The sequence below is a fragment of the Watersipora subatra genome, chromosome 11 (assembly GCF_963576615.1).
Source record: "Watersipora subatra chromosome 11, tzWatSuba1.1, whole genome shotgun sequence".
Taxonomy (NCBI): Eukaryota; Metazoa; Bryozoa; class Gymnolaemata; order Cheilostomatida; family Watersiporidae; genus Watersipora; species Watersipora subatra.
Window position 1 is genome coordinate 476,411 of NC_088718.1, and position 108,461 is coordinate 584,871.

Below are 108,461 nucleotides of genomic sequence, written 5' to 3' on the forward strand. Positions count from 1 at the left end.
AGAAGTTTTTATGGTACATAGTATTACTCATAAACATTGTAATGTTACATTTTAATGCAGATTATAACCAAAAAATTCACTAAATATAACAAAGTTACTGTAGGTAACTATAGTTACTAAGGTTAACATACTATTTCGTTACTAGTTTTTAATATGTACAGCATTTATATAAAGTTTTGACGATTTTTACTAGGGGATGTTTGCATTATATAATTATTATGGTTTCTATACTATTACATACAATTTTTTCACCATACGATGCCAACCGTGGAGTGGATCAAAATCATATAATGTAATAATATTTAATAATATTAAAGAAGCATTTTAATATTAAAATGCCTCTTGAATAATGTTTTAAGAACAACTCTGCATCTCATCGCCACTACACTTGCAATTGTAGCAAACTCAATTTCTACTACCTTCTCTACTACTTGCTCCATGTCTAGAGACATACCTCTCCCTGCTATAGTCTCTATACCTTCTACTGTCCCTGTCCTTGCTATACTCGCAACTTCTTGTCCCATACCTACTAACATCCCGCGCATCACTACTATTACCATAATACTTTTTACCACTCCTAGGGCTACTTCTACCACTTCTAGGACTACTTCTAGGAGAATATCTGCCTCCTGAATCGTATCCTCTATCACCACCACCACTCTGATACCGCACACAGCCGTCGCACTCTGACGCCTTTGCTACCTCCTTAATCTCACTTTTCAAGTTGCCACCTTGACTCTTCGCTCTTAAGAACCTGTCTGAATTATTCGCCATCTCACGAGCTCTCAATGCCTCATTCAACATATCCCAAGTCAAATTGGGCATTCTTCATCAAGACTCTACTCACTTTTCCATCTCTCAACCCGTTAACTGCCACTATTAGAGCAAACCTTACTTCTATCAGCATTATTTGCTACTTCAGCATATCTGCTCAAACTCTCAACTCGTAACAAGAACTCTCTATAGCTTTCACCAAGTGCATGTCTAGCCGTCAAAAACTTATGCCCCTCACAAATATGTTCTCCTGTTTACCATAATATTCCTGCAAAATCTCTACTGCCTCTTCATAAGTGGAATCTACACCATATACATCGAACCCTGCACCTTTCAACACCTCTCTACCACTATGCCCAATAGCTCTCCTAGCGGCACCAACTTAGCTCGACCTCTCATAATCGGCAACCTGTCACCACCTTCACAATCTTTTTTCTTAACTTTCGATACATAAATCCATCTCTTCTATGAGTCTCTCCCACAAACATCTCTATCCTCACCAAACACCAGCTTTGGATAACTGGAATCCATCACTTCACGACACAATTAACTCTTCACCACCAATCGCAATTCAATCTCCTTGCTTTTTTAATCCACTCTTTAGCAAATAATAAATGTAAGCGCTTCCCCCTTCTATATTTAATCACACACTTTTAAGCTTTGACAACTCGCCTGCAGAACACTACACTATCACATGTCATCTTACCTGCACGCTCGTGAAAGGGTACCGTCAATCGGTAAACTTATAATACCACCAATAAATTTTCACTAATGATAACAAAAAAGTCTAGAGCTTCGTCCAGTGCGCAATGTTGTATAAATGACAGCACATGCATGAGTTGTACCCACGAAAGACAGGAATCCGTCTTTTATTCTACTTTCTTATATACTCCCAGTGTTGCTAAATACTACCTAATCTACTAGCTTTACCCAATAGCTTTATTCACTTGTTAATTTTATTAATTGCTAAGACCACCTGTACTGCTTTGAGCTCAGACGTGAATATAGCTTGAGCCTCACAAATCCCATACGACAATTGCAATATATACTAGAAACTTTTTGGCCTAACAATTTTATTCTGATCGACGGTGCGCTTTGCAAACTTGTGAGATAGACAACAGAATAAAAGGCATCTGCATACAGTATATATTCAAATAAATATTGCGGTCAGCCTCCATTTTGTTTATCTGTTGACTGCTTAGCAGCAGCATTAAGAGTTTTTGCACAGACATCACAACATATAATTCCTCTAGAAAACCAAACCAGAAACTTGTTGCAGATACTAAATCAATTAGAATGTGTGCTACCTATATGCCAATTCTGCTTTGATTTGAGCTTTAAAAGGGTTATCTTACCTTAAAGTACAAAATTATTGACATGATCTTGTAGGGATTTTGTATCTTTTTTATTTTGAATCTTGTAACAACAATCAAATTTCCAGCAAATGAGTTATTTTTGTTTGTTCATGTTGTTAATGTCTCTCCATTATAGATTACATGTACCGGTATATAAAAATAGTGGCAGTGGCCCGTTTTGCTTGGAAACTAGCAAGCTCCCATATACACTTCCTTTGTTTGCGGCAACTTTCTCACACACAGCATCGGAAGAAGCACTTTTCAATACGCCACTGCCTGCCTGTTTATGTTCGAAGAGTATAGTTTCTACTGATCAAGTGTCGTTTCCCATTACAACATTGGTTGGTTGACTCGCTGCTCATCCTAGTTGTAATAGATACCTGTAAATGCTATCACCACAAAACGAGCTGAATTGAAATTCACTGTTGCTAATCTTTTCATATAGTCTTAACTGATTGTTGTTTTTTATAGCAGACACTATTCTTGTTACGATGACTTCTAATTTTAGAAACAGCTGTTGTGAAGGAGCTCTCTTTATTTTGTAACACAAAACTACCATGTATGTTGTACTTATTACAGTAGTTAATAACTTAGTACTAAACAGTAGAAGGGGTAAAACAATACAAAGTGTGTGATAACTACTCATAATTTTGTTTCAACACACAAAAGCAACATTTTGTAATGCAAAAAGAAGACTGTGATACTTATTAAAAACAGTACGCGTGCAGCAACACAGGAGATGTGATATATGTTCACTGTATGTGTACAACGAAAAGTAGGTGATACTTGTAACAGTTGACCGTAGATCTACAACACAGAGTATGTCATCACCATTTACAGAAGACATAAAACACAATGGATACTTATCAGTGGGTATATAAGACGAGTATATGTAATCTGTTTCAACAAGAGGCCTGCATAAGAGTATAGATTAGAGATAACGACAAGAAATCTGTCAAATGAAATAAAAACAGCTACTTCAAGCACCTGTCCTTGCCAATATGAGGTTACAGAAATAATCACCAGTTAATTTGTTAGTGAAAAGGTGATGATATATGTTGCCTCGAGAGTTGTACATCTCCAGCGGTACCACTTCTCGCAAGTACTGCACTGAACCATAGATATACTATTCTATGATATTCATTCTTAAGCTGATGCTCTCTGTATGGCCAATGACACGCAGTAAACCTACAACAAATCAGGCATAAAATCTATGAACCACAACAAATAATCTCTCCATCCAGGTGTTTCCAAATGGATGTTATGAGGCATGCTGAGCAAAGGCAAACTTGTTAACAGAAATCTAGCTTCTTACACTAAAGAAGTAGTAAGGAAAAATCTTTCAAAATAGATAGTTCTTTCAGTTTCCAGATGTGTTTTAGGAAATGTGCCACCTTGACCAAGAGCTGTGCTTATGTCAGCAAAAGCGTGCTGTGACTATATACTATGATTTATACAATGCCGTCTTACCTTGTCACTGATAGTGTGGGCTCTAGTCTGCCAGACTTTTGGCCTATGAACCCCTGAAAACAAATTCAAAACGAATAGCTATATTATATCCTTAACAGAAGGCTGCATTCTCTTTTACCTAACTCTCAAACAGTTTGAGAATGTCTCTAAACATTTACAAATGTGCTCAACTAGTGTAGGAGAGAATTTTAGGATAAAACTGGTTGTCTACAAGTTTGCTGCGCACTTTCTTCAGAAGATATGATATTAATTGTAGTCACCACATATGTCAAATATTTCTTTAAACAATAACACTATCAACTGATTGATTGTTATATTAAGCATACCATATTAAGCTGCAGTTCCTTTCAGCTGATTGGCTGTTTTACGTGCGGCAGCAAGTATTTTGCGTGCAACCATGTTAACTGGTCGTTTCTGTGATGCAGCAATTCCAACACGACCAATCCACTTGGGTATCATTGGCAGCTGGCTAAGAAATTTACACTTTACCATCCTTGTTGGATGACTTCCCTTAAATACAATATGAAAAAAATAATACTAAACTAACAGATCTTGGCCAGAGAAGCAATGCTTTCCCTAAACTTACAGATCTTGGCCAGAGAAGCAAGGCTTTTCCTAAACTTACATGATTTTCCAAGCTTTCAATGAACAAATGGCAACATGCTGAATATGCAGGTAATATCAGAGTAGTAGGAAGTTATTGGGTGATTTGAAGCAAGCTTTGTAGGTGGTGGTTGGGTGTTAAGACCCATGATTGGTTCTCAATTTTATCTGTTGACATTTATTCCTACCATTCCAATACTTGTAGTCGCACTTTCTCACCTTTAGATTTAGGCAATCCTTTCCCTTTTTAACAGAGTCATCAAGCTTTCTCAAGACTACCTTCAGTCCAGGAGCAAGATCTTCTAGGGCAGCAATGTCACTGGTGGGAGAGGTTCTTGATGACAACATTAACAACAGCTCCCTGCATTCACTTGCGATCTTAAGCTGTGATTTCACCTTTCTTGGTAGCAATGGTAGCGGTTCGGCACCGTCAGCACACCCGATACAAGAAGTACATGTAGATGAGATTGCTGGAGCTGAATAACTATTGAGTGGCTCTTTTGATGGAAAGAATTGAGTACATGACATGACGTCTTCAGCAGGTGAAAACCAAAGCCTTCCATTTTATAGGCTAAAACCACAAACACATATTTACATGAATACTGATGCTGCTGGAAGTCATAGCACTCTCATGAAGGACCAAGAGTTACTATGTACTTTTTACCAGAATCACCCAGAATCTTACACGTACCTCAGAACTCAATAGCTGCACATTACCAGCAAGTGCCTCGCCAAAAACTCTCCTGGTTTGGCATGCTCTGACCGCCTCTTTGGGGTGGTTTCACAGATATTCTGGTATGTCGGACGGTACACTCGCCACAAGCCAGAACACATGCCATTGTTGGTGCCTAAAAAGCAAATAATCATGAAGCTTGGGTAGCCGACACACAGAAGACTGAAGTATAAACATTCATCAGTGTTATGTAAAGCTATTTGGGTTGTCTGTGGTTTCGGTGTTTTCTAAGGTTAACCAGTTTTTTTTCTAGTTCTTACACCAATATACCAATTGATTTAAGTGCCTCCGGACAGACACACCACATAAATTACGCTGTACTATACAATATACACTATATATACTATATATCATTTTGTATATACTGTATGTATATTTTTTCTCATACTATACACTATATAATATGAAAAATATGATGATCAGAAAAGTGATGAAACGGTATGTAAAAATTAACATTAACGCATAGTATTGTATCAATGCTGATATGCAAACATGAATACATGTATAACATTAATTACTTACTACCATTCCGGAATTTTTTAACTATAACAAAGGTTAAAGCAACATATCTGGGCATTTACTAAATCAAGATAGCTACCCAGCGACAGTACCTGTAGTTGGATAAACAAATCACATTTCAATCCCTTTTGAATCCGATCACACAACCTCATGATGATAACACCCATGGTGCAAGGCAAACTCAGGTGAGTGAAAAATGTTAGATTTTCCACACAGAAAAGAGTGATGAAAATGGGGTTGTATAAGGAGCCCCTTACCGTATTCAGATCAGATTATCAATGTAAATGCTATGGCAATGGCTAAAAAGCAGCAACATATGACTTTCAGACACTCAGGCTTTTGGAGTTATGCGCAGTAACAGAGATTTTTTGCATAGCCATACAAATACTGGAAAAGCTGTTAATCCCAAACTCATAATACATACAAACTAAGATTTATCTCAAAATCTCCAATGCTTTCCTTCACAGCTGTAATCAAAGCTGTCTCAGTTAGTAACGGTAATAGTTTGTTGTGGTCACATTTAATCTTGGAGCTACCTATGGACTATCAATGAGTGAAACTTGTAAGACTTCCAACATTGAAGCCCATAGCAGAGAATTCACTGAAGACAGCTGTAGTTTTAAGGGCATACTTTTCAAAGAGCTATGAGACGGATTAAGAGACTAGAATGTGCAACACACGAGAAAGTGTGTGACAAGTTTGGTATCGCAAATATTGCTGCTTGAAACGTTGGTTTATTCGGTCAATTCCATTGTTGGTCCATGCGCAAAAGAGGATTCTATCTCTGCAGTAATATTCAACTAATCGCTATAAAACATGTTGAGCACTTTGATGTGTAGGTGCATAATCAGACAATTTTATGCAACAAAATCTCTTGAGGTCACAAACACAAATTGAATGTCTTTGTTGTCCCCGAAGTAACCAGGCACTTGTGCAGTTTTGCTGCGCAGCTAGTAGAAATCTAGAGGCTCAAGCCAGAATGAAACCTACAACGCCATTTAGCTTCTGGAAGAACCATCTCGAAGGAAAGACAATTACCATGAGGTGAAATGGCAATGTAAAATAAATAAATAATATGCTTTTATTGAAACCGATATGGGTTTCTAATGAAGACTTATTGGTTCTATATGAAGCATATATACATACATTATATCTAAATACTACCACTTTCAACTTTTATACGTAACTATTGCCTGCTAGAGTAAAAAGATACTATTGTATTTCCTTTCATTAAACTTCAATTGGTTATGATTTTGACTTACCTTTGGTAAATCGTCTTGGAGGCCCTGCTGCTTCAAATATTCTCTGAAACTCTTATTTCTTATTTCTTGTCAACCAGTTAAAATTCTCAACGGCCCTCTTGTGGTGTATTCCTCCTCGGTTCTGGAAGTAACCAGTTAGTAGGCTATTAAGGTAAATAAACCCTGACTCACAATCAGCACTACTTTAGCTAATCAAAGTAAAATAGATTTTAGATCAAGGATACATTAGGGCTGATTCTCACGCATGACTACATGACTTAGTAGAACTTCCCAGATCTTCCTAGATGTGCTAAGACATGTCTGAGTATCAATCTTTATTATCAAATGGAACTGTGTGCGTATGAGAGGTTGTGTGAAGGAGAATAAACCTTGATGCTTTAACAAACATTGAAGAATTGTCATGAGTCAAATGCTAACCTCGAAGAGGCAATCTCCGAAGGCCCCTGAGAACAACTTGCTGTTCCACTAAGCTGAGTATATCCTCTTTCCTTTAAACTGCTCTCTCCCAAATTTGGTTCCGGTGAAATTGCACAGAAGTACTGTAGTCTCTGCCACATAGACATATGAATTAACTCTATTACTAACAGTTATACATATAGTTATGTCTATGGAAGACTTGATAGGAGTGCAATAAGTATCCACCTGGTTTACTTATGAATTTGAGAGTATTTGATGGAGCAGCAAAAAATACAAGACAATTTAGCCATTAAACCAACCTGAGTGTGATTAAACCAACCTGTGCTTGTTAAACAGAGGAAAATCATGTCTTGAGTGATTCATATGTTCTGTGAAGTGGGTTACAGTGGGAAATAGTGACAATACTATTTGTGGTTGATCTGGCACACTTTGTGGTTGATACAACACTTACCACTAAACAGGTGTTCTATGGCAGCAATTTCTTGATCTGTATAATCAACTATCCATGCCCTGGGGTGTTCAAGAGCTGTTCCACTTCCTAAGTACTTCAAGAGCTTCCTGATTGCTTTCGGTTTTCTCATCATTTAGGATGAAAGTTGCAACTGCTTAAAAAATAAATGCGCCATGCTGTACGTTATAAATGTACATGTACATCTTCAAAATATAGTGAACCCTGTCATACGACATTAATTCATTCCCATGTAGGCATCGGAAGGCGAAAATGTTATAGGCCTATTAATAGAGGGGCATAGAGAAACCCATAATAATTACCATCAAAAGCTTTATTTGAATGCAACGGCGCACTATTTCTCAACCCTTTCCCTATTGTGACGGTCAAATAAAGGTGACGGTCAAATAAAGGGGGCGTTCAAATAAAGGTTTCGTTCAATTATAGGTTTCACGGTATCTAATACGAATACCACTTGGTAAAAACATCAAATTTTCATTTACATACTGTACATTTTTAAACATAGTGACAAAATAGTAACTTAACCTTAATAACTATAGTTACCTACAGTAACTTTAGTGTATTTAGTGGTTATGATCTGCAATAAAATTTTTTATTGTTATAAAATTATTTTCTTACTTCTTCTTTTAACGTCATTATCAATCTTAGGACCCATGGCTAACGAATTAAAGTTATATATGTAGTTAAATACATATGATGAATTTAAATTTATAGTAAATATTATATTAATCACTAAAAAGCACAATAAATTTGCACTTTGGCTTATTTTTCACTAATTTTCGTTTCACTCATACAATATTAAGGATTTGCAAAACATGAACAATGCTGAACTGATAGGGAAAAAGGGAGAAATCCTTCCGTTGTGGGAGGGATTTCAGTGAGTGCCACATCAATATCTTCGTGATTTTGACGTATTCAGCACACCGACCGCCAAATTGGAATTTCAAGAGACATATTTGCTGATGTCATGTGACGAAAAAATGTCGTAACGAAGGGACAAAAAATCATAATGTTCCACATAGTAAGGCAAAAAACCATAAAAAAAGGACACCGTAACCCAAGGGTGCACTGCATATGAAACAGTAGTATTTGTGTGTGTGCAATGTTGAATTTCTGTGCAGTTATTATGTGATCGTGTGCAAGACAGTTTGTAGCGTTAGAAATTTCTAGACGATGTGAGACTTTGTTTTGAGCTACGATTGTGTCAAGAAAATAAACTACAGAAACATAACATCTAAATACTAGCCAACTGGTAGTCTTTGATTACAACTTAGACTAGACGTGGAGAGTAACTTATGACTAAGGAGTTGTGTGCTGTTATATCAGTAGTAAGACAACTCTTGCTAATCGATTCAATCATACTGTGATATGCTAATCACGAGGTTGTACTGACCCAGTATAGAAGTAAATTAAATGACTTTTTTTTTCTCACTCCGACTACAACACTCAATAATAAAAGTCAGAATATAAATAACATTAAACTTTCTGTTATGAAAAATATGTGTGCATACATGTACATATACCATCCACCCGACCTTATGTGCATACATGTACATATACCATCCACCCGACCTTATGTGCATACATGTACATATACCATCCACCCGACCTTATGTGCATACATGTACATATACCATCCACCCGACCTTATGTGAAAGAATCGCTGGTCAATTATTTTATAAGCATGGTTTGGCAAAGTAAATTGCATCATTGCTATTATGAATGATAACAAAAGCAAGCCAATCATATTGGTTGAACATGTGAAAACTGGGTCCATATTATTTAGACCACTGTATGATCATAGCATCAAGCACCATTGGATGATGAAATTTGATAGCAAAACAGCAACACTGTGTGTGCTATGCTATTATTAAGTTCTCGAGTGTAATGATTGGTCACTGTGTTTGAAATAAACAATCATATAAATTCTGCCAGACACCTCCACTTCTCCCCAAATCTTCATGAGAGATTTTAATCAAACGCAATCATTTTCCAAAAATCAGATACATGTAAATGATCAAACAAGAAAATTTTTTAATAATTTTACTCACATCATATTTTTGAATGCAGCTTGTATATGATTCTTGAGATCACGGTCGGTAGGCTAGAATCTTCAATGGGATCTATCAGGTATCTGTTGCCCTTTGAATCGCTCTTTCCTGTATGTCTCAAGATGAGGTTTGAGGTCTCCCACAAGAAGAAAACGCCTTGTGTTACTAGCTGATGTAATAGCTTTTTCATATCATCATCTATTGACCGGAGCATTCCACCACACTACATAAACAGACATGCATAAATGATCTGTGCTCAAATAGAATCCAGCTAAGCAGGTGCAGATGTCAATCTGAATTCATGTTTCTTAACCACTGAAGGTGATTAGAAGTTGACAGTAACCCAGACACAAATTTCATAAGTACTGTATATTTCCGCATAAAACTTCCTTCTAGAACGAAATTATTTTCACCAACTTGAGGGGTTCGTGATTCTAATTATACATGTGATTCTAATTGAAACTGGTCGTGGTGCGTAACTCTGATCAAAAGCAAACAAAATGACAATATGCTAGCTTAATTTTAACAATTACAACTCGAACCTTTATTAATCAAACTTTATTAATAAAAGTAAATCAACAGTATTGGTTACCACTACCGTCAACTCATTTGCTACCATATAGATTTTCATGCAGAAAATATTCAGTAAAACCAAATATTTGACAATGGGGTGCATTTAAGTTCTCATAATATTTGACCAAATTAATTAGCATAGAATTCTACATCAGCTGATGCCTTAAAAGGCCACAAATATGTCACAGAACCAGTACAGACTCTTTTTTGTACTCTTAATACTAATGCGGATGACAAGTTCGGCAGGTTCCGAGTCAGACGAGTCACCGCTATTATTATAGCTTACAGCATTATTAATTCTGTTGAAGATAAATACTCACTGCCACCACTACGAGTGCCCAATAGATAACCAGCATAAGTCTATTGATCTACCAATTGTGAGACCCCGTAGCTGTAATGCGTCTGAAGAAGAAATACATGTAGCTATAAAAATGTGCTTTTGCAAAAAGGAACTAAGGTCAGCATGCGATACTAACTTGTTCTTCATTGGCTCAACGTGAAAAGATGAGTGTTTCCTTTTGATTAAGCGAAGACACGGTTCACTAATTATACACCTACTCACCGATCAGAAATGTGTCGTATTAAGTCTGCAAAAGTCACTCCATTTCCGCAACCTTTTCTTTCATAGGTATGTACGGTGTGTTACGATTTATAGGGTTGGCTTTCATGCGAAATAGGCTTATATGCGGCGATATACGGTAGTAATTTCTCATTCCAATGTAGAATTCATTAATTAGCCAAAAAATATTGTAACAACATGCAACATTTCACAATATAACCTAGCAAAATATTATAAAGGTTATACACCCCCCTCCCCGTGCACAAAAATATGAATACTCAAGAGCCTAACAACTATCTCACCTTCCCATTTGGGGGCATTCTATGACTTGAGATTTCAGGGATATTCTATGACTTGAGATTTCAGGGATATTCTATGACTGGAGATTTCAGGAGCATTCTATGACTTGAGATTTCAGGGGCATTCTATGACTTGAGATTTCAGGGGCATTCTATGACTTGAGATTTCAGGGATACTAACTTCAAAGACCTCAATCTTAGGATCTTTGCAATAAATTGAGTACTTCACGCCGCTGATATTTATTGGTGTTTTTGGTTACCTGCAAAAATAGAATGAAACAGTCTTTTAATTATAAGGTATTTTGCATGGTAAGGTGACATGAATATTACATACATTGACAAAAAGGTTTTCTGTTTCCAACAGCAACAGGTCTAACACAAAAAGTGAGCTCGCCTATTTACATTTCCTAAAAAAATCTTATGAGATATTGCAAATCTTACTAGCAGACATAAATCATATATTTTTTATATATTTCATATATTTTTATATATTGTTAGCAAACCTGTTATGGTGTCTCCCTTATTTAAAAATAAATACAATCAACACTCACTTTGTATTCTGGGTGACCCACCACCCTTCTAACGCACAGTGTTGCAGGACGATTTATCTTCACTGTAGTTTGAGATAGATTTTGACGTCACTTTGTGGTTGGGTGTTCTTTCTGCAGCGAATAACATGACAGCAGTTTTGCTATAATCTTCAAGTCATTCTGCTAGACTTATAAAAGGATATTTGAAAATCAGGTTGAGTTTTATTCACAATTGACCAGACAAATAGGCTTGCATTGCTACACTGGCTATGCTTTGATCAGTGTGGGAAGTTGATGCGTTACACTATCAAACACCACAATGTAAGGCTACAACATCCTGACCAAAATTAGACCAGTTTAGTAAACACAATGTAAGAAATTGTATTATCTTGATACAAGCAATCTACAAAGGTATTACAAAACAAGATTATTAATACATTTATGGACATACTCTGAGTCAATGATGGCATATACACATTACTCAACATACAATATACATGTAGATATTCACGCCATTACACAATAGTTTCTTACCTCTCTTTTAGCCTTGTGTTTCATGTTCTGTTTTACATTCATATCTTTTCCATGCTTGCATTGGTATGTCTCGCGGTGTCTATTACAGTTGTTGCCATTCCTTCCACAAATCTTTTTCCCATTTTTTTTATCTTTTTTATTCAAAGTAAGTCATGTTATTGAAATCTCGATCTAGGTAAATAGATATTAGTATAACTCTGAGTGAGCATGACAAGCTCCAGTATGTGAAAACAAACTCATGATTTATTATTCAAGAACCTCAATCGTAATTGCTTGCTCTGGTGATGAGGAAGAATCAAAGACTATACTGACTAATACAACAGCTTCTTCAGTCACTCACCAAAATCCAGAGGTGCTGTAAATGATTTTTCTGACCTAACAGGCACAAACTTCACCATGTGTTCATTTTCATGTCTATTAACCACTGCTTTCACATCATCAAAAGATGATACTCTCGCAACCATCACCTTGCTAAAAGAAAAGATCTTTTCGATTAGGAGATAAATAATTGCCGAGATAAAAAATGACTTGTAAGTATGCGTGTATACAGGTTTATATGCTAATCCCTTAAATAAAGTATTAGCAGAAACACATCCAAGAGTCATAAAAATGGAACCTAAAGAATTTTGGAGTTTAAACAAGAGCTAAACAAGTTTGTTTACCCGGATGTGTGTATGTGCAGATTTCTAGACATTACTGGGTTTATAAAGATTACTGTTCAGAAGTTAAATGCCACCCCCTTTGACCTGCAGAAACGCTTCCTCTCTAGCTATGTTAGGAACTGCTTATTTAGTATTTGCTTATCTATAATGGCGTACACGTCAGAGATATGGAACCCTGATCTTAAATACTTAGTTACAAGCCTGGAGAAAACTAACCGCAAGGCTTTTACAGTAGATGAACATATATGGCTTTGGCAGACTTGATAATATTTTCTTTCAAATGATAAGTAGCAACTGGCAATCTCTTGAACACAGACGAAAGTTGAAAGGTTTTTGCACCTTCAGTAAAATGATTACAATCCAATCTCAACATATTAAAGTTAATATTCATCGGTTCACACCTTTATATCTGATATCAACCATGTACAGATAGACATAAAGAGAATAACAAGTTACACTACTATTGCAACTTTCATAACAGATCTCCATGGAGATAGCATCTACAAATTTTGGAGATGAGGTGATCCCCATTACAAGCCAACTTCCAGATTCAACCTACCCGTTGTACTATTTGGACATTGAGAAATTAGCATGAGGAAATCTCAGATAATCACCGAAAGATTGTAGTCATAGCCAGACTATAACAACTTGTGTCGTGTGATATTAAGATCCGCATCTGGTACCAATCTATACCAGACCTGAGATTATGATTAGAGATGACACATGGTAAAATCTCCGCTGATGGAAAACGACAAGAAGTAGTCAGAAACCCCTAAAACTACAAGGTTCACAATCAAAGACCTGAAACATAGTTTCACTCCTGGGCACTAAGACTAATGCTGAATCAATATAAAAGGACGAATATTCACTTATAATCTTTACTCTTTCAAAACTGCTTCATTATGGCAGACAATTGTGTCAGCACAGTGAGCCAAAGTCAATTACGGAAAAAACAAGAGGCTGACTATATTTTAAGTCTCAGACATTTACTTTCTGTTCTTATAATTTAGTCTAGAGTATAACTATTATATCTGCTTCTTGTTCTAAAAATAAACATGGGGTGATGGCAAAATCCCTACACATTTTTTTCTTTAGGAATTTCATTTCCTTTGAAACTGTAGTTTTAAATTGCAGCATTATGAACGGTCAACTGTAAGATCTTAGTTAGGCCTACATTAATCAACAAGATAAGATTGAAACAGTCGGTAACAAGATCAGACCTTTTCTACGAGCTATTAGCAATAATTACTTAAAGCAGCATGTCTGTGCTCATTAATTAATCGGACCATTCTTAAAACGTAGAATAATTGGTAGGATAATCCAGTTTTATCAATCGCCATCACAAACAAACCAATTTTCAATGTTTTACTAGACGGAACAACATATGGCATACTATAAATACTAAGGCAATGAGACATTTATTTTTAATCGAGTATACCTATTAAAGTTTTACAATTTGTAACGGTATTAATTAAGTGCACGTGACATTTTGGTGCTCGTAATTGTGATCTTGACAGACTTCCAAAGACAGCTGCAGTGGAAGTGCGCGCAATAAACAAGTAGACTACAAACACGAACTGGATCGAGATTCTGATCACGCTTTGGCAGTTAGTACCTCTCCCCCTGGCCGGTCAGTCCCTGTCTCCCTAATAAGCTCTGACTTTTGCTACGATACCGGTACACAGATAATTTGCCTGTGATACATATTATTACACAATTCATTTAACTTTTTTCCTATATTTTCCTAGAATCAATGATATACAGCCCCCATGAGAGGCTGTATATCATTGCTAGAATTGAACCTTTTCATCTTTTTTAACTTCTAGTATCTACAACACTATTCACTCCCCATCCCTTCTGATTGCTTTCTCCTTTGCCTGCCAGACTCTTTCCATCATCAATCATTCTGATTATGTTAAAAGATTATACCAGGTTCCTTTTGTATAGTTTACAGAGACACACTTAGACGGGAACTACCTTATATTTCCCGGAAAACAGCGAGTCAACTAAGGAACCGTTGTAATGAGAAATGAACCTTTTGCAATAGGAACCACATATAGTAGAGGCAGGAACATAAACTTGTCTTTCCGCCTATTTCTTCAGAGGGTGGGCTACTCAAACAAAGATGTTTCATAGTCAGAAATTTATGCTGAATTCATAATGTTTCTACACCCATGTGCTTGCACATTTCTGCGCTAGAGAGCATTTTTGAAATGGAACGGGGCAACCCCAAGTTTGCTTGGAAAACCTTACATACCAGACAAAAAAAACTATTTTATAATCTCGAAAATTAATAAATGCTTTGATTTGAGATTAGGCAAGTCAACTTTCAGCATGTCTTAACCCATACCAAGGATGCGGCAAGACTGCTTGTTTCACTGTCTTGATCAGACTGTAAATGAAACCCTAGTCAGAGTGACTAAACTTCAGTATGAGACAGCCAAACAGTATTCAAACAGATGGTTGATATTGGAAGAAGAGAGCATTCAATGTGAAATTGCTCAAAAAGTGATAAGCATTGAGAACTTTGATGAGAGTTCAGACTTGTTATGTCATTATGCCTGTTATAAAAAGTATTGACAAAAAACGTTATGGAAAGAGCTGAGAAAAGACATGAGAAGAGACAGAAAAAATGTGTTACAACAGAAGAGGGGAGACTAGATATTTATTACTTTACAAATTCATGATGATTAAGTTCGTACGATTTCATAAAACTCGTAAAAACATTTATAGTGGCATAATATCCATTATGTACTTGTTTATCATCATCTCATTACTTAAAATATACTGGAAAATTGTGATTAGTAAAACTATAATTATACAGTTTCTTATTTGCATCAAAACCATTTATGAACTACCAACAAACGAGTCGGATGGATTTTTTCGCGATATCGTTCTAATAAAGTTGGTTACAAAAACGAAGGCAGTGGGTGAAGATATTTGATAGCTGTTACAAGTGGATGTGAAAATTCCGATCTAACATCCTGTGCAAGAATTAATTTGATTGGTTTCTGCTGTTACTTAGAAACAGCTTTTTTAAACAAAGCTATGTGAATGCTGCAATAGCGGTTTTTGGGGATTCTGACACACAAGGTGCTCAGATTTGAAGAATTACGTGTCATACCTGTGTCAATCAGGTTGTAGTATTGTACCATGTTTTTTAGCCTGTCACTAAGCGTATCAGCTCTAATGGTGTCCAAGGTAAACGTCCAATACTGCCAGAAATATGTGTCATCTGTTTGAAGAAAGACAGATTTATCGAGGATGCAACCAAAAAACGTGTTCGAGACACACTAAGTAAAGCACAAACAATAACTGCTGGTAAGTAGGCCTTGTAGTGTACAAAGCAGTTATTGTAATTGGTGACTTATTAGCTTCTTACTGATCTTCTTTGAACTCGCTTAAAAGCAGGTGCCTAAAATATATCTTTATTTGCACAGGGCTATTAAAAGATAGTGTTAAAATGAGACCAGATGATAAGAAAGTGTTGGACTTTATTGGTTCAAATGATGACCTGGTTGTTTGCTAGCAAAGTACCACAGATCCTGCTTCAAAGAGTTCACTTGTAAACCCAAAGAAAACCAACGGTTAGTGACTGAATGTTGATGTCATGTCAATTTAATTTCATCATTAGGCATTCATCATTTCATCATAAATGCTTAGGCATCTTTACTTGCACATCTCATCTATTTTGAAGATAATTAAGGCCTGCCTGCCTCATGCTCTTTAATTTCACACATGAAACCTATGATTCAACTGAGGCATGGACCTGTTTGATATGTACTTTGTCTTAACTGGTAGGCCTAGATGATAACTGATGTTAATTGTTTTTGTGCTCAATTTGACGACTGTTTTATCCTTTCCATTTGTTCTCCAGTGTGGAACAATCTGATTTGTATAAGCAGACATACAAGACTCTCTTCAAGCAGCTGGTGGAAAGACGGTTCGTTCAGCAGAAGAAGATATATCGCTTCTTTTCTCTAACACGGATGTTCACAAAGTTGGTGCAGAAACATGAAAATCCAGATGTGGATTTGTTTGTTTGTATTTTCATCAAAGACTAAAAAAAACATGATAGAAAAATCAATCTATATTTAATGATGAGGGCCCACGTGCACAATAGCATAGCTAGTCGAGGTGCAGAGCCCGGATAGACAGTCAGCAAAAACAAAAGATCATTTACTGCAAAAAAAAGCTATGTCAGAGAGTCAAGGAGCCATTGTTTCAGAGTAGTTCGAAAAACAGTGTGATTTCCAAGGATGGATGAGATAAGGATTGTTGAATTTATATCTTTGCATTCAACGATGTTGGAAGATTTTGCCAAGTTTTTTTGTTTTCATTATGCTCAACATTTTAGTATTTCAATTTAGGCCAAAGATTTATGAGTTATATAGCTATCAGGTTATAATTGAAACATAATTCTAGAAGCCAGTAGTGAATATCACCTATCTGCCTTATTTTTTCTATGTACAGGTCTGATTTCCTTAAAAAAATGCTACAGCGTTACTACCCAACATTGACCTACCAAACTCAGTAAAGAAAAGAAGGCATCAATGTATACCATCCAGCAGCTGTTTGTCACAGCAGTGATGAAGATACAGATGTTGAAACTTCTGAATGTGAGCTTTCATCTGCCACCTCTAGTCCGATGGTGATTGGTAAAAATGTGATGAATCCTACAGCAACAGAATATTACACTCAGTTCATGCTGCAGAATTCTATTCAGAATCAAGAACCTTATGAAATGCCATGGCCCTTGACATCCTCATTCATCAATCTGGAGTCATTTGATGATTCTGTTCCTGATGAGATCCTTGAATTGTTAAGCTCACTACTGCGATCTCGGTCTGGTATGCCTCTCGTTCATGCTGAGAAGGTAAAGGTAACCTCTATTTGCCAAGATTTGCTAATGCTTGCTTCTACTGGAAAACGCAATTCTCCAAAAGCCATGGTACTTGTTATTGTTGTTACACATCTCACTGGGTCTAAAGAGTTAATAGATATACTTCACAGGCTTTATCATTGTGTATCATATGACACTCTTCGAAATTATGAGACATCTCTTGCTGTTCATGCCCTGTCTAATCATGACAAAGTTCCAAACACGTTTCAACGTGGTCAACCCATAGTGATGATGTGGGATAATATTGATTTCCTGGAAGCAACCAGATCAGGTCAGAACACAACACATATTAATGGAATCTTGCTTCACGTTCATTCTCAAGCTCCCCAACAAGCGCCAAACACTGGCACAATACCACGTGGTAAAAAAAAATCTCTTGACTCAATATTTGAAACCTTAATCCACCTTCCTGCTCACAACAGAACAAATCCAAAACATCTCATCGGTTTTGTACTGCCTTCATCTGAGGCACTAGAGTCTGATATTCTAGAGTTCAGTTTTACACTAGTTCGTAGGCAGGATGAATTTTCTAAGCCAAGTTGAACAGGTTTCAACAAAATGGCCAGGAAGGATAAAAGCTCGCCAAAGACTAATATAATCTATTTACCAGTGATTGAAGCCCCACCCACGGAAATTGATGTTGTTAATCAAATCATGTTGAGAAGCCTGGAAGAAGCAGAGAAGTTTAGTTTAGATCAAACTGCTGTGGTCCTCGATCAAGCTATCTATAGTAAAGCGCAAACCATTTGCTTCCTCAACCCAATAATGATGGATCGGATAGTACCAAAGCTGGTAGAGTTCCATACAGTGATGACCTTCTTAGGGGTGATCGGAAAAAGATAAGGGGTGCTGGCATGGCTACAGCTGTAACAGAATCTCAGTGTGTGGCAGAGGGGAGCATAAAGGGGGTGCTAAATGGACACAACTACAATACGTTCATAATGGCGCATAAACTCTTAGCAGAGTCGATGCATGATCTTTTGCTGGACCAATATGCTTCCTCGCTCGACTCTGATAGCCACATTGAGTCACTCAGTCTTGATATCGCAAAAGCTGTGTTTTCAGGAGAACCAGATTTCAGTTCAGCAGTTACTCAAAGACCCACCAGTATCTACCAATCCTTCCAAAACTTTGTTGAAGTTTCTTCTATAAGCAACCCAACCTTCAAATTCTGGTCAGAATATATTGAGATGGTGACCTGTCTTCTCAGCTTTATTCGTGCCACAAGAGAATCCAACTGCGTATCACACATCAAATCACTTCGAAGGCTCCTTTCTTGGTTTTTTTGCAGGTGACCACACAAACTAGGCTAGATATGAGACGCTGTACTATGCAGAGATGACTAACCTGAAAGTATCGCATAGCAAGGTTTATGAGGCTCTTATGAAGAAGGGGTATTTTACTTATCAATCACGACATCACTGTCCATTCAGCTCGATCGCTTGTGATCAGTCTATTGAGCAAACAGTTAACAGAGACTCAAAGTCTCACGGTGGAATCATAGGGTATACCAGGCAGTCATCGGCCTCTCAACCCTGGACTCTATCTCGCCTGGAACGAACAGCTGTACATACAGACATGAGGAAGATGCTAGTGCTTGGTGATTCAGATGCAGCAAGTTATGAGATGCGTGAAAAGGCATGGAAGGCTGATGAGGAAATGAAGGAAGTCATGAAACACATCATAACAGCAAGAATAAATCCATTTCCGTTTCAAACCAACAAGCTAGTACATATTACCAGTGGTGCACAAGCCTCCATTGGAGTGAAGCAGGATCTTGAAATGGCAAATGTGATAGGAGAAAAACAGCTTTCAGAATTTGTCCAGAAGAGGTTAAGCACCCAAGAGATTGATTTCATTGCATCCATCAAGTCAAACAAGCTCAAAACCTTCACCACATTACCGTCAGCTAAAAAAAGCAAAAGAAAAAGTCCTAGAGTGTTCATACAGACTTTTTGACCGTTTGTTAGTGATCAGCCAACAGTGTAACTTGGATTTGAGAAAAGTTTTATCATTCTCTCTTGGCAACATCAGCTGGTCCCTGGCTAACTCTGATGGCTCTACATTAAAGACTGCTAAGTAAGCTCTGATGACTGCTGTTGAGAAAGATGTTGATGATCAACCATCAATCTATGTTAACCAGGATCAGCTACCAGTTTTTGACGCTGTTTTGATTGATGCTATGGCTGAAATTCAGACCCTGAAAGCTCCTCCAACTTTTGACATGGTTGTAAGTCAGCTTTTGCAATGGATAGTTAGTATTGCAAGCATGTATCCCGCATGTCGGGTAGATTTTGTTTGTAACACATACCCTGATATCAGCATTAAAGGAGGTGAGAGAAGTCATAGAAGTGTGAAAGGAAGGCAGAAGGTTGCTGTGTTTGGTCCAAACCAATCAGTGCCAAAATGGTCTGTATTTTTAGCAGATGGCTCAAACAAGACTGCCCTAGTGAAACTTTTGAAGGATACATGGAGCAAGTCAACAGTGAAGCAGAAACTAGATCTTGTAATAGCTTTCTCACAAGAATGCCATATGATCAGCAATGATCTTGATGGACCAATCGCTGTAAGCCAAATAGATAGTTTGACATCAGACGACGAGGAGGCAGATACGCACATGTTATCACATATCGCAAAGATAATGGAAGACAAACCCAGATCAAAAGTTCTAATCAAATGCCAAGACACAGATGTTTTCCTAATTTGTCTATCTCTAGTGGATGAGCTGCCATAACAGGAATTCATTTACTGCTGTGGTAAGAAGGAGCGGCTGAGATATGTAAACATAGGCTGTCTGTCTACCGTCCTCCCACCCGAACGATGCAAAGCACTGCTCAGGCTCCATGCTCTAAGTGAATGCGACAGTATAAGCGCATTTTATTCCAAAGGAAAGATGATTTTCTTCAAGCTGCTAAAAACAATCCTGAATTCTGTAACACACTGATATCATTGGGAACAGATTTTGAAGTTGATGGTGCAATAAGAGAATCTATTGAGACATTCATTTGCAAATTATATGGTGAAAAGACAAATTCCATCAATGAAGCACACTATAAGTTCTTCTGCTCACCGTCTCGCACATCACAATCAAACCTATCACCCACACTAGATGAGTTAGATCTCCACATATCTAGGGCTGCCTATCAGGCTGCGATATGGATAAGATCCAAGCAAATCATCCTCAATGCCCCATCCCCTAGCAACATGGATGGTTTATGGAAGGTGAAAAGCTTAAAGCTAGATGGGTGACACAACAACCAGCACCTCCTGATGTGCTCATGGACATGTTTTGTCGATGCAAAACTGGGTGTCAGCCTCGTCGCTGTCAGTGCAACAAAGCAGATCTCAAGTGTACGGACATGTGCAGATGCGTCGGCTGTAGACCTAAAGAAAAAGGAGATGAAAGTAGTGATGCAAAAGACTCAATTGACTGAGAATTAGAAGGTTAGTATTCGAGTGGTATTGTAACCAGAGGTGTGCTTCATGTTGGATTAGAATACATATATATGTATGTCATACCGTATAAAGACTGAATAATTGTGATTTCACTTGCAAAATAAAGTACACAGTTCAGCATAATAAGCATTAATGATGAATATATGTATACTAAAATATTATATATATATGGTCTGAGTCTTTAAAAATACCTTCCATTTTGTTTGCAGATCTATAATGATATAGGAGTTGCGGAATAACAAGGAAAAACTGTAAAGCTGCCACAATATCAACCAAACTGGGAATACATAATATTATATAATACAATTATAATATTATTCTAATATTTGAATAATAAATATTTCAGTGTTATCAGAATTGATTCCAACTTGGGTTATTGCTAATTATTTAGTACTTATATGCCATTTTCATTATCACATTGTTGGTAGAAGCACATAAAACATTACAGACATAAAGTTAACTAGAAATTCCACTGTCATACAGCCCACGACCAAAGTGATAATGAAAAAAAGAAAGGGTTCTGCTGGTTGTTGAAAAAGTAATTACAAAGGGTCAGAATTCTACAAAAGTAGAACAGTAGTATGTAGAGAGCAGATCTACACAAAAAAGTGACGGATCCAGTGGGGGGATAGAAAAAGGGGGTTGCGAATTAAATTGGCTAGGGGTGTAGATTGAATTGTGTGGAGTTGAATGAGATGTTGGGGTTTGGGGGGAAATTGTGGTGTAGAGTAGGGGGTTGAATTCGAGGGGGTATGGATCCGCTCCTGGCGTAATCGGCGGATTATCTGTGGATGAGTCATCCGATTAGTGGGGGATGAGTCATCCGATTAAATGTGGATTATCGCGGGATTAGTCGGGGGAATCGTTGCGGATTAGTCGGCCGAATCGTCGCGGATTATCGGTGGATTAGTGGGGGTGAATATCTGGGACATCGAGGGCTGGTTGGTTTTCCGGAGTGGATCTCGCGGATTATCGAGGAGAGTGAGAGATTACCGGATGAGTGAGGGGGTTAATATCTGGGACACCGAGGGGTTGATTTTCCGGAGAATGTTATATATTTGGTTGAATGAGAGATAAGTTTTTATTATAAAATATAAACTATAAATGTTACAAAAAATTCAAAATCATTCTGTCATTCATTTTAAAAAGGAAAGTTTTGGAATACATCTTTCATCAATTTCTGTGTCACATCGAAGAACTAAAATAAGAGTTGATTTTCCCAAAGAATTGAGAAACTGAACAGGAAGTAACAAATCTAATCCTTCATTATTTCCAATATTATCATATATGAAGGTATCTTTAGGTGTAGTAGAATTTGAAATAGGCTGAAGATTACAGATAAAGTCAATATCTTGAAAATTCGATCCCGGAGGACATTGCAACATTGAAAGAGTAGAGTTATATCCACATAATTCTCCTCTGTAGAATAATTTGAAATCAATTAGAATATCGATTGTGGAATTTTGAACTGAATATTCACATTCAGAATGTTAGAACTTGCTCCGATGAAGCTGACACTATAGGATTAAGGTATAGGTTTTCTCCATCTGTTTCATCTTCATTTAGTAGTTCTTTACACGCAAATCTGTGATTGCCTGGTAATGGATAACCACAACGAAAGTAGTCCGACGGAAATATTCTTCCGCATGTTTCATTATTCTTGTGATATAAAGTAGTTTCTTCGAATGGAAGTAGTAATGAAACTTCAAATTCATTGAGTGTTCTGCTTAAGCAGTTATTCGCATCGGTAACATATTGAATTCTTTGATTTCCATTTATTATTCCCGTAAACCGTAAAATGAGAAATATTATAATGTGCAAATTCATTATAGTCATAGTGTCTTTTTAAAATACTACTCTCTTGACTGAAGTAGGCAAAGAAAATGAATAAAAAGTATGTCAATATAATATATATAGTTCATTCTTCAAAATTATCTTGAAATACTATACAAAAAAGTTATTCAATTCTGTTTGATGACTCAATCCTTCTTGGATATGAAGTGATTAAATATAAAGAATTATGCAAAGTCTAACTGTGATGTTTATCAATTCTTCCCATTGATATGTAGGAGTTCACTGAAGTAATGATTTGTAGCTTGTTGATCATTGGTTTCTCCTCTCAAATATGGATAAAGTCTTGTTTCGGTTAATATTATGTTTGAAGGTGTGTTCCAATCAAGTGAGGATAATAATGATAGTTGGACTTTGTCACTCCTTGGTCCGATTTGAGCAGATTCCAAACACGTTCCAATATCGAGTTCGGCAAAAGTCTCATGAAGTTCTTGTCGAGTCAATCCTTCATTTCCATATCGTACTTGCATTATTCTAATACAATATTGACATCCTCGCGCTCCCTCGAAGCATCCACACTGACTTTCTAAATATGTTACGAAGCGTTTATAGATATAGAATCCGATAACATAGTAAAAAGTTTCTTCAGTAACTCTTCTGATGAAATTTTTTGTGTTTTTCTTTACAACCACTCTTGATAATTGTCCATCCTTAAGATGAGCTGGAATAAACTCCTCTAGAAATATAACCGACATTGTTTCTGTTTTCTTCGTTTTTGGTTCCTTCACCGTCAGAGCTAAATTGAAGAATGGTGGAGAATTCTAGAGGAGTAGACTTAATAACATTCCGAATCTTTTTTTATTTTCATCCAACAGTTTTTTCATCTATAATTACATCATCAATTTCATGCTCGATTTCCTCTTCCAGTCTTTCTCCGATTAATGGAAATTGTGCTATATGAACGAGTCTTCTGAAGAGCAGTTGTTTCGTTTCATCACGTTGTGTAGGATGAGTCATGTAGTGCCGAATTCTATTCCAAAGCACGGTTTCAAAAATCTTTTCTTCCATCGTTTTAAAATCGTCCGCGATAAATCTGTTAATCCATTCTAAATCAACCTCTTTTCCAATTTTACCTTCTCGAATGGTAGCTTCAAGATCAACCCATTCAAAGATCATCTTCAAATCTGAGGGTGTTATCGATATTTCTTTTACACATATTGTTGATTCCAAACATTCCCTGCATTCCAACGCACTGCAGACACAGTTGGACTTTAATCTTTTCAATGACACAACTTTTCTAAAAGCAGCTGTTCCTAGAATGTAGTATAAACATTCCTCGGTAAGATGTGTACGAATTTGTTCATTTTTGTCAAGTTGAACCAAGATGTTATCTGGGATTATTTCTGCAACCTCGAATGGAACAAAATCTTTAATCAGAATGTTTTGAGCCATGTTACTATGAGAAAGTCTACATTCGAAATGATTTTACATTGGATAGTATATTGAATTTATATGAGCTTAGTTATATATTATTGATATTGTATATACGAAAAGAAGAGCCAATGAAGAAAATAAAATTTTATAGTAATAATACATCGAGGAGCAAAACTCTACTATCATATATACTTAGCAACAAAATCACTTCTAAAAATTATGCTAAAATATATTCTGTGCTCACTCCATCGTTACATACTCTTCTTTTTGAATAAAAATATGTTAATCCGGTTCTAAGTTGAGTGTATGAGAACACTCTATTGTCTTTTTTTACAAAGCCTTTGTTTATCCCTTCCTTAGGAAATCTTGATTGTAATACTTTTAAAAAAGTGTCTTTTGTAAAACTATTCGTAGTTTTACTTAATCCTTTACTGCTATGCTTTGTAGAATGAGTTTCATCATTCCAGCAAAAGTAAGTCTTAGAATTTAAGGCTACTATTCCATGACCTGAAAATTCTACTTTGAATAAACCGGGAGTCCTTATATCATATTGATATACTTCTTTGCAACAATTTTGTAATTCCCACGACTTTGTAGGATCAGATTTACAGAGTTGGAAATCATCCGCGTGTCGATCGCAATACATCCTAGGAAACCATTTTCCATATTCTTTGTAGTATATATCAGCGATCTCTTTTCTAACGATATTATCCATAGGTGCTGAAAGAGCCATGTAGGCACTATCTGTATCCATCGCCACATACTGGAAGTCCTTTCTGTCGAAGTATCTAAAATAAAAAAATTTCAATCCTTAATTCTTGTTATCTTAGTATTATAATACTCCCATTTCAAAAATTATCATTCAAATGTTTACCATTATACATATTTTTTCTAAAAGATACAAATGAGATTACTTACCTATCCATGAAGTCATAGTAGAACTCCAACATCCGAAGTTTAGCCAGTTGTAATATGGAGAATCCGATATGTACAGGTATATCCATCTTCATCTGAATAAATATATATACAGTCTTATTAGATTCCTTTACATATATTAGTTCAAGTAAATTTTTCATTATGATTCAATTATATCAATAAGATAATAAATATATACTACTAACCGAAGACTTGTGTTGAGTCAACTCATAGAAGCTATCATCGATTTCCTCCAAAGATTCAAATCTGTGTGATCGTATTCTCAAGGATGCTTCATAATCTCCTTGAATATACTTGACATTTCGATGTTTTAATTTCTCAGTGATTGTTTTCCCGTACGATGAATTTCCAATGAGTTTATTGGTTGTGGCTATCAACTCTTGGTCAGGATCTTTGTCACCAGCTCTTCTAGCATTTGAGACAGATTCTCCAAATGACTGGAAAACTCTTCTAGGGGTGTATTCTATGAGTTGATATATTTTGGTTATAATCAACCCATGATTAAGATACCATTTTGCTAAAGTGGTGAGTAGTAAAATTTTTTGTCCAAACATACTCCCCACCAAAGTTCGTTGTTCTTGAGGTAGCATTCCTTCCTTTTCAGCAAATTCTTTCATACTTTCACTAAGATGATTTCTATTCAAAGATGTATTCTTGAAAATGGGACTCATTTCTGAAAACTTTTCGTATAAGTTTTCAGGAACAGATATATCGCATTCAATGAATTCATATATCTCCCCTTTTATAATCTGCTGAATAATCTCATCCTCGGTGGCAAAGGAATTGGAAGGATAAAACTCTTCGTTGAAGATACTAATAAAGTTCTTAATCTCGGTGTTATCCTCAATCATCTTGTCCCATTCACACTCCCAGATTCTTACTAAACGATATCCAAGTTCTTTAACATATTCTTCCTTCTTTATCGTTTCCTCCAGAACTTCACTCATGGGTCGATTCTTATATGGATGTATACTTATTCCTTTGGTCTTGTTACAGTTATGTCCATGCCAGAAACATCCATGAAATTGAAACACTGTATTCGATTCTTCACAATATCCATTAACAGGAAGATTATGTTGTCCAATTCTAAATTCTTTATCATTGTTTTCATGTAAGATTTGAATATTGTCCTTCCAAGTCAAAAATTGTAACCATCCATGAGCAGCCTTGCTATTTTTTCGAGGATGAGTGTATGCAAATCCATTTTCGAATCGCCTTATTCTAGGGTTTCCAGTAGGCATTTCTTGCATCATACTCCACAAATATAATGCATTTGCATCAACTCCTAGAATAAGTTCACAAAGTTTGGATTCCTTTCCAAACTTTCTTTCTCGAATCAGTGTTTTCTTCGACTCATGAAGTCTGTGAAAAACAATGCTAGGTCCACCTACGATATTGTCCTTGATGGTAAAGTAAATATCTTTATCGTTTTCCTTGATCAGACATACAGGTTGACAAGTTTTGAAATGATGTGATGAGATTGTCTGATGATGAGAACTCATAGGATGAGGAGGCGAATCTGAAAGTTTCAACATCCATTTTACTGCCAATCCAGGAAGTGAAATGGCGTCTTTCAACATATCGATTCCCATGGTTCTGTAAACTTCTTTTTGTTTTTCTACAGCTTCAACAAATGGTACTACATCGAGATTGTTGTACCATACTAGAAAATCTTTTAACGTTTTCATCTTCTCTTGTTTCCAAATGTTTAAACAGATTTCATAATCAGCATCCGAAATATGTTCATCTCTCAAAGAACTGTAAAAGCATTCTTTAGGTGGTAGAAACGGTTGTTTCAACTTCTCAAGATCATCCATATATTCATAAGGATAGAATCCTTTTTGTTGAGAGCATTTGAAAGCTTTGAGATACTTTGCATAGGAAAATCCTGGAGCAATGAAGTTGGAAATATCCAAGAATTTGAATCTTCTTGATTGAATACAGCTCATCTTGTTTGTTCTTTTCACTACAAAATCAAAATCTTCGTCTTCTGTGTCTTGAAGACATCGAAGTAGAGGTCCTTTCATCACATTCAGGTCGTAGTTTTGTGAATTAAATCCTAGAATCGGAATACATGAGATGAATTTGTCGAAACGTTCAAATAAATGACGAAATCCCTCTCTTGAATGGTATACTCGAGGATTGGAAAATTTGCAAGATTTAAATCTTTCTTCAACTTTTCCTTGCTTTTCAGCTTTTGCCTTCATCAACTGTCTAATGTAGTAAAGTTTTTCTTCAAGGATATCCTGGGCTTCATCAGCAATTTGGGAAATATACTGAACAAAAAAAGATATACAAGAATCAGTATCTCCCTCACTTACAAAACACTTTGGATCCTTAAATCCGGGTACATTTGAACAAACTGATATACTCATCAATTCGTGTCTCGATGTGAATGTAACCGAATTGGAATTTGGTGGAAGGTCGGATTTTGGAAGATAACACTCGATATCATAGGTGATTAAAAAAGGATAATAAGTATCTTCCTCAGCCACGGATATTCCTATCTCTCGTTTCAGTTGTTCGAAAATTGTAGGTGTTGCCTTAAACTTTCCTCCTTCGAAGATGAAGTTTGTTACTGTTTCTTGACTACATTTATGTCTCTTGAAATTTCCTCTTTTTGTAAAGCTCACTTCACAGGAAGGACAACTAAACCCTTTAGTATAAGCATTAACATCCTTGATGAAACTGAAATGAGAGTTCTGCAAATCGAGGAAGAGTTCCTTTCCCTCTTTTTGGGGCGATGTCCAGATGACTGTTGAGGTTTCATCAGCATTCAGAGATAATACGGTTATACGGATGTCAAAACATTTCTCAAGAGAAATTAAGTCTCCTAACTCAATTCCAGGAAAATTCTTCATCAGATCTTTGGAGGATGAGGAAGAAGAAATGTGTTTCGAGTACTTTTGAAATAGCATCTTCACAAGTTGCTGTTTTGGTCTTTGTCTGGTGCAACTACATCGCTTTGAACACTCACACATCTCCTTCAATGCTAAACATCTGAAGAAACAGAGATTGTCTGTGTAAGGAGTGCAACTCATAGTGATTACATGTCGATTGTTAAGAATGTGAGTCGGAAGATCTGAAGCCACTCCTATTTGCCCCATTCCAATCAATTTATAGAAATAGAATGAAATATTGGTAATTACATTCAATTTCCAAGCTGTATTCAGGCGTTCTTGAATCGCTATAACAGCAAGATCTTGTCTTGTCAATTCTTCAAAGAAATTCTGTAGTTCCTGTCTTGTTGTAATCAGTTTTGCTTTTTTGAAAATTGTAGCATTATTCGATGAAGCATGAAAATATCTTAATTCTCCTGAAGCTTTATGTTCAAGAATGCATCCCACACTACAATTTAACTTAGCTCTTGTTTGTAACCCATTCCAAGTTGTCAACATCTCGTTCCATATTCTTTCCGAATGGTTTGGAGTTGGAAGTTCTGCTTGAGGAATATTTCCATTCCATAAATTTACGTTTAACGTTTCAACAACTCTTCCTCGTCGTCTTTTTGTTTTCATAGCATTCCAATATCTTCTTATTAACTCATCCCATGCCTCATCATCATTAACAGGAATGATATCCTGATTAACTTGTTCTCTTTCATTTTCGATAGGAACGATGGGCTCGACTCTATCATTAATACCAACTAAATTGTCATCATCAGCGTCCACTTCATTTTCGTTTCTTTCGATTTGTTTTGTAGGTTGATCAGATAAATATCTATTTTCTTCGATTTCATTTGTATTTTCTTCTTCTGATACATCTGATTCATCGGATTCATCATCAGCAAGATTTCGAGTAATAGGAGTTACTGTTATCTTAGATCGACTAGGATCTCCTCTTCCAATTTGAGTTGAAGCAGAACGAAATGAAGAATGATGAGAAACATTCTTTACTTTTTCGAAAATGAAAGGGGGATCGGAAACTTGTATAATAATCGAGGCATCATCATCATCATCATATTCGTGATATTGTTCCGAAGAATCATTAGTTGATGTTGTAAACGATTCTGAACTTTCATTCGTTTGGAGATGAATGTGTTTGACATGTCTTTTGAGGATTGATTTTTTGTTAAATGAAGTCGAACATTCTAAGCAGATATATTTATTAGCTGAAACGGATGATGCACTTCTTTCCCTACTTCTGCTTCTTTCTCTATTATCAATTGAAGTGGAAGGAGTAGAATTTTCCGATTAAATTATGCTCTCGTGAAAGCTTGAACATCTTTGAGGAAGAATTCCAGCTGCCAAGAATTAAAAATCTCATTTTACTATTCTCTCTACATTTATTCATTCATTAAAAATTTTTTCCACCAATTATTGTAAATCAACTTACCTCATCAGATTTGCTCCAGTCTCCTTCTGAATGGGAAGTTGCCGGATACATTTCCTTGTTGTATTCAAATTTCGGAGATATATAATCCGGTGAAACAGAGATAATCCAAAGTTCTGAGAGAAGATTATACATAGATATCCAAATTGTAGAATTAATCCAAACTTTTGTGAGATATATAATCCAGTTAGTTCGGAGAAATATAATCCAGTGAAACAGAGATAATCCAAAGTTCTGAGAGAAGATTATATGTAGATATCCAAATTGTAGAATTAATCCAAACTTTTGTGAGATATATAATCCAGTTAGGTATAGAAATAGTTCGAAGTTCTGAGAATTTCATGTATAATAACTGCAGGAAAAAAAGTCTCGATAATGGTGAGCCCATCAAACTTGGCTGTATTTATACTAGTCAAGTTCAAGGAGGTGGAACCTGCACAAAAGCTATAAATCACTTCTAATCCAACTTGTCTCACTCAACTTTCACGAAAATTGAATTTCGCGAAAGTGAATTTCGCGAAATTGGATTTCGCGAAATTACACATTATATATATATTATATAGTCAACTTTCGCGAAATTGAATTTCGCGAAAAGTGAATTTCGCGAAATTGGATTTCACGAAATTATATATTATATAGTCAACTTTCGCGAAATTGAATTTCACGAAATTGGATTTCGCGAAATTACACATTATATATATTATATAGTCAACTTTCGCGAAATTGAATTTCGCGAAAGTGAATTTCGCAAAATTGGATTTCGCGAAATTATACATTATATATATTATATAGTCAACTTTCGCGAAATTGAGTTTCGCGAAAGTGAATTTCGCGAAATTGGATTTCACGAAATTACACATTATATATATTATATAGTCAACTTTCGCGAAATTGAATTTCGCGAAAGTGAATTTCGCGAAATTACACATTATATATATTATATAGTCAACTTTCGCGAAATTGAATTTCGCAATTTTCAATTTCGCGAAAAGTCTTCTGATATTATGGATGATGCAGCTAAATTTATCAAAACTCATTAATCATTTGATGAGGAGAATTGTATATAACTAGCAGAATTTTACTAAAACGATATCAGTTCTTCATTCAAAGTCGGAGAATTAACACACTACACAACTATGGAGGATAATACTCAATCTGGAGTGATAAAACCTGGATCGAATAGTTCAGTGAAGATCTCGAAAAAGAAAATTTCACCTGTAACTCTTTCTAACACGACTCCTCCAACGAAGAAGAAGAAATCCAACCAAATCGAAACGAATTTGGAGCAAAGGGCAAAAGATGTGGCAGACAAGTTAAGAACATTAAGTAAGGATACTTTAATGGAAGCAAAATCACTGCAGAGAATGACAGACCTTTCAGTAGGATTGATTATGGAGGTGACAAAAACGGAAGAAGCTCATTCGATCCATGGAGCGTGCTGTATCATTCACTTCAACTATGTGGAAAATGGGATTAGTAAATCTACTGCTGTATTTGCTCCAAAACGATTTCTAGATGGACCGCTGTCTTATCCAAGTATTATGGTATATCTTGGATTAAAACCTAAGAGTAATGGACAGGGAAGTTACCATGACTTAAGACGAGTAACAGAAGGAACCTCAACTCCCTCGGACATGAAACGCACTCTAGCCAATCTGAGAACGAAGAGACTTGAAAAACTTATACAACATTTCGAGACTCGTCATCTCAAGGAGTTCAAAGCACCATCTATTTTCTACTATCACAATGTTGGAGCAAGTGAATACAAAGATGCTGAAGGCAAGGTGGATGTGGTACCAACTGTAGCATTTTCAACCAAAGTTGATGGAGAGGAAGTTCAAGGAACTTTAACGATGCCTTCGAGATATGCCCTTTCGTTGAAAGAAAATTATCCGGGTATCATTATATACAAGGGGCTAGTAACATCTCACAATACTCGCGAATACTACGATGTAGTAGTCATGGGACATGAAGAAGCAAGCAGATTTTACGAGAGTTCGGCACAATGCAAAAAGGATCCTGCTATCATAACTATTTCCGATGACGATGAGTGATTGATGAACAACTCGATACAAACTTCGTTTTAAAGATTGTACATGAAAATTTTCTTATATATATATTCAATGTTTCATTTATACTATATTATCTTTATTGTGACCTATCTACTTGAACATTTTCATATATTTCAAGTTAAACATAAACTATTTTATTTTTATTGAAACGAAATGATGATGGAAATAATGAATAATACATATAAATATATCTTTTAAAGTGAATAATTTTGTAATAAAACTGATCTTTCATTCAACATATTAATTTCTCCAACAAATTTCAATCTTACATATATACAAAAAAAAAACCCGAAAATAAAATCCTTAAAATTCTTAACCATTCAAGAGCTTCAACATTACAAAAACATCAAATCTTCAAAAAAATAACTTTGTACATAAACACTTTCTCATATATATTCAATGTTTCAAATATATAACAATCTCCAGAAAATCAACCCCTCGGTGTCCCAGATATTAACCCCCTCACTCATCCGGTAATCTCTCGCTCTCCTCGATAATCCGCGAGATCCACTCCGGAAAACCAACCAGCCCTCGATGTCCCAGATATTCACCCCCACTAATCCACCGATAATCCGCGACGATTCGGCCGACTAATCCGCAACGATTCCCCCGACTAATCCCGCGATAATCCACGTTTAATCGGATGACTCATCCCCCACTAATCGGATGACTCATCCACAGATAATCCGCCGATTACGCCAGGAGCGGATCCATACCCCCTCGAATTCAACCCCCTACTCTACACCACAATTTCCCCCCAAACCCCAACATCTCATTCAACTCCACGCAATTCAATCTACACCCCTAGCCAATTTAATTCGCAACCCCCTTTTTCTATCCCCCCGCTGGATCCGTCACTTTTTTGTGTAGATCTGCTCTCTACATACTACTTAGAACTCTTCAGTTAGATGTTGTAAGTTTCGCCTACAACATCTAATGAAAGAGTTCCGAAAGAATCAGATAAATTCTTTAGTAGATGTTGTAGGCTTCGCCTACAACATCTACTAAAGAATTATCTGAATCAGATGAGTTGTTGTTATTATTTTGAGTAGCATGTTGTTGAACATTAGCATTTGATGGTTGCTGTGAAAACCTTCTATTTCTCCTCTTTCGTAATAATTGGGGGACACGTGAACGGCCACTGTGACGACGTGGTGTTCTGGGAGGTTGTATGTCCATGGCAGTTGTCAAGTTGTTTTGAAATGAAATTCAAAACGTCAAGTATGCAAAACAAAAGGTTGTATAAAAGTCAGACCTAACCTACTACTATCTCAAACCTATGTTTTACAACAATAAAATAAATATTAACTCAAGCTGTAGGCCTAACCTACTGTACGTAATTTAACTGACAACAGCAATAATGAAATATGTTTATTATATCTCTGAAATGCAATATTAAAAGTAAAAGGGCAAGCTGCCGTGTAATATACACAGTTTGAAAGTTGTGTTGGAAAGTTGAAAGTTGGTTGTGTTGAATGGTTTTGACAGCGATATGTAACAGAAAGCAAGCATTAGCATTAACGCGTCTGGAAGTTTTCTGCAAACTAGCAGAATAAAGAAATATTCTTGTCACAAAGGGGCACTGTAGTTTGGCCCTAGATATTAATGTTCTAGATAATTTAATGAAATCTGCAATAATTAGACAAAAACATAGGCTGATAAACTGTGTACCACATTTTCGTACCTGTAAATCGGTCTACGCCTCAAACGGTCTACGTTAATCAAAGAAACTTTCGGCAATTAGACAATGTGATCATTATATACTTAGATGTTGTAAATTCTAATGATTACTCTTATAATTAAATACTATAATAGTTTTTTTATGAAGACTGCTGAATTTTCTTCGGCAATTGAACAATTCCATAGACTGGGTGAAATGTGCACGCTTTTCCTGTGAAATTTGGACGACTTAATGGTTATACTATCTGTCGCACAGCCTTATTGGCGTTTCGTTGGCCGGTCTTAATTTTGATTAAAAAAGGCTTCTCAAGTTTCTACTTCAATTTTAGGCCGAATTAATCTGTCTATTTATGTATCATCCGATCAGATTGGTTAGTTTTAGGATATTGTGGTAACCTTTCAAAGACTTGGTAACATATTTAAATAGGTTTATATGTGTTTTGTATCATTATTATACTTGAACAACTCTACACAAAAATGGTTAAATTTGTTAAAGAGATTTTGGTACAAGGGTTTGGTCAAGCCATTAACGGATAATTGTTCGGGAGTTGTGTGCACATGTGCATTTATCATAAATCTCCCAAACAGTCGCTTTGCTCGTGTTTGGCCGTGGGATTAAAATAGTCCCACGATCAAACACGAGCGAAGCGAGTGTTTGGGAGCTTTGTGATAAATGCATATGCGCACACAACTCCTGAAAAATTTATCCTTCAACGGCCGTAACCAAACCCTTGTAACCGGAATCCCATCAAAAAATTAAACCATTTTTGTGTAGAGCCGTTTAAGTATAATAATAATACAAAACACATATAAACCTATTTAAATATGTTACCAAAACTTTAAAAAGTGGGAATAATATCTTAAAACTTACACATCTGATCGGATAATACATAACTAGACAGATTAATTTAGCCTAAAATCGCCATTAAAACCTGACAAGCCTTTTTTAATCAAAATTAAGACTGGCAAAAAAAACGCCAATTAAGCTGTGTGACAGATAATAGAACTATTAAGCCATGCTCATTTCACGAAAAAAACGTGCACATTTCACCAGTCTATGGCATTGTCTAATTGCCGAAGGTTTCTGTAATTTACATAGAAGTACTGAAAGGTTATCGTTTCTTCATTACCGATTTTATTATTCGACTTAATTATTCAATTTAATAAGATTATTACAAGATTTAATTATAAGAATAATCATTCGAATTCACAAGATCGAAGTATATAGTGACCGATGGTGTGCAATATGTTACTGTTATTATTTTTCTAAAGATTTTGTTGTTGATATTACGGCTATGCCCTAGTATCGCAGTACTGCCAAGCCGTTTTTAATATCTGCAAAATTAAGTAATAGGCCTACATTTTCTTATAGAACTATAGCTATTTCTATGACAGCCAACTAAAATCTGTTTAGATTTTTAAACTCAGCACAATTTTTTGGATATAAATTCAGAAATTTAAATAACTAGAAATTCCACTGTCATACAGCCCACGACCAAAGAGATGGCCAGAGATATTGGCAAAAAAGAAAGGGTACTGATGGTTGAGAAATGCAATATTAGCAGTCAAATGGCCCTGCAGTGCAATAGGATAACTGCAATGGTAGCTGTAATGTACTGGGTGTGGGTGTTATTATATACAACAAACAGCAATAATGAATGGAAAAGATGTTTATATTTTCCCCCTGCAATAGGAGAAATGCAATATTGGCCAATATTAGAAGTAAAATGCACTGATATTCTTAGAATAGTCAATGTTATTAATATAGTAATAATAGAAAACCAATGCACAATTTTGTTTACATTTCAAAACATCATAGGTAGCAATACCGAGAAGTTGTGGTATTTATATAGATTTTTAGAAAATTTATTTAAAAAGTGTTTGGTCATGACAAACAACAACAATGAAAGGAAAATATTACACGTTTATATCTCTCTCTTGCAATAGGAGAAATGCAATGTTGGCCAATATGATAAGTAAAATGCACTGATATTATTAAAATAACCAATATTGTTAATATAGTAATACAGCAATAATAGAAAACCTATCAGCGTTCACGCGTCTGGAAGATTTCCGCAAACTGCAGCAAAATAAAAGCTGTTATAAAAGTGTTATAAAGCTGTAGGCCTAATTTACTGTAATGTATGTAATTCAACAACTATAAAGAAACATGTTTATTATAACTCTGAAATGCAAAATTAGAAGTAGAATGGCAAGCTACTGTCTACTATACACAGTTTGAAAGTTGGTTGCGCTGAATGTAGAATGGTTTTGATAAGCGATCTTTAACAGAAAGCGAGTAGGAGCATTCACGCGTCTAAAACTGTAGCAAAATAAAAAATGTTCTCGTCATGAAGGGGCGTTGTAGTTCGGCCCTAGCTTGCACTTAAGTTGTAAATATTTTTGGCTAACGTTTTAAATAAGGAAACCTTCGGTGATTGGACAAAAACATAGGCTGATAAACTGTGTACCACAATTTCGTACCTGTAATTCGGCCTATGCCTCAAACGGTCTACGTTTATTACAGAAACCTTCGAATAAATTCGATTACAAGTAAAAAATGCCATAGACTGATGAAATGAGCACAGTTTTCTCGTGAAATGCGCACTGCTAAATAGTGCTACTATCTGTGGCACGGCTTTATTGGCGTTTCAATTTTCGGTCTTAACTTTTATTAAACCGAGCTTTTCAAGCGTTTTGTAGCAATTTTCGTCCAAATTAATCTGTCTATTTGGGTATAATCCGATCAGATGGAGATGTTTAAAGATAATACCGACGGTTTACAAAGACTTGGTAACATATTCAAATAGGTTTAAATGTGTTTTGTATCGTTATTATACTTTAACGGCTTTACAAAACGATGCTTAAATTTGTTGATAAAATTTCTAGCCAAGGGTTCGTCTCATTGTTGATGAATAATTTTCGTAAGTTGTGTGCACATGCAATTATCATAAAAACTCCCACACTTCGCTCCGCTCGTTTGCTCGTGGGAAAACTCCCACACTTCGCTCCGCTCGTTTGCTCGTGGGAATATCACAACTTCTTGATATTGGTTGCTATGACGTTTTGAAATGTAACCAAAATTGTTTACATTTCATTGTTTTCATATCTCAAACTTTAACACCAGTTTTCTCAGAACTATGTTTTCGTACTAATTGTAAACATGCATTCAGTTTATTGACCATAAAATCTCTTGTAATTAAGCTGGAATCATATTTTTTCTCAAAATAACAGAATTTTCTCCTTCTGCTAGTGTAGATAACTCTGAATCTCACGCACCCGACTTAACCATCGTTTCTGTGATCATGACCTATTTCTTCATTTTGCTCCAATTTGCAAAAAACTTCCAGACACACGTGAATGCTAATGTTTGCTTTCTGTTACAGATCGCTGTCAAAACCATTCTACATTCAACACAACCAACTTTCAAACTGTGTATATTACACAACAGCTTGCCATTTTACTTCTAATATTGTACTTCTCCTATTGCGTGGGAGAGATATAAACATTGTTATGTGTGGTTGTAAAGAAATTATGCTATGCATAACTAATCCGAATTCACACACAACATCAGTGTTGAATTTGCTTGTCATATTATTCTATTTTGACTATGTTTAGTTTGTGCACTTTTACTTAGCTTGTGGGAGCTAATTTGATTATTACTGGTTCAGGTATAGTGAAAGTGTTAAGCTATTGTAAGCAATGCTGATATTTATTAGTAAAAGTTACTTCTTTATTCTATAAGTCAAACAATTAAAATACACAACTAACGAAATTCTAAAACAATAATATTTAATGACAAAACAATTAGAATAGCTAATGAAAGTTACATCCTTACTCGAACGGTCGTCTGTGTTTACTTGGTTCGGGCCAAGCGGCTGCGAGTTTCGATAGTCAGATGAGAGTCATGGCAGTCCTTATATGAAGAGAGATAGGTAGCTGAGATAGTGGTGTAGAAGAGGCTCAGCTGATGAAGGAGAAGGAGGCTCCATCGGTAGAGAAGAGAGAGAGGCTCCTCAGCAGGCAGATGGGAAAGCGTCCAAGGAGGCCCTCGGGAAGAGAGAGCGAGAGCTCAAGCGAGAGCCGGAGATAGAGATGGTGATAGAGATATTGAGTCATTGGGAGCTGTTCTCTTTTATAGATGTCTGGCATGTGGGATGGTGAGCCTGTGGGTGTAGGTTGAGCGTTAAGGTTTCATGCTTTTTGTCAGGCGTGTGAAGATCTCTTGTTTGCATAAGTCTTCAGCTGGTGCACATGATGTTGACATGTAGGGTGGAGCTCGTGCTTACTCCTGGTGTCTAGGTCATGTGTGGCAGGAGTGGCAGATCTGTATGTGACTCATTTGACTCGTCTGTAATGTTTCTCTGGTGGCTTTATGACGATGGTGGTTGGTAAGTTTAATTGCTTCGACATCCCTTTGGCATGTTTTCTATCTGGTGTTGACACAGTTTCTATGATTCATTTCTTCCAATTCTGAAGTTCATAATTTTCTTTTGACGTTTCCAATTATCGAATGATTTGATTTCTTTTAGGTGTCTTGCTGCTTGTAGGTATTATATGCTTATCCTGTGGTTTGGCTGCATTCCCTGTTGGTATATTGTTTTTGCAGTATCTCCATACAACAACATATAATATTTTCCTTTCATTATTGCTGTTTGTTGTACATAATAACACCCGGTGCATTACAGCTGCCATTGCAGTTCTCTTATTGCACTGCAATGCATTTGGCTGCTAATATTGCATTTCTCAACCAGCAGTACCCTTTCTTTTTTCCAATATCACTTTGGTCGTAGGTTGTATGACAGGGGAATTTTTAGTATATTACTTATATTGCTCAAAAATGAACAATCTGAGAGGTGTAGAAACTAGATATTTGAAATCAGCTCGAAATTCTGATCTAGATGCCACTCTTATCACATAGCCCACTTTCAAAAGGAATAAATCACTTTTTTGACAACTTTTTGATGTCCTCCTGCTCTACTAATGTACATGTATACTTTTCCGTTTATACTGGGGTTGAAATCTCGCCGACGTCGAGCTACTTAGGTTCGTGTACATACTTGAAGCGAGATACAGTGCACCCTCGAGATACGATTACCCAGATATACGATTTTCTCACCTTACGAAGTCAAACATTGTGATATCTTCACCTCGCTATACGAATTTTATTTCACCATACGAATTTGAGAAAAGTTTCGCCCGAGTTAAAATTTGGCCGTCGGTGTGCTCATAACACATGTCGAAATAAAAAAGACACCGAAATATGGTTTGCCGAAAACATTCTTAGAACGTTTAGAAGAGACACGATGATCGACTTCTCTCATATCCGCGTGGAAAATTTCGCGTAAAATGCACAAGCGAGAGCAAATATTCATTTGTAGCGTTATTATACCTTTTACTATAAACTTTTAAGTCAGCATACGTATATAACTACAAGTATCTACATTTAATTCGTTATCTATGGAATATGAGACCGATACAAACGTTACAAAACGAAGGAAAATTGATTTCTATGTCAACAAAGTTGGATGTCGTAAATAAGAAGAAGGGACCCGTATTATCAACATTGTCAAGGAATATGATCGCAACCAATCAGCATTTGCAATTATTATTAAAATAGGAACTCCATTAAAGCAAGCACAAGAAAGAACTTCCGACTGAAGATTTGAATGAGCTAGGTCATGCACGCGATCAGCATACAAAAGGAGCAACCATTTAGTAAAGGCGAGGATGTAGAAGATACAGGAAACCCCGCATTCGCAGAAATGTTTTATGTGTTTAATTCACTGATGTGGACTGGTACATTAAAACAATGCATGTATAATTGTGTTGGGATAGTTTACAGCGCTTGTTGGTCAAACATTGAAATGAATCATGACATATGTTTTTGTCATTAGGTAGGAAGCATTTTTTACCACAAAACATTCTTGGCTGCCTTGCTCAGTTAAATTAGGTCACTGAGTCAGTGCTCAGTCAGACACCTTTGTGTAAGCATCCATAATTACTGCTTACACACTTTAAACTATTTTATCTATACATATTATTCATTTTAAAATGTAGCAATTGCTTACTACAGCAGTAGCCTATCATCTGGACTGATATTTCTATACAATTTATGTAAGTACATAAAATAATGCTTGTTTTATTCTTGTGTTTTAATTGTTTTGTGAAGAATGCATTTTATCATGCATGTAGTATTTTAAATTAGTATCTGTATTTTAAAGTTTGCTTTTGTTCTTTTTAGCTTCTGCTACAGAATCTATATTATATGTGTGCAATGTAGCACCTGTTTATCTAGGTGTTTCTTGGCTCTAAGGAAGCAAAATCTTGTGTGAGTTTGTAACAAGTATTACTGTCATATTACTATTTCTGCATTCTTTGTCAAATCATATTTGCATGGTAATTTTTAAACCACTATTATGCAATTATGTACTATTAGTCATGCAATATTGTATTATTCAATGTTTATTTCTTGTACTTTATAGTACGACTGCTTATGAGTAACAATACAGCAAAGCAAACTATGTATACTACTCATCAAGTGGTCCGTTAACAAGTGCTTTCCTGGGAGCGAATCCAGTACAGTAACAAGATTTTGAGACTGCAAGCCAAGCCATCATCATGGAAACAGAGCTCGTTCAACTGAGAGATCAGCGAAGCCGCTCTAAATCAAAGGTGACATCCATAAGTACTAAGATTTCTAATGCTATATCTCGCAAGAAGCCTATGCAAGATATAGACAGCCTGGTAGATCTCTTGGACGATGAACTTTCCAAGTTCACGAGTCTACATGAACTGTATTGTGACCTATTAACTAAAGATTTAGATAGCAGTTTTGTTTCATATAAAGTTGTTAATGAGCTTGACTTGCCGCAGTATTTTGAACACGTGCAAAAGCATTATGATGACACTATTAGTGCAGTTATACATTATGAGCGTGATATGAAGTGTTGTGAAGCTAATGTTTTACAGAAAGATATTGAGGTTTTGCTTGACCAAAAGGAGTTTTTGATGGAGCAACTTTGTAGTGGAAGCGATGTTGTTTTTAAGGAAGTTGAATCTATCATTCGTGATGTTAAATCTAAAGTGAATACTATGCTTAAACTAGATGTAAAAGACTATAGTAGTTTTTATGCTAGTGTAGATACATACATTACCTCTCTTCAGCATAAGGTTATGCTAGTCAAACAGGGGTCACATGTACCTAAGTTGCATCAGACAGTGTCTGCTGAGAGTATTCATGAAAATTCTAGCACCACAGAAAGTGATTCACTTGCCACTAATGACAATATCAGCACTCAATCCTCTATTATCGCTACTGGCTTAACTTCATTCACACCTGCTCTACCTCTTTCTGCTGCTAGCTCATCACTCACTTCTAGTCACCCAAACCTATCAGCCACAACCAGCTCTATGCCTAATAACTCGAGTAGTTCAAATCATGTCAATGTACAAGTAGCCTCAAGTGAGAGCTCTATGACACTAGGTGTAGACAGTGGTCCAGCACCACTGCAGACTATGAGGTCTGTAGGTAGGCAGATGGTAAGCACTCAGTTGCAAGTTATACCTGAAAGGTCATTAGGGTCCACAATGTCACAGCAGGTGACAACGCTGCCACAACAGATGAGTAATGCAGAGCTTAGTCAAGCATCAAATGATGTCAATAGGTCAATGAGTATCATGACTCCTAGCATTGTTAGACCACAGAGTTCATTTCTTAGCAGCACTCCACTAATAGGAACAGGTAACATTTCACCTAGTAGTACAGAGCGTACATTAAGCCTTAGTGTAACAGCTGCATATAATCAAGGCACCAGACTTCCTGGTCAATATATCAGCACATCTACCCTTCCTACGCATAGGGGCTATAGTAACAATAATGGAAATACACCTGTAGGTAGTAATAGAGACTCTAGATTCAAAAGGGCCGCCCTTCCTACATTCAATGGAGACCGGAGAACCTGGCCCGAATTCCGGGCTGTATGGCTCTCATATGCTCACTCAGAGTGTATATCTGAGGAAGAGCGGGCCTGGAACTTGAAGCAATGCCTGAAAGGCGAGGCTCTCACACACGTTAAGGCTATTTTAGCAAATCAGCCAATGGCGCATGAGCGCATGTGGAAAAGGTTGGAGGACCTGTATTCAGATGCAAGTGCAGCAGTTAAGTTCGCATTTGCTGATCTTGACAAACTAAAGCCTCTCTCTGATGGAGATACCAGAGGCTTAATTGAGTTTGTAAACACTGTGGAACTGTGCTATAGTCATTTGGGAGAGGTACAACAGCTGTCTGCTGTTACTGGAGCCCAAATTGACACACTTAAAGGGAAGCTGCCTTCAGTTATCAGGCGTGACTGGTTACGCATTTACCGGTCTATGACTGTGCAACAGAAAATCCACCCTTTCACTAGTTTTATGCAGTTCTTGGAGGAAGAAAGGGACATGTGCGTTAGAGAAGTCTCTGAACTAAACTCTAATCGACAATGGCAAGAGAAGACGGAACGAAGGGTTGCTACAAAGACTCATGCTGCTAGTGCAGAAAAGGCTCCTAATAGCAACTATTCTCCTTGTCTGATCCACACTCATGCACAAACAAAGCACACCACCATGGAGTGCAACAAGTTCAAGAAGATGTTGAGAAAAGATATGATAGCTTTGTTGTCTAAGCACAAATCATGCTTCAAGTGTGGGAAAGGCCATAGGCGTCAGGACTGTCCTGACCAGACTCCCTGTGACCGGTGTGGGAGAACTGACCACCACTCTCTATTATGTAGAGGAGCAGCACAAAACCCTAAACCTGAAGGAAAGTCTAGCAGTCAACCAGTTCAACCGCTTAAGGATGAAAGGTCGACAAGCCATGCTAGACAAGGCTCTTCATATTCTATATTTCCAATACAGGAAGTGCATGTTGCTGGATCGTCACAGCAAGCCATGATTTTCTTTGATGGCGGTTCAAACGCCACTTATGTTTCCAAAGATGCTGTCAAAAGGTTGAAAGGTAAAAAGGTGGGCACCACCCATTTAGAGATCACACGTGTAGGTAATGTTGTAACAGAACATCACACAAATTGCTACAGGCTCAACTTGCTAAACAGTAAAGGAGAAGCAGTTTCGATAGTTGCTTATTGCATGGATGAAATTACTAGCCCTGTCTCTAGCTTGAACTTTGAAACCCTCAAGTCCCTCTTTCCTCATCGGAAGGATCTGTCTGCTTTAGTTCGGGAGGGTGGTATTGTGGATATCCTGTTAGGGAACGACTACTTTGGTCACCATCCAAAAGTTGAAATAGACAAAGCAGGGTCACATCTGAGCCTTATGGAGGGCACTTTTGGAAACTGCCTCCAAGGATCACATCCACTGTTGCAACAGCTGCCAGTGGTTAGTAATCTTATTGGCTCTTCCTGTGTGGAAGGAGATTTGCCAATTCAGCAGTCAGCACAGACTTGTCTGACACGGGCAGAAATGAACACTGTAGAGAAGTTCATACACTGTGAGGAGATGGTAACTGAAATCCAACCTCGATGTGGTTCTTGCAAATGTGGGAAATGCCCAATAAGGGGGCACACCTACTCATTTAGAGAACAACAAGAGGTAGAAATAATTCGTAGTAATCTCAGCTATGACCCAAAGCTTGAAGCATGGGTAACTAAATACCCGTGGCTTATAGATCCAAAACTTCTGCCAGATAATTACAGTGCTGTATTTGCAACTCTCAGAAGTACAGAAAAATCCCTGCTCAAGCGGGGTGAGCAGTGGAAGCAGATCTACTGTGAACAGATACAGGACATGTTAGACAGATGTGTCGCCAGAAAGTTATCTGACAAAGAGCTCGAGGAGTGGAATGGACCAGTCTTTTACATCAGCCACTTGGCTGTAGAAAACCCTAAGTCCATGTCTACACCAGTCAGAATTGTCTTCAATTCTAGTCAGACTTTTGAAGGACAGTCACTCAATGAGGCCCTCGCAAAGGGCCCAGACAATTACATTTCTTCTCTTCTGGGCATATTGATAAGATGGCGTGAGGGCAAATCAGTCCTCATTGGTGACGTAAGGAAAATGTTCAACTCTATACACATTGGTATCACTGAACAACATTGCCATCGATTCTTGTGGCGCAATATGGATGCTACTAAAAAACCAGACACGTATGCAATAACGAGGGTCAACATGGGTGACCGCCCAGCACCAGCAATTAGTACTGAGGCAATCCTCAAGACTGCTGAAATGATGAAAGAGAAGTTTCCCAGGGTAGCTACTCTGCTCAATGAGTCCATGTATGTGGATGACATTGTTGAGTCAGTTAGTGATGACTCTGAGGCTCATCAGTTAGCTGATGATGCAACTACAGTGTTAAAAAAAGGAGGATTTCAGATTAAAGGCTGGACTTTCAATGGTAAAGGGGAGGACAAAAGCATGCAAGTATTAGGTGTGCTGTGGAATGGGTGCTCAGACACCATAAGTTTCAAGCCAAAATTAAACTTTTCAAAGAAGGTCAGAGGCCAGCACACAGCACCTGACTTGGATATAAATGAAGTCTCTCAGGCTATTCCTCATATCCTTACTAAGCGTCTTGTACTTGAACAGGTGATGCGGTTGTACGACCCACTAGGCATACTAAGTCCTTTCATAGTAACCGGCAAAATGTATCTTAGAGACACCTGGGACTTAGGCATAGGTTGGGATGAGCCCCTCCCTGATCAACTCAGGAGTAAATGGAGAGCATTCTTTACTCATATGTGCGAACTCAACACATTGGAGTATGGTCGTTGCCTCACCCCAGAGGGAGCTCAAGGTTCCCCAACACTTGTAATCTTTAGTGATGCAAGTGACAAAGCATATGGCTTTGTGGCATATATACGTTGGAGGCTGAGAGATGAGTCTTATTTTTGTCGATTTGTTCTTGCCAAATCTCGTATAGCACCCATCAGAAAACTGTCAACTCCCCAGTTGGAGCTCAATGGAGCAGTACTGGCAAAGAGAGGAAGAGAGATCATTGGGAAAGAAATGAGAATCAAGTTTGACAAAGTGGTGCATCTCACTGACTCGGAGACTGTTCTCTGTATGCTAAAAAAGAAATCTACTCGTTTCAAGCTTTACGAAGGTGTTCGAATTGGAGAGATCCAAGCAGCAAGTAAAGACATGAGTGAGTGGAGATGGATCAAAGGTGAAGACAACCCTGCAGACTGGGTAACTAGAGGTCGTCGACCTCAAGAGCTAGGGCCAGTTACTTCATGGTGGAGAGGCCCAGACTTTTTATACAAAGATGAAGTAGAATGGGGTACTAGGACAATTCATGAAGTTGGTCAACCACAGGAGCCACTACCTGGTGAAAAGAAGGTTGTTCACACCCACCAGACTAAAGCTACTCAGAACCATCAACTGAGTATAGATTACAGCAGGTGCAAGACCAACAAGAGACTTGTTTGGGTCTTCGCTCGACTCCTAGCTATCAAAGATGGCAGATCTTTCAAAGCTGGCAGAATCTGCAATATTACAGTCAAACACCTTGAAGAGAGCAAAAAACTCATTATCAAGGATGTACAAGCTACAATGAAGGCTGATCTTGAACAGGCTGTACGTGGTAGGTATGCAAGGTTGAAACCAGTTATAAATAAGGATGGAATCTGGGTGATAGGTGAGCGGATGGGAGATAACAACCCTCTGCAACAGGGCTCAGATGATCCACCTCTCAAGTTGCTACCAACCAACCACCCTTACACAAGACTGCTCATGGATGAAGCTCACACTGAAGGTGGTCATAGAGGACGTGATGCGACATTGGCACGCTTCCGTCATGCTTACTGGACCCCACAAGGCACAAAGTTAGCCAAGTCAGTAAAGACCAATTGTAGGCTATGCAAGATCCGAGACCCTCAATTATTAACCCAAGAAATGGGTAAGCTCCCCAAAGGAAGATTGACACCGGCACTACCGTTCAGCCAAATAGTCCTCGATTTGTTCGGCCCATTTCCTGTAAGGGGCGAAGTACAGAAACGTACCACCGGAAAGGCATGGGGTGTCATCTTTACTGATCTCGCTTCAAGAGCGGTGCACATAGAAGCTGTGTTCGGCTATAATACAAGTTCCTTTATTTTAGCATTGAGAAGGTTCACAAATATACGTGGGTGGCCATCGGTCATCTACTCCGATCCTGGATCACAACTTACACATGCTGAGAAAGAGCTCAGAATGCTATGGAACAGTTTGGATCAAAAAATGATCTACAAGGCAAGTGCTGACCATGGACTACAATGGGTGTTTGGTGCTGCTGGCAGTCCATGGTACCAAGGCGCAGCGGAAAGCTTAATCAGGTCAGCAAAGAGATGTTTTGCTTTCAGTACAGGTGGTCAAAGGTTGTCCCCTGCTGAATTTCTAACTCTTTGTACGGAAGCAGCTAATATCATGAATGAGAGACCACTTGGGAGGATTCCAAGTGAGGATTCCACAATCAACCTACTTACACCAAACTCCCTGCTATTAGGTAGAGCACACTCAAACAGTGTAGGTGATGCTGCCATGACGGTGGACTCTATCAAAACACGTGCAGAAATAGTAAACAGCACTTGCAATAAGTTTTGGAAGCGTTGGGTAGAGCTGTATGCTCCCACTATGGCTTATCAGTCTAAGTGGTATAAGAAAACCCGCAATCTCATGATAGGTGACATAGTGATGGTTAAGGACTCAAATGCGCTGCGTTCCCAATACCATCTTGCAGAAGTATGTCAAACACATCCAGACAGTAATGATACTGTAAGGCGTGTTTCAATACGTTACAAGAACTTTAGGTCAGGTAAAATGACTAAAACATATAGCGGTAGCCCTGACACAGTTATAACCCGTAGTGTGCATAAGTTAGCTATCATTATACCAGTAGAGGAAAAGTAGGTGGCATCTGAGATCATCTGCTCATCATATCTATCTGCATTATAGTCACATAAATTCTTGTAGTTTGTAGTTACTGTTAAAACTTGTTATAGGTGAACTGATTGACCTACTCTCAATCTTTACCGTGGTACATGTGACAATTGTTTGTAATATTACATTTAGCGGCTATTATGTATTATCAGTAGGCTAGTATTATCCATACTTTATATTGTTTTTTTTTCCTTTCCATGTTTGACCAACCCCTGTCTCCCCGGTGTGTTGGGATAGTTTACAGCGCTTGTTGGTCAAACATTGAAATGAATCATGACATATGTTTTTGTCATTAGGTAGGAAGCATTTTTTACCACAAAACATTCTTGGCTGCCTTGCTCAGTTAAATTAGGTCACTGAGTCAGTGCTCAGTCAGACACCTTTGTGTAAGCATCCATAATTACTGCTTACACACTTTAAACTATTTTATCTATACATATTATTCATTTTAAAATGTAGCAATTGCTTACTACAGCAGTAGCCTATCATCTGGACTGATATTTCTATACAATTTATGTAAGTACATAAAATAATGCTTGTTTTATTCTTGTGTTTTAATTGTTTTGTGAAGAATGCATTTTATCATGCATGTAGTATTTTAAATTAGTATCTGTATTTTAAAGTTTGCTTTTGTTCTTTTTAGCTTCTGCTACAGAATCTATATTATATGTGTGCAATGTAGCACCTGTTTATCTAGGTGTTTCTTGGCTCTAAGGAAGCAAAATCTTGTGTGAGTTTGTAACAAGTATTACTGTCATATTACTATTTCTGCATTCTTTGTCAAATCATATTTGCATGGTAATTTTTAAACCACTATTATGCAATTATGTACTATTAGTCATGCAATATTGTATTATTCAATGTTTATTTCTTGTACTTTATAGTACGACTGCTTATGAGTAACAATACAGCAAAGCAAACTATGTATACTACTCATCAAGTGGTCCGTTAACAAGTGCTTTCCTGGAAGCGAATCCAGTACAATAATATATATTATTTATCTCTTGTGTGGCATGTTTTTCATATTTTATTTGTTTCCTTTTGATTTTGTTTTATACTCTTGTTTAACCATGTCTCTGCATATGGGCTTGTTATCTTCTACGTGAATACAATTCATCGTATGTATGTAACGCATATAACTAGCTGCTCAGGATAGTTGACGCATCCACATTACTTTCTGAAACTTGCTAAAGCCCTGTCCCCCCATAGGGTATAAATACGTACAAACTTTGTATGTATGGTTACATTGATTCTTGTGCACATTTCATACAAGACAAACTACTGTACCACATTCTCTGGATCCTTTTACAAGCGCTAGCTAGCAATTTTCTCGTAGAAAAGGTAGAAGAATTGGACAGGAATAGACAACTTCTTTTAGCCTGCTAAAAAATTCCAATTCATTACGTTTTAAATTTATTTTCAAGTGTACAGCACCATAATTAGCATTGATACGCTTTTGCCTCATCTCTGCTTTACTCGCTACATGTACCAGCTAAAGCCACATTACTCCAAAGGTATGTACGTCGTGTGTAGAAAATGAAATTTTATTTTTCTTTTCGGTAACCATTAAATGGTCAAGTGTGCGAGGTGCCGCTTTCTATAACTGCATCGCTCGGTCTTATTGATTTAGGTTGAAAAAGCTTTCAAACAGATAGGCTAAAGTTTATAGCGAAAGTGAAGATAAGAACTGCTGAAGGATAAAATTTCGTGATAAAAAGTTGATACATACTAAAACTTAGTTTTAAGTGTAGGTTTAGCAAGCTAAACTTACTTGAAGTGAATTCAAAGTTTATGTTATGCGTACCTTTTGAAGGCAAGAACTTCTTACCGTACGTACTGCATTTGGTACACACATTATAATTTTGCGTTTTATTGCAGATCATAACCATTAAAATACACTAAATACAATACAGTTGCTGTAGGTAACTATAATTACTAAAGTTAACATACTATTTTGTTGCTAATTGTCAATATGTACACATTTTTGTAAAAAAAAATTGACGACTTTTACCAGGGGGTGTTTGCATTGTTTAATTACAATGGTCTCTATACCCCGATATACGAATTTTTCACCATACGATGCCAACCCTGGAACGAATTAACATCGTATCTCGAGGGTGCACTGTATTTCAATACCGGTCTAGCATTCTTAACCCAAGTTCCTGTAACGCAAACAAGCACGCAACAGAACGGTTTATGGTGATTTCGCCGAAATTCTATTAGTCGAAATTCGTATTTGCCGATAGGCCATTTGTCGAAATTGAAGCCTTTCGTCGAAAAGTGTAGTTTTGGTCGAAAACTTAGGCTATTGGTCGAAAACTCAGGTGGTTTAGTCGAAAATAATACTATTGGACAAAAACAATAATAATTCTAATATTATTAGTAAGTTTTCACCTGTTAGTTAAGTTTATCTTCAACTTAGTGTTAGTTTTAAGATTTGTGTACTAGTTCCATCAGCTAAACATATGCTATGCTATAACTGCTGTATCAGAAAATACTTCGCATACACACTTGTGATATACATTCAACTGATTTTTTATGGAGTTCTGGACATTTGGGTGTAATAATTTATACATGTACAACGTATTGCATGCTTCTTTACTACATGATAAAATTTGTGAGAGCTTGTTAAAAGCTATCACTACTTTATCGACACGGAAGTTCATTTGTTTCACAGCCTACAGTGAAGTAGGCTGTGAAACAGCCTACTTCACTGTAGGCTGTTTCAACAGCCTAGTTCATTTGTTTCACAGTGAAGTATTTCGAAAGTGTATCCTAATTTTAGAGTAATGGCTATACATTTTTGTTCAGAATTATAGCACAATGGTAGTGGTATAATACAAGTTTTTTATGTGCAACTGTGTTATAATCCTGTATACTTTCTAAGCTTGTGGATTTATTCATCAGTATAGCTGTGCAACCACCCTAATCAATTGCATACATGCATGTGTATAAGATATGCCTATATGCATATTGTACAAGTATGCTTGTAACTGCATAATTAATATGCATGGAAGCGCATTGATTCATTGTAGCTATGTTTCCAAAAAGTTAATGTTGCAATTTTACAGAGTAGTGCTTTGGGATCTTTCGTAAGAGCTATTTGGAATATTTGTTCATATAATTATTAAGATTCAACTCTCAAAGTTTTAGATTAAAATTGTAGTAGCAGCATTCAAAAATAAATATAAATCAATAAAATTGATTTATTAAACAGTTTATTCAGTAGTGAATGACCTGTTAAAATTAATATATGGCATAATTCATAATATTATTAAGAACAGCAATGACAAATAGCTAAAAATAACAATTATTGATATAATGCCATAATACAGCATCAAATTCTATGTTGGAAAATAAAAGAAAATATAGGTAGTAAAAGTAGCGCAATCAAAATCCATCAAATGTTGGTGTGAGATTTTTGGCTGCTTTGATAAACTTTGAAAGTGAAATTGCTTTGTTTTTCAATCTGTTCCATAAATTTTATAATTCTTTATTTCTATATTTTGTGCTTTGTGTCTGTTTTCTTAGTTGCTGCTCATTTTCTAACATTTGCATGACATAGTTTATATTTTCTGCCTCACTATATAGGATGGACAAAAGTAAATACATATTAGGGTGTGAATGCGGTAGCAGCCCATTTAGTTTTCTGTGCCATCCTTCTAAGTCGTTGTTGGTTCTAATTTTTAAACCAAAAACACACTAGTCTTTTGGGCTCCACCCTTGATTATTGGCACTTAACCAAAATCTTTCAAAGTAGTCCAGTAAGCTAAACATTCTATAGTCCTGTTCCTCTATGTCTCTTTCTGCTCTAATACATATATAATTAAACACCTCTTTTACAATGTTGGCTGGTGCCAGCGCTAAGGCATACAACATAGTGACCAGTTCTCTCACTTTACCATTCTTATTACGATAGCCCTTTGATAGTCCATAGTTTTTCATATTCCGGTAGATCGATTGGCAAAAGTGAAAATGACAACCTCTCATCTCTAGTTCTTTCCCAAACACTTCATGGACTGCTTTCCACAGTGCTAAAATGGAGAAAAATATTCTATTTATATTCATTGGCATTGTATTGAGAATCACCATTGTTATCATTGACTAAACCCAAATCGTTGTACTAATCACAGATGCGTCCTGTTATACAACATGGTGATACTGAGATAGCTTAATGTTTTACAAAATTAAAAATTTTCTTTAATGTTTGAAAATGTGTCCATAATATTTTGAAGTGGGACGTATAACCGCTTAATTTTTGTGACAAGTTTAATTTGGAATGGACATAGCAAACCTATTTTACATCATGAAACATTTCAATGTGAACGCCCGTGTAATTAAATGTTCATTCCAGATATCAGTGTTAACAAATACTTACTTATCCAATTCATAGTTAGCCATTGCATATTTTGCATTCAAACCAGGTGCTAGCCGTTATTTAATGTCTTTCAATACCTGAAAAGAAATGATGGCGCTGATAACACAATGAGATAGCATTTAAAGAGGAAGTGTTGGGTGAAAATCGACTCTTGTAATACAAATATTCTATAAAGATTTGCACCTGAACATAATTCAATTTTCTTCTTTTTGACATTAATACGTATAAAAGTGGCACTTGTTTGCTGAAGCATCCCTGTCTTATGAAGGCGTATATCATTAGCAACTGCTCAAAAGGCCTTTTCACGCACTTGAAGGTTCCATCCAAATACAGAGTTCTAGATTTCTTTAGTTGATCTAGCTGAGTGTCAGTGGAAAATATTAAGTGCCTTTCGCCATCAATTTAAATGTCCACCCGCAAGAAGTTTTTTAGTATGGTATCAAGTATAAGCTAAAAATATTTTAGATACTGTTTTGATATTTGTGTCACAGTTGGATTACCATATAAAATGTTTAGATTACCAACCACTATTGCAAAGTTAAAGCACAAGTGAAGTTAGGTTTTCCAAGCAGCAGTACACTCAATAAGATTATAATCAATTTTTTTTAATTAAGGCCGGTTATCTTAATTCAATATTTAAATTATGTATGATAAACTTCTAGGTTGACTCACCTCGAAATCTTTTGACTTCGGATGTTTTGGTCTGTTTTTCTCTCTTATTTTATTGGCCATCCTAATTAAATTTTGTCTTGAAAGACTGCTGCTGGTTGCACATTTTGTCATAAATTCTTTCAAGTTGTTGTCTACTATCGAGGTAGCACTTGAGAAAGGTTTCAGTTTTGTTTCATCTTTAATCTATAATATCAGTCAGAGTCACGGACAGCTTTTTTATAGGCTAATATTTAGTATGAAAAGCTTCAGCCAAACATTACATTAAATAAGTTTTAAGGATTATTAATGAGATTGAGTGCTTCTAACATTACTTCTCTTACCTGAGTTATTAAAGTGGTTCGCTCTTGTAGGTATTCTTGTGATAGACACTTGTGTAAGCCAGATGCATTGTATGCAGATTCAAAACTGTCACTCTGGGTAACTTTGGCTCTGCATTCTTTTAGTTTGCTACAAATCCAATAGACTGTCTTTCTACCATCCATTTTTTGTAAATTTTATTGACGACGTAGCTGTACCCATTTAATGACACAATCTCCTTGCTGCTTTCTCCCAGCTGGATAAATCTCATAGTTCACCACACTAGAAAAGTAAATGTTAGTTATGGTTATCTTTCTATAAACCAACACCAGAATCGCAAACATGTGAGGCGAAATAACTGCATTGCATTACCGCCATGAACATATAACACATGGGAATGATACATGGTGTTTTTATTTCTGTTTCAGTTCTGCTCTTCATTGATTTCTCGGATGTTTTTGGTACCACCTGATAGCATGACTACGTAGATGTTCATCTCAATCGATGCTGGACAATAATTCCATAGTTTGAATCGATATAGAAATTTTGTGCCTTAAGACATTTTTCTTTTATATATAATTGATAAGTTAATCCCACATATATTATTGTGTAGTTAGTATATGAGAACCACTCATTGTCGTATTGATGATTTATTAAAGAAGTGATAGATTTTTCTGTCATATTTATTGTATGGTTTGTGCTAATAATAATTATATTTATATTGACTTACGTATCATCAATGTCACTGTTGTTAAAGTCATTAGGTCCTGGATCAAGATGTATAATTGATGATGAGGAATTTGACCCGCTATAAACAAATAATATTATTATATTGTATGATGCGCTATGAAAACATATTAATAATTATGAAAGAGGTACGCTTAATAATTTTATTAATAAACTTTATCTTTAACACAAAGAAAAGAGCCAGCCTATTAATAGATTTTGGCTCAAACCTCTGGAAAGTCATTCCAGGGTTTACACTTTCCCCTTGTTTGAGTTTGTTGAGCATTTGAAACCAATGCTCAACAACTCTTAACACTTTTTCTATATTTATCTTTTGCACGAACTATAAACACGTGTCAGGTGTTTGTTAAATGAAAGCAATAGAGTTGATATATACAAAGTTTTAATTGCATATTTAATCTGCTTGCAAATTCTGAATAAAAATGATACACACTATTGAGTTACTCAGTTTTAGTGATTTTCAGTACGGCAGTCTTAAATGAAACAACATTCTATTGTTTGGCTGTAACTTTAACTGAATTTATCTCAAATTTTGTGAGCTACCATTAGAATACATTATTTTTACAGTGTTTATGTTCATGGTAAATCAGCATATTACGTCTCGAAGATTTTCTGCTCAAGGCTACAGTCATGACTACCTTACAGCCTCGATGCCGCACCCACATGACATGTGGGTGCGGCACGACATAGCAGGCGACATGACATAACATCCCATACAATGTATAAGATGTTTTAATTTACAATGTATACATACTAAAATATATTTGTATATATATTTATGTTCTGGTAGTATAATCTTGTACTGTGAAGTCAAATCACACATATATAATAGTTAAGGTTGTGACCATTACAAAAACTATTACAGTAGATTGATAAGTCCTTATAGATGACAAGATGTAAAATAAGTTGCAATAACATTGAAGCAATGCAGTAGTGAGCATTTCACAACCATGCAGTGTATATGCATTGAGTACTTTTACTATCACAGCATACATGGAGTACAGCTGCTGCTATTTCCTTATGTTCAGTAAGTATTATTGATGCAAGGGAGAATCGCCTACTGCAAATTGTGCAGCTGTAGATGCAATAAGATTGTTGCTAGTACACATTGACTCAACACAATTTTAATGAGCCACAACCCTAATAATCGTATTAACTAGCAACTACTAAAATCAGAAGATATGGCAGTACTGTAACTGCAATCGGTTTGTTTGTACTTAGAGTTGTGCTCTCTTAAAAAATAACATTTCCGCGAAAGTGTTTGATTATTTCGACCGATAGTCTTAGATTTCGACAAATAGTCTATGAATTCGGCAAATAGTCTTAAATTTCGACTAAAAGTCTACGAATTCGACAAATAGCCTGTCGGCAACAACGGTTTCGACCAATAGATTTTCGACTAAATCTCCATTTACACGTACACAAAAACACATTCGCGAAAACTCATTCGACTAAGAACACCATAGATATAGTAGGTTTACTATATCTATGAAGAATACCGTTTGCGTCCTGTCCACAGGTTTCCTTTAGCTGGATATTACCGAAGCCGAGGCCAGGCCGTAGTCTACACACACAAAAACATCAAAGGTCCGCGTAGTTATGAGCAAAAACAAAACTATCTACTCAAATATCTCACCAATCCGATGAGCAGCGCACACAAAAACTAAACCAATCGACAGAGCCATTCATCATGTCAAATATTCCAAGTCATGTCCTGCACAACTCACCTTATGGTTTATCAAAATTTGTCCTAAAGTCCCTATTAATTTGAGACTGTCCGAATGCTGTTATAGAAATAGTCGCCGCTAGCCTAACCTACGGGTAATTACGTCCTGATTCAACATCTTACTAACTATCGGGGCACTGCTAAAAGAAGGAATCAAAAAGTTCGAGAGCACTCAGCAATGCCCCGATAGTTAATGAGATGTTGAAGTAAGACGTTAGGTTAGGCTAGCGGTGACCATTTCTAAAACAGCAATTGGACAGTCTCAAATTAATAAGGACTTTGGGACAAGTTTTGACAAACCATAAGGTGAGTTGTGCAAGACATGACTTGAAACTGGGAATATTTGACATGATGGGTGACTCTGTCGATTGGTTTAGTTTTTGTGTGTGCTGTTCATCGGATTGGTGAGATATTTGGGTGGATAGTTTTGTTTTTGCTCATAACTACGTTTACCTTTCTTGTTTTTTGAGTGTGTAGACTACGGCCCGGCCTCGGCTTCGGCAATATCCCGCTACAGGAAACTTGTGGTTACTTTGGTTTTTTGGACTTCCCCAGTTTCACTTAGGAGCTAAATAGCGCCAACGCGTTATTTAACTTAATTTATGTGTGTATGAGGTAAATAATATCTAGTCAAAAGTCTCCTATTAGCAGTAACTCTTAATTATGTGATAGTTACCTTTATAATCATTGGCAAGTGGAGAGACGATTTCTGATTGCGATTGTCGTATATATCTTCTTATCATTAATCACACCCGCTTCTGTGCAGAAGCCTTATTGTGATATCCTATAAAACTAGAGATTGGGGTCAATAATCTTTTCAAAACTTAAGATTGCCAGATGGTGTTAGTGACTAGTATACAAATGGTTAAAGACTGTAAAACAAGACAATATGTTATAAGCGTGCAGTTCGATGAAAGAGGAAGTTTCTCTTAGTCTCTGTATTTATGTGGGATTTAATTTCACCTACACGAGTAGACGGGTATGCCTCACAATGCTGCACAGAAAATTCAGTATCCACTGAAACAGCTTTACTTATAATTTTTTTCCCTTATTGTTATGTCAGTAAGTCTGCGACGCCATTCAACAGAATGCCAGTCATCCACAGACCTGCCAACCCAAGAGTGGGGCAATGCGTGAGATTTGGTTTTGGGGCAATTGATGTATCAATGATAGTATATATAAAATTGTGGAAATTGGGGCAAAAATCTCACGCATTTCTCACGCATTTTCATTTTTTCTTTGGGGTGATTGCGTGAGTCTCACGCCCAATGCGTGAGAGTTGGCAGGTATGGTCATCCGTATCCATTTGATCAGTGATTTTATCATTTTTTTGCGGAAGGCCCAACGATATGCTTTACGGTTTATCATTTCAAGTTGTTTTATATGCTTTTGAATGTATGGCGACCACACTACTGAGCTGTATTCAACAATGGGACGACCAATAGTAAAATAGGCAACAGATTTTGTTTTAGTAGCAGCTGATTTCAAGGATCGCATGAGCATGTGGAGTGTGCTATTGGCTTTAGCGCAAAATGATTAATGTGAAGGTCTGGTGCAAGGTTTGATCTGATCACAACGCCCGAGTATGTAAAACTTCGAACAGAGTCGAGACAAATAGGATTTATATAGTATTTGCAAGCTAATGTAGATTCATTGGAGATCCACATAGATTGGCATTTACTAGGATTGAAACTCATTTTCCAGTCATTAGCCCATGAGACAAGATTGTTTAGATCAGTCTGAAGATCAAGACTATCACTGTTGTTTCATATTATTCTGTACAGTAGTGCATCATCAGCAAATAAACTAAGCTGAGTATCCTTGGATATTGAGTTAGGCAAATCCTTAATGAATATAAGAAAAATTAGGAGCCCTAAGACTGAACCTTAAGGCACTCCAAACGTAACAGGATGAGGTGAGGGAAGCCCGTCGTTGATTGATACCTGAAAACTATGACCAGTAAGTCAACTACAAATCCAATCAATTATAGATGGATGCAGTCCAAACATTTTCATTTTGAAAATTAGTTTATTGTGGCTAACCACATCAAATGCTTTGGAAAAGTCCAGTATAACAGCATCTGTTGGAATCTTTGAGTCAAAATGTTTTAATCTGGGAGGTCTGTAATAACACACCAATGAGAAGGTGATGTCACTTAAACTTAGGGACAATTCAATCATTTCTCCACTAGTATAAGATTTGATGTTAGTAACCTTTAGTAGAGATAAGTTTGATATTCCAATGAGAAACCCGCCTCTATAGCCTGTCATATTATGTCGATCAGCTCTGTATAAAGTAAAGTTATGTTATTTCAGCATCACTTACATCTTTATCCAGTTTGTTTCTGTGATAGCAAGAACTGAGGGCTGGTGTTGTTTGATGAGGTAATCCAAGTACTGCGTTTTACCTCTGATTCTATTTGCGTTCCAGGTTAGGACCTTGACACGATAGTCCATGTCTTGTCCTATGCCGGAACATGAATTTTGCTGTTACGTACTCTGTACCTTATAGAAGGATTTTCCTTTTCAAGTTCTTTTTTGGTTTTACGAAGGTCATTTTCCACTTTGATTTGTTCTTTGGTTAGCTCGTGTCTGACGAATATGTCCTTAGTGAGATGACAACGAAAGTTATTCAGAAATTCCAGTTTCATCACCAGAAAAATAAAGGAGACTTTAACTTGTCTAAGTCTGGACTGATCTGGTTTATATTGATCCAATCTGTGAATCTTGGTGACATTATGATATTTGACCTGATCCTTTCATCCTCTCTTAAGTCATGGAACATCTCCCTTAACTGAGTAGCTTCAGGAAATGATCTAACATTAGAGGGCATGGGTTGTTTGAGTAAGTTTTTTAATTCGGGTTGAGTAGGAAGTGTATCCACAATGTTTTTAGTAATTGAATGTTGAGAGTTTTGAATAGATTAATCTATTGTGTTTATCATTGAACGGATATCATCGTTACTCTGACTGTTCTTTGACACAATATCAACATGCGATGAGCGGGTTTGAACAAGTGATTCACTAATCATTCTAGTGACAGTTTCTATTTTAGTGTTGAGATCATTTAAGTTAGTTGAGGTATTAGGACCATACACATAACTGTTTAGGTAAACACGTTTTACAGCAGTAGACTAAGTCCGGTAGGGAATAGCCATGGGAAGAGACCTTGCCTTTCCAATCGTCTATGCATGCTGCATGAAAACTTTCAGAGCGAGTACCACAGGTAACGCCTACTGCGGCCTTTTCAATAGGTTTGGAACACTTGGAAAAAGACATGACCGAAGTGTCACCTGGTCAAGTACTGTAGTGTAACTACTATATATATAGGATAGTAAATGAGAAAAGAACAAAATTATAACGATGACAAAACCAAGTTGTTAGTAAGGTAATAACAAACAACTCTAGCTCTCAAAAAGTATCTACAACTATCTCGCCCTTTACTCTACGCAGGATATCACATTGAAGAAGGAAAAACTGAGAGACTTGTTGGAAACTTATAAGACTATGTGTGTATTTCGGATAGCAGCAAAATATTCACGTCCACCATCTTGGAAACCGGAAGCTGATTACATGATACATTATTACTTCGAACTTGCATTGCGATTACTATGCATTAGCGAGCCTTTACTATATCACTGTTTGTCAAACACACGTCTTTGCCAGTGATTGTGATTTGTTTTTGCATGTGATCAGGTCAGTTTAATTTACAGAAAATGTTAAAAAGACTTCTTATTAAGCCAATGGTCTTTGTTACCTTTTTTGGCCACTCTTAATATGTGTCTATGTCATTTAAAAGTGTTTTCTATAAAGACTCATAGGTATCTTACACTGTTTTCTTGTGGGATAAGAGTGCTATTTAGCGCTACAGTGAAACTGGAAAAGTCTTTCCCAACCTCCTTATGAACACATTTAGTACGGTAAAAAGAAACTCCCTATTGGACAGACCCGACTTAAAGTGCTGTTACGTTATCTTGAAGACCAACAGCCTCGCACTCTGTGATATCCATACCTAATGGGATGTCATATGTGTAGAGTTGGCAGAATGTGTCCTTCACTGCCAGAGACGAGTCGTTTACAAACATAAAAACAGCAGATGTTTTTGATATATGTATTGAAGGAGAGGACATGACTCGTCAGTCGTACCGCTGGAGCGACTGTTTCGACTGTCCCGACCCTTCGCTCGCCTCGCGGACGGCTTCGGCGCCCGGCGCATTAGGTGCTACTCCGACGCATCGAGCGGCCAGTCGCTAGTCAGCCAAAGAAATGTCTGAGGTAAACTCGGACGGGGGTGGAGGCGCTCTCTTATCGCTCGAGTTCCGTAGTGTGGTTTCCACTCTTGTACGCACCCTCGTAGTGCGTACGCACCCTCGGAAATGGAATCGAACGACTCGAAAAGGCGGGAGCGCGCGGGTACCAGTAGCACGTGGGACCTCGCCTCCTGAGAAGAGCGACAAGCCGAGCAGCCTTCGGCTAGCCGAGCGAGATGGCCGCTAGTAATAGTACGCGGGACCTCGCCTCCTGAGAAGAGCGACAAGCCGAGCAGCCTTCGGCTAGCCGAACGAGACGGCCGCTACTAGTAGTACTCGGGACCTCACCTCCTGAGAAGAGGGGCAATCCGAGCAGCCTTCGGCTAGCCGAGCAAAACGGTCGCTACTAGTAGTACGCGGGACCTCGCCTCCTGAGAAGAGTGACAAGCTGAGCGGCGGTTTTCGCTGACTCGGCCCGACTTAGTAGAAAATTTTCCAACTCTGTCTGACTACGCCCGCCTGTCTGCCCGCCTTTTTAGTGACAGTTATATATATATAGGCGATTGATTGCAAAGCGATTGAGTGCGAGGCGATTGATTGCGAGGTGATTGATTGCCAGGCGATTGGTTGCGAGTGCGAAGTGATTGATTGCGAGTGCGAAGCGATTGATTGCGAGGCGAGTGCAAGAGCGCGATTGTCAACTGCGAGGCGGGTAAAAACTTCTCCGCCGAGGCGGGGGCTCGATAGTCAACTGCAAATATAGATGGGTATGAACGGATGCATGAATCTAGACACATGAATCTAGAATATTGACTAGATTTTACACACATCTAACTGTAAAACACCTTGCAGATTTCCATTGTTCTCCTCAACATTATTGGCATGTATATGTGTATGCATACTCTGGTGAGGGCAACAATTTCAGTAGACTGCATATTTGGAGTTGTTTTACAGTATGAAAGACAACTCTCAATAACCCTTACGCTGCACGTGAATCTGTTTCTGTAGGCGGGTAATGCAGCTAGTTGCCATACATGTTGATAGGTCTGTTGATAGTCTCTTATTTGCATGCTTGAATGAGCTTTTGTGGTTGGTGTAGTGTGTCTTAAATGCGCCTTCTGTAGAACGTTCCAAATGCCATAAACAAGCAGGTATTAACTATTTCTTGAAACAAAGACACATTTAATAGAGCAGCACCAATTTACCAACAGGCCCTTAAGACAAGTGGATATGAGCACCAACTCAAGCACACTCAGCAACCCACTATCACAACACCAAAAGCATACAGACTCCGCCGAAAAATCATAATTGCCATCTAAAGGACCACAATACTTCCAGCCTCGGCATCAGAGTATGACGAGCCAAAATTTATCATTGACCTTTAACTCTAGCATCTCTGTAACTATACTTTTTATCGAAGCTACGCTTAATCTCCGACTTCTTGAAGTCATCTTTTTGTTTAAATTTTTCATAACCCACATTGTAAACTTTTGACAGTCCAAATGTAGACCTTTCTGCCCTGCCAAACATGACTTTGCATGGTGAATATCCAGTCCATCGCGGAGTAGTCTTCTAGATTGACAAGGCTTCGATCTTGTCAATATCTTCTAACCATAGTTTTTTTTAACTATTTTGATGGCGCTGTTGCCTAGCCCATTAGATTGAGGATAGCGAAGGCTATTCGTAACCAACTGAAAACCATAGCTAGCAGCCTAATTTCTAAATGCATCATTATTATAGCCCTTGCAATTGCCCAACCATACAATTTAGGTACTCCAAAGCGGAGAATACAGTTTTCATAACATATATTACTGCACCAGATGTCTGAGCATGTACAGGTAACGCCTCAATCCATCTAGAGATAATCATTACTTACAATTTGCTTTCCAAGATAAATATATCAATGCCTATTACCTACCAAGAACATGTAACAGGCTTTCTACCATTGGTTGGTGTCTAATGTCACCATGACGGATGCAAGTTTCACAGGTTTTCACAAAATTCTCAAAGTCATTACCAACACCAGGCCACAACATGTAGACCTGTACACGGCGTCTACAATTTTAAATACTCTGGTGACCTTCATAATATTTTGCTAGATACAACACCCGCAAGGGCTTTGGGATGAAAATGCCAGAGTCATACATTATTAACTTATCGCACAAGGTCAACCTATGTCTACACGTATTAAACTTTTACATCTCATCACTGAACAATTTTTTAGGAGTTTCCCAACCATTGTTTACATGACTAAAGAGCTCTTTACTAATGTTACCAGTTTTCATAGCATCTTTAATTTTGTTTTCACAAGCTTCTGTATCTGCCAAATCTGCTACAATAGCTCCAACAAATGCTTCATACTCTTGTTAAGGTCTACAGAGTTATAACTACTGTTAGGACGGCACAATAGGTTCACCCCTAGTACATGTTCACACCTGGTGTATGAAATATGTTATAGTCATATCTCATCAACTGTAGCCTAAAGTATTGAACTCTTGATGGCACTATAAATATGAAATGGTTAAAGTTTATATTTTTTTATTCTGTTTTTGTTACCCATGTAAAGATAGGCATTCAGCTAGTTCATACCTAAAATTGACTTATATATCAAAATAACAATAAGCCGCATTCACTAAGCTACACGCATTAGCTCAGTCATTTGACTCTCCATGTAGCAAATACCAAAATTTTCTGTACGGATATCATTGATTGTTTGCATAGAATTAATTCATGCTGAAAATCTTTTGCTGACATACACTCAGTATTGTTGTAAAACCTCTGTCACAGGACTCTAATATACAGTTTTTTAGAATCAGGAAAAAATTCTGCACAATAATCAGTGCATTTGAAAAACAAAAAGATTGTGTAATATTTGGTAGTTTAGTGAAACGGCTGCAAAAGAAAACCCAACCAATCTTGCAGTATGACCAAAATGCAGACACACATTCTCTTGTAAAAAAATTTATTTTCAGAAATATCCTAGTGCTGAAGAGTTTCACTAGCAGAAATACATTTCGGTCACTGTTTACAATATTTCATTCATTCATCCTAAACAGGAACTTAAATGAACCTGAACGGACATAGTCTTTTCATACGTCAGAAGTAGTGTATGTCAGCTGTACATTGATATATCTTGTTTGCTCAAGTCTAGTTGGTGTGCGAGATGTAAACATGGATGGTAGAGCTCGTGAGGAATTTCTTGGTCGCATCTGGCAAAGGATTGCTGAGCTATATAAGTGTAACCATCTTTGATGTCTTTTTGTGGTTCTCTGATTTGCTGAGTAATGCATTTTTCTGATTTGTCTTCGGCTTGTATCTTCCGAATATCTTTTGGTGGTGATCTGTTGATTAATGTGCTTCTAGTTGAATCTTTTTAACATAGTAGAGGTTTTGGCAATTGGGCAATACCTTGTTCTGCTGATATCTTCATGCAACAAAGTTACAGTGACCTCTTCATAACTTGAATAGAAATGATTAACTTCTTTTTCTTTGCTTCCTTCTGCTTACCACATTATTTCGCGTAAACGCTGGTGTACGTAATACTATAATAAATAGTTTAATTTTAATTTAATTAGAGGGTATCTTGCTAGAAGTGAAACAATTATGATATATGTATGGTTATTAATTTATAAATGAATAGTAGGCTTTTTATGTGTGTAAGGTTTGCTTCTGTGTAGAATTTAAAACTTTAGGGAACTGGATAAAACTTATTTGTTGGTTGCTCAGTTCTAAAAATGTCAAAGAGGAAAGCGCTTTCTCTTTTTAGTACCAACATACTTACTGTGCACTATGTAATTGGTAGATAGTTGCTTCAGACTTACCTGTCAGGACACTTAACTCTTTTCTTTTATTTCTCGGACTCTCTGAGTTACTTGGATGATTTGTCTACTTTCAGCTACTGTCAGTTTGTTTTTGTGGACAGCCTTTCCAACATGTCATCCGAGTTGCTTGCTGATTGCATTCATGACTTGCGTTCATGATTTCCACCATTTAGATGCAAATCATGGGCTGGCACTCTCTCCTCTTTTACCACTTTTCTCTTTCTTTACTCCCTTAGTTTTTCACTCTTTCCTCTTCTACTGCTACTGTAGCAACCATCCATCAATACGATTAACATTACCACCTCGGGTCAATGGTACCTCCTTAACTGCAACTGGTTGTTTTGCATTTTATCTCCTTTTTATCTCCTTTCACTATGAGACGTGAAAGTAGCTGGCATTCTCTAAATAAAAACCTTTTGGGTCATATTTCACTGCCCAGACAAGGTTGCCATAGATTTGGCTGTTGATATGGGCCCAAACCTACTCATATAAGCCCGTTCATAAGAAGAAATGGGTTTATATCATGCAATATTCCTTTCACCTCTTCCAACCACTCAATGGCTGTTTTAAATGCCTCCGCATTTGGGTAACCCATAGCTGCCTCTTGTTTGGCTCTCAGCCTACCCATCTTTTGCTCAAACTTCCTTCGTACATCTTGGTCCTTATTTTCATGACTCAAGGTTTTTCTTGATTTTCAACAGGTTTTCAACTATTATGCTGCTTGTCATTTATGTTTGAATAAAATATAGAGGTATAGTCTATATATATATTTTTTTCAAAGTTTGTCTGTGTATTCATCATTGTGTTTGTCCAGCTATAGCTATTAAAATCTTGGAATTTAAAATTCCACATTATGATGGATTGGAACTTATGGAGATTGCAACCGCAAGATTTCAATCCATATGCTCCAACACTGAGCTAAATAAGGCATAATGATCAAATACGTTATCATATATTGTATAGTGTATGCACATGCTAAATGACGTATTATTTTAGCATCGCACTGCCCCATATTTTATAACAGGGGCAGTATGATGCTCCTGTTATGAAATAATCTTTGCCTAACTATAGGAAACGCGATGCTTTTTCGTTGTTTTTTCGATGGGCGAATTTGTTCTGCCGAATGATATCAACAATAATTTCTCTTCAAATTAACATTTGGCGATTTGGGGATGTGATGGAGACTGAGCTACTATCCTTTGAAAATCTATTACTAGAGCAGTATTTAGTTTGTTCTTTTGTTTAAATTGAATCACATTTAATGAATCTGATTTGATTTTTGCACTGATGCTTATTTTTGCTCTGAAATTTCACCAAAAACTATTTCAAGCATGATAGGCAAGTAAAGTTAGAAGGGTGTCGGTTCGGCACACTCTTGCACAGTTCTATATCTCACTGCGATGTTGCTTAGCACTGATTCATCCCTAGTCACATTTGCCGGCAAACCCGTGTGTAGATCTGTAATGATTCTGAGTAATTTTTTAGTTTAGTCGAACATTTGAAAAACCTGCCAAAAAGCAATTCTTGGCAGTTTACTAAAATTATTAAATACCACGTATGTGGTCTGATCATAAAGCTCCCGGAATGGAGTTTCATACACTTGCATATTCGTACGGTGGAAAAACCCATTGCAGCGTTTGCTGGGAAACATCTCCGGACTGTTGTCACAAAATTTCAGGTTGCTATGACAACGCGTTCTTACGTGAGTTGGCGATATGTCAAAGTCTGTCAGGTGCTTCCGGCGATTTAAAAAAAAATTTATCAGCACGTCTAATAAACCGGAACAGCGTATTTGCATTAAATTTTGTGTAAAGTTAGGGAAAATAAGAATATTATGACCTTCGAAATAAAGTTTTGATCATTCCTGAAAGCTTCCTTAAAATTGTTGCAAACGTGCATCCTGAGCTCCTTTTTTTCATCAGTTAGCAAGCGTCGTGCGAAATTTGCTGCGACTCGTTTCATGTTTAATCGTCAGTTAAAAACCTTTTTGAAAATTTCCAAAACCAAGTCCAGTCTCTCCAGATATCTCTTTAATGGTTAAACGTCAATCTGCCATGACTAGTGACCTCACACTGTCATTTGACGAGCAATTCTTGCCGACGCTGGTCTGCCAGACCTCGCATCATCTTCAGTGCTGTCTCTACCTTCATGAAAACGTTTTTGCCACTAAAAAATTTGTGTTTTTTTAGAGCAGCATTTCCAAAAAAAGTATTTAACATTTCAACTGTCTGAGTACTTGTTTTCTCTATTTTCGCACAAAATTTGATGCAAATATGATGTTCTGATTGATTAGACATGACGATAAGTTTGTTAAAAAGTCGCCGAAAGCACCTGACAGACCTTGACATATCGTCAGCTTGCGTGAGAAGGCGCTGTCATAGCAACCTAAAATTTTGTGGCAACACTCAAAAGGTGTTTGTTTTCCAGCAAACGCTGCAATGGGTTTTCCATCGTGCAAATGTGCAAGTGTATACAACTCCATTCCGGGAACTTTTTAGATCAGACCTCGTATAGTGGCATATTGTCTTCAGTACACTTTTTTGCACCCTTCTTATGCACTTATGCGGAGCACCATGTTTGTTAGATTCCTCTACTTCTGAACTAGCACTGGGACTCATGAACCACTATTGAGGTAGCAAGTATGAGAGATTCTTGCCTACAGTAGATAAAAGGAGAAAGTTCTTTCGAGTTTTCTCCTTTTGAATAAGGGGATATTTCTTGGGACAATATAATCTTTAGGTATACACTAAGCATCCCAAATCTCTGACCACTCAGTTTCTATGCTGCAGATAGCGTATCATGTCTGCAAGATGTTTTCCTTCCTTGTCTGGAACTAATAGCCAATATGGTCTCATTCATATCAAATGGGTCATTCAAACACGGGGAGCTGGTCTTTACGTAACCCGACTTTCATTAAGTGAATTGCTTAAAGTGGCTAAAAAATCATTTCAAAATCTTTTATTTGCAGAACTGTCTTCCTATCATAAAACTATACAAATTCATTTTATTTGGACCTTCAGTGTGATATGGAATGCTATCATGTTTTTTCTGATTGTTGGCTACCTGGTTTCTCTCATCATCGGGTATTCATATCTCTGGTGTACCTTTAGAGCTGGTTCTAGCCATTAGAGTGTGCTTTCTTCCATTTTCGCATTGCACAACAATGAAGCTTGTTTTTTTTAATAAACTCTGGCATGTGCCCATCGTGTCCATAAACCAATCCTAGGGCTCTCTTTCCCGCTTTTTAAAAAGCATAGTGCTGGTAGTAGAATACAGTTTCTAAATTTCTTTGCTTTAGATCTCAGCCCTTCAGTCTTGTTTATTAGGTTTCTCTAGTTCTTTTTGCATACTTGTATTCTGCTTTTGTTGCTGTGTTGTGCATTTTTTCTTGTGCATCCAGTCTCCATTTACCACAAAACCTATATTTAGGTGCCATGGCGCTGTATTTTTCAGCCTTCCAATTGTAGCGTTTTATTAGAGGTTACATTCAAATCGAGGGTGACACTATTTTTTAACTAGCTTGTCAGGATTTTTCAAGATAAATTCAAACCTTTTACAGGAAAAGCGATGCTAATGTCGCTTACGTATATTTTGCACTTTCCTTTGCAGGGATCTACATTAGTGTCACTCTCAGCTTTTTTGCTAAACCATTTTTCATATACCTAAAGACTAAGTTAAGCAAGGAACTACTTTGAATGAAACATGTTAGTCGGATACAGTTATTAATTTGATTGCGTCAGTTACAAAGTTTTAAAGACAAAGCCGTGAAGCTTTGGAGTTGGAAAAAGGACTTCAATGCGCCATAAAATAGCTGCTATTATGCCATACTGTGTTTCTTAAGCGTATTTTCATCATTTATCAAAACGCTTCAAAGTTTTCAGGTCAGATTGTAAACCACATTATGGATGAACCTGAAGACATGATGTAAATCAAATTTAGACCTAAATGCCTTTGTATTAGAGTGTCGTTTTGATGATTGTGCTGTGATCGATCTTCTCCGGTACATCATCACTAAAACCATGGCAACCACCAACAACAAAAAATTAATTGGTATTGATGTAATCAAGTTACTATTAGTACCATTTGGTGGACACATTTTTACAGATAATTTTCTATTATGGGTTTGTAAAGATCAAAAAATGTCAAAGTGATGGTCAAATAGAAATGCCATTCAATGAAAGAGTGACGCTGTATTTTTCAACCCTTTTCCTATATGGCGTTTTATTAGAGGTTGTGTTCAAGTATAGGTCGCATTCAATTAGACATTTTACGGTAATCATCATCTTACATTTTAACACCCTGTGGTCTGGACCACAGTCTACTCCATCTATCACTTCCTTTACTTTTTTGTCTGGCAGTTATATAGGTAAGAGTACAGGTAGCAACGTTTAGATCTTAGGTATATTGATGTTGCTGTATGCCTCCTTGTGTTTACAAATAGTATGAATGAAAAAAAGTGCAGAGCACAGAACTGAAAAACCAATATGACGGCAAAAAAATGTACGAACACTTTATTTTGTTTCAGGCTGGCAGAACATTTCATACTAACATGCAACTATTAATATGTTGATGAGAGCCTGGAAAGAGATACTGTAAGTATCTTCCATCAAAATACATTAATTAGATTGGCTATCCATTGACTACAATATACTAAATATAATATCGTCACAAGAGTAAAAAAGGACTATATATTTTGCACTGCACTGGTTCATAAATGATATGCACAGAGTAGATTTATTATAGAATTTTGTTTTAGACATCAAGACAAAACATAAAGCAACAGTCAATGAACATCTTTATATTTATTCTTTGTTTGCACGCGTTAGTGTGTTTGTATTAGGCGTTGATGAGGTGTTGAGAAATGCTAATCTCCAGGTATCATCCGTTTAAGGATTCTTACACTGCCCAGACCAAGCACATTGGTTTTAATGAAAATGCTATAAAGATAGTTGATTTGGTTAATCAAATTCCACACATTCTTCCTCAAGCTCTCTTTTTAAGTATAGCTTTCCGAACACATTTTACCTCGTTCTCTATTTCTTCTGTTTTTTCGGTACTTTTCAATTTGCTAGACAGGCTTAGCCACAAGCCCAATATTCTTGTTAGTTATTTTATACATATAGATTCGATGTTACTGCTGGCTGACAAGAAAACATGGTATGAGCTGATGGTCTCCACCGTAGTCAAAACTATACACAGTAATTTGGTTGGTCATTTTGTGCAAAGGAGTAGTTAATTGATGTTTTTCAGTGCACAGATCATTCAGTGCACAGATCATTCAGTAAAACTAGATCTCAGATCAGTTTAATATATGAGATAGACATCTTAAACTATCCTTGAAAATTTCAACCTCAAAAGAGTTACAGAATAGCTTGTTGTGGTGCTGAAATATGGCGCTATTGTTCCCACATTCCAAAGAACCATTTAGTCAAAGCTCAGCAATGCAGTGATCTGGCTGATATGAGACCACATATGTTCTTTGACTACAGTGTATTCTATTTTTACATCATGTTAGTCATCCAATCTTTGCCCTACGATGTTAAAACCTTTTCATTCATTTCACATACACTGTGTTTGTACCAGTAAATGCATTAGAGTGTACCATATTAGTCGAGCTGTTCACATAGAGTAGCCTTTTCATTCAGTTCATGAGAGTACCATATTATTTGAGCTGTTCAGGTCTTATTTGTACAACATTTGAATTGTTCACATGGTTTTCAGGTTCTACAATATGTACAGACATGTAAATTGTCCCTGTACCTCTAAGTCCATCATAAAGCCTTCTCTCCGAGAGAGTTTACTTTGCTTAATACTTCGAATAAAGAGCTTGAACATTAAAAACCACTGTATGTTACTAGCTACTAGCATTGTAATCTATCTTTGGCAGGAACTGAAGAAACAAAATGAAAAGGGTGAAAATTGTGGTTGTTGGAGATGGAGGAGTAGGCAAGACATGTCTCCTTATATCTTACACAGAACAAAAGTTCATTGCTCAACACTTACCTACAGTAAGTTCTTACTCAACTATACAAGCAGGTGTTTATTAGTTGAGGTGAGAAGCATAAAAGCTGTATTGTCTGATCGCTGCCTATAAAGTCTATTTTTCTGTTTAAGATTTTCGACAGCCGTGCAACAACGGTTACAGTTCAAGGGAACGCATATTTGTTGGACCTTTTTGATTCCGCGGGGCAGGAAGACTACGAAAGACTGCGCACACTTTCTTATCCACAAACAGATGTCTTTCTGGTGTGCTTCAGTGTGGTTTTACCTTCATCATTTAAGAATGTTACGGAAAAGGTAAAATGATAGTTTGTATTTGTTGTGACATGTTTCATATAATGTACATTATTATATCCTCTTATAATATCCATACATCATGTTATTATATTCTCTTATAATATCCATACCTCATGTTATGATATTATTTTATAATATCCATACATCATGTTATTATATTCTCTTATATTATCCATACATCATGTTATTATATTCTCTTATAATATCCATACCTCATGTTATTATATTCTCTTATAATATCCATACTTCATGTTATTATATTCTCTTATAATATCCATACCTCATGTTATTATATTCTCTTATAATATCCATACTTCATGTTATTATATTCTCTTATAATATCCATACCTCATGTTATTATATTCTCTTATATTATCCATACATCATGTTATTATATTCTCTAATAAAATATCCATTCTTCATGTTATTATATTCTCTTATAATGTCCATACCTCATGTTATTATATTATCTTGTAATATCCATACCTCATCCCATGATCAAACACGAGCGAAGCGAGTGTATTTGGAAGCTTCATGATAAATGCATATGTGCACACAACTCCCAAAAAGTATTAAACACGAGCGAAGCGAGTGTATTTGGAAGCTTCATGATAAATGCATATGTGCACACAACTCCCAAAAAGTATCCACCAGCAGCCATACCCAAACCCTTGTACCGAAATCCCATCAAAAAATTTAATCATTTTTCTTTGAAGTCGTTTAAGTATAATAATGATACAAAACACCTATACACCTATTTAAATATGTTACCAAGTCTTTAAAAATTGCCTACAATATCCTAAAATTTACCCATCTGATCGGATGATACATAACTAGAAACATTTATTTGGCCTAATGTCGCCATTAAAACCTGACAAGCCTTTTTAATCAAAATTAAGACCGGCCAACAAAACGCCCATAAAGCCATGCGACAGATAGTAGAAAAACATGCACATTTCGCCAGTCTATGGCATTGTCCAATTGCCGAAGGTTTCTGTAATAAACGTAGACCGTTTGTTTTACCTTCAGTAAATCGTAACATTATGACATTGCAATATTGATTTACAGGTACGAAAATGTGGTACACAGTTTATCAGCCTATGTTTTTTTGTCCAATTACCGATGATCTCATTAAATTATCTAGAACATTAGCCAAATTTCTTTACATCTTATGTACAAGCTAGGGCCGAACTACAATGCCCATTTATGACAAGAACATTTCTTTATTTTGCTCCAGTTTGCAGAAAACTTCCAGACACACCTGAATGCTAATGCTTGCTTTCTGTTACAGATCGCTGTCAAAACCATTCTACATTCAACACAACCAACTTTCAAACTGTGTATATTACCCAGCAGCTTACCATTTTACTTCTAATATTGCATTTCTCCTATTGCAGGGGAGAGATATAAGCATATAATCTTTTCCTTTCATTATTGCTGTTTGTTGTACATAATAACACCCAGTACATTACAGCTACCATTGCAGTTCTCCTGTTGCACTGCAGTGCCATTTGACTGCTAATATTGCATCTCTCAACCAGCAGTACCCTTTCTTTTTTCCATTACCACTTTCGTCGTGGGCTGTATGACAGGGTAATTTCTAGTGTTATTATATTCTCTTATAATATCCATACATCACGTTGTTTTAGCCTCCTACAATCTCCAATATTAGCAATTCTGTTTTGGTTGCTAGGTTTTCTTGCCTCATTGAAATTTAAGCTGCTTGCTCTTGGTTTCAGTGGATCCCTGAGATAAAGCATCATTGCCCACACACTCAATTCATATTGGTTGGCACCCAGTGTGACCTTAGAGATGACCCTAGAGATGACAATACTGTCATTCAAGATCTTCAGATGAAGGATGAGAAACCAATTAGCTCTGAGCTTGGGGAGAAATTGGCTAAAGAGCTGAAGGCCTTTAAATTTTTGGAGTGTTCTGCCCTTACTCAGGTACTGCATCACATGCTATCCCCTTACTCAGGTACTGTAAAATGTACATCACAAGCTATCCCCTTACTCAGGTACTGTAAAATGTACATCACAAGCTATCCCCTTACCCAGGTACTGTAAAATGTACATCACACGCTATTCCCTTACTCAAGTATTCAAAAATGTACATCACATGCTATCTCCAAATTTTGTAGCTCTTATACAATGTGCCAATTTCCTCTATAATAATGGTGATATTATATAATAACACTAGCTGCATTACCCGTTTACGGTAATAGATTCACGTACAGCAAGAGGTTTATTGAGAGTTGTCTTTCATACTGTAAAGCAATTCCAAATATGAAGTCTACTGAAATTGTTGCCCTGATCAGACTGCATACACATGCAGTCATGCATGTCAAGAATGTTGGGGAGAACAATAGAAATCTGCATTGTGTTTGACAGCTAGTCTACGATGCATCAGTCTCGAACCACTCAAATCGGAGTTGTCCTATTTTTGTACAGAGAACTGATAATGAAATTGACATTGCTAGGCAAACTGAAGTTCTTCAAATTGGCAGTATTGAAAAATTTTGCATGTTTTAAGAAATTCTACAAAATATTTTGCTATCACCAGCATTTATTGAATGGAGACTCCTACATGCTTGAAAAACTAATCAGGGCTCACCAGTTCTTCGTCTATAGCCTGTGTTTTGACATGGTATATACAAACAGTGCTGCAGTAATGTGGTTGTGTTTATAAAATTTACTATTGGTAAAATTTACATGTACAACACCACAGACAGTATGATGTCAAGGCAGATACAGCATTAGCACCTTACAATAATAAAACAACGCCAACATGATTGCCTTTTTATGAGATACAATAAGGAAAACGAATGCATGAAAATATATGCATGCATATACTGAAAAGACATGTTAGAAAATACTGCATGTGGATAATATGTAGGTATAGCGGAACATAAAGGACATAGCATGATATAACATTAACATAACATTAATTCAATGCAAGCATGACATAACAATAACACAATTTTAATTCAATGCATCACTTGCGGATAGACAACATTTTTTGTTTTTCTCTTGGTTGTATGAACAAACAGTTTTTAGCTTGTGCCTACTCTTGAGCAGGCAACGTACAGCTGGCCGAACAACAGCTGTAGTTAGTGCATTTTGCTGTTGTCGCCATTGTGTTTGCTCTGGAAATTCAGCTCGCCGAGCAGCTGCTGTGGCTAGTGCATCATGTTCCTGTCGCCACTGCATCTGCTCAGTGGTTTCTGCACGTCTGGCAGCTGTAGCGGCTGCTTTGAGCCGTTTGAGTCGCTGCTGGGTTGGCTCAGCAGTCTTTGCACTTCTAGCAGCTGCAGCATCTATTCTGGCCCGCTCTCGACGTAGCTGTGTTTGTTCAGTAGTTTCTGCTCTTCTTGCAGTAGCAGTTCTGTTTTGTTGTAGGCGTAGCTATGTTTGCTCTGCAGTTTCTGCACTTCTAGCAGATGCAGAAGCTATTCTGTTTCGTGGTAGGCATAGCTGTGTTTGTTCTGCAGTTTCTGCTCTTCTAGCAGCTGCAGTAGCTATTCTGGCCTGTTCTAGTCGTAGCCGTGTTTGCTCAGCAGTTTCTGCTTGTCTAGCTGCTGCTTTGTGAATTCGGTCTCTTTCTCCACGGAAATCAATCTGTTCTTGCGTTTTGGCAGTAGGCTTTTTGGGAGGCATTGTACTGCTTCAAGAGGTGAGCGTTTTAATTGGTAAAACTTCTGGTTTTTAGGTTATTTGAGTTATATTTTCAATTGGGAGCGTTTCTAAAAGTGAATGAGATGGTGTGCTTTTTTGTAATATACCCTGCTCTCTTCTCACCGTCGCCTATCGTAACGCTCGGAGTACTCGTGCAAGTTCTGTAGTAGCTGTAGTTCTGTAGTACTCGTAGCTGAAAAAAAAGTAAAAGTAATTCAGATGCGGAAGTAAATGAAGAGATACATAAGCAATATCGGCCAAATGGCTGGCAGTAGGCCGATAGCTAAATTTGTACATGAACGGCAGTGAAAGGGTTATGTAGTAGAGGTGTGGCAATTCATAGACAATACAACATTGAATGAGAAGTACTTACCTTTTTGAAGTAAAAAACTTAATAGGTGATTTCCGACGCGAAAAGAATTGTCTATGTGGCTGGAAAAAAAACAAACATTCACGTGACCTTCTATTGGCTTCGTACGACCGATTCGAAAAAAGGAAAGACTCTCTATAATTTATTTACTACTCATATTAATTCAGTTCGCTTCGTACGACCGATTCGAAAAAAGGAAAGACGTTCTATAATTTATTTACTACTCATATTAATTCAGTTCGCTTCGTACGACCGAATCGAAAAAAGGAAAGACCGCTCTATAAGGTGGACTAACACACACGTACACACACAAATATATAGACAGATTTTTTGCCGTTTATATAGTAGATTAAATATTATAATGATGATGATATCATATAATAGTATTGTATATTATAATAATGAGGATATTATACTGACTCAACATGAATGTGAACTCTTACCACAACTATTATGTCAAGGTAACACCAGCTAATGATTCACTCTTTCACTACCAAATTAATTTCTCTACCGATGACTTAACTATCTATTTTTTAAATATCTATAAATATCTATTTTCTATTTGGTGAAACCTAATATTAGACAAGGACACGTACAAGTTGTCATAATTTTTGAACCACTTGGTCTATAAAAAATGTTTTGATACCAAGTTAATCATCATAAAACATTACATCAGTTAATGCCACAAATAATGTCGCAAGTGTGCTGCAGAATGGGACTTTTTTCAGCCACTTTTGCTGCGACCTTATATCCGGGTCGGATGATTAATCAATATTATTACATTATTATTACTGTTTTTATTATTACTGTTGAATATAAAATAATCACTCCCAGTAAAACTTCTGTTCAATAAAAATTACTTAAAGTCAATAGATTTAAAATTCGTGAAACCTCCATAGCTGTAACGCGTCTCACACAGCTGGTCATTGCTAAGAAGAAGTTGCGATAAACATTGATGTCTTCTCTTCACAAAATGAAACTATACTCAAGATGAGTTGTAAACATCTTTTCCATTGGTTCAGTGCATGCAGATGATTGTTTCTTTTCATTTATGTACAAAGATGATAGGCCAATTACTTAACTATGGTAGGCTCTCCTGCAACATAAATAATCCGTTCCAGGAACATTCACATCATAGGGAATTTGCGTTATAAGATATATGTTGGTTCCCTAATCCGCTCCAAGATCTTTCCAAATTCATCCCTTTGGCCATACAAAAAGGAAAACTAGAGTTAACTTTTTAATTTGTAGGCTGTACTGTAACGGCAGTACTGTTGATTTGCATTAACAACATTTCTCCTTTTACTGATCATCTTCACTGGTTTTATTGACCATGATTGCAGTAATTGTACAATAAGCTATAGGAGAGCGCACATTTTTGACGTTCATTTACAACGATTTGCTTATTTTTACTAAACAGAAGTCTATTCTGTGAAGTAAAACTAATCACAAATATTTTGTACGTCTGAAATTAAGAAAAACGAAAAATATTTTTCTATAAAAGAGCGATACTACTTGTTCATTGCGTATCTGCATCTACGGGGTCAAGGTTAGATTAAAAGATAACATTCGACGATACTCCAACTCGTGATATGTAGATTGGTAGACCGACGCTGTAACACCTATGAACAATTGGGCAGCTACCCTATTCTCTGTTTTGTCGACACTGACGAACTAGAATGTCGCTTTGATTAGAATGTCGCTAGAACATCATTTTTTTCTCAGAAGTGCGGTATGATAGGTTACCATTCAAATCGAATTTGAGGACTTGCTCCACTTGACATTTTACGTTATATGGACTTGACGTTATTGGAGCGTCTATTGTACTTACTAATCAAAAACATTTTGTACGAAGCCTACTAAAGCTCCGCCATGCAGCTCTTGGCCATACACAAACGCTTTGCCTGGCTGTACTACGTGGCTCGTCATAGTGAAAGAGTTGTCCCTGGTACTTTGGTAACCGTTATTGTCTCTCGTCTGAGTATCAATACAAAAGAAATGTTCACTGATCAAAGAGTTAACACATCCATCAAAGTTTTGCCATAAAAATATTAAGATATAATGTGTTATCATGTCATGTTGTTTGTGTTAGACTCAACATTCACAGCATAGAATCATGGTTGCCAAATTTTTTGATTTGCTATGAACATCGAACTTGTCGTATTTCTGTAGATCACACTAGCGAAGTCTTCAGCCTAAGATATTTGTCATAATATTTGGCCCCAGAATTATTGAAATATAAATATTTCCATAACTCAGACAATTATGTCGGAGTGCCAGAAGGGGCAGCTATTAGTGTGTCAGCATACCATACTGAAAGTTACGAGTTCAAACTCCGTACCATGCAATATTTTTTCCCACGGACAGACTGATGGACATAGCTCTTCTTACAGTTAAAATAATAATAATAATTTTATAAACTAGAAATTCCACTGTCATACAGCCCACGACCAAAGAGATGGCCAGAGATACTGGCAAAAAAATAAAGGGTACTGATGGTTGAGAAATGCAATATTAGCAATCAAATGGCTCTGCAGTGCAATAGGATAACTGCAATGGTAGCTGTAATGTACTGGGTGTGGGTGTTATTATATACAACAATAAGCAATAATGAATGGAAAAGAGTATATTTTCCCCCTGCAATAGGAGAAATGCAATATTGGCCAATATTAGAAGTAAAATGCACTGATATTCTTAGAATAATCAATTTTATTAATATAGTAATAATAGAAAAACAATACACAATTTTGATTACATTTCAAAACGTAATAGGTAGCAATATCGAGAAGTGGTATTTATATAGGTTTTTAGAAAATTTATTTAAAAAGTGTTTGGTCATGACAAACAACAACAATGAAAGGAAAATATTACACGTTTATATCTCTCCCTTGCAATAGGAGAAATGCAATGTTGGCCAATATTATAAGTAAAATGCACTGATATTATTAAAATAACCAATATTGTTAATATAGTAATACAGCAATAATAGAAAACCTATGAGCGTTCATGCGTCTCGAAGATTTCTGCAAACTGCAGCAAAATAAAAGCTATTATTAAAGTGTTATAAAGCTGTAGGCCTAATTTACTGTAATGTATGTAATTCAACAACAATAAAGAAATATGTTTATTATAACTCTGAAATGCAAAATTAGAAGTAAAATGGCAAGCTACTGTGTACTATACACAGTTTGAAAGTTGGTTGCGTTGAATGTAGAATGGTTTTGATAAGCGATCTTTAACAGAAAGCGAATAAGAGTATTCACGTGTATAAAACTGTAGCAAAATAAAAAATGTTTTCGTCATGAAGGGGCGTTGTAGTTCGGCCCTAGCTTGTACATAAGTTGTAAAGAATTTCGGTTAACGTTTCAAATAATGAAACCTTCGGTGATTGGACAAAAAACACAGGCTGATAAACTGTGTACCACATTTTCGTACCTGTAAATCGGTCTACGCCTCAAACGGTCTACGTTTATTACAGAAACCTTCGAGTAAATTCGATTACAAGTGAAAAATGCCATAGACTGATGAAATGAGCACGGTTTTATCGTGAAATGCGCACTGCTAAATAGTTCTACAATCGGTCGCACGGCTTTATTGGCGTTTCAATTTTCGGTCTCAACTTTTATTAAACCGAGCTTTTCAAGCTTTTTGTGACAATTTTCGTTCAAATTAATGTCTATTTGTGTATAATCCGATCAGATGGGTAAGTTTTAAGATATTATCGTTGGTTTACAAAGACTTGGTAACATATTTAAATAGGTTTAAATGTGTTTTGTATCGTTATTATACTTTAACGACTTTAAATTCCGATGCTTAAATTTTTTGATGAAATTTCTTGACGAGGGTTCGTCTCATTGTTGATGAATAATTTTCGTAAGTTGTGTGCGCATGCATTTATCATAAAACTCCCACACTTCCGCTCCGCTCGTGTGGTCATGGGACAATATTTCTGTTTAGCAAGAGACAGTGTAAATTACCTGATGGTCAGATTTAGTTTACTAACAGTGGACTGCATTCTATTTTTGCAGAAGGGATTAAAGAACGTGTTTGATGAGGCGATACTTGCAGCCTTGGAGCCACCAGAGCCTCCAAAGAGGAAGAAGGGTTGTGTGATGCTTTAGATTCAACACTTTAGTTCAACATGATAAGTTGAGTTGCTCCAAGTACACTTCTGCAGCCATCTGGCTCAGGCCTTCTTTTCTTACTCGAAATCCACTATGCATGACAGTATCATCTTTCAATAGCCTTTGCTCCTACTTTCATGTTAATTAATGGACCTCACTTAACTAGTAGGAAAAACTCTCTCAGGACTGGAACTTTTTAGCACTGCTGTCTATTCTGAATATTCACTTCACTTTTTTGACAATCAAAGTTTTATATTTTTACTAAATTTAACGTAATTATTTTGTTATATAGAAGTTTGTTGGTTATGTCAAGTAAGCTTTTATAAATGCGTCTGTATAATATTAAATTTAGTATATGAAAACTTGTTGTAAACCACCATAATAATATGGCAATATTAATTACAGCCATTTAGTCACTTTCATCATCACAAACCGCACCCTATTGCAACTTCCAGGATGTGTTTTAGTGTTTTTGTACTTCACCACAAAATACAAAATTTTTTATCACCCATAATACTACGTGTTCTGCAGAGATGCCATTTCATCAAACACAGAATGTCTCAAGTACAAAGTACTTAAGTCCTGTAGCATCACCCCAGGTCTGGACCTTATATTTAGGTAAATGTTATATTTAGACAGATCCTTTCAGGATCACCGCCGTAATATACCTCCAATTTCTGCTTAGAGTCGGAGCTCTAACTTCGGATTATGTTTAAATTACAAACGACAAAACTTTGCTTGATCTTTATTAATGCGCTGTGCTTATGCCAGGCATTGTAATTGGCTGTTTTCCTGCGCAGATGTTGAAATAAAGCTACTCGCAGGCTAGTTTACATTCCAAGACTACAGAGTTACTTAGCGCTGCAATTTGTCATTCTCTGGTTTTCAACATTATACATGAAGTCTCCTTGAACAATTACATGCGCTCGTTGCTACCTCTGAACGCCAGCTTCATGAAGTCTACACAGCGGATGGCCAACCTGTAGGTCCAGTTTCATGCAGCTCTTACATTCATCTTGAATTTTGTGTGTGCTTTGACTGCAGTGATTTTCAACTACTGCACTGTTGGAGGTCGTCAGGTGTGCTGCAGGAACTCATTGATAAAAGATCTTTCTTTCGAACTTATCTATGTTGTTATTGGTCATTGTCCATCCGTCTGCTCACATTTTAGGTCATAAAGCGCAGAAAACTAACATTTGCAAAACTATTTTTCGGCTCTGGATGTTGGCCAATTATCGCAGTTGATTAGAGCGTCCAGTCTGCTAAGCCGTATGTCGGATTAGGACAATTACTCTGAGGCTTCGAAAGGTGACCAAGAACTTCCTGGGTCTTCTTCCTAATCCTGGTTTGTAAGCATGAACTGGATATTGAACCTTGAGTTTGTTGGTGAGACATTGCACAGAATGTTGAGAATTACTGACCTATGAACTTAGTTTTGTGGGTCTCAGTTGATGTGTGACATTTTCAGTTAATCTGAAAGAACAGAAGAGTCTGTGCATAAAAAAGAGAGTGAAGGGAAGAGACTGGGTTTGAAGGTTTGAGTGCCTATGTGGATGGTGTAGCTCTTTGTTGTAATACAGACAAACTGTTGTTTATAGCTTCTAAATAGTTTGCCACCTCACACTCTCTTTGATCTACACACTCAGAAAGATAGCAATGGCTAAATGATGCTGATTTTTTATGCAATGTTAAAATTAATAAACAAAGTTAAAATTAATAAGCAATGCTAATATAAAGCTAAGCGTATGAATGAATAAACATGTGAAAATTACACGAGTTCTAACATTTTAAACAAGTTGTTGTCTACTCCTGTGAAGAATTTGTAATTGAGACTTTTGTGTTCAAAAGGACAGCAGATTTGACGAAGGGCAGCATTCCAGTTCGTTTATGAATAACAAGAAAGTAACTACTGACAACGCAAATAAACATTGTGTGACAACCTGTGTGAAGGAGGTTTGAGCTCAGACACAGTCTGCTCAAAATAACTGTTAATATTTAGTTGTGTCTGTATAGCCATCTATATTTGAGTTGGAGTTGTCTTTACTTGAGTGGGAAAATTTTAACCAAATATCACTTGTTTGTTTTACTGGGCTGCTGTGATGCATGTATCTATGATGTAGGGATGAAAGATCAAGTTTTATAAAAAAAGAGTTGTAAACACTTCTTTAAACTTCATGAAGTTTCACCTTCAACGTCATAACGTCATAGTGCAGGGAATATTGTAACTCTTGTACATTGCATTCAAGGTAATCACATAATCATACTAGCATCATAATAGCATCATAATAGCACCATACTAGCATCATATTAGCATCATACTAGCACCATACTAGCATCATACTAGCATCATACTAGCACCATACTAGCATCATACTAGCATCATACTCAGGTTATGGTAGCTCTAGCAGGTATTAGTATGCTGTATTTTGTCTTGATTTTATTCTTTATTAATATTATATTGTATTATTCGCTATTGATTATACATTGGAAGTAGCATCAGGTTACAGCATTTAGTTTTTTTAATACAATATCTAGACGGTTTGTCAAAAATAAACAGTTTAATGCCCAACTAACCTTTGTCTATAAAATATGTATAGATGTTTCTTCACAAAGGCAATGTTGCTAGACAATTTTACTAAAATGGTTCTTTCAATAATTTTCAAAAGAGAGTTCCTCTTACTTCACACATTCTATCAAATAACAAACAATAGTTGGCAGTTAAAGTGATAGTTTACTATTAATACTAATAATTGATATCGGAAATTGCACGAGAACTCGACACAGCTGCGATGGAGAGCAAGAGTAAAATTAAACAAACAAATTAAGTTTTAAAACTTCAATTATCTTCTGTAGGTCATGTATAACCTATAATTACATTGCCACCAGCAAGCTGTGACAAAGTGATGTTCTTTGTCTTGAGGTACTTGAGCTTACAAAGGCTTTCATGTAATTTGTATTTCCATGTTGACTTGAGGTATTATTTGGTTCCCAGTTATCCATGGTATAGTGGTTTGCACTACGATAAGTGGCAGTTCAGTGTTTCAGCTTCACTACGGGATATCGAAAAGGGCGTCTGGTTATAAATTGCTCTGGTGCTACTATGGCATGAGGTCTACTGCCTATGTGGCCTACCCAGGTGAAGAGGGATGTCAACCTGGTGACCTCTTATTATATAGTAGATTATAATATATAATATATCGCTAAAAAATGCATGAAAATCTATGACAAAATGTTTATTTGTACTTTTATTCCTTTTCTCTAATGTATTTAGAAATCCAATTATTTTCCCAAACCCGTTCTCAGATACGTAAATATTAGGTGTTTATTTTTTAAACAAATGAATGAAATATGTTTTATCTATGAGGGATGAATAATTCAGCAGTAGAACTCACGCTATAGTATCATTGTGAGGTGGAACTCACGCTATAGTATAATTGTGAGGTGGAACTCACGCTATAGTATAATTGTGAGGTGTAACTCACGCTATAGTGTCATTGTGAGGTGGAACTCACGCTATAGTATCATTGTGAGGTGGAACTCACGCTATAGTAGCATCATTGCTCTTGTTCTAAGGGACACATCTCTGGCAGAAGATCTGAGGCAGGCAACGAGAAACTACCTCAGTCCTCAGTAAAAACTACAAAGATCTGATGCAGTGAGTGTAATCCCCTTTCCAACTATCACCTCTTAAAACTGACCACCACGGGGACACTAGAATTTTAGTTATACAACTATATATACACATTGTATATACATGTACGTACATGTCGTTAGTATTACTGAAATGCTAACAAGGAAGAGAAATCCACAATACAAATAAAATTTTCCTCGGACTATAATAACAATAATATGAGTAAAAGTAAAAATTATTTAGCTAAGTCTTCAGGTGACCATTGTTGTTCCATGGTCGAAACAACATCATGGCACAATGTGAGGTGACAACGTGTTAATATCTTTAGGTGACACAATGTTAACATCTTTAGGTGACACAATGTTAACATCTTTAGGGGACACAGTGTTAACATCTTTAGGTGACACAATGTTATCATCTTTAGGTGACACAGTGTTAACATCTTTAGGTGACACAATGTTAACATCTTTAGGGGACACAGTGTTAACATCTTTAGGTGACACAATGTTAACATCTTTAGGTGACACAATGTTAACATCTTTAGGTGACACAATGCTAACATCTTTAGGTGACACAGTGTTAACATCGTTAGGTGACACAATGTTAACATCTTTAGGTGACACAGTGTTAACATATTTAGGTGACACAATGTTAACATCTTTAGGTGACACAATGTTAACATCTTTAGGTGACACAGTGTTAACATCTTTAGGTGACACAATGTTAACATCTTTATGTGACACAGTGTTAACATCTTTAGGAGACACAATGTTAACATATTTAGGTGACACAGTGTTAACATCTTTAGGTGACACAGTGTTAACATCTTTATGCGACACAGTGTTAACATCTTTAGGTGACACAATGTTAACATCTTTAGGTGACACAGTGTTAACATCTTTATGTGACACAATGTTAACATATAACATTGTGTCACCTAAAAAGCACCATTGCAGGAAACAGATTTGTAAAGACTTCTTGCTTAAAATTTCTTACTTTTACCTATATCGTTAAACATGTGGGTAAAAAGAATTGGTTCCCATATAAAAACATATAGCCGATATACAAAAAAGGCATTGTCATAAACACAAAAACACTAATTTATAAACCTGATACTGATGTGCTTCAACAGTGTAGCAGAATGACAAAATATTAATAATAATAATAACATTCCCATTGGATAATAATAATGCAAACTCGTATAACTACATAGTTACAATAATAGTTAACATTATTAATAAAAATAATCACTGGTTGTAATAATAATTGGCACTGACAATTATAGTAAAAACAATAATGCTAGTAACAATAATTAATAACTAAACAATCTTAAAACATTGATATTATAAATTGATAAATTATAATGGTTTATAGTTACAAATTGTTGATGCCTAGTAGTTTCAATGATCGATCATCAGCTCTGATTGACCAGACTTTTTTACAACAGAAATTGTCTATTTTAAATGTTTTTTACATTTAACTAATTATATATTACTTCTTTCACACTTGTGGAAGTTTAGATGCAATGATAACACTTTTGGTATGCTGACAACGCTTGCTATAGCTAATAACACTTTTGGTATGCTGACAACGCTTGCTATAGTTAATAACACTTTTGGTATGCTGACAACGCTTGCTATAGCTAATAACACTTGGCATATACTGACAATGCTTCTGATCAACACATTTTATGTTAGTCTTTATATAACAAACACAGAAAAGAAGTATCGAGTGCCTTCATACTAGGAAACCAATGTGACAGTTGCTTCCGGTGCTACATGGGTCCCCGCTAATGTGTATATAAATAAATATTTCCATTTGATTTGTATGTATAACTTTTTATTGGTAATCATCAGCGAAAGGTTTCCAATTTGAAATTTCTTGCTTTGGATGAGGCGTCTGACAGACGGGCCCAAAGACTTGATGAAAAGCTGACCAAATCAAATATACAGTAGATAATAAGAATATAACTGACTAAAATTCATTGCTATTTGAAAGCGAAAAGTTAGCCGAGTAAAATTTCCGCTGCAGTTGATAGTAATGGCTATCCATAACCTATTCTAAATTCTTTGAGATCAACTTCTCCAAAGCCAGCCAGTTTAAAAGAAACAACAAGGGTAAAAATAAGGCCAACTCTAGTTTGAGTTAATTAAATAGTTGTTTAAATACAATGAGCTGTCTTCATACATTTTAAGCAAGTCCCAAAGTTCTAGTAGCACATTATAAATACTGTGGTAGTGAGGACAACTCTAGTAGTGAGGACAACTCTAGTAGTGAGGACAACTCATTCTCTTACTGATGCCCCAGTGCATTATTCTCTTTGCAGGAGAAACATGACATTATTGTACCAATTTGTGTTTGTCTCATAAACAGTGGTTATGTTTACTAAGTACTCTACTAGGTAATGTTGGGAATGTTTTCTTATTAATGAATGAACAAAGAATATGGCGAGCTATTTGTACCGGAAAAGTCAATAGAACTTTCTTTTCATGTCAGAATTCAAGCACAATAGATTTGTTGGGTATTTGACGGGTCAGTTAACGCAAGAGGACCATCTGTTCAATAATCTAATGCGAGTATCTTAAAGAGGGTTAGCTGATCGCTCAAAGTCATTAAGGCTAATCAAACAAAGTTGAGATCGGAAGGTTGCTCATAACTCTTCAGCTCTTTCGTGTCTAGTATTAGCCTTTTTTGACAAACTGTTGTTTTTGCGAAGTTGTAACAACCCCCCCCCCCCTCCGTCGAACGGAGCGAGCTAAGCAATAGCTTGTCACATTACGCACTGCACCTGATGCATCAGCTTCACTGAAAGGGAGTTGTTCTTTTCCGTCTATGCAGTTTGGCTGCGATGTTATGTCGGTCACTCCATTGGTAATCATAACAGATTTAGCCCAAATTATTATGTAGAAAAAATAAGATAAAAATGTTTAACCAGAGACCAGTCTCTGCGGTAAACTTTAGTAGAATCTAAGAACTTAGGCAACAACAGCAACTAAACATGTTGTTATTTGTGCGCTCAGTCAGTTTTATTTGTATTTTTGTATCAGTCAGTTTTATTTGTTCTTATTGATTTTATTTTTAGTTTATTTTATTCTTAAGTTCTACTAAAGTTTACTGCAGAAACTGGTCTCTGGTTAAACATTTTCATCTTAATTTTTTTACATAAATATTTTGGGCTAAATCTTTTATGATTACCAATGGAGTGACCAACATAACATCGCAGCCAAGCCGCATAGACGGAAGAGAACAACTCCCTTTCAGTGAAGCTTATGCATCAGGTGCAATGCATATTGTGACAAGATGTTGTTTAGCTCGCTCCGCTTGACGGGGGACAACTCAGCAAAAACAACAGTTTGTCAAGACAGGCTAGTCTAGTATAAACAGTGGCAATACCTATAGCTCGAACGATAGATTCTGCACAGATATTACTTGAGATCCGATCCTACTCTATGGTACTACTTTATGGTTGCACTCCATGTTTGTACTCTGGCCACTTCGACTTCTATGGTCCACTTGACTTTAAACACGTTATACTGCAGCGGTCCTTGCTTTGTGAAAGATTTCTTTAAAGTTGCCAGTATATTTTCTGGATTGTGAAACATTCGTTGTAGGGTTTTGAAAAGCCCTGCGCTTTAGGGTTTATGCTCTATTTTAATCTAACGCATCTGTGGCACACGAATCAAATGGTTATATCATAGCCATACAGGAAGTAGCAAGCCAAGCTGTGGCTATTACAAAAAATGAGAAATTGAGACAAGCTTGTTTTTACTTCTAATAGATAAGCTATCAGTGGAGGCAGTGATCAATGGAAGGTGGAGTTCCTTTGACATATCGTTGTTTGCGTTCATTTGTTTCTCTTTGAACAGTCACGCTGTCGACCCATTGAATAGTACAATAGGCCGGTAGAGAAATATTATACTCTATCAAATAAACAGTCAAATATATCAGAAACAAATGCACGACTTCTAAGTTACTTCCTAACGAAATAAGCTAATTGCGAAAGCGTTTGATATTTTTTCTATTAACATAAAAGTTTGTCCTCTTAGCTGGTAAGTTGCCTAACGACTCTTAGAACGGGCTTGCCATAATTTTTACTCTAACAAACAATATAACACTGTAGCATATGGAACATTGTACACATTGGTAAGATACAGTTGAAATGTGTAGCGTATGTAACATTGTACAAATATGTAAGATACAGTTGAACTCTGTAGCGTATGTAACATTGTACACATTGGTACGATACAGTTGAACTCTGTAGCGTATGTAGCATTGTACAAATATGTAAGATACAGTTGAACTCTGTATCATATGTAACATTGTATTCAAATGTAAGATACAGTTAAACACTGTAGCACATGTAACAGTATACACGCAGGTAAAATATAATTCAACTACCTTGACTTAGTTGGTATAATATTTCTTAAGGTATCAAAAGAATAGCAAATGGTATCAGGTGCAGCCAACCTTGCCCATCAATATTTTACCATGCCTTTATGCTTTTCTAAGCGCTTTTACTACCTCAATGTTATGCAACATTTCACTATATCGACACAATGAGTTTTCATAAAGGCTGTTCATGTTTGGTTGAATAGATGAACATTAGGTGCAGTTGACCAGCATAATAACCATGAGCGCGTATTCGTAATCGTAGTCGCTTGCGCAGTGTATTAGACAGTAGCCACGCCAAGCGTGTATCGTCTTATTTCACTACGTTTCACCTCGCTAGATCTCATCAGTCAGACCATGCGCATTTGCAGGAGGGTAGCCATGGTGCCAGGCCAGTCACTCCACGGTAGATTCATGCAGAAGATTCTCGTCTGCGCCTGCTTTCTTAGTCTGCTCTACTTCTTCATCATTCTCCCTGAATACTTAACAAAGGAAGAGATTCTTGCCAATACAGAGAAGAACGTACGTCGCCAATACACATCAGCTGCTCCCGCACCACCGCAAAGAAAAGTGAAGAAAATTCTAGCTTGGACTAAGCTGTTTGACAGAGACTTTCTGTTATACCATAACCATAAACCTTTGAGCAGCCATACTGGCTTCGCGTCTTGTCCTATTTACAAAGAGTGCGAGTGGACAATCGAAAAATCAGCAGTAGAAAGTGCTGATGCTGTTTTATTTCACATCTTTCCAAACGATTTCCAGTTAACAGATGTACCAACCTATCGGAACCCTCAACAGAAATGGATAGCAATGAACTTAGAGCCACCGATACGGTTTCGAGGTAAGTGAACTGAGTCAACTTGCGTTCTGTTGGCCTTCCTTTGTCTGGGTTCCACTATTTCTAGAGAAACATCAGTTAGAAAGATGACACTAACTAGGTGATAGGTGTCTGCAGGTGTCTTTACTTGTTTACTCAATATCAAACCAGCTTCTTTCAGTCTTACAGATAATTTACTCGTGTCATTGGAGACGTCAATTTTTTCTATACTCTATACAAATTATTACTTCCTTATCAATGCGTGCAGTTGTCTTAAATAATTCATTTGCTAAGTGGACAGTTGGTACCTGTTAATGCTAGGTAAACTTTGTAATAAATGGCATATGAGTCCTTGGTAACTCTGGACTGGTAGGTGTACATGTAAGTCACTTACACGAGGAAACCTCGAGTAAGTGCTGGCCTAATTACATGCTTATTGGCAGCAAATGTCGACAGAAATATAAACTAGCTGCACTTTTTGTTCAAAGTCACCGAGTCAACTTGCAATTATTTCATTCAAGCGCTATCATTATTATCATTTTTTATTTTACTATGAAAATCGATTTTTGCAGCATTTCAAAGGGTTGATGATACATAGTCATTGTTTTTAAGAAGAATTTTTTGACTTCTTTATGGGTTAGTTGAGGTTCTAGTATGGCTTTGCTAGAGACACTGTAGAGAGGCCATTTCTTTCAATGGACAAATCTTACTTGCATTCCTCCCAGACTCAGAATAATAGCAAAAAGCAATTGATAAAAGAAAACTCCAAACCAATATGAAGAATCGAGTTCATTGTCAGCTATTGAGCTAAAAATACTAGCTGCCGCTAGTATCTTCTATTCAACTAACTCCATTGTAGCATTCAACAATATCTATCCTCTTTAGAGATGGGAAAGGTGAGAGCGCCATAAAGGTTTCAAGTAGCCAGCGTTGACAAGTTAGCGTCTAGTAGCTCTTGGTACTACGGTAGACTGCAGCTAAATATAAGCCTAAACTTTTAATCCTGCGCCTAGCTTACAACGTCTTCAATTGTCTTTTACTCTGTCAGAGCAAACTGGAATGATCAATTATTCCCATTGCTCATCTGTCACTCATTTGAAATATTGCTGAATCGGCTCATCTAGTCAACTATAGTTTTTTTAAATTTTAACTTGTGTTGAAGTGGAGAATCGTGCTCTCTTGCTATTGCAGATTTGTGCAACTTATTATAAAGACTGCTATGCTACAACCACACTACAGAGGCTGTCTGATATTTCAGCATAGTTCCTGGATTACTGAGTGTAGGCCTACGTAATGTTTGTACGTGAGCTGGAGGTACTCTGTATTGTTAAGCTAAAATTCCTTTCATAAATGCCTCCTTTTCAAGTTTGTAGGCACCCGTGAGTTGCTCAATGGTTTTCTAACAACTCTCTCGCAGGCTGTGATTGACCTCAATGTTGGTTAATAATAGTCTAGAGAGATATCCCTTTAGAGGTCAGTTTTATTCACACAATGTCTAACTTGAAGATGAGCAAGTTGCAAAGTTTTCTGTCTGATAAATTTGACACGAACCTTCAAAGGGTAATCAGTAGGGCAAACTTTTGTCAATAAAGTCAATTTTTTTTTACATGTTGGGATCACTTTAAAACACAAAAATACCACATATGAACGCCCTAGGTACATTAATAGCCAAGTTATAAGGTCAATAAATTGTCAGTTTTTATCTTTTAGGTCAATTTTTATGTTTGAGGTCAATTTTCCCTCTTTATGCATACTGGGAATTCAGAATTTCCCTTATTAAGGTATTTGGGTATTTCCCTTTCCTAATGGAAATTTGGTAGGTTTTTTACTTTTGGTTTATTCTCAAGCTTGTATAGGATGAGTCAGCATGACATGATGACATCTGCTCAAGCCACTGGTTGTATTTATAGCATGCCCAATTATATGACTAGTATGCAGTCAGTTTTACACTAGCAAAGATGCCAAAAGCTAAGCAATCAGCTCCTGGGAAGGTTCTTCAGATTATAAGAGAGTTTCCTACCAAGTTTACCAAGACACCAGGCAATGATCTGTATTGTAAACTTTGCAGTTGTGTAGTAAACTCTCCTAAACGATTTTTTGTGGAAAGCCATCAGAAAACTGCCAAGCACAAGAAACAAGTGGAACAGCCAAACCAGTCAACGCAAAAGTTCTTACCAGCAGCATGCAATGCATCCAATATGTAGCTACATGTATTAATGTTATGTTTTCAAACTACACTTGGACAGCTCGATTTGTTAATTAATTAGAAAACTATGCATTTTAAATTTAAAGTCAATAAAGTCAATTCCCCAAAACAATAAGGTCAATTTTTCTGATTTTGAGGTCAATATAAAGTTTGCCCTAGTAATCAGCATGTGCCAGAAACTATTAGCCAATCAAAATCATTCATCTGTGGCTGTCATCCAACCAAAGTCATTGATGTGTGGCGGTCATCCAATCAAAGTCATTGATGTGTGGCGGTCATCCAATCAAAGTCATTGATGTGTGGCTGTCATACTCAAATTTTACTGAATGAAGGTTAGATAACAGTTCCTCGATTGCTATAAACCGAGCGTCAGTCTAAAAAAATATTATCTACTATAAAACTAGCTGGAGGATGCTCTGTAAGACTTGCAGAGGTAGTTGTTACCTTCATACTGCATATGGAACAATGGTGTTGTGACAATCATAACTTTATCAGTTGTAAGTGCTTGGTTTGACAGAATATAAAATAAATACGGCATATTTACAAATTTAAAATTACACTGGTATCAAATGATTTGTTCTGAGCCGCTACAGTAAATATCGTAGAGTTGAGGCCCTTCCTATTTTGGAGGTAGTGGTTAGAAACCTGATATATATTAATACAGACGGTTCTCAGCCTACAAACGAGTTACGTTCCGAACGATTGTTCGTAAGGTGAATTTGTTCGTAAGTTGCTTCAGTGCTATATTTTGTATTATAATTTATGTTCAAGGCCTATATAAGTATATTGAAGGTTTATATAAGTATGTTTAAGGCTTGTATAAGTAACCTGCATTGGTTTATACGGAAAAATTTTTTTAATAAAATTGAGATACGCCGGTGGACGCCGAGCCATGACACTGTATTTCTTATTTACTGTCTTGCCTTATTAATGTCTTGTCCTTTTTATTATATTGTTGTTTTAATCGTTATACTATCACTTATCGTTGTTGTCTTAGTTTGTATGTGTTGTCCTTTTATTATATCGTTGTTTCACTCGTTATGCTATTGTTATATCTGATATTCCGTCATAACACTATCACTTATCGTCACTTATATTGTTGTCATACCAAAGCACGAGCGGTCCTACTTATTCACCTTTTACCAGTGTTCTTACCGTTAGCCGGAACGGTTGATATTATTGTATATAAAGGAGCGCGCTTACTTAGTTGAGCAGAGCAGATAGCCGTACGCTCCTCAGCTGGGGAAATTTCGCTAATAAAAAGCTGAATGAAACCACACGCACTCTCTTCTCTTTATTTAGTAGTCTAGATCGTGCCAGGTAAAGGCCGGCAAATCCCTTTACAATACGTACAGTAAAAATAAAAAAAGTTCTTTGCGCACTGGAGATACGTTCACGCACTTATGCACTGCAACGAACTGGACAGAGAAAGGTGGATGCTGGGTGGTGCTTCTGAGTAGTGACCTGTTCGTATGTACAGTTGTTCATAACTCGAATGTTCGTAAGTAGGGAACCGTCTGTATATACGGATATATATATATTGATACAGTAAACCCTCCTATAACGTAAATTCTACGTAACGTAAATAATTTATGTAAAGTTTTTGCTTTGTACAACGTATCCATATAACGTAATGTGACAATTCGGTACCAATCTTCAAATTCCGTACAAGAGTTCCGTAGCATTAAAATATCGTTTTCTTGCTTGCCGCACTCAAAAGCGAAAACGATATATAGGGGTATCTCTATTATAGGGGTATCTCTATTATTATACACTCGTGCCCTGACAATCCCGTGTGCAGTGAGAGATAGTCAGATGTGCTGATAAAGCACAAAGACTGACTATCTGCGCAATTATACAGAAACACCTGCAGGCGATCATTTGGTGCAGGGGTTAGACTGTCTCCCAAGCTGAGAGTCATGAGTGGGTGTGTCGTTGAAAGCAATCTTATACCCGAGCCTCTAACCCTGGCTTCAGACAAATGCCAGGCAAACAGACACCGCTCTTTCTACAGTAAATACATATTTTTGTTTTACTTATTTTACTCATATAGAATACAATATTTTTATTTTTGCCATTGTCGAATATAAATGTGGTATGATATTAAGAAGAGGAATGCATGTCCTCACAATATTTCTGAGAGACTAAGTGCAGACAGTGGCATGTGTTTCTTTAAGCGTGAAAGCTTTAGTTTGTAAGCGAGAAATATCCTGCCTCCTCTCCAAAAATGGAAATCTTTATAGTTACTCCACCAGCAAGTTTTTATTCTAGTAAAATTGCTTGATTGGTTATGTGGTAGCATTCCTTTTAGAGTGATGTTAGGTGTATGGATTGGCGTATTTTAACAGCTATGTTTTCTACCAAGCTTCACGATATGGTGGTTTAAATGTTTGGTGATGATTTTTAAGGTAAATGATTTGTAAATCGTCACCATTTGAAAGTAAATATATCACCAATTGTATAAATGATATAACCTGGTAATTTTCAGAGTGAGTGATACTGGAACTAAAATGCCCTGGCCTTCTAGTCTTATAATAAACTCATCAGATGGTCTTCAACGCACACGGGCATTAATGAAATAAATGTTTCTAATTATTACAAATACAAAAAAGTTTCTTTTTAAGTTCAAATACACAAAATATATTAACAAAACATTTTAAATTTCTGCATAGAAATATCTCAGTATATCGTGAATCATTTATTTGTGATATCGAATTGTTTGGTACCTTTTAGAAATTTTATGTCTTATTTTAAATTTTACATGTATATCTTATAGTTTTGAGATTAAAAATATGCATATGGCTCTCCTAGAATTAAATTTTGAAACATGTGGTTATTTTCGCTCTCTCAGTCAAAAAGGTTTTCGACCACTGCTTTATCAAATTTATAGTGATAAACTTTCTATGATCAGAGTGGTAACACTATTTTATACGCTAGACATGTGAAAGACATTTTTGGCTTTGCTATCATCTATTGTGCTTGTCTATTGTGCATGTCCGATCAAGAACAAAGCCACGAAAATCTTTAATAGCCTCCAGTGTATAGGGTAACAAAACGAGGCTTGAAATAAGAAATTATTTTATGGCAATTTTATCTAATAGATGTAAATATCATTTTACTAGACTGACAAACTGTTAGGTCTCTCTTGATTAACATTTCATCATCGTATTTCAAATTACTATTGTTTTGTGTTTGTGGAGCATATACGAGAGCGCAGCCTGTCAACTAGTAGCTGTCTTATACTTTCTCTGTTTTTATAATTTCGATGCAGCCTTCGACGAAGTTGATGCGTGTGAAAGTTTATTTTTAGCGAACAATCTGTGTAGGAGAGTAGGTAGACAAGTTTTATACTGATTCAAGGCCACTCCGGAGTAAACTCAAGAGCAACAACTCAGGGGCATGGAGAATCACTAGTTAAACACAACACTTCAGATAAACGATACCACACCTTAGTTTGGCTGACCTTCAGTGTATTTTGTGCGGAACCTGACGGAACCTGACGCACTCCCAGATGCATTAGTAAATCGTCTTGAGCAGGCTTTTGTTTAAATGAAATCATACGCAAACTGATTTGTTGCTGACAATGCGCAGTATGGGACTGCTGGTGAATTTGAGTTAAGAGCCAACGCTACACTTGAAGTATTTAGACAAACTCAAAGGAACTGCCATAATGAACTCTCTTTAGGCTGCCGATATCTTGAGTTCACTCGAGTTAATCCATGCATGCGTTGACAGAGGCGTTGACTAAGGGCTTTGCAAACTTCCTTGGGAATCATCGGTGGTGTTTAAAGCTGCCTCATCAATCACCTATTACTGCTGTCCTTCTGCATAAAAAGAATTACAATGAAAAACTTGTAAAGTAATAATAAATAAATAAATATGTATATATATATATATATAAATTGTTTCCTCACCCGGTTAACCCGTATGGGTGGTATTTTTTGCTCTAACTCGGGTCTCCTACCAGAAACCTGGGAGTTTGAGCACTCGCCTCAAGATCTTAGCTGTTCCCATTAGCGCACTTTTCTGCAACTCACCTGTGTTGATTGTTGTTGGTATCTGGGCAAGCCACATTTTATGCGCCGGTGTTATTGCGCCCAGTGCCCCAATGACTACTGGAATTACAGTTGTTCTTACATCCCAGCATTTTTCAATCTCTTCTCCAAGAGGGAGATATTTCTCTACCTTCTCTTTTTCTTTGCTGGCCATATTGTAGTCATTGGGTACTGCTATATCTATAATAGTAGCTCTCTTGTTCTCCTTGTCCACCACCACTATATCTGGTTGGTTTGCTAGGACATGCTTGTCAGTCCGGATGTAGAAGTCCCAGAGAATCGTAGCGCGGTCATTTTCATTGACCTTACCAGGAGCTTCCCACCAGTGTTGTGGTTTATTAAGACCATATTCATCACATAGACTTCTATACACAACACCTGCAACATGATTATGCCGCTCAGTGTATGCGTTACCTGCTAGCTGCTTGCATCCACTGATGATGTGTTGGATGATCTCAGGCGCATCTTTGCACAGTCTGCATCTAGGATCGCCTCTAGTGTGATAGATTTTTGTCTCTAGTGTGATATATATATAATTTATATATATATATATATATATATATATACATCTCAGCACTTGTATGTCGTCTGTCCAGTTATAGCAATAAAGTCATGGCGATTAAAAATATGCTTCGCACTGAATTTGAACTTGGTACCTCAAGTTCAGCAGGCTGGCAATCTTACCCATCAAGCCACACAGTCTACTTGTGATACAATATTTTAATCGTGCTCGAGCTAAAGTTACTCAAATTAGTCAATTTGCTAATTTGATAAGACATGGAAAAACTTAGCCAATAGCAGGGTTGGAAAAAACCATGGTTTTTATAAAAAAAAAACGAAAAAACAAGGTTTTATTGGTTTAAACCAGTTTTTATGGTTTAAACCGGTTTTTATGGTTTAAACCCGTTTTTATGGTTTTTATTATTTTACCAAGGTTTTTACAATTTTAAGTCTAATTAACATCACTTACTATAGCTGCATGATTGAGTATTGAACATACATATGTGGAATCATCTGTTAAAGATAGTACTGTGGGAGTTGTTATAGGGAAAAAAGAGATAAAACGTATGGAAATTTCAGAATGAGTCTAAATCAAACATGATCGATGAAATACAGAGCAGAAATCTTATCACATAAAGTGAATATTTTACATACAGCTCTATGTATAAGTAGAAACTTTAATCCCAGTGATTAGTCGTGTGGTAGTGTAGAGCAGAGCATAATGCAGATGCATTGCTAGTGTTTGGAGCAGTGGCAGATGTCTCAACTTCTATCACTTGAATATTAGCATCACTGCCTAAATTGGTGTTTTCAGCTTGACATTTTGCTATGTGAGCTTTAAGCCTATCTGCATGACCTCGCGTTACGACAGCACACCTATTACGTTTACTTTGCCTTGTGCCCAATAAATAAAATATCAGTTTGCAAACTTGAAGCTTTTGCCCAAAAGGATTTTATTGTTTTAATTTCTAATTATAAGTAATCCTTTCTCACTGGCTAGACTTGAGAAAGTATTCATTCATTATTAGAGATGATGATTGGATTAGTATATTTCACATGGTTTTTATATTTCATCAGTAAAGAGATCATCATATCACTTGATAAAAGCAGTTGAGAATGAAATTCACTAATTCATTGTTGTGCTAGGATTTCATGTCCATTAGTTTCAACTTGAACTCTGCCATCAATTTACTGCTGTGTCCTAAATAAACTTCCCCAGCTGATAATTACATATAATTGCATTTCTACTGCACATGAACCACTAGAAGCTTAAAATATTGTTTTTCACAAAAAATAATGAAAAAACCGAAAAAAAAACCATAAAAACCGGTTTTTTCGGACTGGTTTAAACCGGGTTTAAACCACTCGGCTTGGACCATTGGTTTAAACCTAGCCAACCCTGGCCAATGGTAACTCCATTATCTGCCACTGTTATTTGGCTGTTGTTTTATTACCTGTGCAACGTTGGGCATTCAGTAGGTTAGATATAAAAACAAGTTCGAAATCTCTGAAGATGTTTTTTATTCTCACTTGCCAAGTAGTTGGACTACTGCCAAGTAGTTGGACTACTGCCAAGTAGTTGGACTACTGCCAAGTAGTTGGACTACTGCCAAGTAGTTGGACTACTGCCAAGTAGTTGGACTACTGCATATTCTAACCAAAACTTTGAAACAGCTTCGAGGCCTGGCTTTGTGCTTTTTACTTTCTGTAGTTAAAGTTGGCCAATAGCTAACTTAGCTGCGAACACACATCTAACTATATATCAAGTGCTTGCCACACCCGGTGAACAACATCCTCGAAGCATCATAGGAAGTATTTTCAAAGTTGATGTCATAGAGTCATCACTGGTTTGTTCTATGAAAAACATTTAGATTGTCTCAAATTTACTCAAGTTATAATTTCATGAATTCCCTTTTGAAAATCTGTTCACTGCATCAGTAAGCAAATATTTGTCAAATAGAAAAGAATTTAAAACATGTCCTTGAGCTGGAAAATACATAAATAGTAGACTCTGACCACAATAGATGCGAAGTACATTCCTTGTTAGTTTTGATACATGAGACAGGAGAGAGTAAAGAGCAGTAAAAGAGAAATGGGCGTAGCAAAATATGTGTTGATGAAATTCTTTTGGAAATATTGCCAATGGCATGCATATTGAATTAAAAGGTGACTCACCATGGTATCTTGTTCTAAAGGCCTGTATGAGTGAGTGTAGCCTCTGCCGATATTTATACGCGCTAGAATGAAGGCTACGTAATGTTTTTGTTAGAATCTGAAGCCTCAGCTCTGGTAACTGCATGTAGGTTACACGCAGTTACCATCAAATACATGTAAGTAGAGTGTAATAACCTTCAGCGTGTCAGTAGAAGAGCCATGATAAAGTATCAACCACTCTGTTAGTATTTGGAAAAAAGTAGAATTAAAGAAAAGAATAAAGTATTGCTGTATGTAAATAGATATTACTCAAAACAGCCATGTGGACTATTGTATTTATTCAAGTATAACACACACTAGCGAATTTCGCCTACGTTGAATTGGGAATGCATGTTAGTTAGTTTAGTTTAGTTTAGTTAGTTAGGTATAAAATAGTTTTTTCATTTTTTTGCTCAACCAGAATAGAAAGTAACAATTACTGTTGAAGACATGCGGATATGATGAGAAAAGTGTGACTTACAACTGTTATATTAGAGACCTAAATAAAAGTATTATTAGTGAAGTGTTATTTATCAGAAATGTAGCTAAGGCACGGACAGTGAAAACAAGCGCACGCTGAATGCTAGTTGTGCAGTTGTGTACTCAAAACAACATAAAGGTACATATCTACAAACAAACGCACAGATACACGTCTACATACAGATACATATCTACATACAGACACATATCTACATACAGATAAATATCTACACACAGATAAATCTCTACATACAAATACATATCTACATACAGATAAATATCTACATAGAGATACATATCTACATACAGATGCATTTCTGCATACGGATACAAATCTGCATATAGATACATATCTACATACGGATACATTTCTGCATACAGATACATATCTACATACAAAAAAATATCTACATACAGATACATATCTACATACAGATACATTTCTGCATACAGATACATTTTTACATACAGATACATATTTATGGATAGATATGTATCTACATATGAAGAACTAGTTACACTTTAAGCCTGCATACATATAGTTAGTTTCAGTGTTTTTTGGTATCCGTACATATGCATACATGATATAACAGTGAATATCTGCATCAATGCACTTATATACAGTAAACTCACATACATATAAGTAGCCTATGCATGGAGTTTGCTTATGAATCTTTTTACTTGTAGAATATCTATTTAGTTTTTCAGCACCTAGTAGACTAGTCTCTAACTTTACTGACTGTGATCTATAATTCTTATCAATGACCACGCATAAATCATATGAAATGAATGACATAAATACAGAGAAGGCAAGGAAAGATTGCCTAGTAACGACTTTGTCATATGATATCATATTGAAAAGTAGGCGTAATGTCTATGATTAGTACATGTTGAGAATTGTACTCAGGGGCAAGATATGTGACTGAATTAAAAAACTAGAGTGTAAAACGGCTGATCAAAACTGAAGAGGTTGATGACATAGTTTAAGGAGCTTTGTTCTGTTTATCCAGTGTCCCATATCAGTTAAGCCTTCTTAGTGTAGAGTGGGAGCAACAAATAGATATTCGGCTATTTTATGTTTAGCCCCACCACACGAAATGCCAGTGCATTTTACAGAAGGATTTCATTAATGCTCTAAATTTCATACCTAAAGCAAAACTAAAATATATTTGTTAGTTTTTGTTTAGACCTGAATTGTTCATATATTTATTCAAGTATACTTATCTAGTAATAGACTAGGTTCCTCCAAACGCCTACCTTCTATAAACCTTTACCTGACCCTAATGCGTGATAGCATATTCAGATATACCTAGCTTGACTTTGTCTAGCTTCGGTATAGAATTGACTAGCTGTAGTGGTACTAACGCAAGGGTAGCAGAACATATCAACCGGATGAGTCACATCCTAACCATCTGAGACAAATTCATGAGTAATGTGTAGCCATGATTTCTATTAGATAATGCTTCGTGGTACACCAAAGATGAGTAAAATAATGCCTTTTCACAATGCTTCTGTGTGTCAGTCTGTGCCCAAAAGTTGGCTTATACTTTATCGGGAAGGAAAGCCAATTGTTCCTTAGCAAAGGTTAAATTGATTTATTCGTCTTTAGAGATTTAAATTGACTTATTCTTCTTCAGGAAGGTGAATACACAAGTACATAGATAGCTGAGCTCCGACCATGTCATGAATACTTGTCGATGAGATTCATTCTATTTATTTGAATGAATTATTCTCATCCTCTAAAATAGACAGCTGATACACTGTGCGCAGTTACTTATTTATCCTTGACATTGGCACACTTCGGTATGTACATGTAAGTAGAGGATCAGAGGTAACTAACCACCCATTAATGTAAGGCTGTGTTAATCATGTAAGTAGAGATGATTATGATTCAGAAATCATGTTTTAACCTCCTGTCTGCAAAATTTACCAAAGTCGTACTTTGTACTGGCAAGAGTTCTGTTATACTTTCACTATAATTTAAAGTTGTAGCAACAGATTAACAGTCTAATGCCGATAATATGTCTGTCTGTTTGTCTGTCACCGTAGCGATTGTTTAAACAAAGAGCATGGCTACCTTCAACTTCAATTGTTAAAGTTGAAGATCTGATTTGCTTGAACTTGTAGCTGAATGAGATTTTCATTCAGCACTGACCTGCCGATGGACGCAGAGGTTGGCTGGTTTTCTTTTCAAGAAACCCAGTGACCGCATGATAAACCTATCCACCTATCAATATATTTAAGGTATACACGTAGGCTCCCATTGCAATAGCCTCACAAACAATGCCTTTGAGTGCTTTTACCAACAAAAGATGAAGCTGGCGCACTCAATGATTCCGATGTCATATGACCTTGGACTGCCATCGCTGCTGTCACACGCCAGAGCTAAATTTCCAGAGCAAATAGAAAATCTTTCTATTTTACAGCTTTTCTGTATTTATGTAAATCTGACATATTGATTGGAAATGCCAATTACAAGTTGCAATTGTAATTGACAAGCTTAACTAGCAATCGTAGCTGGCAATCGTAACTAGCAATTGTAACTGATAATCGTAACTGGCAATAATAACTGGCAATCGTAGCTGGCAATAATAACTGGCAATCGTAACTAACAATCCTAACTGACAATAATAACTGGCAATCACAACTGGTAATAATAACTGGCAATCGTAACTGACATTCGTAACTGGTAATAATAACTGGCAATCCTAATTGGCAATAATAACTGGCAATCGTAACTGGCAATAATAGCTGACATTCGTAACTGAAACAAATAACTGGCAATCCTAATTGGCAATAATAGCTGGCAATAATAACTGGCAATCGTAACTGACAATAATAACTGACAATAATGACTAGCAATAATAATTATCAATATTACTGTCAGTTCATTGAATGAAAAGTAAGTTTTCAAAATATGCCTTTGCCAAAAGGCATATTTTGTAATTCAGAAGTAACTCTAGCCTTTGATTTCTATTCGCTTAAGAGTTAAGACAGTTCTCAACTAATTTAAGATTTCCTATTGGACTATCACTCGCTTCAAATATCTTAGTGAATTTAGGTGATGAGCACAAGGGAAGCATTAAACAGACGCTCACTGACACTAGGTAGGGGGTGGTCATAGTGACCCTCGAACAGGACTTGATGTGTAGGTTATCAGTGGAACTGGGAACAACCTGTACCATGTGTGCAGAAGTTTCTAAGCATGAATAATCAGTGCTTGAAACCTTTTGGTTACAGAAGGAAAAATGGCAAAGCTAGATGGATTGTTCAATGTGACAGCAACTTACGAAGAGGATGCTGACATCTCGCTGCCGTATGGCTTCTACTACAAAAGAAAAACAGCTTTAAAAAACTATCTACCAAACAATAAAAATCGGTAAGCCAGTTACGGTATAATCAGTGTTTCCATGTTTTGAAGGGCTTCAGAGTGCCCTCTACCGACGAATTAACACCCTAACGTTTCAGCAATTCGGAGTTGCACTATATAGATCTTTCCAAGATTCACAATGTGTTCCTCAAATCAAAACTTGTTCAAGTAGACTTACTTTTGGGTCAAGGTCACTTTTCAATTCATGCCTGTAGTCAACTAGTTGCACTAACTTAACCAGAATGCCTGATCGCAAAGCTGACACTTTTTTGCGTTTACTGACAAAACCGTAGTCGAGTAATATTAATTTAAATCCATCAGCAGAGAGTGTTTCTATGATGTTTTAATTTATGATTCATAGTGGAAGCAACTCCAAACCCATTTGAAGCATGCAAACACAGTGAATGTCTTCAGCATTGCCTAGTTCAAAGTCAGTGTATTACTGTTAGTGTTTAAAAAAGATGTTGTTTTGTATTTGTGGTGTTTCTAGAAGCTTCTATAGGCATTTCACATAAATTCTGTTGTAGTTGACTAGTTACTAGCAGCAAAGTAATAACTAACTTAGATTCAGATCTACCCAATCATACTTCACACTGATTCGGCGAGTTTTGAAATGTAAACATTCAGGCCAAGTTATTTTGATGAGGAGGTGGTGTTTATGACATCTTAACAGATGTGGCAGATTACCATACAAAAATCTTAGTTAATGCATATCGCTATCGATTGTCTGTACAACAGTTCAAGTGTCAAGGACGTGCTATCAATTTTACGATTGAAAACTGATATTGATGACGTAAATTGTTTTGATACTTCTCATCAAATGCCAGTTCAGTGTTTTCAAAACACTCGACTCGAGGTTTGTGATTCTATCAATACAGTGCATGATGTTTTGGCCCATTTCTTTAAAAGAAATATTTGACATTGCAAGACTATTCTTACATAATCTTCTACACGACATCAGTTTAAGGCTGCTCATGAACACCTTGCCACACGAAACTATTATTTTTCATAACCAAACACTGACTACAATCTGAGAGCTGTACCAACAAACATCTTAAGTTACATTACAGTTGATCGGTTTGGTGTTTATTTATCATTCACGTAATCTAGCGCTGTACAAAAGAGCTATTGCTGTACTAGAATAATGGGTCAATTCTTTCTTTACACTCAGAGGAAATTCGATACTTTATGTGAAGCAAATTTGCTGGTCATTTCTTTCTTATGGTGGCTTTAAATTCAAAATTCCAGACATGTACAAATCTTGTAGGAACAGTTGCAAAGTGAGTGCTTTCTCAGTTTCTTTATCTCATATTTAGCACAAGTAGCAGATAAATTTTCTGACATAATTGTAATAACCTTGGCAATAACCTATAACCTTAACCATAGCTGACTGAGTATTAAAAAGTATTTAATCAGCACTTATGAGCATAGGTTTCTAAATGGTTGATATTCTGGAACCATATAAATATATATATGCATTTAGAATGAACATATATTTCTCAAAGTTTGTGTACATGTGACTGTGTATCTCTAGTAGCTATGAAAATCTTTGAATTTACAATTCCACATTTTGATGGATTTGAACTCACAGAGATTGCAATTGCAAATTTACAATCCACTCCCCTAACCCCCTATACAATCCACTCACTCTACCAGTGAGCTATACAATCCACTCACTCTACCAGTGAGCTATACAATCCACTCACTCTACCAGTGAGCTATACAATCCACTCACTCTACCAGTGAGCTATACAATCCACTCACTCTACCAGTGAGCTATACAATCCACTCACTCTACTAGTGAGCTATACAATCCACTCACTCTACCAGTGAGCTATACAATCCACTCACTCTACCAGTGAGCTATACAATGCACTCACTCTACCAGTGAGCTATACAATCCACTCACTCTACCACTGAGCTATACAATCCACTCACTCTACCAGTGAGCTATACAATCCACTCACTCTACCAGTGAGCTATACAATCCACTCACTCTACCAGTGAGCTATACAATCCACTCACTCTACCAGCGAGCTATACAATCCACTCACTCTACCAGTGAGCTATACAATCCACTCACTCTACCAGTGAGCTATATAATCCACTCACTCTACCAGTGAGCTATACAATCCACTCACTCTACCAGTGAGCTATACAATCCACTCACTCTACCAGTGAGCTATACAATCCACTCACTCTACCAGTGAGCTATACAATCCACTCACTCTACCAGTGAGCTATACAATCCACTCACTCTACCAGTGAGCTATACAATCCACTCACTCTACCAGTGAGCTATACAATCCACTCACTCTACCAGTGAGCTATATAATCCACTCACTCTACCAGTGAGCTATACAATCCACTCACTCTACCAGTGAGCTATACAATCCACTCTCTCTACCAGTGAGCTATACAATCCACTCACTCTACCACTGAGCTATACAATCCACTCACTCTACCAGTGAGCTATACAATCCACTCACTCTACCAGTGAGCTATACAATCCACTCTCTCTACCAGTGAGCTATACAATCCACTCACTCTACCAGTGAGCTATACAATCCACTCACTCTACCAGTGAGCTATACAATCCACTCACTCTACCAGTGAGCTATACAATCCACTCACTCTACCAGTGAGCTATACAAGGCATATTAATCAAAAGCGTTATAATGAACTGTAATGTACGGTATAGCTTATGCACATGCTTAATTGACGTATTATTTGAGCATTTAAGACTATTATTTATTATTTGAGCATTTGCTATAAGATCTTAGCCATTCTTATAATCGTGCTTTTCTGCCACTGACTTGTGTTGACTGTTGCATGTATTTGGACAAGACACATTTGATGTACAGGTGTTATTGTACTAAACTCTCCAATGACTACTGAAGTTACAGTTGTTCTTATATACTCTTCAATCCGCCCTCCCATTAGGAGATACTTTTCCACTTTATAAGTGCGAGGCAAAACACTTAGGTAAAAGTGACAACAAATCTCTCACTCTCTCTTTTTGTCTCCTCTCTACTTTCTTTCTCTTTTTGCATTTTATAAACCTGTTTTATTTTCTGTTGTGACATTTTACTGTCTCATTCCTGTATTTTCTTAGCAACTCCTCATCCTCAAGTTTCTAGTAGTATTAATAAAACTTTAGTTATATTATTATATTATATGTTACTGAGACTGTAGTTACATTATTGGCAGAACGAAACCAGTCGTATGGATGGTGAGTCGATGTCATACTATGTCAAGGAGAGAGGTTTATGCAGACGACTTGAAGAAGTACATAGATGTTGATATATTTGGAGACTGCGGTAAGAAAGCGCCTACAAAAGGATCTCCTCCGCTTAACGTCGATTTTAGAACAAAGCTGGGTAAGTCGACGCGCTAAGAACAACTGCCTGAAAATCTGTTTGTTTACATGACTAAACCTTTTAGAATAGGTTCACTTTCATGAGGAAAGGTTTTGAGTAAGGGCAAGAATCTTGACACTGTCTGTCAATATGCTTGTGTAAGGAATATTATATGACCTAGCCAATATTCAACTGCGGGTAGGCTCAGGGATGACATGGGTCAATACTCTGTACCTTTTGTTGCAGCTAAGGATTATTATTTTTACCTTGCTTTTGAGAACTCGGACTGCGTTGACTACATTACGGAAAAGTTCTGGACGACACTTTTAGCAGGTAGATATATTCAACAATACTTCTATTAGCAGTTAGATATGTCTAATAATATCTCTATTAGCCGAAAGACATGCCTAACAGTCTCTCTATTAGCAGGTAGATATATCCAACAGTCTCTCTATTAGAAGGTAGATATATCCAACAGTCTCTCTATTAGCAGGTAGATATGTCTAATAACATTGCTATTAGCAGGTAGACATGCCTAGCAGTTTCTCTATTATTAGGTAGATATATCCAACAGTCCCTCTAATAGCAGGTAGATATATCCAACAGTATCTGTATTAGCAGGTAAATATATCCAACAATATATTATGTTCGACACAGGAAAGTGGTTTTTTGTTGATTTGGCGCCGAGGCTCTTTACAGCATCTTAGTAACTTTTAAGATTGCATAATGTTGAAATTGTCAAACAAAATAGAACAAGCATGTAAATTGAATGGAGTAACATTTTAAGGTTTGTAATTTGGGATGTTCTTATGTCATCATGCTTAAGCTCTTGTTAGCTTCTATCTTATCTATGGCTTTATGATGGCAGAGTATTGGATATCTATAGCCGCCCCTTCCCTGCAAGACTAGCAATCAACTCCACTCGAAATGCTCCTTGACTCAATATTGCTTAATAAAACCTTGATACGGCTACAAGTAGGCCTTTATACATAGTGAGATGTTTACAGTTCCCTCTCCTTCATTTGTCATGCGATAGGCAATCAATACTCATAAATCTGTTCAAATTAAATGAAGGCGATTGCACCATGATCTTTCACGCTTTGAAATTTTTACAGAAGTGGCTTCAGCTGCAACGGTCAACAATCTTGTTGTTTTGTGGTTTTACAAGTTATAAGTATTTCTATTTAACATTCTGGTAATCTGCAGATCATATTGGTTTGTTCCTTTTAAACACAAAAGTGAAAACTTCATTTTAAAAACTTGAACTATAAAAACGTGTGCCATTGTATCTGTTTATCTGTTCAGAAGACGCTCTCTGTAAAGTTGTAATTAAAGCCTTTCACCCGGACATTTTGCACGTATAACGCGCGGTAGTCTGAATATTGGTATGGTAATCTGATTCCGCAGGATTGGTGCCAATTGTGAGAGGACAACTTCCCAGATATGAAAAACATGCTCCTCCAGGAAGCTATATAAATGCAGATGCCTTCTTCTCATATGCAGATCTAGCAGAATATCTCAAATTCCTTATAGACAATCCGGCAGAGTACAATAAATATTTCAAATGGAGAGAGTGAGTAGAAATTATTTGGCGTGCTGCTAAACTGCTTGTCTCTTTGTCTTGGTATTGAGGAGTTATCTACTGCTGTGATATTGAGGAGTTATCTACTGCTTGAATCTTCTGTGTTTTAAGAAGTTCTATGAAGTTTGTTTTAAACTGTCCTATTTGCAAGTGTAAAAAGCTGTATTGCATAAGGTTCAAACATATATATGTGTGTTTGTAAATGTATATGCATATATATACATATATGCATATACGATACATAGGCCTATATATGACATATATATATGACACATACATATACATATATATATATATATATATATATATATATATATATATATATATATATATATATATATATATATATATATATATATATGACACATACATATATATATATATATATATATATATATATATATATATATATATATATATATGACACATACATATATATATATATATATATATATATACATGTATATATATATTGTTTCCTCATCCCAATTGAACCAGATGGGAGGTAATATCTACTCAAGCTTGGGCCTCTTACCGAGACCTGGGAGTTTGAGCACTCGCCTCACAATTTTAGCTGTTCCCAATAGCACACTTTTCTGCAACTTACTTGTGTTGGTTGTTGCTAATATTTGGGCAAGCTACATTTGATGTGTAGGTGTTATTGCACTCAATTATCTAATGGCTTGCGGAATAACAGTTGTTCTTACATGTTACCCCATTTTGATCTCATCTGCGAGTTGGAAACTTTTCCACCTTTTCCTTATATACATGTACATGTATATAATTTCACATGAACCCGCTTGTACTTCCTGTTTACAGACATTCATTACCTAATTCATGATTTACCTGCTATCTATCTACGTTGAGAAGTATAGCAAGCCACTGCAAGAACAAGTGGATACAGGTACTGTAATGGAGTCCACAGAGTGATGCTATATATTTTAGGTGGTACACTATTGGAACAACAGGGGCATTTATAAACTTGGATGTCCATTGCAAGATCTGTGAGCTGCTGCACACACAACCAGAATATCATAAAGTATATAACATGTCAACTAGGTACTCCTCATTCCACAGATGTTTTAGCTATCATCACAACCTACCACAAATTGACTTTGAGGTAGAGAAAGCTTATCAAGATGAGTTTGCAAACTTTCTTTGAATCTGATTGGCTGACCATTAACTACCATTGATTATTATTGGTTACTACTAGTTACTATGGATACCCAAGTGAAACATCGACCTTGTCAAAACTGAATAGTGTTTATGGACTAAAGGCTTGTCTTCTTTTTTATTTATAGCTTTTCATTTTAGCAGATGAAGCATAGAAAACCTTTTTTTCTAATCTGAGTTGAAAAAAATATCAAAAAGCTCTTTAAGAGCAGCTCTAACACTGCTTCCCTCATCCTGTTTAAATCACAAAACTGTTTGATGAGAAGGCTGGGTATTTTCTTACGAGTACATACCAAAAAGCGAAAAATATTTACAAACTTTTGAGAAGTAGAAACTGGTCCAAACCTTTTCAATGGGATTCCTAGAATATGATTAACTAGCAAACTTACACGCATGTGAAACAGCTGAACAGTGATTTATTGTCAAAGGTGCAATCAAAGGCTTTATATCAGCAAAAACTAAACTATTTGGCTTAAAATTTAATGATTACATCTTTGAGTGCCAGAAGTTATGGTATTTTACATTGTTATACAACACTTTTTTTTCTCTCATGTGTTCACGTTGAATTGTATTTTGTAAAAACTATCGAAATATTTAGTAAGAACTCCCCCCAAATTGTAGTTTACGTTATACCATAGTTGATAAATGTTTGACATTTTTAAATCTCATTTTAATTTTTTTTGTAATTTATTTAACCAACTACCTAGTTGCCTACACTAACATATTTTGACCTTCTAGTGCCTCGTAGAATTACTCTTTGTGTATTTTATACATTTTGAAAGATTCAGTTTACCTGGTTTGCAGTCTTTTTTTTATAATTTCAAGTATTGTTATGACAGCTATACCAGAAGAGCTAAGTTGGAAGTTGTTATATTACTAACTTTTATTAAGCATAATGCAAATCAAATTAGTAATAAAACCAACACTCGTACTAATAGTTGCTGACTTTTGGTATGAGTTCAACGCTGGTATGTCTCTAGCTATAGTCGAGGCAGCAGACAAGATCTGAAGATTATCTGAAGATTAGACAATAAAATATGACAGAAGGTCAATGACCTTTAATGCTCTTTCATACTTTGAGCAAGTCCATGCAGCTGGTAAATGCTAAGTGCCTTCCTTATAAGAAAAAAACTAATTGTAAAACTCCACAGACAACAAATTATTGCTTTGTACAATTTTTTGAATTTGATGTATTTTTGTTGAGGCTGTACTTTTACAGCTCCCCATAAAACTATTCATAGAAGGGTCCATAAAATTGAACAAAAATAGACTTTCTATATTTCAGATCAGCTAAAAAAAGAGAATTCCAGACCTTTTTTCTGAAATATTGCTGGTTTAATTAAAACTTGCTGAATGTTTGTTTGTAATGTTGTACTTTTATTAATTATGCAAATCCGTTATACATTTTAGTTTTTAAAACTCTCATTGTTGGCTTTAAATACAGTTAGTCAGCAAGTTTCAGGGTACCTTTGGTTTAGTTTGCTGTGACAGGAAAAAGGTTTGCCGGTAGATCGTTTTTTAGAGACTAGACACACCTTTGGGACTAGAACATTCAACTTTCTGTTGTTACGCATATGTGTATGCAGGTAAATATACACGTAAATTGCTAAAATGACCAGTTAAACGACTTGATCAATAGATCAATAGAGCGCCTGCCTCTAGATTAGGATCCCTAGATTCATGCTTCTGTCTGAGCCAAGCTGAATTCACTTATAAACTTGGAACCAGTTTGACCTCTCAAACGCCTGGTTACAGAAAGGGTAAGTGTAAGTAAGTCCTACCATACGCTGCCAGTTGTGTGAACAATTAAGAACAATCATTCCGCTAACGCTGTCGAACAGCTGTGCACCACTCAGAAAGCTGTTTTTCTTCTCACATTGTTACAGTAACTAACAATACTTCTGGAATATTCTAGTTTTTATTTTTAGATTTATTGTACAATTTTAAAGGCGTGTACCAGATGGTTAAAAGAGACTGAGTGTTTGCATGCTTAGCAAAACTTATACCCACCAGTACACTTGTCAATACCGTGCACCGTGGGAGATCGTAATGAGTAATCACTATATTCATAATTAATTTGTGAACTGGCAAAGCAACAAAGTGGTGTAGTTTGTGTGTATTTTATTTCATTACTTATTAGAAATATAGCATTAAGCAAAATGAAGATATGGTTATAATATTAAGTTAAACAAAATAAATGAAAGCTTAGTTGCTACTCGTTAAGTTATGACATGATGAGGCCCCCATGGGCAATAGCACTGCAGCTAGTCGAGGCGCTGGGAAAACAAACAATATAAAATAGTGGTTAGCTCCCAAGATCAGAAAACCAGGTTCAATCTCCATGCGAAGCAATTTTGTTCCTAACATACTAACAGAGAGATGGACAGACGAACAGATGAATACTGCTCTTGTTACAGCAAAGACTAGATAAAAGCCTGGTGTTGCTCGGGTAATAAAAAGGTCTTTGTACAGAAAATTTATTATTATTTAACATATAAAAATCGGTACCATTCTAACTTTCAAGCTTCATATCATGAGAAGAGTGTTTTGTGTAGTTCAAATAAATTGAAAGAAAAGCAGAAAACTTCTGTAAAGGTTTTAAAACTTTTTCAAACAACTTTAACTTTGATGTAACCTATCATGAAAAGAGTGTTTTGTTGAAATGAATTAAGAGAAAAAATAATACTCTGTAAAGGTGTTTAAATGTAAAATAATTAGCAAGTAATGGCTAAATAAAGTCTGTTTTGCTACGACTACAAGGAACAATGATTTGGTATACAATTGTATGATTTTAATTTGTTTCAGTGTTGGCATCGTAATGCGAAAATATCATATGGATTGGTATAGAAACCCATAGCAGTTATGTAATGCCAACATCCCCTGAAAAAAACCCTCAAAACTTTATATACGTACTGTACATATTCAAAATTAGCAACCAAACAATATGTTAACCTTAGTAACTATAGTTACCTACGGTAACTTTAGTGTATTATAGGTTATGATCTACAAGAAATGTAACATTACAATGTACTACGTGCAGTACGTACCACAAAGAGTTCTGACACGGATGTATAACATAAATGTTGAATTTAACTTAAATAAATTTAGCTCACTAAACATGTACTTAAAGCTAAGTTTTAGTATGAATTTTACTAAACAAAACTTGAACTTTGTCATAGATTAAAATTTTATCACTTATCTGTTTTCAAATTTATTTTTACTATAACTTATAACGAATAATGCTGAACTGAGATAGCGAGCATCGTGTATCTCTTTTAGATGTTGTGGGAGAGATTTGGGCAAGTAGCGTATCAACATTTTCGTCGTAATCAGTACACCGACTGCCAAATTTTAATTTCGAGAGAAAAGTTTGTTGATATGGCATGGCAAAACAATTCCTCTAGTATGGCAAGGATGAAAAAACATTGTGTTTCATAAAGTGAGGTGAAACAATTTTATAACAGGGCATCGTAACCCGGTGCATCGTAACCCGGTGCATCGTAACCCGGTGCATCGTAACCCGGTGCATCGTAACCCGGTGCATCGTAACCCGGTGCATCGTAACCCGGTGCATCGTAACGCGTGGGTGCACTGTATTAGTTAATAACTTAGCGTCTGCAATCATGAGAAGGTTATACAGTATATGGTAAAAGTGACAGAAATGGTGAGAACATCTTAGCCTTGTGGTTAAGGACGCTTGCTTACAAACTTGTGATTGCATTCTTCGTGCGGTCGATTCTAGCGCGAAGTGCATTTTTCAATCCTAGATTTTACTCGCTATAGGTGGACAGACACCGGACAGACAGACAGACACCGAACGACTAACTTTGAGATTTTTATAGATCTATAAAGATTATCAAACGCATTGTAGGTCACAATATTAGAAAAGACTTCATGAAGCTACCTATCCATATTATATATTTATAGCAACCTATCCACATTTGCAAGGCTTTGCTTTTCTCGGCATAAATCTCATCCGATGTGATTTTTACTTATAAGTGCAGAAATATTGCTAGCTTAAA

General features: G+C 36.5%; 4 protein-coding genes and 2 long non-coding RNA genes across 7 annotated transcripts; 5 read left to right on the plus strand and 1 right to left on the minus strand.

The window, feature by feature from the left end:
• The first annotated feature begins 39,259 nt into the window (after positions 1–39,259).
• LOC137408696 (uncharacterized) lies at positions 39,260–40,393 on the plus strand. Its single transcript, XR_010980115.1, has 3 exons — positions 39,260–39,531; positions 39,659–39,745; positions 39,900–40,393. It is a non-coding gene; the product is annotated as an uncharacterized lncRNA (long non-coding RNA).
• A 197-nt stretch (positions 40,394–40,590) lies between these two features.
• LOC137408663 (uncharacterized) lies at positions 40,591–46,296 on the plus strand. The gene has a single exon (XM_068095244.1). It carries the CDS (start codon positions 40,591–40,593, stop codon positions 46,294–46,296), a length of 5,706 nt encoding a protein of 1,901 aa, XP_067951345.1.
• A 235-nt stretch (positions 46,297–46,531) lies between these two features.
• On the plus strand, positions 46,532–47,311 carry LOC137408769 (uncharacterized). Its single transcript, XR_010980130.1, has 3 exons — positions 46,532–46,842; positions 46,970–47,056; positions 47,211–47,311. It is a non-coding gene; the product is annotated as an uncharacterized lncRNA (long non-coding RNA).
• A 7,325-nt stretch (positions 47,312–54,636) lies between these two features.
• LOC137408196 (cell division control protein 42 homolog) lies at positions 54,637–77,055 on the plus strand. Of its 2 annotated transcripts, XM_068094600.1 has the most exons (6): positions 54,637–54,761; positions 66,741–66,807; positions 68,103–68,223; positions 68,330–68,512; positions 70,252–70,461; positions 76,588–77,055. In XM_068094600.1, the coding sequence occupies exons 3-6, from the start codon at positions 68,119–68,121 to the stop codon at positions 76,678–76,680; spliced, it is 591 nt and encodes a 196-aa protein (XP_067950701.1). In that variant the 5' UTR covers positions 54,637–54,761; positions 66,741–66,807; positions 68,103–68,118; the 3' UTR covers positions 76,681–77,055. The 2 variants fall into 2 exon arrangements, with proteins under 2 accessions (XP_067950701.1, XP_067950702.1); XM_068094601.1 differs by lacking the exon at positions 66,741–66,807 and having other exon boundaries at positions 54,668–54,761.
• Positions 77,056–80,601: 3,546 nt separating this feature from the next.
• On the minus strand, positions 80,602–81,243 carry LOC137408664 (proteoglycan 4-like). Its single transcript, XM_068095245.1, has one exon. It carries the CDS (start codon positions 81,241–81,243, stop codon positions 80,602–80,604), a length of 642 nt encoding a protein of 213 aa, XP_067951346.1.
• Positions 81,244–85,092: 3,849 nt separating this feature from the next.
• LOC137408485 (alpha-(1,3)-fucosyltransferase C-like) lies at positions 85,093–105,425 on the plus strand. Its single transcript, XM_068095029.1, has 6 exons — positions 85,093–85,544; positions 98,196–98,334; positions 101,536–101,705; positions 101,931–102,017; positions 103,092–103,257; positions 104,212–105,425. The coding sequence occupies exons 1-6, from the start codon at positions 85,118–85,120 to the stop codon at positions 104,426–104,428; spliced, it is 1,206 nt and encodes a 401-aa protein (XP_067951130.1). The 5' UTR covers positions 85,093–85,117; the 3' UTR covers positions 104,429–105,425.
• Positions 105,426–108,461: the final 3,036 nt, after the last annotated feature.

Bases quoted from the DNA above. Each gene is read 5' to 3' on its own strand.
- LOC137408663 (XM_068095244.1), top strand. From the start codon at position 40,591: ATGCTAGTCAAACAGGGGTCACATGTACCTAAGTTGCATCAGACAGTG.
- LOC137408664 (XM_068095245.1), bottom strand. From the start codon at position 81,243: ATGTTATATGTTAACATTGTGTCACATAAAGATGTTAACACTGTGTCA.
- LOC137408196 (XM_068094600.1), top strand. From the start codon at position 68,119: ATGAAAAGGGTGAAAATTGTGGTTGTTGGAGATGGAGGAGTAGGCAAG. The intron at 68,224-68,329 runs GTAAGTTCTTAC...TTTCTGTTTAAG, and splicing joins TTGCTCAACACTTACCTACA to ATTTTCGACAGCCGTGCAAC. The intron at 70,462-76,587 runs GTACTGCATCAC...CTATTTTTGCAG, and splicing joins AGTGTTCTGCCCTTACTCAG to AAGGGATTAAAGAACGTGTT.
- LOC137408485 (XM_068095029.1), top strand. From the start codon at position 85,118: ATGCAGAAGATTCTCGTCTGCGCCTGCTTTCTTAGTCTGCTCTACTTC. The intron at 101,706-101,930 runs GTAAGTCGACGC...CTTTTGTTGCAG, and splicing joins CGATTTTAGAACAAAGCTGG to CTAAGGATTATTATTTTTAC. The intron at 103,258-104,211 runs GTGAGTAGAAAT...TATATATTTTAG, and splicing joins AAATATTTCAAATGGAGAGA to GTGGTACACTATTGGAACAA.